The sequence below is a fragment of the Elephas maximus genome, chromosome 23 (genome assembly GCF_024166365.1).
Source record: "Elephas maximus indicus isolate mEleMax1 chromosome 23, mEleMax1 primary haplotype, whole genome shotgun sequence".
In the NCBI taxonomy this organism is placed as follows: domain Eukaryota; kingdom Metazoa; phylum Chordata; class Mammalia; order Proboscidea; family Elephantidae; genus Elephas; species Elephas maximus.
Window position 1 is genome coordinate 735320 of NC_064841.1, and position 143284 is coordinate 878603.

Here is a 143284-nt window from a genome sequence, read left to right on the forward strand (position 1 = left end):
CCTTGTGTTCACAGGACATTAAAAAATTTAAATTTACATATGTATACATATTTTTCTCATAGGCACCCTATAGGACAGAGTAGAACTGCCCCATAGAGTTTCCAAGGAGCACCTGGTGGATTTGAACTGCTGACCTCTTGGTTAGCAGCCATAGCACTTAAACCACTACACCACTAGGGTTGCTATGAGTTGGAATCGACTCGACGGCAGTGGGTTTGGTTTTTGATACATATTTTTGTATAAAGAATTTTGATAGAGTGATCGATAAAATATTTCTAAGGATGAAACAGTAAACGTTAGGATCAAGTACCCGTGAAGGAGTGGAATGAAAATATGAGTTCCAGAAGGCAAATAAATGGTGAGACATTTCCAGTTATTAAAGAAGAACTTATTCATTTACTTAAAAAAAAAATGGATGTGACTATCACAGTGCTTTCATATTTAAACTCCATTGAATACATTTAAAAGATATATTCGCATTGGATGTATCAATTATATTTTAAAATGTTTATATTTAGAAAGTTTAGGAAATTCTTTGCAATTCTTTAAATGTATGATGGAAAATCATTGAAGTCCACGTAAACATGTCTGAGGATACATGAAAGCGGCAATACAGACCACTGTATTCTAATCTTGGCTCCTTGGTTACTATGAAACCTCAGGGAACTCCCTTCTTGACCCCTTGGTGTCCATTTCTCTTTCTGCAAAATAAAAATCACACCTGCTTACTTTTCCTTATTCTCAGGAAAGTTCTGAGATCATACAAGATAATGAAATAATGTGAAAAGGTCTAAACTACTTCCTGGGGGTAAGCTGGACAACTCTGGAAAGTTTCGATGACTTTTTTTTCAGACTAACAGGATACTGGCTAGTTCCTCAAAAAGTATAAATGAAAGATTTTTTTTTTTTTTTTGATTACCATCTTTACCTCACCATGGGCTCTCATTTCTCCAGCTTTAGCTCATGCAAGCAATTCAACGTCTTCAGGTTCCACATCTCTGTACCAAAGGGTTAACAAGAAGGAACTTAGCTCTATTTTTGGGCTAAATTTAAGGTTCTACCCTGATGGTCAGTAAGAGAAACCAGAGATGTACACAACAGGACTGCCAATAAGCCAAACTCCCTTCCCAGATGGCTGAGCCCAGACAACATGGGCTGAGGTTCTGAGTACTGTCACTGCTGCAGCCATTCAAATAACCGAGGCTGGACGGCCCATAGCTTTTCAGCTTTGCAGACCATCTGCCCTGTCTTGTACTCAAGTCCTGTTTGCTTAAAGGTGTTTTAGACTTTGGTAAACAATTAATGGGAAGCGAGACCCTTGGGCTCTCACATCAGTTCATAAACCACGATAGGTTCTGATACAGGAGACCCAATGTGTTCAGAATTGTCTTCCGTTTGACTCAGAGGCTTTACGAAGAGATCGAATCTCAAATGAGGATTTTTAAGACACCTGTCATCTTGAAAAGACACAGAGTTTTCAACTGTTGCTGAGCAACAAGTGAAGAGCTTGTGGGGAAACTGGTTAGTGAGGATCTGCTAAGAGTGGGGTTTCTCCATGAAGTGACAGTAACATTAATTCTTAACCTATTATTCACTTCTTGTACATACATTTATTTAGCACCCATTAAGTGCCATTTGGAAACCCTGGTGGCACAGTGGTAAGTGCTACGGCTGCTAACCAAAAGGTTGGCAGTTTGAATCTGCCAGGCGCTCCTTGGAAGCTCTACGGGGCGGTTCTACCCTGTCCTATAGGCTCGCTATGGGTCGGAATCGACTCGATGGCAGTAGGTTTGGTGTTTTTTTTTGGTTTAAGTGCCATTTGCTATGCTGGGCACGAAGAAACACAGATAAGTTACCTTTCCTGCTCTCAGGGAGCTTATGCTCTGTTTGCAGAAACTAAAAAACACTGAAAATAGGTAGTTCCATTCCGACGGCTCTGCCACAAGTCATTTCTGAGGTAAGTCGAATACCTCTTTTTTTCTTTTAGTTTTCATTATTATTACCTTCCATAATTAGTATCTTTATAAACATTATGATCTTTATTTGCCTCTGGAGGTTGGGGTGAGAGTGAGGACATGAGCAAAGTGCTTGCTGTAACACTGTGGTACACGTTACGAACAATAAGATGACAAAAAAATGACGGTCACAAGTGCGGTCTGCCTTAACTCGAGTCTGTTGCTATGTTGGGGACTATCTGTAAACAATTACTGAAAGGATGTCGCTGTGGAAGCACAGAGAAATAACCAGCAATGTCTATGTAAGGAAGCAAAGGAAGACTTTTCAGAGGAGATGGCATTTAAGCTAAAGGCAGGGGAAGGACGTTCTAGGAATAAAGAATGGCACATCCAGGAGCCTGAAGGCCTGGGAGAACCTGGGATCAACAAGGATCTCACGTTTCACCTGCTCAGAGTCTGACAGAGAGAGTGGATAGAGGTAGGCTGAATGGGCAGACAAGAGGCAGATGATAACAGGCCTTGAATGTCATGCAAGGAGCTTATATTTTATCCTGTGGGCAACAGGCTTTTAGGAAATTGTGTCAAGATTAGAAAATGTTACAAGATCACTTTAGCAGCTATGTGGAGGATGGACTGAAGTGATAGGGAAAGGCCACAAGTATGGAAACAGAGTAGTCAGTCAGGCCTCTTGGTTCTGGCAGAAACCCTACTCAAACTGGTATAAGAAAAATGGGGCATTACTGGCATATACAAAGGAAGAGTCCAGGGCACAGGTGGCTTCAAAGTAAATCTGAGAACTCATAGGATGTCCTCAGGGATCTCTCCCTCTCTTCCACCAGCTCTCAGCTCTGCTTGCTCTCCTTGACTTCATTCTAATGCAAAATCTCTCTCCACGTAGTAGGCAGATGGCTGCCAGCTCTTATTCTCTCAGTTGCATGATGCCTGCATCCATGTGCTAATCGCAGAGGAGTCTGGCTCTGCTTGAGTCACAAGCACATCTGTGAAGTCATTGTTACTCGGGGTGGGGAATGAGTGCTCTGATTGGTCTGCCTGCATTACTTCTGTGACAGAGGGAGCAGGGGACCAAGCCTGATGCCACAGTGAACCACATGGAGTTGAGGAGGAGACCTCCAGAGAAACCAGAGGGGCGGAAACATGCCCTGGAAATATAAGACCGTACGAGCAGGATTTTATTGTGATACGATCGTGGAAATATAGATGAAAGGACAGAAAAAGGAGGTTTGGGGGGTATAATCGATATCAGGACTCGGTTTTATTCATTTTATCTTCTAAAACAAAGTAGATTTCTGCCTTTGCCAGCTAATTGGATCTTGTCACTGGAAGAGTATTCCAGGCATTGGTAGCCCTTTCTATGTGTTCGTTTAAAAGAAGTTCTTGCGATACAATGCTAACTAAGCACTTCACTGCTAACTGAAAGGTCGGAGATTCAAACCCACCCAGTGGCTCCAGGGGAGACAGACCTGCGGATCTGCTTTTGTAAAGACTAGAGCCAAGAAAACTCTACGGGGCAGTTCTACACTGTGTCACGTGGGGTCACTCCGAGTCAGAATCGAGTTGACAGCACCCAACAGCAACAATATATTTATTTACTTTTGACACCATCCCTAACTAAAAAGAACCTGAGGTAACTTACAAGAATAATACAACGTTCTAAGAGGTATATTATCCGAAGCTTTCACCCAATTTGTCACAGGCGGACTGCAAATTTAGCTCTTCTCTTGGATGCCAACGCACCGAAGGAAGTCGTAGAATTTACAGTGGTTGTGAGAGCAGCTTGATCATTACTAGGCTATTGTTAATTAGTTTACTATGTTACTATTATTAGTAAACCTAAAAGGAAGATCTGCCCAGGTACTCAGAGGGTGGTCACTGGGTGGTGTGGTGAATGTCGTTCTGCCAGTAAGTTTAATAAGTTTTGTGTGGCTCTTTCTTAAAATGGTTTCCAGTGGTGGCCAATGTCCTGTAGCCAAAATACTGTGATAGAAGTAATGTACTCTGTGTCGTAAATCCAGAATATTTTAAAATCTTAGAAAAGACTTGCAGGAGCTAGATCAACCCAGCAGTTACGTAAATAGTTTAGTATTTACTTAGCTGTGAATCCCATTAGCCAGGCAGGGCATGTGTCCCCCATCACTCTTTATCATCTTAGTCCCATCATCCCTGGTTGTCTTACAGCCAACCCACTTCAGTTTACTTGTACTAACAGCCTGGCTCCTAAATGCACTTATGTTTATGACCCTGATGAGAGGTGATGTAACCGTTGCCAACCCTTCCCTTCTCTCCACATCCCAAAGTATTTTATTATACTTTTGTGTCTTCTTTTCCCATTCCTAACTGCCTTAGATACTGGTTTTATTACACAACCTTCCATTCTCCTAGTCTTCCTGGGGCAAGTCCCCACACTCACCCCTCTCCTGCTCTTGACCTTAGGGTCTGGAAGGTAACGTCACTGTCTTCCTAAAGACCTAGCCCCACTTGAGTGTGGTGAGCCTGGTCCATGGTTTTAGATGGGCTGCATGACTGGCCTGGAAACTGAAGCCAAAGGAATTCCCAATGAAAATGCTTTCATCTTGAGCCCAGAAGCCCAGGGTAACTTTGAGTTGGGAATAGCCATAAGTATTTGTCTGAGAAACCTGAAGTAGCCCCAAGATTTGGCTTTCATTTTCTGGTGTGAATTGAAAGCAATGTGGCTTTCCCAATTAGCTGGTAATAGGGAAAAATCCATGCAAGCACCTGAAATGCAAGTCATTTGTATGTGAACTTCCTGCTTCTTTGAAATTCAAAATTCTAAGCGTGAGTGAGTATATTTGGCCCCAGATAGTAAGCACACAGATTCCTAAAATATGAAGCTGAGGCAATTGTGATGTTTTACAAAGAGCAGTTAACTGCATCAGATACCAACCAACTCTTCTGGATGATTTTACAGCCCCAAATTCTTGACAACGAGTGTAATTTAGGAAGTGATACACATGTGTGTACTTTTAGAAGAGGAAGTGGGCACTTTGGCTTTTTTATTTCAGTGGATTGGCACACCAGCTATGCAAATCAGGGGATTGAGATGATTATAAAAGAAACATGAGAGAGAAAACAAGAATTAAATTACAGTTTAGATTCCAAAACCAAGATGATTTATCTAGGACTGTTGTAAGAGGCAAATGGCCAACAAATTTCAAGTGTTGGGAAAAAAGCGTATAATTCAAATTTTCTGTTGAATGTTGCATTTATCCCTCCCCTTAAACCACATTAATTTGTATTCCCTGAGTGGTTCTTGTATAAGTGTTTGGAGGAAGTAGCCCCAAGGTTAGATTGGGAAATGGGAGGAACTCAAAAGAGGGGTTTAATTGTTGACATATTACACAAAATTCATAAAACCCACAAATGGGTAATTGAGGCTCAAACAAAAGAGAACAAAATAACAACAGCAGCAGCTCCATTCTCTGAAAGCTTGGTTTAATGATGATTAAATTATCTTGTCTGCATAGAAGATGTTGGATTGGTTCCCTTCCTACTCCTTGGTGAAGTGGCTTTAGATTTCTCGGTCTTCATCATCCTGAGACCATCACTATCTGCTTCAGTCTCATGGGCCTCAAGCAACTCCCGAGGAAATGTGACAGGACCACCTATAGCTGAGAGGAGAAACGCTTGCCCTATCTTAACCTCCTAAGTAACGCTTTCCATTGGCAACTATGGGATGTTGTATGGTATGGAAAGATAGTGGGTTTGGGTATTGCTCCGACATGGAGTTGAAAGACTTTAATTCACTTTCAGCCTCAGTATCCCTATCTATCAAATGGGAATAATACTGACACATGGGGATGTTGTGAAGATGAAGTGAAATAATAAATACAACATGCTTAGTGGAGTCCTAGTCCCTGCGTGGCATGAATGGTTAAACACTCAGTTACTAACTGAAAGGTTGGTGGTTTGAGTTCACCTGGAAGCACCTCAGAAGGAAGGCCAGGTGATTTACTTCACAGCCACTGAAAACCCTATGGAGGGTAGTTCTATTCTGACACATATGGGGCCACCGTGAGTTGGAACAGACCCGATGCCAATGGGGTACTGGCAGTGGAGTGCCTGGTATACGGGATGCCCTCCTCTTCTACTTCCATAGTTAAGGCAAGACCAAGGAAATAAGTAATAAAGGATGATGAAGAGTGAGAAAGAAGGATGGAGAATTGGGAACCCCGGCAAAGCCCACGTGGCCACAGTGGCCTAGGAGGCAACGTTGGCCGATGGTGGCAGGCAGGGCCCTGTTAGTCTGTTGGCACTTTTTACATTCATATATTTGCAGCCCCACAAGACATTATCATTATTGTTTTGTAAAGTCAATATTCATTTTAATTTATCCACGTACTTACTCAGAGACGTTTCTCCCAGCCTCTAGCAGGAAGCAGCAAGGCAGAACACTGCAGTCCACTCAGGGGTTGAGCTGACTTGAGGCTGGGCTGCAGCCTGCTAGGCTTGGATTAGCTCTGGTTCTGCCCACTTCTGGGCAGATGCCCGTCCTCCTTGGCAGGCCCTAATTTTTGCCTCCCAGCACCACGACACGTCCAAAACTCTGCCCTCCTTTTTGGCCACTTTCTGTTGGGCTTCCTTGCATCTTGCCCTGCTCAGCCGAAGCAATGCCGCAAAGGGAAACAAGACAGAGTGCCGGTCTTGCTTCTGTTCACCTCTCTTCCCTCCAGGATTTTTGCCCTTTAAACTTGGCTGCAGAGACAGCCCTATGCTATGAGACTGCCAAAAAGCTACGCTGGTGTCTGCCTCTAAGCAGCCATCCTTTGCCAGGAATCAGTGCATGCCCTTAGGAAAAGTATCATGAAGAAAGTTGGCCAAACCTCAGTGAACTTCCTTTGTCTCTGGGATCTTGGCTGTCTCAGCTGCTCTCCAATGTCTACTGTATCCAAATAGAGGGTTTGTTTTGTCTTTTTAATCTGGTATTTCTAGCTCTGTTTGGTGGAATTACTAGTCTGTTAGAAGATATTCCTTCAGATCAGGATACAGAAGGCTCATGGCTGGTGAATAAAGAAAGTCAAAGTCCTCTAAGTGGTTTTCCAGAGCTAGCTCCGTGTATCATTAGACGGCACGAAGATTATCTAGACAGGAACCAAGGCATACTTGCCATTTGTCTTTGAACACAGGGCTTGAAGGACTAGACTGAAGCTCAGCCCCACACACTGACTCTGGTAGTCAGTCTCCAATGAGCCTCACCCGCCGCCATGCCCTTCCGTAGGCTCTGCCCACATTTAATCAGGCTCAAGTGTGTGACCAGTAGAATGTGCGGTAACTAAAGGTATGTGACTTTCAAGGCTAAGTCACTAAGACATTGCACTTTTGATTGTTCTCTTGGATTTTATAATCAAGAGTGAATGGTTGGCATTCTGCAAAGACATTCAAACAGCCCCATTGAGAGACCCATGTTGGGGGGAACTGAAGCCTACTGCCAACAACCAGCACCAACCAGCTAGGCATGCGGCTGAGCCACTACGAAAAGGATTCTTCTGCTGTCGTCAAGCTTTCGGATGACGACAGCCCCGGCCAGCCAACATCTGACTGCAACCTCATCAGCTGTCTCAGGCTACAGCTGCCCAGTCGGGTCACTCCCAAGTTCCTGACTGGTAGGAACTGCAATAGATAATAAATCATTGTTGCTGTTTTAAGCCACTTAGGTTTGGGGTGATTTGTGCGGTCACATTAGATAACAATACACTCACCCTGTGAAGAAATCACAGAGCACAACACAGAAGGCTGAAATTGGTGCTAAGATACATTGCGTTTGAAGGCATAGCATTTAAAAAAATTTCAATTTTGAATCCCTTCAGTTGGCGCATGTACTCCCATCACTCCTTGTCTCACACCCAGCTCACATCTGTCATTGGTGTCACCAGTCTGGTCCTTAAGCCCAAATGCACTTATGTTTGTGACTCTGAGGGGATGTGCGTGACCCAAGCTCCAGTCCTCCCCCTCTATGCATCTCAACCTACATCTTATTTTCCTTTGATGTCTTTTTCCTTCAAGACTGTCTTTGACAAATGCCTTCTCGGCCTCAGCACTCCTGGGGGCGAGCCTGGCCATGAGCTTCCCTTGATCCCACCGTGGTGACTGAAGGATGTCCTTGTAGGAATCTGAAAGGCAGGTTGGGGGCTCTCGAGCTCTAGCTCTAGCTCTCACAGAGGAAATATCCTGGTCTATCCAGTCTCCGTCAGTTCCAACTCATGGCGACCTCATGCGTGTCAGGGTAGAACTGCTACATGGGGTTTTCTTGGCTCTGCCCTTTTGGAAGCAGATCATCAGGTCTTTCCTTCAAGGCACCTCTGGGTAGGTCTGACCACCAACCTTTAGGTAAGTAGTCAAGAGCTTGACCACTGGTGCCACTCAGGGGCTCCCTTCCCCTGGTAAATGACTGGACAACTGGGTTCAAGAACAGATTCAGGGGGAGGTGGCCATGGCAAGGCCTGCTGAGGAGTGGCCAAGGTCTGTAAACACCATCCTGGTTCCCTGCAGCCTGTTATGGAATGGCTCCTCTCTACTCCCCGAGTCCTCACATTCACCCAGGTTTCCTCCGCTGCTCTTGACCTCAGGGACAAGGAGTTAAAAAATACCATCTCCCTAAAGACCCACACCCCACTGACAGGTTCGGGAACTCTGAAAAGGCCTCTCCTCTCTTCTCTCCTCACTCTTGGTTTAGCCAGAACTGCAGCGAGATGGATTTGTTACTCCTATAGAAAACATCCCCACACCTAACTATCCCTCCTGAGGTTTTCATTACTTCCCTTAAAAAATTACTTAGCCTGACAGAGCTAGCTGGTGCTCTATTCTCAGTCTGATTTGCATTCGAGACAATGACACATTTTAAAATCAGCCTTATTGAGCAGAAGGGACACGTCACTGGAAAGAGGAAACAGATGCTTTGTGATTAGTGGTAAAGCCCTTTCTCCCCACTGCCTGTAAGAGTCAACATCGTTTCACCTGGAACCCTCCCATCTGAAGTGCTCTTACGGTGAAGTATACGCTCCTCACTGACTTTCAAAGGCCACTTCTAGTACATGCAATGTGACCTAAAATCCCCTCTACAAGGTGAGATGACACACTGTTATAGACTGTAATTTCTCCTGAGAACTAACACACATCTGGAAGGGGGTAACTTTATGAGGCAGAAAATTAAAGAGCTCACTTCCTGCCCTGTCTGTGCTATACCAGAGCCAGGATACACACTGCCATTTTCTGCAAAGCCAAAAAGCCAATAAGATATTGATTGAATATAAAGGAGAAGAGACTCTGGTAGTAAATAACCAACAAGAAAGTCCAAATGTCTGGTCTGGAGGGTGGAAATAAAATCCCTTTTCCTGTAAGTATTCCTTTCCTCCCTTGTGTGCTTGTCTAGTGGTGCAGCAAAGTGGACTCAATAGTTTTTAAAACAAGGGCTGCATTACAACCACAAAAAAAAAAAAAAAAAAAAAAAACCATCGCCAGCAAGTCCATTCTGACTCATGGTGACTCTATAGGATAGACTAAAACTGTCCCACTGGGTTTCTAAGCAGCGGCTGGTAGATCTGAATTGCCAGCCTTCCGGTGAGCAGCCGAGCACTTAGCCTCTGTGCCCCCAGGACTCCCCGTTCCACAGCATAAGTGTAGAGAGAAGTATGGAGAGAATTTCTTAGACCCAGTTAGTCTTGGTGAATCATTTCTTCCCAAAGCTACTAAGGAGAGCTATTCCAGATTCTCACTTAGAAATTAGGACACTTATTTTGCACAGCCAGAGCATTAATTTATAAATTATTTAACATTATATTAATTTATACTGACAACTGAATATAAGCCTCAATTAAAATATTCTGAAAAACTCATAACCTATCAAGCACCTCATAACGAATGTATCAAATCTTTAGAAAAATATAAATGAACCCTAATGCAAAATGTAATTGCATTTCCTAAGACTCAGAACTCAGCGGCGTGGTGGTGATGATCCAGGAGTGGTTCTGAGGATCGTAGAAACAGGATTTTCCAGAGAGTTTTTCTGTTGTCGCTTGACAAATATGTGTGTTCTTGGCATCATAATAAAACCCATATGCTTGTTTCTGGCATGAACTTCTTATTCATAACAAATATCATTTTGATGTTCTAATTTCTACCACAATGGCTAAAGGAAAAGATAGACTAGAGAATGGGATTCTAATTAAACTGATGAGGTCTGTGACCTGAAAAGGGCGAGTCAGCAAGCCAGAGACCGCCTAGAGGAAGGGGACGGGCCCTCCTCAAGCAGTGTAGCATGTGGTTAGGAAGACAGGCTTTGCCCTCAGAGACCTGGGTCTGTCTTCCAACTCTTTCCGAAAGGACCATGGCTGCCCCCAACAAGGGCTTGCTTTATTAAGGTAATGCTAGCTGTTGGAATAAACAAATTCAATGTCGTATGCTGGCTCAAACACAGTAATAGCCTATTTCTCACTCTTGTAACAGTCTGAGGTGAATCCTACCAGATGACAGGCACTTCTCCCATTTACTGACGCAGACTCCGTCCATCTTGTGGTTCTGTCATCCTCTAGGCCCTCAAGATTGTTTGGATTCAGCTGGTGCAAAGAGAAAGCACAGAGAAGGCAAACCCCTTCTTCAAAGCTGTGGCTGGAATTGGGGCTCCTCACACCCACTCACACCCCGTTGGTGAGAACCAGTTATGGGGCCACGTCTAGACGCAAGAGGGGCTGGGAAATGCAGTCCCTGTTTAACCACCTGCCAGGGACAACGATCGGGTGGGGAGGTGGGGAAGCATGAATTCCAGTGAACAGCTAGCTGCGTCTGTCACAGGGATGTTTACCAGAGATGGCAGATGACACATGCCATGGAAGGAGAGGCTCTGGATCTTAGACCAGAGGTTTGAGGAGGTGAGGGGCTTCGGGGTGCACAAGCCAGCCATGGAGCCTTAAGCTTGAGAGCAGTGAGTTTAAACTTGAGTGAAAGCCAGGCTGAGGGGCTTGTTTCTCAGCTGAGAGGAGTCTTAAATCAGGAAGAGAGGACCACCAGTTAACGCAAGTGTGAAAAGGGCAGTCCTGATGATCAGAGTGTCCACGTGGGCTGGTCTTCATGAAAGGACTCTGCCTAGTTTGTGCTGACGGCCGCCGTTACGAAGGTGGCTGAGGTGTGCCTCTATCCTTAGACAGGAAATGGAGCAAACTCTGTATTCACGAGGCAGAGGTCAGTTCTTGGAGGCTGTGCCTGTGTGCAGATTTGTGTGTGTGTGTGCACGCGTGAGAGAGAGAGAGACACACACAAACACAGAGAGAGAGAGGGAAACAGTTTCGTAGAGGAAGTGACATCCCTGCTGATGCTGGATGTTTAAAGATGAACACGAGTCGGTGTCTTTCAGACAGGGGTGGGGGTCCAGTTCTGTTGCAATGAATCAACTTCTCCACAATGGCCTCTCCCTGCGAAAGGATCTATCTAAACACAACGCCATGTAACGTTAAAGAAAGGATAACGAGGAACGAGTAAAAGCACAACTACAAGTGTACGCACGTCCGCTGCTTCTCTGTTTTTAGTGGCAGAAACCTGGGAAGGTCCCTAAGGTCCACCGTTAAAGGGAACGGCTGAATAAAGTATGCTCTGTAGCTCTTAGAAAGGACGCCTTAGATCTGCATGCACTGGCCTGGAGGGACTGCCATTGGAAAAGCAAGTTGCAAAGCTATGTGTTTTATGAGATCCAAATCTTTTCGAGATTTGGCAATTCTGGCGAGGATTTTAAAATTAAGTCTTTTTCGGTGGACCGCATTTCAGTTTCAGCACTCCAGGCGGTGGGTGTCCCCGTTGGAGGTTTAGAAGGTCACCATCTTTCCTACTTGGGCCACAGGCGTTTTTCATAGCTCTCTTCCCAGGTTTGTTTCCCCAAAAGGTCCAAATTAGTAAGAGTATATTTTCAATTAGAAAAAAACAAATAACAACAAAAACCCCAAAACCCCTAGATACTGAAAACTAAAAAAGAACGAAGTCGTGGCACTAGTTACCAACCCTGACTGCGCGTCAGAATCACCTGGGGTCCTTTTAGACAATCCCAGTGCCCAGGCCACCCCTCTAATCCAGACATGGGTGGTTTTTAAAGCTCCCCGGGTGGTTCCCATGTGCAGCAAAACATAAGAACTGCTGGTTCAAGGACCAATAGCCTCACCAAAGTGGCAAAGGCCCAGCAGCTGCACCTGGATTCCCAAGGCTGGGAGTCACCCCCGATCACTGGCCACCCAGTTAGAGACCTTTAGGCAGAGAGAACCCTGGTGGCGCAGTGGTTAGTGCTACGGCTGCTAACCACAAGGTCGGCAGTTCAAATCCACCAGGCGCTCCTTGGAAACCTTGTGGGGCAGCTCTACTCCATCCTATAGGGTTGCTATGAGTTGGAATCCACTTGATGGCAACGGTTTTAGGCAGAGAGAACTCTGGGCCCCACCCATTAGCTCAGGGGTGAGCAACCTGTCCTCCTCGACTGACAACTCACAAAAACCAAAAATACTTATGGGCCACACTTTTTTCCAATTCAAAATCAAAATCACTTGACTGAGATCCATAAGCATGGTAACTGTTGACTTCCTACTTTGCTAAATAAATGTCAGTCAACGGAAGCTGGCAACCCTTTTAATCCCATACAATACGTATCTGGGTATATTTTGAGAAAGGAAAATGGAGACAGTTTTCTAAATGTCTATCCTCAGATGACATCATGGACCTTACACTGAAACTAGGTGTTGTGTGGGTTGTTCTAGAAACCAGGTGTTGTGTGTGTTGTTCTAGAAACCAGGTGGTGTGTGGGTTGTTCTGGAAACCAGGCGGTGTGAGGGTTGTTCTGGAAACCAGGCGGTGTGAGGGTTGCTCTGGAAACCAGGCGGTGTGAGGGTTGCTCTGGAAACCAGGCGGTCTGTTGGTTGCTCTGGAAACCAGGCGGTCTGTGGGTTGCTCTGGAAACCAGGCGGTCTGTGGGTTGCTCTGGAAACCAGGCGGTCTGTGGGTTGCTCTGGAAACCAGGCGGTCTGTGGGTTGCTCTGGAAACCAGGCGGTGTGTGGGTTGTTCTGGAAACCAGGAGGCGTGAGGGTTGTTCTGGAAACCAGGTGGCGTGTGGGTTGCTCTGGAAACCAGGTGGTCTGTGGGTTGTTCTGGAAACCGGGCGGTCTGTGGGTTGCTCTGGAAACCGGGCGGTCTGTGGGTTGCTCTGGAAACCGGGCGGTCTGTGGGTTGCTCTGGAAACCGGGCGGTGTGTGGGTTGCTCTGGAAACCGGGCGGTGTGTGGGTTGCTCTGGAAACCAGGTGGTGTGTGGGTTGCTCTGGAATCCAGGCGGTGTGTGGGTTGTTCTGGAAATCAGGTAGTCTGTGGGTTGTTCTGGAAACCAGGTGGTGTGAGGGTTGTTCTGGAAACCAGGTGGTCTGTGGGTTGTTCTGGAAACCAGGTGGTCTGTGGGTTGCTCTGGAAACCGGGTGGTGTGTGGGTTGCTCTGGAAACCGGGTGGTCTGTGAGTTGTCCTGGAAACCGGGTGGTCTGTGAGTTGTTCTGGAAGCCGGGTAGTCTGTGGGTTGTTCTGGAAACCAGGCGGTGTGTGGGTTGCTCTGGAAACCAGGCGGTGTGTGGGTTGCTCTGGAAACCAGGTGGTCTGTGGGTTGCTCTGGAATCCAGGCGGTGTGTGGGTTGTTCTGGAAACCAGGTAGTCTGTGGGTTGTTCTGGAAACCAGGTGGTGTGAGGGTTGTTCTGGAAACCAGGTGGTCTGTGGGTTGTTCTGGAAACCAGGTGGTCTGTGGGTTGCTCTGGAAACCGGGTGGTGTGTGGGTTGCTCTGGAAACCGGGTGGTCTGTGAGTTGTCCTGGAAACCGGGTGGTCTGTGAGTTGTTCTGGAAACCGGGTGGTCTGTGAGTTGTTCTGGAAACTGGGTAGTCTGTGGGTTGTTCTGGAAACCAGGTGGTGTGAGGGTTGTTCTGGAAACCAGGTGGTCTGTGGGTTGTTCTGGAAACCAGGTGGTCTGTGGGTTGCTCTGGAAACCGGGTGGTGTGTGGGTTGCTCTGGAAACCGGGTGGTCTGTGAGTTGTCCTGGAAACCGGGTGGTCTGTGAGTTGTTCTGGAAACCGGGTGGTCTGTGAGTTGTTCTGGAAACTGGGTGGTCTGTGGGTTGTTCTGGAAACCAGGTGGTGTGAGGGTTGTTCTGGAAACCAGGTGGTCTGTGGGTTGTTCTGGAAACCAGGTGGTCTGTGGGTTGCTCTGGAAACCGGGTGGTGTGTGGGTTGCTCTGGAAACCGGGTGGTGTGTGGGTTGCTCTGGAAACCGGGTGGTCTGTGAGTTGTCCTGGAAACCAGGTGGTCTGTGAGTTGTTCTGGAAACTGGGTAGTCTGTGGGTTGTTCTGGAAACCAGGCAGTGTGCGGGTTTTTCTGGAAACCAGGTGGTGTGAGGATTGCTTTAGAAACCAGGCGGTGTGAGGATTGCTTTAGAAACCAGGCGGTCTGTGGGTTGCTCTGGAAACCAGGCGGTCTGTGGGTTGCTCTGGAAACCAGGTGGTCTGTGGCTAGTTCTGGAAACCAGGTGGTCTGTGGGTTGTTCTGGAAACCAGGTGGTCTGTGGGTTGCTCTGGAAACCAGGTGGTCTGTGGGTTGTTCTGGAAACCAGGTGGTCTGTGGGTTGTTCTGGAAACCACGTGGTCTGTGGGTTGTTCTGGAAACCGGGTGGTCTGTGGGTTGCTCTGGAAACCGGGTGGTCTGTGGGTTGTTCTGGAAACCGGGTGGTCTGTGGGTTGTTCTGGAAACCGGGTGGTCTGTGGGTTGTTCTGGAAACCAGGTGGTCTGTGGGTTGCTCTGGAACGCTGAATTGCTCATCTCTGCTTGAGTTTGTGCTTCTTTAATCCCAACATGGACATCAGCTAATTAAATCTATTTTCTGAAACTCTCTGCTTAATGGGAACAGTCTGTAATCTACTTTAGACTTGGTATTTTTCTTCATTGGGCCAAGAAACCAAAAAAACCAAACCCATCGCTGTTGAGTTGATTCCGACTCATAGTGACCCTATAGGACAAAGTTAAACTGCCCCTTAGGGTTTCCAAAGAGCGCCTGGTGGATCTGAACTGCTGAACTTTTGGTTAGCGGCCTAACTCTTAACCCCTGCGCCACCAGTAACCAATAGACACTGTTAAATTTTAAAATGGCAACACTGACCTTGGAAAGTGAATAAACACAGCATCTTTGGTTCATGTAGTGAACTCAGTAAATGGTGTTTCCATGTAGTAACAGGCTCTAACAAGACAAAAAACAAACAAAACCCCCAAACCTGCTAACATAGAGTCAATTCTGACTCATGGTGACCCCACGTGTTATAAAGTAGAACTGCTCCATAGGGTTTTCATGACTGTAATCTTAGGAGAAGCAGATCGACTGGCTTTCTTCTAAGGTACCGCCGGCTGTGTCCCAGCACCAACCTGTAGTGTGGAGCACAAACTGTTTGTGTCACCTCGGCACCAGCAGCTGTTAGTAAAGCAGAAACTTCCAGGCTAGTAACTTTACGTAACAACAGAAGTGCTAGCTCTGATGTTGCTGACCTTTGGCCTGTTTTGGACACACACACACACCCTCACAATCTTCCTGGTAATTTGCTGTATTGCCTGACCTCTGAACACTTTGTTTTTTTACTGAAAAAAGCTTCCTGATGGGTAATTCAGTTGCATGACAGAAGAGAGAAGAAATACAGTTAGCACAGGACCACAGGGCTTGCTAGTGAGCAAAGAGACATATCATATGAAACAAATTCTTAATTTTTATTTTACATATTTATACATAAAACTTTCAAGAAACCCTCTGAATCCAACAGAATGTTAATAGCACATCTAGAAATGAACTTCAGGTAGTCAACATTCACAAAATGTTGAAAACTGATTAAAATATACATATTACGGAGCGCTACGACGTCACTACGAGGCAGGCATGTATTTCTGACTTGGATAGCACCATCATTCACGGGTCTTCTTCAAAACTACAGTGAAGAGTGAAAGCAGTCAGCAGTAACACTGCTCCAACTGAAAGTCTCTAAACAAATAAAAATGCGCTTAAAACTACCCTCTCTGATTAACCATGATTGGTGATGGTGTAAGCACTGTACATTTTTGTAACAATATTTTTATTAAAATGCCTGGTATTTAGTGGCACAAGTAAAAAATCAAAATAAATTAAGAAGCGGAGGCCAATCACTGGACAGTAAGCTTCAGACGTTATCAATGACTAACACTGATGTTTGTCCTGCACCACCTTTAGCAACATTTTTACAACCACAGAAGCAAAATAAATTTTAGCTTATCCTCTGGTTGGATGGCTTCTTTTCACTTTGCAGGCATTTTCTCTGCCATGTGCTTCTGCTGACTTTCAGCATGTCTGTAAAATCAATAATACAATTATTTAGTGCTAAGAAGAAAAGAGCGATCCAAACTGCCTTCTAACCCACAGGTAAAAACACCCCCCAAACGGAGGCTCAGAGCCACTCACAATGAAACATGTGAGAGTCAGGAACAGTACTTTCCTGAAATTGATTTAACTGCTTCAATTTTTATGTTCTGTGCATGAATCCTTCTTTATGATAAGCCACTAGATTACACTGAGATTGGTGGACACCACCGACCTTGAGAAGAAAAGTGCTGTGTTTAAAAGCGAAAAGAATAAGTTTCTAGGATAATTTATCTCACAAGTATTTAATAAGCATCTTCTGCTCCTCCTGGTGCTGGGAATTTGGTAGTAAATAAGGCAACGAGGTTCTCAGTCTTGTGAAGCCTGCGTTCCAATGTGGAGACATGGAGGAGGAACAAGCAGCAGGCGAGGAAGAGCAGATAGAAGGGAAGTGCCAAGCAAAAAGGCAAAACAAGATTCTGTGCTAGGGAGTGACTCGGCGACTGCTTTATCCAGACACACACCTAGAGCCAATGGTCTAGGCTCACCCCACAAAGGCCAATGTCTTCCTGACAAATGGTAGGCCTTTGTGGAGGTAGAGGTGTTCCATGTTTGCGTAAGTACCCCCCCCTCCACCTGCCCCAACCCTAAAGGCATACTCCTGGCATGGTGCAGGGGAGGATGGGGCTGAGTTGTCTTTTTCATACAAGCTCTATTACAAACTGTGAGTCCAAAGTCAGGTCAACCCAGCAGCCGGATGGTGGAGACAGAGCGGAGGGATGGCCGAGCTGTCTACACCACTAGAAGGGGCAAGAACTGAATGTCTTTCTAGAGACTGCTGGGGTCTGAAGGCACAGAAGACCGCAGTTTTGAAGGAGGACTTTAAGAAATGATACATTTGGCAAAAGAAAGACATCTAAGGGTGTGGTTTCTAGCTGTAATGTGAAGTTCAGAGACAGTTTGTGTGTGTTGTCTGGACTTGGGTGGTCAGAGGTGAAGGTGAACTTGTTGGTGTTAAGCAGGGTACCTCATATCGATGGTAGAGGAAAGACACTGCAAACACTTTCAGAAACAGGGAAGTAACTAAGGCTTTCCAGCCACGCTCAGCAGCTCACAAATAAATGGTAATATTCAGTGAACAACAATGGAACTCAGGAAAAAGCCACAATTGGCCCCCTACCTCATGCCTTAAAAAAAAAAAAAAAAGATCTCCTTTAGCAGACCATTTCATGGACCTGTTTACGTGAATAAAAGAACATAGATCGTTTTCATAAAGTAGCTCAGGCGCCCCGCTTAAGCAAATTCAGCTCAAATACTTTGATGTTCTGCGACCCTACAGGACAGAGTAGAACTGTCCCCATAGGGTTTCCAAGGAGCGGCTGGTAGATTCGAACTGCTGACCTGTTGGTTAGCAGCTGAGCTCTTAACCACCGCACCACCAGGACTCCATAATATAGCTAATTAAATCACAGGGGTCCTACAGCAGCTTGTTAATGATACGTATATGAGAGAGAGAGAGAGTGAGTGTGTGTGTGTGTGTGCTCGCGTGCATGCGTGTGCGCGTGTGCGTGTGTGTGTGTGTACACAGCAAGGGGCCTGCTGAGAAAGAAGGAAAGATAATACTGAAAGTTGGGTGTTATTCTGAGGCACATATAAGGAGGAATTTCAATAAAATTTTAAAGAGAGGAGAGAAAGGTTTTCAGCCCACAGAACTAAAAGGTTCTCATCAACTGTTTATATGGAAGTCCTTACTGGGATTTGTTTCCATTCAAGCTCCATAAGGACTCTTTTCTTTCAACACTCTTTTTTTTTTTTTTAATCGTGGTAAATATTTCTGTGACGAAACATCTGGTACTGAGTGATCTCCACATGTACAGTTCAGTGACAATTATGTTTATCATGTTGTTCCACCATCTCCCGTACCCATTCCCAATATACCATCACCCCTAACAGAGGCCCCTAACAGTGCCCCTAGGCACCGAGGCCCCCTTTCTTCCTCCCTCCCCTTGGTGGCCACTAATAAGCTTTGGTGTCTGTATACTTGGCTGCTGTAGGCATTTCACGTAGGTGGGATCATACAGTATGTGTCCTTCTGTGACTAACAGTACTGGGCACGATGCCCCCAAGGTTCATCCGTTGGTAGCATCAGGACCTCATCTGTCTTCATGGCTGAGTAATACCAACATTCCTTACTGAGGACCTACCATGTACCTGTGCGAGGCCCTGGGGACACAGCAATGAACGAAGTGGCGTCTCATCTGCTTTCAGGGAGTTTACAGCCAGGCGGGGTGACGGTCAGCCCACAACACAGCAGAGTGCATGCGACTCGGCTCCACGGGGGAGGGATGAGACGTTGCAAGGAACACAGAGAAGAGCCCAGTCTTGGCAGGTCAGGGAGGGTCCCCCAAAGAACGTCACCTAATGGTTCTCAATTCCAGCCGTGCATTAGAATTCACAAATCCTGGGGCACTTTACAAAATTGTGATGGCCAGGCCCCACAACAGAATAATTGCATCAGAATGGTGGAACCCAGATGTCAGTTCTTCTTTTTCTCAATGAGAAATAATTTGTAACATCTTTTATGAGAACAGGCGAGGGGTGTCTGAGGGGAGAGGGAAGTCACCAGTGAGGAGTCAAAAGGGCACAGAAAGGGAGCTAGGGGCCTGGAGGCTTCGTCTCCTCCACGGGTTTTCCTGACGACAACAGCCACCTTTGCTGAGCATTTGCTCCATCTCAGGGGACACCGTGGGTGCAACCCTGCCTGAGTACCATTTCGTCCAGTCTTCCCAATAGCCTTGGGGGATCTGTGCTGGTATCATCCCCACTCTCCAGGTGAGGAAACTGAAGTCCAGCCTGGCTTGTCCCTCTGGGTGCCCTGGAAGGTGACCTCCGGATACAGCAGAATTTCTCAAGGGTTCCCAGCACCACACAGCGCCTGGCTCACAGAAGGCGCTCGTGATACGTGTCGACAGAGTGAAGGGGGAGCTGGGCATGAACTCAGACCTCTAACTGCAGGGCCTGTTCTCTCGGCCATTGGCCGTGGTTCTCCCTCAGACATCCCCACTTCTCGCCAGAGCAGGGTAGGATTCAGGAAGCACTGGCCCTGGGAGGCTAAGTGCCCACCACCACAGCTCCCTGCCAGGCTCACCGACAGGCAAGGGGCTCCTCTACTTTGTGTTGTCTCTTTGGACACGATTCCTCTGTCCCGTGAGGCTGTGATGCCTTTGAGGGCAGGCGCTGCAGCTCTACAGAGCCTTTTTGGGGATGGATTTGCACTTTTAGCGTTGTTAGAATATCTTTTTCAAAAGCAACATTCTATCTGTTTTCTATTAACACATTTCTGTTTTTTCTTGAATTTCGTATCAATATTCTTCAGCCTGCTCCTGGCATTTGGTACAGCAGCACGTGAAAGAAATTATGATTATAAGTGAAGGGAAAGGCCATCCGATGGGTAATTTTTTTTTTTTTGCCTTTTTTCCCCTAAATTTTATTTTTTTGTTGTTGAGAATATACACAGCAAAACATACACCGATTCAAAGGTTTCTACATGCACAATTTAGTGACATTGATTACGTTCTTCAAGCAGTACTATTCTCACCCTCCTTTTCTGAGTTGTTCCTCATTTATGTAAACTCACTGCTCCCTAAGGTTCCTGTCTAATCTTCCGCGTGGCTGCCGTCAGTTAGATCCCATACGGACAGTTCTTACAAGGGCATCATGCTCAAGACAGGCCTTTTTTACTAGGTAAGCTAAATTATTGCTCTGTTTTAAGGGGACTTCAAGAGATATTTTTGGTTTCAGGTTTAAAGATTATCTCAGGGCAACAGTTTCAGGGGTTCATCTACCCTCTGTGGCTCGAGAAACTCTAGAGTCTATGAAAATTTGAAATTATGTTCTGTATTTCCCCCTTTTTGATCAGGATTCTTCTGTGGAATCTTTGGTCAAAATGTACGGTAATGGTAGCCAGGCACCATCCAGTTCTGGTCTCATGGCAAAGGAGGCAGCTGTTCATGGAGGCAGTTAGCCACACATGCCATCTCCTCCTCCTGTTCCTGACTCTCCTTCTTCCTCTGTTGCTCCAGGTGAATAGAGACCAGTTGTTGTGCCCTTGATAGCTGCCTGAAAGCTTTTAAGATCCCAGGCACTACACACCGAACTGGGAGGGAGAACAGAAACACTAAACACATTATGAGGCCAATTAATTGGGACGTCCCATGAAACCATGACCCTAAACCTCCAAACCAAGGAGTGAGGTGTTTGGTTGTACATAAGCAGCCTCAACAGTGACTCTTTTTTTTTTTTTTTTTTTTCTGTCATCGTAAATATATCTATCACACAACTTTTGCCAACTCAACTTTTTATAAGTTTATAACTTATGGACAGCAATTACAATAATTGGCTGTGCAACCCCACCTTTAATCAATACAATTTTTCCATCACAGTTAGCCTTCCGTTCCCCATCCCTCATAACCAGTAATAAACTCTGATCTCTAGACATTTGCCTTTTCTTGTCTTTTTATGTAAGTGAGGTGATACGATATTTGTCCTTTTGTAATCACAACATTTTGTTCAGCATCGTGTCTTCCAGCTCCATCCACACCGTAGCATGTATCAAGACTTCCTTTCCCCTACTGGGTAAGTAGTGTTCCATTTCATGTAGGATCACATCATCTGGGAATAGAGATCATTTCACTTCTTCTTTTCCAATCTGGATACCTTTGATTTCCTTTTCTTGTGTTATTGCTCTGGCTGGGACTTCTAATACAATATTAATTGAAGTGGTGAGAGCAGCACTCCCGGCTCATCCCCTATTTCAAGGGGAAAGCTCTTAGTCTTTCTCCACTGGGTATAATGTTGGCTGTTGGCTTTTCACACAGGCCCTGAATCATACTGAGGAATTTCCCTTCTATTCCAATCTTCTTAAAAGGGTTGTCATAAAGAAAATGTGGTGTATTATGCTGCTTGATTTTCTAAGGTTTGAACCATCCCTGCATTCCTGGAATAAGTCCCACTTGGTCGTGGCATATGACTCAATATGCTGTTAGATTCTGTCTGCTAGTATTTTGTTGAGGATTTTTGCATCTATATTCATAAGAGGTATTGGCTGTAGTTTTCTTTTCTTGTGGTGTCTTTGTCTGGTTTGGGTACAGAATTATGTACGCTTCGTAGAATGGATTAGGGAGTATTCCTTCGTTTTCTTTTGGAAGAGTTTAAACAGTACTAGTGTCAATTATTCTCTAAATATCTGGTAGCAGACCTCGGTTTCTATGAAGCTTCCCAGGTGATTACAATGTGTAGTTCAAACTGACAACCACTGATCTGACCTGACACCTGGGATGGCAGGAGTTGGGCAGGTAAAGAGAACAGGCCAACAGAGTTTCCCAGCAATCCCGACAACCATGTTCTCAGGCTTTGGGACCCGGCTGGGACTCTGGGGTTGCTACCTTTAAGGACTTTTAAATATCCTCAGGTCTTCCCACGAGCAAAGTTACTTTTCTACATCAGGAATGGATACAGAGGCTTCTCCCCACCAGCTAGAAGCCTTACAGTGACACCGTGTCCCTTCCCATTGCTCTGACTTAAAGGGTTACTCCAACGCCTTTAAATTAGGAGTCCTCTCCGCTTAGCCGTGGCCTTGCTGTCCTGTTTCCCATGATTACACTTCTGAAAGGTATAAAAAACACACCACGAGCCTAAGTAACAGCTTGACACTTGGTAAGAAGGGGAGCTGACGGGGCAGAGAAAAGGTCTGTGCTATCCCAGGCAAGTCACAGGGTTTAAAAAAAGGTTCATATATTTTTCAGAAGATGCAGGCCCTAGCTGCATATTTCACCCCCCATATTTCATAACCTTAACACCTGGATGCAAATTTCTTAGACTTAAAAAAAAAAAAAAAAAAGGGTCTGTCTTAAGGCTGTTGGTGCAGTACCTGGACACGTCTGTAGATGGCAGTAATCTTACCTGAGTGCTGCCCTGGTATTTCAGGGAAAAAAAAAAAAATTTTTTTTTTTTTTTTTTTTAGGCAAATATGCTAAGAGAGCACTGGAAAGCCTACCATTTGTTTTTTCTCCCCCTCTTTTTTTTTTTTTTTTAGGGGCAGGGGAATATAATATTTTACACACTGAGAAGAGGTCCTGTGTCAGGTGCTGAGAGGATTCTCACTACCTATGTTTCAAGCTTCTGGGATGGTTCTACATCATGTGGATAATTCCTTAGGTTACCGTGACAAACTGTGTTCTTTCTTTCTTTGGGGAACACCGTACTCTCTGAATACCATTTCTGGGATTAGTAGCAACTGTCACCTGGTTTAAGGACTTCATATGGACTATCTTAGAAACGGTATGAGAGTATGAATAACTATGAAATTACAGTACGTTATGCTCTTCACACACTTACCGTGATAGGCTTTTCCTCAAATGAAGCTACTAAGAAACCCAGGCTCTTTCCCAGCATCAGCCTGGCTTCCTTATCCCCTGGGGAGGGAAGCAGTCTTTACGCAGAGGCAGCTGGAGCCAAGCCCAGTTAGAAACTCAAGTTCTGGAGTTTCCACGTGGGGAGGGCAATCTGGTGGCAATGGTGCTACGGAGATGCCAGTGTCCCTGCCTTCTAGGCCTGGCCGGGGTGACGGAGAGTCAGGGCACGTACCGGCCAGTGCGGCTTTGGGGCACACACACGAGCTGCCCACACTGGAAACACGCCAGCGTGGAGCTCTGAGGACTTAGGGCCAACTGCTCGGGATAAAGTCGTCTGTGGCCAGAACCTTGACCTGATTTAGATGGGGGTGGAGGACGTTCTCACGCACTGACAACTCACACAGGGGCAGAGTGGCTGCTAAAAAGCACTGCATTTAGGAAGGAGGAATTGTGGCCACTTCTCTCTCTGAAGAGCTGGGCCAGCAGGGGCTGCGGGAGTTGGGGTCCGAGAAGCAGCTCTGCAGTGCCAGCTCTTGTCCTGGTTCTGAAGCCTTGGGCCCCCACGGGCTTGGTCTGCCCTTTGGGAAAGGGGAGCCGTGCTGACCTGGTCAAGTCTTCGATGTCCACCAGCATGGCGTCCTGCTCTGTGTGCAGTTCATCTCGGATGAGAAGCAGCTGGACCAACTCTTCATTCAAGCCTGGGGCAAACAAAAGGGCGTTTAAAACAGATAAAACTGCATCTGAGTCAGAAACCTGAGGAGACCCTGGGTGCTACAAACTGTTAAGTGCCGGGTAAGTGCTGGGCTACTAACCAAAAGCTTGGACGTTTGGACCCATCCGAGGTGCCTCGGAACAAAGTCCTGGTGATCTGCTTTTGAAAGGTCACAGCTTTGAAAAACCCTACAGAGCACAGCTCTACCGCGCACACTCGGGTGTCCATGAGTCAGAACTGACTGGAGGGTGACTGGTTTAGTTTTGGTTTGATGGATATACATAAATATATGCAAACAAAAAACCGAAAAACCAAACCCAGTGCCGTCGAGTTGATTCTGACTCACAGCGACCCTAACCAAACATAACAGGTAAGTTATTCGTGTCAAAACGTAAACTTCTTGTGTTAAAAACTCTAAATAAGTCTGCGAGAAGTCATCGATTTCAGAAACACGACTAGTTTGCGTAACTATGAAGGCGTTAGGAGGAGTGAAGTCAGAGGTATTTCTAATTACTGCATTATCACATTAAAACGGGAAAAGAAAAATAACTTGTTAGAAAAAGCGAGGTTTTGTTTTGAAGAGATGTGAACAAAAGTCTGGAGCACATCAAGTTTCCCACCCCTCCCGTCAGAGTGGGAGGGGCCCTGCAGTGCTCCCGCGGATGCCCACCTGGAGAGGAAGGCAGGTCTGGGATGCTCAGAGGCTTCCCACAGCCCCAGGGACGGAGGCCTCTCTGCAGGCAGCTCTAGGAAAAAGTATTATCGAAAGATTTCGGAAGCCAGAATGGGGGAACAGGTGTGTGAGACCCAAAGCAATAGCCCTGAAATCTCTGGACAACCAGGTGCCGAGGAAGATTTTCATTAGGTCTTATACCTGGGGATTCCGTGGGTGATGCAAACTGTTAAGGTGCGTGGCTGCTAACCAAAAGGTTGGAGGTTCAAGTCCACCCAAAGCCTCTTCAGAAGGCCTGGAGACCCACTTCCAAAACAATCAGCCACTGAAAACCCGAGAGCACAGTTCTACTCGACACACGGCGTCGCCATGAGTCAGCGTTGGCTCCATAGCAACCGGTCGTTTGTCCTTATCCTTGGAGTAAAATACACGTAAATGGAAAAATTTCTAATCCTCATGAAATCAGTGCACTGGATTAAAGCGGCCCCCGCCCCTAGAAAATATGAACAAGCAAAGGCACTTGCTTTTCTCCTCAGAGAAGCTAAGAAAGCGCTAGGTCCAGACGCCACCGGCTGCTAACCAAAGGGTCGGCAGTTCAACTCCGCCAGGCGCTCCTCGGAAACTCTATGGGGCAGTTGTGCTCTGTCCTACAGGGTCGCTATGAGTCGGAATCAACTCGATGGCACCGGGTACTGGGTTAGGTCCAGACGCACGGAGAGTGCTCAGCTAGTGAGCACCCTGAGCAGGAAACAAAAGAAGGCATGGGGGTATTCAGACAGGCCCCTTGGAAATGCTTTTAGAGAGCTTGACTTCAAATAATGCATTTATCTGCCTTCATTTCAGACTAGTTTTCAATTTAAAAAAAAAAAAAGACAAAAAAAAATTATACAAAGAGGTCTAAAACCTCATCTACTCTTGAAAAGGACGAGACAGCAATTTCATTATTTAAAAGTCTAAGGAAGACATTTCAGTGGTAAAATACCAAAAAAGCCTTTTAAATTCTTGAAAGAATAACAATCCTAGTAATTCATTCTCAACTAAAATTAAAATGTAGAATTTTTAAAAGATCTTGTGAATCTATGGTTTCTTAATTAAAATGTTCAACTCTCTTGATCTTGAAACAACACTGAATATATTGACTTGGCACCAAATATGTCCAATTCTAGTTTTTCCAGTGTGCTCCTTGGAGTAGCCTTATACGAGCACTCAGTAAAGTGCCCGCCTATGTGGAGCCTAAATGCACAAGAATTTATTTTTCCCGTGTGAAATTTTGAACTTTTTATTATGAAAGCTTTCAAACTGATATAAAAGCAGAGGGTAGTTCAGTGCATCCTTGTATATCCAACCAACAATTATCATGGTCAATCCTGACTCCTCTATCTCTCCTCCTATTGGGTTATCCTAAAGCAAATTCCAGACATCATAGTATTTCCTCTATAAAAGCTTCAGTATGTATCCCTTCATGGAGAAGAAGGCACTTGGGACGCTCAAAGGCTTCCCACAGCCCTGGGGAAAGGGGCCTCTGTGCAGGTTATTCAGCAAAAAGCATCATCTTAGGATACCGGAAATCTAGATTTGGGGAACAGTCAGATGTATAAGATTTAAATAAATAAATACCTAAAACAAATAAATCTTTAATCAAACATCTAGTCAGTGTTCACATTTCCCTGAATGGCTCAGAAATGTTTTTTTTTTTTTTTTTTTACAATGGGTTTGTTTCAATGCATTTGGTCAACACGTCTCCTAGGTTGCTTTTTAACCTGTAAGTCCACATGATTTTACAGACTCACAGAAGATTCTGAGGCTGGAGGGATCATTTTTTTAACCACATACTGGAGCCCTGGTGGTGCAGTGGCTAAGAGCTTGGCTGCTAACCAAAAGGTCAGCAGTTCAAATCCACCAGCCACTCTTTGGAAACCCTGTGGGGCAGCTCTACTCTGTCCTATGGGGTCACTATGAGTCGGAATTGACTCGATGACAACAGGTTTATGGTTTAACCACACTGTCTGGAGTCCACAGGTGGTATAAGCCGTTAACGTACTTGGCAGAGAGGTTGGAGGTTCGAGTCCACACAGAGGTGCCTTGGAAGAAAGCCTTGGCAATCTGCTTCTGAAAAACCAGTCACTGAAAACCCTATGGAGCACAGTGCTAATCTGACACACACGGGATTATCATGAATTGCAGCTGACTTGATGGTAGCCTAAGCGAGAATGTTCTCTCTTTCATCAGGCCAATAGCCGCCCATTCTCTGCACGACCCGTCACCTCTAGGAGCAGCACTCACAACCCCCTCTGGATGTTTCTGCTGGAAACCCTTCCTTATGCTGGGGAGAAAAGGCCCATAATTTACCACCCTGTAATTTTCACTTATTGGTCACATACACCACCTGGAGTCCCCTGAAATACATCAAGTTTGATTTGATGATGATACTTAAAAAGAATTTATACATAAGCGAAGTCAAGAGTTTAGTTGTATTATAAATGACTCATAAATAGCGAATTTTATTCTAGAGACTGACACTGAATGCCAAATACGCCAGACACTGTGCTAGGAGCTGGGGACTTAAGCTGAATAAAAGTACCTGAAACCACTTTGAATCTTGAAAAATTCTGAAAGCTTCTGAACATTTTAGAGTAAAAAACCCAGAGCCTCGAGGTTCTCTCCCTTTCCTTCTGGGCACACAAGAGGTGCCCAATGAAACACTGTACAAAGGAACAAAATCAAGAAGGTAGTGCTGCCCCAGTATATCTCATGTTTAATATCCCATTTCAAGCCCATCTTATACTTACTTTCTATCTGGGAATGGAGGTCATTGACTATCACCTGGAGCTGTCCAATGGTCATGTCCCTCAGGTCTGTGGGCTTTAAATTCCTCTTCATCAAGCATTCACTTATATGAGGCATGTGTGGCAGCTAAAGATACAAAAAGGAAGAAATGGAGGTGTGGAAGAGGCAGCAAGTATCCTGAACCGAAGGCCCAGCTTTTTCTTGAAAGACTCACTCTCATTCACTCACTGCAATGCAGGTACTGTGCTTAAAAGATTTCCTAGTCTGTGACTTTCCCAATGTGGGGTCCTACATACACGTTACATATCATGGAGTCAAAAGTTCTCCGTTTGGTCTTTAACACAGGCTGTGACAACTGTGAGTTAATAATTACAGCAAAAGTGAATTACCAGGGAGCTCCAATAGCAGCAACGACATGGATGATAACATCAGCTCCTCTTTATTAATTTACACCACGCAACAAGCACCGTGCTATGTGCTTTTTACGCTTTGTGTCATTGAATTCTCACAATCGTGCTCTGGTACAGGCATTATTATTAGCCCCATTCTACAGATGGGAAAACTGAGGACTTAAGTAACTTGCCCAGGGCTCTACAGCAGGTCAGTCACAGAGCTAGGACTTAAACCCGCAGAGTCCAGGGCTCTGAACCATTACTCATATTGTCTTGTTGAGAGGTGGGAACTGGGGCTCCAGCAATAGTGAGTTTGCTACAACCAACAGCTTCTTAACCTGAAGTTGCTTTAAAGGAATTTAAATATCAATAATAGTTGAGATTGCCCCTGAGAAACAGAGCTGAGATGAATCAAGAGCAAAGTTTAGCTTTGTGAAATCTGTTGCTTTTGTATCTGTCAGTGATACAATAGAAAGGAAAAAGAAACAAAGTTATTTCTCAACGGCAGTACTTTTCAAGAACTGTCTAGGAGAAACCCCAGTTTGCATCATCCTGGGAAAAGGCAGCGGTAGCCTAGCCCTGCTGGCTTTCCAGCCTCCGCGGCTCACCAGGTCAGCGACGGGAGACTTCTTCCTGTTCTGTTTCTCCACTTCCACTTGCATTTTGGCCATTGGTTTGGCCATGGCCAGTGCCATTTTGGCTTCGGCTTGCAGCTTCTTTTGCCTCGTGAGGAAATCCATGTCATCCAGGGACTCGGATTCCTCTTCGGTCGTGTCTCTATCGGAATAGGAAGAACTCTGTTTGCTCTGTGAAGGGAAAGAGAGCAGCCCTGAGCTTTCCAGGCCAGTTCGCCTCCATCTCAAGAGGGGCCTCGCTGCATTCCCCGAGCCCTCTGTCAGAGTGGCTGCGAGTTCCCACCATTATCTCGACGCTGCTTGGTTTGATCCATACGAACCTCAAATAACATAATAAAAAAAGATACTTTATTTCCCCAGCGTCAGTAACAGATTCAGATTTTAGTATAAACAGAAAGAGTAATATAATTAATAACGGGAAATCTATTTACGACAAACTTGAAACCATTCTTTGACTCTTGGGCTCAAAACTTTCCAGAGGTGACCAGACCAAAATACTGAACCACAGAGCACACGGGATTTTAGGAATCCAGTGAAGTCCTGGTTGTTGCACTGTGTGGTTTCCTGTTTGTTGTTCTTTGGTAAGACGGGCTATAGATGAACCTCACAGAGAGGAAACAATTTCAGGAAAAAGCCCACGTCACCCGTGGTTATTAAGCCAACGTCTGTAATATGGACCAAACAATGACTAAGGAGCGCCCCACACAAAGTCCCCCTGGCCTCAACGGGCAGCGCCCTGAGTTCCAGCCTTCCCACGGTCCCCCTTTTTCAAATGCATTCCACTGCTGGTTTGTACTCACAGGTCTGAGCCCTGTGGGAGAGAGAATGGTAATTAGCGTATTTTCCCTACATAATTTTTTAAGGGTATATCTGGTTTCTCTTATGGTTTCATATGGAAGCAGCTGAAGTTAGCTTTAACAAATCTTCTGCATCTTTACTCTATCATTTACGTTTGTATTGTATTGCATAAGCCTCATTTTTCAATAACTGTCAAATTCTGGAAGCATACAATTACAAGAGACATTTGTTTTGTAACGTCTGCAGTGACCGTTCCTGATTAACAGCAGAAAAGAAGCTAAGCCAGCAGGTGGGTGTCCCACCGACGAGACTCACCATGGGCGACAAGGGCGTGTCCAGGCTCGTCTCCGTCTTACTGTCGTCAGCATCACTGTCCTTGTCACTACTGCTGTCGTTGACAAAGCAGATCTGCAGGTTCATTCCGCTCTGTAGGCTGGGCAGAGACAAGAGGACGCTCACCCCACCCGGCCATTTGTTATCTGCCTGGAGAGCTGTGGGCTTTTGTAATATAACGTAGTTGATATATTCTTGGCATGGGGGAGTGAGGGACTGATATTACTTCCAACATATAAACGACAACTTTTTTTTTTCTTTTTTGCTCTTTAGGTGGAAGTTTACAATGCAAGTCAGTTTCTCATACAAAAACTTATACACACATTGTTATCTGACCCTAGTTGCTCACCCCATAATGTGACAGCACATTCCTCCTCTCCACCCTGTATTTCCCGTGTCCATTCAACCAGCTCCTGCCCCCTCTGCCTTCTCATCTCACCTCCAGACAGAAGCTGCCCACTTAGTCTCATGTGTCTACTTGAGCTAAGAAGCACACTCCTCACCAGTATCATTTTATATCTCATAGTGCAGTCTAGTCTTTGTCTGAAGAGTTGGCGTCAGGAATGGTTTTAGTTTTGGCCTAAAAGAGAGTCCGGGGACCATGTCTTCTGGGGTCCCTCCAGTCTCAGTCAGACCATTAAGTCTAGTCTTTTTACTAGAATTTGATTTCTGCACCCCACTTTTCTCCTGCTCCATCAGGGACTCTCTGTTATGTGCCCTGTCAGGGGAGTGAGTGGTGGTACCCGGGTACCATCCAGTTCTTCAGGCTGATGGGGTCTCTGGTTTGTGTGGTACTGTCTCTTGGACTCATATTTTCCTTGTGTCTTTGGTGGTAAATGACAACTTTCATTAGATCTCCTAATATCCCATTGGAACTCTGGTGGCACAGTGTTTACGAGTTTGGCTGCTAACCAAAAGGTCAGCAGTTGGGATCCACCAGCTGCTCCTTAGAAACCCTAGGGGGCGGGTGTACTCTGTCCTACAGGGTCACTATGAGTCAGGATTGACTCAACGGCAACTGGCTTGATTTTAGTTTTAATATTCTATTAAGGAACCCTGGTGGCGCAGTAGTTACATAAGCCCTCGGCTGCTAACTGAAAGGTCGGCAGTTCAAACCCACCATCCACTTCATGTCAGTCTGTTTTCATAATGATTATAGCCTCAGAAACCCTACGGGGCAGTTCTGTTCTGTCCTATAGGGTCACTATGGGTTGGAATCCACTCTACGGCATACAACAACAACAATATCCTATCAGTTTTTTCTAAACTAACGTTAAGTGAAAAATAATTTAAGGCCATGTATTATAGCAAAAAAAAAAAAAATTTTTTTTTTTTTATTATAGCACTCAGCACAATGCCAAGCACACAGTTGGCACACAATGAAGATGTGCTGAGTCACTGAGTTTGTATCCTTTCAGTGTAGATAAATGGGGTCCTTGGCCACATGAGGCTGCCTAGCTGCCATCCAGAGCTTTGTCCTCGGGGACAACCCAAGGCCTCTCACTAAAGCCAGCGCCTCAGGGCTACTGTTCTCTTTAAAAAGACTCCCCCAAATAGGTAGAATAGGATCACATGAAGGAAACCTTTATTTAGGGCATTTGACAAAAGGGAACATAGGGAGCTCATTTATGACATTACAACAGGTTTACGCTAGAGAAACATAACGACACCTTAAACGCAGAAGGCACGACCTTAAAACAAGATCCTAAAGCTGTCTGGAGCACACAGGCCATTAGCGCCATCTGAGACCTCCTGGGAGCCCATTATGCTTGTGGCAAACCCTGAACCTCCGGGAGTTGTGTGCTGGGACCGGGAGTGGTGTGCTGGGAGCATGGTCGCAACAGGTAACCCGGCTGGGCATCTGTTACACATACTACCGGCCTGCAGGTCCGACCCTTTGTCTCAACCTTCTTTCCAAGCTGGACACGTCAGCACTGCTCGTCCATAAAGAGTTTTTTAAACAGTAATTTTCTTAGTGTCTGTAATGACCCCAACCCCTTGTCAGTTTAAAGAGAGAAAAGATAAAGGAGGCTCCTTCTGGGCAACCCGAGATCACAAGGAGGCTTAGCCCGGTCCGGGACAGCGGACACCGGACTTGCCTGGCCCTCTACAGGGTTGCTATGAGTTGGAATCGACTTGCCGGCGGTGGGTTTTTGGTTTTATTATTACTGCCACGGGGAGAAATGTGAAGAGCAACTTGTCTGATATTTGACATTTGCATTTGATTTTTTTTTTTTTTATTCTAGTGGGTAGGGATGCTTTGTAAAAATTCCACAGATGACTCACTTAATGTGCTTCCTTGATAGAAAACAACGCAGAACCTAGAAAATCTACTTATTAAACACGGGCATCACTCGGCGTTGTTGTGGGTATGTGCTGCCATCTATTGTTACGTTTGGTAATGACTGAAGGTCCCAGATTTCTCTCCTCTGGGCAGAACCGGGTTTGGCTTGGTTTAAGGGAATTCAGGAAACCCTGGTGGCCTAGTGGTTAAGTGTTCCGGCTGCTAACCAAAAGGTCAGCAGTTCAAATCCACCAGGCGCTCCTTGGAAACTCTATGCGGCAGTTCTGCTCTGTCCTATAGGGTCACTATGAGTCGGAAGCAACTCAACGGCATTAAAGCGAGCCAGGCCCAGAACTGGGGGTGAGTCGGAATCAACTCGACGGCATTAAAGCGAGCCAGGCCCAGAGCTGGGGGTTCTGGGCTCCATGCGTGCTAAGGATGCCACTGCTCCAGTTACCAACAGCAGCTTTAGAGCTGGTGAGACTTGTAAGGGACCACTAACTCTGACAACTCTCACCTGGTCCCATGACTCCCTGCTGCACAGCCAACTCTCTGACAGCCTGAACTCAAGCTGCCTTTAACTACCAGACAGCTGACCTTCCGTGCAGTCAGAATTTGCCTCCCTTTAACTTTCTTCCATTGGATTTTTTCCTGGAGAAATCTAACATGTTCAGGTTACCCATAGGTGGTTTTAAAAAACAAAACAAATCATCCCATTAAAATAATAAAAGTCAAGATCTGTAGGCTGGAAGATGGCGGGAAAGAAAACGGCTTGAGAATTAAAAACAGATGCATTTTAGAGGCTAACCTAATTTGGATCTTGCATTGGTTAAGTGGTACAGCTGCCCAACCAAAGGGTCAGCAGTTTGAATTCTACAGGTGCTCCTTGGAAACTCTATGGGGCAGTTCTACTCTGTCCTATAGGGTCGCTATGAGTCGGAATCGACTAGACGGCACTGGGTTTTTTTTTTTTTTTTTATTACCCAGAATTTTCTATTTTTTTTAAATATTTAAGGTCTTGAATAGAAGTACCTGGCCACTGAATACAGATTACAAAAATATAAAATAACCCACAAAAGTTTACATTTGAAAACGTCCAAAGACAGATATTTTCACTCTGAAGAAAAGTTAGGTCATAAATTTTGTTGCTCTGACCCCAAACTAACCTTTCTATAAGGACCAGCCCATCCTGAATCAGCCATCCCATACGGTATTTCTAACCCAGGAAAGGCAAAGAGAAAAAAGGGAAGGATTTAGTAGTCGGGGCAAAATGAAAAAACACCTCAGGTAGAAATTCAGAAAATCTTCTTAGTACCATATTATCACTGCGGGAAACTCAACAGAGGCTCTTACCAAGTGAGACTCAGAATTCCTTAGAGTGGTAATCGCCAAGAATGTTACTCTCAGTGGGAAAAGGAAATTATATGACGTGCCAGCTAATGGCTCAGAAGGGGTTTTAGTAAAGACATCTTAAAACGGGCTCAGGTTTCAAGAAGGATTTGTCTGCTGTTAGCCTTTAATCGGGTTTTATGATGAGGCGGCTTTGGGTGAAGCCCAACCAGTTCCCAAGGAGCGGCCTTATTTTGGGGGTGAGTGGGGCTTGTTCTGCTGGAGGTCTCTGTGTCACAGGGTCAGAGAGCAGAAAACCCCTGTCTGGGACCCCTCCCGCCCTGAGATGCACAGCTGGCCTCTGGGAACGGGGGCTCCCAGGTGGGCCGCTCAGCCGTGGCCTCTGTCCCTCACACTGCATGGCATCTGGCCATGCTTATAACCAGGCCCTCGGCACTCAGGCCGCCAGGGTCGAATTTGCCTGGATCTTTCCAGCACAGCCAGAAATGAAAGCAAAACACTATCCTCATCTTGTTAATTAGAGATAGGATTTGAAGGTGTCTTTTTTTTTTTTTTTTGATTCAAGGGTACTTGGTATTTCCGGTGGCATTTAGCAGAGCACTGTGTGCAAAAAGGCTGCTTGAAGTCAGCCTTGCCTGTCAGCTTTACTTCCGGTAGGTCTGTGTCCCGGTTATCCCAGAAATCCATTTTCCCTTATGCACCCTGCAGGGAGTAAAAAACCACACTGCTGCCTGGAGCTATTGACAGGGAGTGCCAACGGTCTGCAGAGAGGGTGCTCTGGACAGAGACAGCTCAGGAAACACGGAGGGATAAAGATAAGTATGTCTTCTGGACATCGCAGTGTGAGCCACATGGCTTTGTGTGACAGCACCTACTTCCAGGAGGTGGGGGGGCATTTAGGAGAATCTGATCAGCGACAAGGGCTGCTGGGCACTTACGGTGACTCAGAAAATGCTTCTGCTGACTCCAGCTACCGTTACCTAAAGGTATTACTAAAATATGCACGGAATTGAGAGGACGGCAGAGATGAAAAATTCTTTACTACTAAGTGGATATCTCAAAAATTTAGCCAAGGAGTAATACAATCTGGTATAGAGATACCACTTTATTTTAATATGGGGACAAGGCCGGTTTATTTGCTGAGAGGAACAACGCCAAGGTCCTAAAGGCTGCTGGTGACGTCTGGTGGGGCAGTGGCCACTGTGAATCTGGCCTTTGTCTGTGGCCTTGGGTAGTGGTGACCGGGATTAAACTGGCTTAAGGCCAGCTGGGTTGGGTTTTTTAAGGCCAGCTCTGAACCCAAGAGCTATTCTGAGTTTTGTGATTTTAGAAAGGGAACTGTCTCAGCACCAGTTTAGAATATTGTCATCTTGGGGCAGATGTGAGAGTGTTTGGGTTTTATCCCTCCCCATCCTGCCTTAGTCCTCTTTACTTGGACTGCTGCATTGAATTTCAGCTTCCAAGTGTGTTCATTTACATTCTCACCTGTGGGGTACGGTGATACCACCTTTAGATTACAGGCAAGATAAAAGCTGCCCAGAGAAGCCAGGTGATATGCCTTGGTCTGTGACAGACTGAGTATAAAATGGCCCCATTCTTCCTCTCCTGTATCTGCAGCCTTTGTAACGAGACTCCGGAGCTTCTTCCATCAAGAGGTTGAGTCTATTTCCCTACGGGGAGCCCTGGTGGTAGAGTGGTTAGCAGCTTGGCTAACCACTCCTTGGAATCCACCAACTGCTCCTTGGGAACCCTATGAGGCAGTTCTACTCTGTCCTATAGCGTGGCTATGAGTTGGAATTGACTCGATGGCAGCAGGCCTGAGCACTGGCCTTGCGGCTTGTTCTGGCCAATAGAGCGCACAAGAAATGACCAGTTCCAGTTGCTCCCCAAGAGGCCTTCTCCACTTTCCCTCCCCTGGGAACCCGGCCACTGCCCTGACAAGTCCAGGCTAGCCTGCAGGATGAGGGACATCGCAGTGACAACGCAGCCGGCAACTGTCCCAACTGAAGGCCCCGACACGTGAGAGAGCCCAGTCAAGAGCAGGAAAGGCAGCTGGCCGACCGGAGGCTGACCGCTGCATCGCGAGCAAGCCCCTCCGAGCCAGCCGACCTCCAGGCGACCTCCCAAGCAGAAAGACGTTAACTGTTGTATGTATGTCACTGGTGCGGGTGGCTCTTTTACGCATCATCACTGTGACCACAGACATTGTTGGCTGCTGTGGAGTGCGACCCATGGCGACCCCATGCACCGTGGGAGGAAATGCTGCCCCATCTTGCATCATTCCCGTGACTGGTTGCTGACCAGACCATGTGATCCACAGATTTTCATTGGCTGATTTTCAGAAGTAGATTGCCAGGCCTTTCTTCCTAGTATGCCTTAGACTGGAAGCTCTGCTGGAACCTGTTCAGCATCATAGCAACACGTGAGCTCCACTGACAGCTGGGTGGTGGTTGTGCGCGAGGCACCCTGGCTGGGAACCGAACCTGGGTCTCCCACATGGTGGGCAAGAATTCTACCACTGATCTACCACTGCTCTGGTGGCCACAGATAACCGGTACAAAGTCACAAAACAAGAGAATAGAGGCTGGACTCCTGACTCTCAGTCCAGTGACCTTTTCCCCCACACCACATATAACCTCAGGTTTGGATTAGATCCCATCTGGCTATAAGGAGCCCTGCTGGTGCAGTGGTTAAAGTGCTTGGCTGCTAACAGAAAGGCTGAGGTTTGAATCCACCAGCCGCTCAGTGGGAGAAGATGTGGCAACCTGCTTCTGTAAGGATGTATGGTCTTGGAGACCCTATGGGGCAGTTCTGCTCTGTCCTACAGCATCAATCGCTGTGAGCAGACTGGCAGTGGGTTTTGGTTTGATCTGGCTATAATTTTAAAGGGCATATATGTCCTGTACTTGCTTATAATTTTGAGGCAATTATACGGTTTTCCTTAGGCAACGGCAAGAGGAAACTTCCCACACGCCTATGGTTTGCAAACACGGTTGCCCGTTATCTGCCTCCAGCCAGTGAGCCCGAGAGCCACTGGGCTCCACTCAATATCCCCAACTGGTCTCTGGCCTGGCCGTTAAAATATATTATTTCCATTTATTTTAATGGATCTTTGATGCATTATTCAAAGGCTTTATACATAATGAATAATCACTCACATTTTTATACCGTATCTTTTTCTGTTTCATGAGAATTTCAGAGAGGATGGAGCATAAAATATGAATTGTAACTACCCAAGGGATGCCATAAACACATTTCATTTTTCTGAGGATTTGTCCTGAAGAGGGAATGTGGAAACAGCTGAGGTTTGGGTAAAGTTTAGCTGTTCCACCGGTGGATATTACTTCTCTTTACTGAAGGTGTTGAGGTACTGTCACTCCTGGATAAATTGTAAAATACCTTTCCCTCCCACCTCCAAATCCTGAAACTCTGTTCCTTCCCTCCTGACTGGTCCATACTGACACACTTACCAAGAGATTACAGAAAATACCTACCACTACTAAAAATAAAAAAGAAAGGAAAAGCAAAGCTTCTGTTTCCCACCGTCTGTTATTGTGAAAATACAATGCTGTATCTTATTTCTAGAGGGATCGTGTTAATTTGCTTTTGGAAAGAAGTATGCACACCTGGGGACAATAATTTATATGACTTCTTTTAAAGAGTGGTATTTATATAACCACTGCTAATACTGCTGGTCAGCACGTATCATCACACCGCAAAGATAATATAAATGACTGATAACTATGTGAGGGAGAGAAAAGGGATGTTTAAACTTCTGTCTCCTTTGCCGAGATGGGAAAGGAGAATTACTACCATTAAGTCCCAAGTTATAAACTGGCAGTGTGTGGCTAGATGCAAATGACAGACCTGTTTTATTTGACTTGCACTATCGTTTAAAAAACCTGGAAATGCAAATGTTAAAAACAAAAAAATTTGCATAAAAATCTAGATAATTATCTTTCCTTTGTTTTTAAATTAGATGACCATGCAACAGCGGTTCTACAAACCCTAAGGTACCAGCAAGCTAGCGCTGCTGTCCCCCTTGACCAGGGCACCAGTGCACACACTTTCTAGTTTGCTATAGTCCTCACTATTCCCTATTGCCTTTTATCTGAGCAATTTCACCCACTCATGTTGCCTGCTGGCCACTGAAGGCGTTTTTTAGTTCATGATACAATTCATTAGTGATGAATAGTTAGTAGCTGAACCAGGAAGAGAAACCAGGTCTTTTAACAGGTGCCTTGCCCTCAGATTCAATCAAAACACACAAACTGAAGTTCGGGGTTTGGAGAATTGGATGGGAACTCAAAAAACACTCAGTAAACACTACTCATCTTGTATATGAGGAAAAAACAAAAACAAACCTTTACTAACTGGGCATTAGTAAAGTAAGGTTTTAACCAAAAGAGAGAGTGAGCAAGGAACTGCCCTAGAAAGGGGGTCTTGGTGAATTGGAGGGTGGGGGATAAATGCAGGAGAGAGATGGGAAAGTTATATGCCCGGAGAAGTTGAGGGTAGTTTCAAGCTACCCTCATGGGGGGACATTATGTCTCCTCACGTCCTTTCCTGACCCCACATCTTCCGGGGCTCAGGGGTTTGCCTTTTCCAGCAGAAGCTGAGGAAGCCAGCTCCAAAGGCAGCTGAGTGCGAATGTCCTTCTTTGCGTTTTCCCCTCTCCTAATCCATATCTTTTTCTGCTTCCTTTTCTCTCTTTCTCTCTCCCTTCCTTCATGCCTCCCTCCTCCCTCCCTCCCTTCCTTTCTCTCTTTTTTAATTGTGGTAAGTATATATATCACAAAACATTTGCATTTCAACATTTTTCACACATAAAATTCAGTGAACATTAATTACATTGATCATGCTGTGCAACCATCACCACCACCTGTTTCCAAACTCTCCCATCACCCTGAACAGAAGCTCAGTCCCTCTGAGCAATGAGCCCCCTTCCCTGCCCCTTCCACCCCTGGTAACCACTAAAAAGCTTTGGTCTCTATACATTCCTGCTTCATTTTCTAAGGCTAATTCTGGACTCTTCCATCTGTACATGTTCCCATGATGGCTGGTAGGACACAACACCACATGGGCCACAGAATCTTCTCACTGCTTAAGAAACTAATAGATCCTAAATGGAGAGAGTCTGAAAGCATTTCCCTTGAGGATGGGAACCACACAAGGATGCCCTTTATCACTACTCTTATTTAACATTGTGCTGGAGGTCCTAGCCAGAGCAATTAGGCAAGGAAAAGAAATAAAGGGCATCCAAATTGGTAAGGAAGAAGTAAAAGTATCCCTATTTGCAGATAATATGACCTTATATACAGAAAACCCCAAAGAATCCATAAGAAAACTACTGGAACTAATAGAAGATTTCAGCAGTGTTTCAGGATACAAGATAAACATACAAAAATCAGTTGGATTCCTCTATGCCAACAAAGAGAACTTTGAAGAGGAAATCACCAAATCAATGCCATTTACAGTAGCCCCCAAGAAGATAAAATACTTAGGAATAAATCTAACCAGAGATATAAAAGACCTATACAAAGAAAACTACAAGATGCTACTGCAAGAAACCAAAAGAGACCTACATAAGTGGAAAAACATATCTTGCTCATGGATAGGAAGACTCAACATTATGAAAATGTCAATTCCACCCAAAGTGATCTAGAGATACAATGCAATCCCAATCTAAATTGCAATTGCATTTTTTAATGAGATGGAGAAACAAATTACCTTCATATGGAAAGGGAATGAGGTCCCGGATAAGTAATGCATTCCTGAAGAAGAAGAACAAAGTGGGAGGCCTCACTACCTGACTTTAGAACCTATTATACCACCACCGTAGTCAAAACAGCCTGGTACTGGTACAGCAACAGATACATAGACCAACGGGACAGAATTGAGAATCCAAACATAAATCCATCCGCATATGAGCAGCTGACATTTGACAAAGGCCCCAAGTCTGTTAAATGGGGAAAAGACAGTCTCTTTAACAAGTGGTGCTGGCATAACTGGATACCTACCTGCAAAAAACAAACAAAAAAAATAAGACCCATACCTTATATCATGCACTAAAAGTAACTCAAAATGGACCAAAGACCTAAATGAAAAGTCTAAAACCATAAAGACCATGGAAGAAAAAATAGGGACAATGCTAGGAGCCTTAATACAAGGCACAGATATAATACAAAACATAACTAACAATGCACAAACACCAGAAAAGAAACTAGATAACTGGGAGTGCCTAAAAACCAAACACGAATGCTCATCGAAAGAGTTTACCAAGAGTAAAAACACAACCTACAGATTGGGAAAAAATTTTTGACTACAACATACCCAATCACGGTATAATTTCTAAAATCTACAAGATACTGCAAAATTTCAATAACAAAAAGACAAATAACCCAGTTAAAAAATGGGCAAAGGATATGAACAGGCACATTACCAAAGAAGATATTCAGGCGGCTAACAGATACATGAGGAAATGCTCACAATCATTTGCCATTGTTGTTGTTAGGTGCCGTCAAGTCAGTTCCGACTCATAGCGACCCTATGCACAACAGAACGAAACACTGCCCGGTCCTGCCCCATCCTTACAATCGTTGTTATGCTTGAGCTCATTATTGCAGTCACTGTGTCAATACACCTCGTTGAAGGTCTTCCTCTTTTCCACTGACCCTGTACGTTAGCCTTAGAGAAATGTAAATCAAAACTACAAGGAGGTACCATCTCACCCCAGCAAGGCTTGCATTAATCCAAAAAACAAAAAATAATGTGTTAGAGAGGTTGTGAAGAGACTGGAACACTTATACAGGGCTGGTGGGAATGTAAAATGGTACAATCACTTTGGAAATCGATTTGGCACTTCCTTAAAAAGCTAGACATAGAAGCGCCATTCGATCCAGAAATCCCACTCCTTGGAATATATCCTAGAGAAATAAGAGCCATCACACAAATAGATCTACGCACACCATGTTCACTGCAGCACTGTTTACAACAGCAAAAAGATGGAAACAACCTAGATGCCCATCAATGGATGAATGGATAAACAAATTATGGTATAGTCACACAATGGAATACTACCCAACAATAAAGAACAACAATGAATCGGCAACACATCTCTTAACGTGGGTGATCTGGAAGGCATTATGCTAAGTGACATTAGTCAGTCACAAAAAGACAAATATCGTATGAGACCACTATTATAAGAACTCAAGAAAAGGTTTAAAGACAGAAGAAAACATTCTTTGATGGTTATGAGAGTGGAGAGGGAGGGAGAGGGTATTCACTAATTAGATAGTAGACAAGAATTATCTCAGGTAACAGGAAGGACAACACACAATACAGGGGAAATCAGCACAACTGAACTAAACCAAAAGCTAAGAAGTTTCCTGAACATAACCAAACACTTGGAGGGACAGAATAGCAGGGGTGGTGGTCTGGGGACCATAGTTTTGGGGAACATCTAGGTCAAGTGGCATAACAAAGTTTATTAAGAAAATGCTCTGCTTCCCAATTTTGTGAGTAGCAGCCATCTAAGATGCATCAACTGGTCCCAACTCACCTGGTGCAAAGGAGAATGAAGAACACCAAAGACACAAGGAAAATAGTAGCCCAAGAGACAAAAAGGGCCACATAAACCAGAGATTCCATCAGCCTGAGACCAGAAGAACTAGAGGGTGCCCAGCTACCACCAATGACCACCCTGACAGGGACCACAACAGAGAGTCCCTGCTGGAGCAGGAGACTAGTGTGCAGAACTCAAATTCTCATAAAAAGACCAGACTTAACGGTCTGCTTGAGACTAGAGGAACCCCAGAAGATGTGGTCCCCAGACTCTCTGTTAACCCAGAACTAAAACCACTCCTGAATCCAACTCTTCAGACAAAGACTAGACTGGACTATAAAACACAAAATAATACTCGTGAAGAGTGGGCTTCTTAGTTCAAGTAGATACACGAGACTAAATGAGCAGCTCCTGTCTGGAGGTGGGATGAGAAGGAAGAAAGGGATAGGAGTTGGTTGAATGGACACAGGAAACCTGGGGTGGAAAGGGGGAGTGTGCTATCTCATTATAGGGAGAGGAACTAGGGTCACATAACAATGTGTGTATAAATTTTTGTATGAGAAACTAACTTGAGCTGTAAACTTTCACCTAAAGCACAATAAAAAAGAAAGAAACTAATAGAACTGACACTCACTAGCTTTCCCTTGGTGAAGCATCAGCCCTGTACCCTAACCCGATTCTCTAGAGAGCTATAAATACTTGCATTCTTCAGACAGCTGTTGGTTCTAACTCCACATCAGTGTCCATTTCCTTCACTAATGACCACTTACATATAATTAAATTTGGAATTACAGGATCTTAATGTTGGGAAAATGCATTTTCACCAGAAATACTCTCAAGCATGAATTAAAGACAGAATGAAGCCTCTTCTGATACAGGAATAAAATCAGATCTCTCTTCCAGGAGCCAAATGGGTTTGTTTGCCCTTGATCTCAATCTGCTTTCATCTTAATTCAAGGGCAAATGATTTCCAAGCAGTTGGCATTCTGAAAGAACAAAAGTTGCCATTTTTGAGCAGGTAGTATATAGTAGGTATTTTACATTTATTCCCTCTAACCCTGAGAATACACATAAAGCAAGTATTATAACCCCTATTTTACAGATGAGAAAACTGAGGCTCAGAGAGGCTAAGTTACACGAGGGAACTGGTATTTTACTTGAGGAGAGTCTGTCTTCAGAGGTCAAGGAACTTTAAGAAGATGGAATAAATTAATGAACGGAAGGGAGAAAAAAAGGATATATGGTGTATGTTCTGCTGTGTATTTTCACCAAAATTAAAATTAAAAAAGAGAAGATAAAAAATAAAAAGAAAGTAAAAACCAAAAAACTGGGGACTTTAATGCCTAACAATGTGAGATTGTTTAAGCACATGATGGAAACCCTGGGGCCATAGTGGTTAAGTGCTACGGCTGCTAACCAAAGGGTCGGCAGTTCAAATCCGCCAGGCGCTCTTCGGAAACTCCATGGGACAGTTCTACTCTGTCCTGTAGGGTCGCTATGAGTCGGAATCGACTCGACGGCACTGGGTTCGGTTTGGTTTTTTGGTAAGCACATGATGGTGAAATACGCGAGGGACTGTCACGCAGCTGGTAAACTGCACCTGCTGGAAGAACAGCCCTGAACGTGGGCAAGCGTTTCTGGTGCACCATTACGCGAAGCAAACAAAACAACAGGCTACAAAACCGTAGGTAGGGTATGATTTCAACTTTGTAAAAAAAACCTGAGGAGATACATGCACAGAGAAAATGGCAGGCAATACACCTAATTATTTTTTGTTGGAAGAAATTCAATTGACTTTAAATTTTTTCTCTTTTGAACTCCTCTGAGTTGCCATGTGTGGGCATTTCGCAGGAATTAAAAAAGCACAGGAAGAGCGACTGGGAGGGCTGGTGATTATCGCGTGTGTGTTGGGGAAAAGGTGAGTAGGCTGAAATGTGTGACAGCTGAAGGGGACTGCTGCGCCTGACTCAGCCTGTGTCCCTGCGGGGACAGTGACTCACACACGAGTCAGGCTGTGCTTCTGTTGCTGGCAGGGTGGGGGCAAGAAACACACTTTGTTATAAGTGAGCATTTCTGTGGATGGACGTCTTGATTCAACTGCTGACACTGCCCCCACTCCTGACATCTCCCAGTCCCGTCCCGATCTTGTCCTCCCAGGGCCTGGAGTACATTACAGACTCTAAAATAAACCGTGTGGATTGTACTTTGTGTTTTTAGAGCCAGCCTGCCTATTCATTCTGCTCAGCTCGTGCGGGTTTAAACTTGTCTGCACACTTGCTGGTGGGCTTCTGGGGCACGCTGCTGGGACGGTGCAGGTTAGGACGGAAACGCTCAGGCCTCTAAGAGAAAATGTCCCTGTGGCTGGAGTGAAAACACGGCCGTGGGGGGTCAGTGCCTGCGTGAGCTTTTCAGGGGTCTGACTGCTGCATTAGGTGAAAATCTTAACTGTCAATTTCTTTCACTCTTTTGAATCAATGCTTTCACCACTTTTTATATTCATGCTTAAAAACATCTTGGGGCTGTCAGTTTTAGGCTTGGTCCATAGTAAGCTTTATCTCAAAAACTTTCTTTTTCATGATTTGATTTATGACCACTTGAATTCTATGTGAAAATTAAAAAGAGCAAGGTAGAGCTACTGAATTGCATGAAGGATGACACAGGACGGGCAGTGCTTCGTTCTGCGGGTACTCAGGCTCACTGTGGGTGGGGACTGACTCAACAGCACCTGACACAACACTACCATCTTCAAATGTCTAACAATCGCGGTTGCCCAGCAGCTGGTGGCATGACTGGACTACTGTACTGTAAGCTTTTGACCAGGAAGTCAACCACAAACCACGTAAGGACTGTTTGAGGAGGAGGTGGGCTCTGGTTGTTGTCCGTTAACGCCATCTGATAAGAACAACAAAGCTGTCACATCAGAACTTGCAGAATGGAGGGCAGATGCTTGGAAGGCAAAACACAGCAAGCTCCTGATGGCACAAAGAGTGGCACTGTGGGAAAAGCAGGGCATTGACAACCTCCCGATGGCACAGAGGGAGGTGCTGTGGGAAAAGCAGAGCATTGACAACCTCCCGATGGCACAGAGGGAGGTACTGTGGGAAAATCAGGCACTGATAACCTTCTGATGGCACAGAGGGAGATACTGTGGGAAAAGCAGGGCATTGACAACCTCCCGATGGCACAGAGGGAGGTACTGTGGGAAAAGCAGGCACTGACAACCTCCCGATGGCACAGAGGGAGGTACTGTGGGAAAATCAGGCACTGATAACCTCCTGATGGCACAGAGGGAGATACTGTGGGAAAAGCAGGGCATTGACAACCTCCCGATGGCACAGAGGGAGGTACTGTGGGAAAAGCAGGCACTGACAACCTCCCGATGGCACAGAGGGAGGTACTGTGGGAAAAGCAGGCACTGACAACCTCCCGATGGCACACAGGAGGTACTGTGGGAAAAGCAGGCACTGACAACCTGAGGGAAAGAGGTTGAAGAACGAGTCAGGTTCTGAATGTGAAAAAGTTTTAGGACCACTATAACTAAAGTACTTCATTTCTTTATTTCTTATATGCACGAAAGAGAAGATAAAAGTCTACCCAAATAAGTTTAAAATGATTCTTTCAATTAAAAAAAAAAAATTCTAAGTAATAAGGAGGTATAGTTTCACTGTTTTTTTGGCGGTAGTTTTTCTTATTTAAAAACCAAAAACCAAGCCTATTGCCAACGAATGGATTCCGACTCATAGGGACCCTACAGGACAGGGTAGAACTGCCCCATACGGTTTCCAAGGAGCACCTGGTGGATTTGCACTGCCGACCTTTTGGTTAGCAGCCATAGCTCTTAACCACTACACCACCACTGTTTCCTAGCCCACAGCCATCAAGTTGATTCCATCTCAGAGGGACCCCACTGGGTTTCCAAGGCTGTAAATCTCTACAGAAGCAGACCGCAACATCTTTCCCCTGTGGAGCTGCTGGCGGTTTTGAGCTGCCAACCTTTTGGTTAGCAGTCAATGGCTTTGACCACTGCACCGCTACGGCTCCTTTTGCTTGGCAAAGTACAGCGTCAGCAGAAAAGAGGAAGACCCTCAACGAGGTGGATTGACACAGTGGCTGCAACAATGGGCTCAAGCATAACAACGATTGTTAAGGATGGCTCAGGACCAGGCAGTGTTTCGTTCTGTTGTGCATAGGGTCAACTCGACGGCACCTAACAACAACAACAACAAAATAACAGCGTGTCTTCCAATCAATGGTGTGTAAGAGTCAATGAAAAATGGTAAAAACAATCATAGCAAACACTGGCACAGAGCTGACGCTGGCCCAGGCACTCTCCTGGTGCTTTACATGTTATCCTCACAATAGCCCTGTGAAGTAGGCACAATTATGCCCCCATTTTACAGATGAGAAAACTGAGCTACAAGTTAAGTCATTTTTGCCTATGGCCAATTAGCTAGTAAGTGACAGAGGTAAGATTCAAACCCAGACCATCCGGCTCCCAAGACTCTGCTCCTAACCACACTACACTGCCTTCCGGATAAACCGGTCTGGAAAGAGCCTGAAATGTGTTGCTAAGTGGAGAACCACGGTGGTACACCATATACGCTGACATACTACTGTCTCAGGACAGCCTGCGGAAGGACAAACAGAAACATGGACACAGTGACTGTGTCTGGTGAGAGAAGCCAGAAGACTGGGATGTGAAGGAGATGGGCTTCTCATGGTGCTCTCAAGTGTTTGATTTTTCAAAATCATGTATAAATATTCTACTCACTTTAAAACAAATGAACAACAACAACAAAAAAGCTTTAAAATTATGGCTATTTGACCTTTATTCCCTCTCATATTCAGTTGTAAACTGCAATACAGAAAGGTTTCTGTCCTCATCAGAAATATTTTCCACAGGTTTTAAATGCATGAGAACAACCTGCGGGTCACAGGAAACTTTACAACAGGACTGAAAAGGGAGATTGCACTGGACCCCCGATGACAGAGCTCACCTGCAGCAGCTAAGTGTGTTTCCCGAAAGCAGTGAACGCGTTTGCGCCTTTTCAGAGGGACGTGGCCTTGACATGAGCTGTGTGTGTGCAGACACAAGTGTGGACCACCGTCCAGGGCAGTGGAAATTGCAGTAATAAAGCCATTATAGCGTCTCAAAGACAACGTGCCAATGAAAAATAATTCCTAGAAGCTCTTTTAATTAAACATTCAGCTGTCCACTGGAGCCATTTTTAAATACAAAATGCAGCCCTGTGGCCTTTTTCTCGCTGCCTCCCACCCTTGTGCAATAGCTAAGGCAATTGAATCTCACTGGTGATAAAAAAATTCATAAGATGGGGTACAGCTGGTTATGCCGCTAGCAAGTTGTCAAATTCCACTTGCACAAAATTCATTGCACCTAATTAAACTGGGGTCATTGGCATTATTGTAAAGAGAGGCTATTTATTGGACAAAGAAAATTTCAGAAATACCAATTTGCTCTTCTTCCAGGTTTGTGAAAGAACTGCTTACATAATTAGTTTTGCCATTTTTATCTTATTACTCCTCAAAAGATACACTTCAAACCTTGCTTCACTTTGGAAATTGTGTCATATTTTAGAATACTAGAGGTGATCCTTGGGGGTAAAGCATAAAAAAAGTGACAGGTGGTCTTGTAGCTCACCAGTAACTTTTCCGATCATATAAAAAAGGGTTCATAAGCTACCATTTACAATAAAATGCAGCTTTGGATTACTTACATGGAGGGGTTTTCTAAGCAATTTATTGCTACATGTGAATCGGCTTAATATGAAGTTTAAAATACATGTTAGGTGTTATAAATAGGTTGTGCATATTTAATTATTATAAATAGTATGTGTCTATTATTTCAAGAGAGATACCACAGGAAGCAAATTTCATTACGTTTTAACAAGCAACCACTTTCTCACCCATGCTGGGCAGATACGACCACTCTGTTTACTTCTTCCAGGACATTATGCAAAAATTATTACTGTTAGAAACAAGAGGGTGATTCACGTTCCTGGCAAAATGATGTTGGTTTGACTGTGAGTCCATGGCAGATTTTATATAGAGTCTCGGTTCCTCACATTCAAAGCTCCTGTGTATCTTATTTCTTGAAAATCTCTCTAGACGCAGCGTTATCTGTGCAGCTGGTACAGTCCCCTGGGCTAGGGTGCCCCTCTCCTCCCAGACCAAACACAAAAGGAGGTGGTGGGTGCTCCCGTGGTCTTGTCTCAGCCACTCACCAATAAACCTACACGGACAAGAAAGAAATGGCTCTGATTTGGGGGTGCTGGAATGGCTGCAATAAGTAAACAGTAATAAAGGCTGCTGGAAATTTCTCTGGGGAATTTCTGGTTTCTGTAATATTCATGGCGTTTGAAGAGAAGGGTATAGCCTATTCTTGGCTATACCATCTACTGCATACTTTATGAAAAAGAGTGTACTGGATTGTATTTATATTTAGGTTTTTTTTTAAGTAAAATCTATCTTGGGGTAAGGTGAGAACAGAGGTCACAATCCGATTACGTCTATGGTCACACAGTGGAGAGGGCAGAGAAAGTTTTCCTCATAATCTCAGGTCAGGTTGTAACGTCTGTGAAAACGAAAAACTTCCTAGATTTCTACCACTAATTACGTCTGTCTCGAGTTCCCACAGCAGCCACCCCAGTTTCCACTCTTCGAGTAACACTAAGCTACACAGACTCAGAGTCTGAAATACAATGCTAACTGGTTTTAAGATTAATTTGGTCAATGAAAAAATGATATTACTTTGATAGTGACGTATTATACTAGTAAGAAAAGAAAACCTCAATCAACCAATCCCACCAGCGTCGAGTCGATTTCCGCTCATAGCGACCCAGTAGGACAGAGTAGAACTGCCCCATAGGGTTTCCAAGGACTGGCTGGTGGATTCGAACTGCCGACCCTCTGGTGTGCAGGTGAGCTCTTAACCACTGCGCCACCAGGGCTCTAAGAAAAGAAAAGGAATATTTATTTTTCAAGACTATAACTAAACCTAATATTTTTTAGAAACCTTTTTTCAGGAATAGATCATTTATTTTCTCATTTCCTTTTAAGCTTTTAAAAACTTTTCCCTGAAACTTTTATTTAAAAAAAAAATAAAAATTTATTTTTAAATAGAAAAAAATGATAAAGGTCACACAGTCTCAGTTTGAACAGGGTATGTGTGGATTAGCAAATTTTGAAGAAAAAAAACTACACTTCCTATATTTGCAGATTTCAAATTTAATTAGTTGAGTTTCATATCAAACTTATTTTTTTGCTGCAGTAGTAGGCATGAAATGTCTTTATGGGGTTACTGTACATTTAAGAGCTTGTCACTCTTTTAAAAAGTGCTTTAAGAAACCGCACTGTCTGGAATGACTTGGCCGGGCTGAAAACGCCGTGGACGACTGAGAAGGACCTACGCTCTCAGGAACCGTATTTTTATGCAAATAAGGCACACGTGTTATAATTTTTGCCAACTGCACGACCTCCTCATGCATTATTTTCCTAGGCATGCTATGCGCGCTATACGGGTGGACGGGCGCTATTTACACGGGGACGTTATTTGCATACTATGAGTCGGAATCGACTCGACGGCACTGGGTTTGGTTTTTTTGTGTTTTTTTTTTTTATGGTAGCTTAGACACAAGTCTTCCCAGGCTTTCATGCTAGTTCATAATTTCTCACATCATACATTTAATGTTAATTTTTACAGGCAAATGCACACCTTTCTAAGAACATAAACAGAATCTACTATCCTGCCAAAGATTCTACTCACTGGGGTAGGCCCTGCCCTGTAAGTAAGCTCTGTGCTCGGAATCCACTACATCGTAACTTGTCAGAGCCAGAGCTCCACAGGGTTGCTTTGTTTTCCGGGTCTCACAAGTTTTCCACCTTTGAGAGGGTGCAGTCTTACCATTTTAATGTCATTCCCTTTAGTGGAAAATATTTGTTTTCTTTCTCTGATAGGTTTCCGCCTTACACAGGTTCCAGTTTTACACAGGTTTTACTGTACTCAGCTAATAAATCCTAAGTCCTCAGTCTCCTTTAAAGTTCAGCATTTAGCTCTTCTGAGTGGTAGATTCACATAAGATTTGTCTGGTTTTGAGTCCCATAAACCCTAACGCTTACTTAACAAATTCAATGCATGTGTTTGAAGCTCTTCGCAGGCCAGGTCGGTGACTTCAAAGTTCTGACGTCCCTCAAGCAATTTTGTAAGCAAGGGTTACAGTGAAGACGTTCAGGGATTGATTAGAAAACAATTGATTCAAAAGGGACAGAGAATATAGACACAATGACAACTGGACGTGTCCACAGGCCTGTCTTCTGCATCATTACCAACGGGGAATGATGGTCATTCTTGGCAGACTCTAAATTTATGGGGATAACGTGATATTTCTTAGAAACATTTCATCATTATTAAAATCATTATTAACCATAATCACAGAAAGTCATCGTGTTCTCACAGAGGATGATCTCACCCCACAAGGTGGAGATGTAACCTCTGAAAGAACAGGATATAAATATTCTTCCTTATGGCGCATCGACAGGCGCAGCTCGTTAGGAGCTACTGTGAATACATGTGTTTAGATATCTGAGTCTCCAAAGGGGGTAGATGACTCAGTGATTTTCAAAATCTGCTCTGCCAGGAGAGTTTCAGGGAGGCCTCGGGGACGTGCAGGGGAGAGATGGTGGGGCAGTGAAGTGGAGGGGTACCTAAGTAGAAGGATGTGGGGTGGTATCTAAGGTAAGGAATGGGGAGGCATTTCTGGGCAGGGGTCTCCTGGTGCCTCTCCTTCAGTCCTCCTGAACTGGAGGACAGCTTTGTCTGTTTTACATATAGAGTTTCTGCACAAGGTGTTAAAAAAAATTTAGTTGAGAAAATCATTCTGGTGTTAAAAATACTGAAAACCTTTGTGTGACTTCTAGTTAAGCATTGTACATTGAACACTTGTTTTCATCCATGCTGTCTTCTGAATTCCTACTAAAATAAAATTAAAGGAAGACAGAAGGTATAAACCTACATGGGCAAAGACAATGGAAAAGGAGGCAACAGCAAACAAGAGAACTTGACAAACATTGGAAGATAGAACACAGACACCGCTGCCATTGAGCCGATTCCAACTAAGTGATCCTACAGGACAGAGCAGAGCTGCCTCATAGTTTCCAAGGCTGTCAAACTTCATGGAAGAAGACTGCCACATCTTTATCCAGCAGATAGACCGGTGGGTTCAAACTGCTGACCTTTTGTTAGCAGCCAAGTGCTTTAGCCACTGCGCCACCAGAGTGCCCTACGATGCAGATGGTTCAGAGGTATTTGACTGGAGTCCTGATGGCACAACAGTTAAGCAATTGGTTGCTAACTGAAAGGTTGGTGGTTCAAATCCACCTAGCAGCGTTGCATGAGAAAGACTCCGCAATCTGCTGTCATAAAGATTACATCTTGGAAAACCCTATGGGGCAGAGCTACTCCGTCACACGGGATCGCTATGAGTCAAAATCGACTGGATGGCACCTAACAACACCACCTCGATTAGCTAGGTGCCTGTAGGGTGGGTGGTGGAGGCACCACCACCTGTGCAAGGTAGAACCCTGGAAATGCTCAGGTATGCCTGAGGGCAGGTAGGACTAAAGACAAAGAAAGACTGACTGGACAGGTGAAAGGACCATTTAGATCTTCCATTTTCCCTACCCAGCCTTGGCCTGGCAGAATAAGTAAGTTTACTGTCCTGAGGGGTTGAATCAGGGAGGCTCCGGACTGGGGTGCACTCAGGCACAGTGAGGTGGTCATGAGGTGCCTTACTGAAAGCAAGGGGATTAAGTGACATGCTACATGCTGAGCCTTTGGCCCTTCCCCAGGCAGCCAGGCTTAAAGCCCCTCCTGATGAGGTTGTATGGTCTCTGTGGCGACCAAGGAAAATCTTTAGACACATTCGTCTGGTGCACCCAATGAAACAGCTGCACCCTTGCAACAACTTTAACTCAAGTTCACCGTTCATTCACTCACAAATATGTATCGACTGACTAGGTACTAACCCGTTCCCAAACCCATTGCCTTGGAGTCGATTTCGCCTCGTAGCAACCCTATGGGACAGAGCAGAACTGCCCCATAGGGATTCCAAGGAGCTGCTGGTAGATCTGAACTGCAGACCTTTTGGTTAGCAGCCAGTTAGCATCCAAACTCTTATCCACTGAACCACCAGGGCTCCTGACTAGGCGCTCTTTTAAGAAACGGTTATGCTGGTGAACAAAATAGAATAAGACCTGCTGTCTTGGAGCTTACATTTTAGTGCTAGTGAAAGACAAAAAACTAATTAAAATATATATAATACAATGTATGCTAGTGATAAGAGCCATAAAGGAAAAAAAAAATCAGAGTAAGAGGAGAGAAAGTGATGGGTATGCTGGGTGTTTATTTTTAATGGGTTGGCTAGGGAAGGTCTTTCTGAGGAGACAACATATGTCAACAAGTCCTATTTACTCGTAGATTTTACAGTTTTTAGTGCCTTACACTTAATGTTAATGAACACAAATAAAAACAAACAAAAAATAAACTCAGAAAAAGCATGGACAATATAGAGATCAGAAGAAAACATTTTAAATAACTAAAATTAATTTCCTCAGCGAAACGAGAAAATATTACACCAAAAGTTTTGAAAATGTAAACAAAATGGACATGTTCCTAGAAAAATTATAATCCATCAGAACTGACTCAAGAAGAAATAAAAAACTTGAACAATCCTATACAGTTATTAAAGAAAGGGAAATAACTGCTAAAGCAAACATACCAGGCCCAGATGGTTTTATAGCTAAGTTCTACTAAACTTGCCACAAACAGATCATGCCAATATTATTCAAATTTTTCTTAGACAATATAAAAGAGAGAATGTTTCTCAACTCATTTTCTGAAGCCAGCATAACCGTGATACTAAACCAGACAAAAATAGTATAAAAAAGAAAAATAACAGATCTGTTTCGTTAATGCATATAGATGTAATAATCCTAAACAAAATATTATAAATCATATCCTATAGTGTCCAGAAAGACAGAATACCCCGAAACCAACTTAGGCTTATACCAGGTATGCCAGGATGGTCCAAATTTTGAAAACCTATAAATGTATTTCACCATATTAATAGATTAATAGAAAAGAAATCATATAACCATCTCAGCAGATGTAGAATAAGCATCCGATAAGGTTAAATACCCATTCATGATAGAGACTCTTAGTAAATTACTAATAAAAGGGAATATCCTTAGCCTGATAAAGAGAAATCATTAAAGGAAACAAATTTAATATCATCATAAATGGGAAACATTATAAGTATTCTATTTAACATCAGAAATGAGCTCAGGATTCCAACTATTACTATTTAAAACCACTGATATATTAGGGTACCTACCTAGTGCAATAAGACAAACAAAGGTTCCAGAGGTATGAGGACTGGAAAGGGACATAAAGCTGCATATGACACCACTGTTTACTTAAAACCCCCCTAAGAGTCTACTTTATTAGAAAGAATAGAAGAAATAATAAAAAAGCAGCTGGTTATAAGACTATGTATAGTTAGCTGCATTTCTGTACACCAGCAGCAAACAATGAGACAAGATTATTAAAGAGAATTTAAGACCATATCAGAATATCTAGAAATAAATACAACAAAAGCTGTGCAATACCTCTTAATGGAAAATCACAAAGCCTTATATAGAAACACTCAGTAAAATCTAATAGACAGACCATGCTTTCACGGATAGGAAGACTTGATTTTATAAAAATATAATTCTCCCTAAATTGATCTACAGGTTCAATGCAATTCCAGTAAAAATTCCGATGGAGTATTCCACTGAACTTGATTAGATGATTCTAAAATTTATATGGAAGAATAAGTAACTAAGAATAAGCAGCATATTTCTGAAGAAAAAGAGTAAGAAGAGGAATTTGCCTAGCCAGGTATAAAGTTTTATTTTGAAGCGACAGTAATGAAGATCACGTAATATTGGTGCCAGGATAGAGACCCTAACCAATGAAATAGGATGCCTTCCCATGAATGTCTAGGATATACAGAGGCGGCCTGTCAGATCAGTAAGTAAAAGAGGGGCTGTTCCATAAACATGCTGGAAAAAATGATTATCCATACGGAAAAAATGAAATCAAGACTTACACCCCATTCTGTATCAAGAAATCAACTCCTGATGGAGTAAAGAATTAAAAAAAAATTCTTGGTCAGAAATCTAGGTGACTACCTTTGGACCGTGGGGTAGAGAAGGGTTTGCTATACAGTACACAGAAAGCGTTGACAATAAAAGAAAGTTTGGTCAAATTGATTATATTAAAATTAAGAATTTCTGGTTATCAAAGACACTTGAGGAAATGAAAAAAAAAAAAAAAGGTACCATCTGGGAGAAGATATTTGAAATACATACAATTGATAAAGAATTGTTGTCAGGTGCCGTGGAGTCGGTTCCGACTCACAGCGACCCTACAGGACAGAGGAGAACTGCCCCATAGGTTTCCAAGGGGCGGCTGGAGGATCTGAACTGCCGACCTTTTGGTTAGCAGCCGAGCTCTTAGCCACTGCGCCACCAAGGCTCCTGATAAAGCATTAAAACCCAGTGCCGTCGAGTCGATTCCGACTCATAGTGAAAGTATTAGTGTGACTATTTAAAAAATGTCTCTAAGTCAGTAAGAAAAAAAAAAAAAAAGAATCCAATAGAAATTTGGACATAAGACCCAAAGAGACATTTTGTAGAAGAGGAAACAATAAACCCAACACCATTTTATGTTCATTCAATTAAAAAAATTTTTTTTTTTTTATCTGGCAGTATCAAGTATTCGGAAGGTTATGGATCCACTGGGTTGCTGCTGGGTGTCCAACTTGTTACAAACCATTCTAGAAAACAGTCTGGTGTTACCTTCGAAATGCAAACATTCATGTATTTTCCTGGTAATTCCACTCAGAGGTGGATCCCTAAGAAACTCTGGTACCTGTACAAGCATGTTTATAGCTGTGTTGTTCACAAATGAGATAATTTTAATTTCAAGACAAACAGTAAAAATTTCCAAGTAATCATAATTTACCACACGGCTCAGCTGTGGATAATACGTGATTTTAATAATGTAAACACTGAATAGTCATTTGATCTTGAATTGCGAAATACCTGTTTTGGGAGAATGAAGGAGGGCGTGTGTGAACGGATTGTATGAGAGAGCTAATTCCACTTTTCTACAGCAGGCAGTCAATAGGTGGTTATTTAAAAGGGAGAGCTATGAAAACGAGCATTTTATTTAGAGATACGCAGATAAAATGAACCCTGGTGGTGCGGTGGTTAAGAGTGTGGCTGTAAGCAAGGAAGTCGGCAGTTAGAATCCACCAGCTGCTGCCTGGAAACCCCACGGGGCAGTTCTACCCTGTCCTGTAAGTTCATTATGAGTTGGAATCTACTCGACCACGATGGGTTTGGCTGGTTGGTAGGTAAAAACCAGAAGAAACAGCCAAGGAGTTAAAAGTTATTGCTTCTGGAGAGTGAGACAGGGACACTGTTTTCTTTGGTGTTGTTATTATAAGCCTGTAGTTATTATCAAGGAGCCCTGGTGGTGCAGAGGTTAAAGCACTCAGCTGCCAACTGAAAGGTCAGTGGTTTGAACCCACCCTTCGCTCCTCGGGAGAAAGATGTGGCAGACTGCTTCTGTAAAAATTTATAACCTTGGAAACCCTATGGGGTAGTTCTACTCTATCCTATAGGGTTGCTATGAGCCGGAATTGACTTGATGGCACTGGGTTTGGATTTGGTAGTTATTATGAACTCTATTTGACTTTCAAAGCTACATGTATGTCTAATTTTGATGAAAACAACCTCCATTTGTACCAGATGGATAGGACGCTGCTGAGCTGAGAGGAGGGACTTCTAGAGATGACTTTTCAGTGCTTTGGAGAATATCAGAGAATAGTAGCAGGAATATTAGAGACCACATGGTCTAATCCCCTCATTTTACAAAAATGGGATGAAAAATCTCAGTGAATTGTCTCAACATCAGAGGCAGACTAGGTCTAACCCTCACGTCTCTAGGTCCCCAGGCCAGGTTCTTCTGCCTCATCCCGCTGGAAAGAGTCACTTGTAGGGCAAAGGAAAAGGCTGATGTTCCCACTCTGGAAGGATGGGTGGGAGCAGCCACGGGCTATCAGGAGACTGCGCTGGCACACAGCTGAGGACGCACGGCCAAGCTGACTTCCCATCTCGATGTACTAACAGAAGCGCAGTGCCTTGCAGATATGCATATATGTGACCACGCATATCTGCTTTCTGAGTTTTGCTGATGTAAATGAATCTCTAAAAGTCAGGGAACCCCTGGGTGGCGCAGTTTATGTGCTTGCTCCTAACTGAAGGTTTGGTGTTTGGAGTCCACCCAGAAGGTTATCAGAAGAAAGGTCTGGTGTTCTGCTTCTGAAGGATCAGCCAGTGAAAACCCTACAGAGCACAGTTCTACTCTGACGCACATGGGGTGACTGTGAGTTGGCGTGGACTCTGTGGCAGCTGGTTTGGTTTTCTAAGGATCAGATTGAAATATAAGGCTTACTAAGAGAAAGATAAAATAGAGTTAGATATTAAAATGCCTAGCTCAGAACAAAAGAGAGACAAGATGGGTATCTGTTGGCTGGATGAACACATAAATGCTATCATAAGTCTCCCAACACCTGTGACAAAAAAATACCTAGTATTTACACAGGATATATTTACTCTTAACCCAAAGGAAGAGAGAGAAGTAACAGACATTGGGGCATGACCAAGGGAACGCTGGTGAGTCTTCTGTTGCCACCATCTTTATTAAACCCGTGTTCTGTATGCTTTGATTATCTGAAATACTTTTATTTGTCATAATTTTGCATATCATCTTGCTACTCAAGGCGTGGCCTATGGAACAGCAGCAGCGTAGCTATCAGCTGGGAGCGTTTAAGAAACATGGACTCTCAAGCCTCACCCCAGGCCCAGCAAACCAGGATCTGCATTAAACAAAATCCTCCCGGGACTCATGCATGCTATGGTTTGAAAAGTTCTGGTCCGCTGCCCTAAGAAATTATAATTTTAAAATATTTTATTGGAATTAGAAGCTATCTAAATGACCAATGATATCCTGAAATAAATTAAGATAAAGAAAAGCCACCAAGAAGACAGGTTAAGAACCGTAATAAACATCGAACAATCAAAGCGGGAGTTGGGTTTCTCAGTTACCCATATTCACTGTAATCAAGTGTATCAGGAGGGTGATGCTGGATGCTTGGGGACCGCTTAATGGGACATCTGGTGGTCTGCCACACTTCTCTAAGCATCAGCCAGCTTACTTAGGAGTGTGGCTTGATTCCCCCATCACAGTGCAAAACAGTATTGTGTCTAGAAGAAAGAAGGAATGTAGAAATCTGACCTCAAGTAGCTGGGTAAATGGGCCAAAAAAAAAAAAAAAAAAAGTGAGGAGGGAGCAATCTAAAATCTAAATAAAAGTGGCAGTATTATTAAAAAAAAAAGTCACCAAGTTTTTAAAAGATATCTTTTATTAGACATACACCTAGTCAGAGAATAAAACCCATTGGGAACAGACCAGAAAACCAACCCGAGAGAGCAGTCACTCACCGAGACGACAGGCTTGGCTTTCCACTTTTGCTACAGCTCGTGTAAATTCCTGGGCCATCATCAAAGAAGCTTCCAAGTGCCAACTTCTGTCTGATAGATTCTCTCTCATTTTTCTGTGCCTAAAATTTCAGGAAAATAACAGAATGCCGATAAGCGGGCAGATACATCACAACCACAGGCAGCCTAAAGACTAAGTTTCTTAAACTGTAACATTCCAAACTGTAACATTAGATGAAAAATAAATAAATGGGCCACAGCACAAGAGTCTCTGAATTATTAAGAGCTGAAACCAGCCTCTACTGGTTTCAAGGAGCCCTCACGGCGCAGTTGTTGAGTGTTCGGCCACTAACTGAAAGGTCGGTGGTTCAAATCCACCAGCGGCTCCTCGGGAGAAAAATGTGGTGGTCTGGTCCCGTAAAGATTACAGCCTTGGAAACCCCATGGGGCAGCTCTACTCTGTCCTACAGGGTTGCTATGAGTCAGAATTGACCCGATGGCAGTGGTTTGGTTTTTGGGTTCTACTGGTTTCACTTCTGCAAGCCATTTCCATTCACAGCCCGTTATGATTTTGAGTCCAGGAGCCACGACTGCGGCTTTAAATGAGCTTCCGCAAGATAAAAGCCAGTTGCTGTTGGTTCTGGTACAACTCATGGCAAACCCCTGTGTGTCAGAGCAGAACTCTTCTTCCTAAGGTTTTCTACGGCGGAATTTTTGGAAGTAGATCGCCAGCCCTTTCTTCCAAGGCACCTCTGGGGGGACCCAAACCTCCAACCTTTTGGTTAGCAGCCAAGCGTGGTAACTGCCCCAACCAGGGACTGCTGTGATCTTTCTTCCTCCTACCTGCTGGATATGGCAGACCAAAGCTGAGCAGGGCACTTTTTCCTGGATCGGGTGGCTTTCATTCCAAATGTGGCCTTTCCCCCGATCATCCCTTCTGTCCACTTTTTCTATTGCAAGGATGTGAACTCATTCAACCAGCATGCACCATGCCTTCATGAGGTGCGAGGTACCACATTATGACGGGAACAGAGCCAAGACAAGAGAGATGCAGCCCCTGCCTCCACCAAGCGTCTAGTCTTCTTGGGGACCACTGTTTCAAGAGTTATCCTGATCGCACCAGGCTTAGAATGGGAGAAACACGGAATATAGTGTCTGGAATAGCTGAAGAATTCTAACGGGGCTTATCTGTTCCATGTTTTGAAGGGAAGTCAGGTGGGTTTGCATAGGAAAAGGGTTTGGTAAACTATGCTGCTATGATAATTTGGGTATGTTTACAGCAACTCTGCTTCCCATAAAAGTCCCATAAAAACTCACCATGCTGAACTTTTAAACCTTTTAAACAGCAGGGGAGAAGATTAGAAATGATTTCCTTAGTTAAAAATAAAACAACTACAAAAAACCCCACAAACACAGCGTGTCAGAAATCCAGGCTTCAGAACGGGGTTTTGGTTTTCTCTTTTGGGAGCGATGAAGTCTGTGAGAAGCACGGTTTTACGTTCCCAGGAGGGTGTTAAAGACTGTGCTGGGCAAATTATAGGGCAAAATCCATGTCATGTGATGGGGTGTGGTCCCAGGAGGGTGTTAAAGACTGTGCTGGGCAAATTATAGGGCAAAATCCGTGTCATGTGATGGGGTGTGGTCCCAGGAGGGTGTTAAAGACTGTGCTGGGCAAATTATAGGGCAAAATCCGTGTCATGTGATGGGGTGTGGCTACTGAGGGTGTAGCGTTGCCTTGATTCTCCCACTAGGAGGTGCTGCAGCCAGTGGTGTCACTAGGGCTGGTGTCACTAGGGCTGGTGTCACCCAGCGCAGTAACTCATGGTCTCACTCCCCCAGGGAGGGCGAGGTCCGCCTACAGACACCCTCCCCACGCCCTGTCCCCACACAGCACCACGGCCCCACCCTTCCTGTCCCCACAATGGCAGGTGAAGTCACTGCTTTGGTGGCGCCTCCCCCGGCGGTGCTGGCCTGCTCACTGCCATGGACCCTGGGGTCACTTTGGTGTCACCTCCTCTGACAGCCTAGTGACCTGACTGGCTGGAGCCACGTTTGCTCCCACCATGACCCAGGGGTTACATCGGGTGGGCATCGGGTGTCAGAAGGAGGAAATACACACATGTGGGAAGGACCTGCTGAAAAATGACTGAGCTTCATACCAAGTGAAGGACGCATACCACTAACTCACAGCGACCCTACAGGACACAGCACAACTGCCACACAGTTTCCAAGGCTGTAATTTTTTTTTTTTTGCCAATTGTACAAGTGAACAACTTATTGACAGCAATTATGACGACCGGCTGTGCAACCCTGCCCTTGATCAATACAATTTTTTCCATCACCTTCAAGTCCACGCCCCCTCCAACCCCTGTAACCATGAATAAACTTTCGTCTCTATACATTTGCCTTTTCTTGTCTTTTTATATAAATGAGGTTCTACAGTATTTGTCCCTTTGTGACTGGCATATTTCACTCAGCGTGATGTCTTCCACCTCCACCCACACCGCAGCATGTATTCATTTCTCCTACTGGCTGAGTACCATTCCGTGGTACGTATGTACCACATTTAGTGTACACATTCATCTTTTCACGGGCTCTTAGGTTGTTGCCACTTTTTGACTATTGTAAACAGTGCTGCAATGAACACTGGTGTACAAGCCTCTTTTTGAGTCTGTTTTCAAATCTTTTAGGTGTATACCTAGGAGTGGAATTGCTGGGTCATACCGTAGTTGCACTTTCAGTTTTTTGAGGAACCACCACGCTGTTCTCCACAACGGCTATGCCATTTTGCATTCCCACCAGCAATGGATAAGGATTCCAACTTTACCCTCTGTGCTATCTTAGCCATCCTAGTGGGAGTGGATTGGTATCTTACTGTGGTCTTGATTTGCATCATTCTGATGGCTAATGACGCTCAGCATCTTTTCATGTGTTGAGTGGCCTCTTTGGTGAAATGTCTATTCAAGACCTTTGCTCATTTTATGATTGGGTTGTCTTTTTGTTGTTAAGTTGTTAAGTTGTTGAATTTGGTTATTAGATTCTTGTCAGACATATGGTTTCCCAAAATATTCTCTCAGTCAGTAGCTTGTCTTTTCAGTGTTTTGGTAAAGCCTTTTGATGAACAAAAGTTTTTCGTTTTTATGAGGTCTCACTTATTTGTCTTTTGCTGTTTGTGCTTTTGTTATTATATTAGATAATCCACTGGAGCCTTGGTGGCGTAGTGGTTAAGAGTTTGTCTGCTAACCGAATGGTCAGCAGTTCGAATCCACCAACAGCTCCTTGGAAACCCTGTGGGGCTATTCTACCGTGTCCTATAGGGTTGCTATGAGTGAGAATCAACTTGGTGGCAATGGTTTTTTTGTTGTTGTTGTTGATGAAAGCTAGATCTGACAGCATTGCCCCTGCTTGTTCTTCTAAAAATTTTCTGGTTTTAGCTTGCACACATGTAAGTCCTTAATCCATTTTGAATTTGTTTTTGTGTATGGTGTGAGGCATGGATCCTGTTGCATTTTTCTGCATGTGGAAATCCAATTTTCCCAGCACCATTTATTGAAGAGACTACTCTTCCCCCATTGAATGGACTTAGCACCCTTGTCAAAAATCAGCTGACCATAGATGTGTAGGTTTATGTCTGGACTCTCAATTCTATTCCATTGGTCTATGTTTCTATTGTTCCCAAGGGTGTATATCTTTATGGTAGCAAACTGCCACAGCTTTCTCCCACGGAGTGGCTGGTGGGTTTGAACCGCCGCCTTTTTGGTTAGCAGGTGAGTATGAACCACTGTGCCACCAGGGCTCCTCGAAGGACAGTATACTATAGTTTAAGCTGCTCTGTCCAATATGGTAGTAACTTGTCACATGTGGCTATTTACAATAACATTAAACTTAATTAAAATTCACAGGCACCCTTGCAGGATTTCACGTAATCAGCAGCCACAGATGGCCACATACCGGACGGTGCAGAATGGAATATACGTGGGTTCCAACTGCCAGCTTCACCTGACTGCATCGGAAGCCCTTGCGGGGTCTTAAAATACACATCCCCAGACTCTAGCAATAGCTATTGAGATCTTCCATCCAAGAAGAGCTCATCTCAATTCTCCTTTACTCTGATGCTTTTTAATCCTTGGCCACTGTAAGTAGTCTTTCAAATTTCACAGCGATCTGTGTCTCTATTTGAAGCCATATCTCATATCTGGCCTTTGGATGTAGCTGTATCATGTAACTGTGTCATGGTAGGGGCTACCAATCTGTGTGTGTGTATAATAAAGCCACAAAGGGAAATACAGCTTTTATAGTTACAGACGTAATGCTGATTTCAGAACGCTGCTGGGATAGCAGCCCTGAGAAAGTAACCATGAGGCTGGAAAGGGAAGCAAGAATGACTTTAAGTTTACTAACAACTTGCAACTGTACTGCTGGAACCTTGATTAAAGCCAACCACCCTTCCAAATATACAGGATTGGCACTTGTGATGGTCCAACCGAAACAGAACCATCACTTCTTGACACCTTTATTTAAAACAAATTCATTTCAAAATCCTCAAATCTGCCAGGCAGATTCAGGGTAGTCAGTGAATCCGTCTCTCAATCCATACAACAGACAAAAGAGTTTCTCATCCAACGTCCTCCTCACTCAGAAAACTGCTGAGTGGAAGTGAGTGTCCACATACAAAATCAGTGGATAACAAGCCATGCTAACGGCTAACGTTCAACAACGTGCTGGTGTCCAACATCAGCCTGGGGCCTGGCAGATATTTTACTTAAAGAAAACACCTACCTCAGGTGTAAACGTGTCAACACACCTTTGATTCCATGTCTATCTTTCCTGATTAATTTGGCACACTCGAGGTGTATGTATTAGGGGGAGGCCATAAAACATTTCTATTTGCAGTAATTACCATCCTGTGCATACTTTATGAATTTCTCATTAACAGTTAAGGAAGACTGTTTATAACACCCTCTTTTCCTCCCCCTCCTGCCATTAAACAAATGAAAATACAAAGAAGACTATAAACTTCACCTAGAATCCCACCACTTAGAGAGCCCATTGCTAATATTTTGGTGTATTTCCTTCCACTTCTTTATCTTATGTGTGTATTTTTTTTTTTCCTCTTGGTAAAGTTGGGATCAGATTGTTAATTATATCGTGAGATATTCTCTATTATTTAATATTCTTTAAAAACACAACATTTAATGGTTGCATATCATTCTACCCTTTGGAGTTACTCACTATTGTTAGCCACTTGGGTTTTATCCAGTTAAAAATAACATGGAAGTTAGCATTTTTATATAAATCCGTGTCCACATGTCTGATTACCTCCTCAGCATAAGCTCCTGGAAGCAGAGTTACCAGACCAGCTGAGTGTGAACATTTGTTGAAGCTCTTGGCACATGTTGTCACACTGCTCTAGAGAAAAGCTGTTCCAATTTACATTCCCCCACCAGCAACGTAGATGGCGCAGCTTCCGCCATATCCTGGCTAACGCTATTTTCACTTTAAAAAAAAAAAAAATTGTTTTCACTTTGATAGGCAAAAAGTGGTATTTTTTAATTTTATTTGATTTGATTACCAGTGAGATTAACCAGTTAAATACATTTCTTAGTTACTGTACTTTTCTCTTCTCTAAATTATTTATGCCCAGATTTGCTTACTTTTCTGTAGCGGGCTGAGAGTTTTGAAAATTTTGTATTAAGGGTATTAGTCCTTTTGACTTTTAAATCCAAATGTTAGATAGATAAGTCAATAGCTTGTTTCCTCTGTCACATCCCTGATGGAGTTACTTCAACGTGCCCTTCCCAGACCAGAGGTAAAGAAGCTCACCTGAGGTTGGAGGACTAAGAGACAGAATGAATGTAAACTGTTTATCAGCCATACCTGGCCTGTGGTAAGGCTGTGATAAATGGTGGCTATCACGGTTTACTCTCTAACAACTCCTGCTTTGAAGATGAGGAAATTGAGGGTAAGAAAGGTTATCCAGCTGCTGAATAGAAGAGATAGGATTTAAGTCCAAGCTTTCTGGTCCCAGATCTTTCTGCCCCTCCGAGCCACTCTGCCTGCCTGAAGAGTTAGGTGTTTAGGCTGAGAACGGTAGATGCCACGTTGGGGATATAACGTGCAATTTAAAGAGTCAGGATCCACTTCTTTCCTGGAGTGGATCCAATGCTTCCTCAGAGGAGAAATCACGTAACTGCAAAGCACGCATGCCAAGGCCTGACCATAAACACAAATAAGTACAACACAAATGTCTTCTCGTGAGGCCACCGGCACCACTCTTCAGTTTTCCTTTCGGAACGAAAGCGGTTTTAACATTTCAAGTAACTGTGATTCAATTGACTAGTAAAATAGCCTTTTCTCTTCAAGTTCATCATTTGGAACTTAATTTCCTTTCTGTTGCTTACATGTGTAAAGTGTGTGTGTGTGTGCGGGTGGTTTCACAGGCCTTTTCTTCTCTAAGGAATGAGACACGTAGGGCTGTTAAGGCCTCTAACCCCAAAGCCCAGAGATGCTCCAGGTGGGGCAGCTAAGTGCACAGTAAAGGCAGAGGCTGATTCAAAGCTGCCCAGTGTAGCTACGCTTATGGCAGCAGAGCCTCATCCATTCCAAAACAGCCCTGGGGAAAACCCCATAAAATAAAGATGAAACTTCTAAAATTGATATTGCTAGCAAAAAGCGAAACGGCAACCAAGGGATACTAGCTCATCACCATGAGACAGGAAAGCTATTCAGACCAAGAGTAAAAATGTGCTTAGAAACCCACCATTATCCAGCCTCGGGCAGCTATTGCCCTGCCTGTGGCTGAATCCCCGCAGTGGTACCCCTGTGCCTGGGCAGACAAGGCTTACAATGGGAGCCATGATCGGAACAGACCCCTGAATTTAGGACCCCAAATGCTAGCGCTCAGCGTTTCCCATGTGACAGTGTTCTACTGGAACACGCCAAACTTGAAAGAACAAAGAGGGACATTTGGTAAAAGACATAAAAAGCAAAACGTTCCCTTTGGTAAACACTGTCTCTCTCCAAATCTAATACATTCCCACAGCACCTTCATACTTCCTTCAGGATTCGCCCCCTCCAACCAATGCCATTCCCACCTCCCCTCCTGGGCTGCCTCCATCCCCCTGGGCCAGGTCACACCTGCAGCCCCCTCGGGGTTACCTGGCTAGCGGCATCTTGGTGTCATGGAAGCAGGAGCCACCCAGTCTTTAACCACCTAATCTTCATGCATAAATTTATAAGCCAAAGTTTGGATATTGGATATTTTCTGCATTTCCAAAATTTATTTAATTGACAAAATATATTTTTGTGGCGGTATCTTTGGGGTCACCAGGGTTTTCAGGAATACACTTTGCGAAATAATACCTTAACTCTAATGCTGTCTGGTGCTCCAGTAAAACCAGTTATCTCTGAGTTGATTCTGACGACCAGTTATCTCTGAGTTGATTCTGACGACCAGTTATCTCTGAGTTGATTCTGACGACCAGTTATCTCTGAGTTGATTCTGACGACCAGTTATCTCTGAGTTGATTCTGACGACCAGTTATCTCTGAGTTGATTCTGACGACCAGTTATCTCTGAGTTGATTCTGACGACCAGTTATCTCTGAGTTGATTCTGACATGGTAACCCCGCGTATGCCCCAGTCAAACCAGTAAAACCAGTTATCTCTGAGTTGACTCTGACGTGTAACCCCACGTATGCTGGAGGGGAACTGTGTTCCACAGCATCTTCAGTGGCTGATTTTTCATAAGTCGATCGCCAGCTTTTTCTTTTGAGGTGCCTCTGGGGAACATGAACCTCCAAACTTTTGGTTAGCAGCCCAACACGTTCGTTAACCGTTTGTGCCACTCAGGGACTCCTATCTGGTGCTCCAAATGTGAACCAAACCCTCTGCCGTCGAGTCAATTTTAACTCACAGTGACCCTATAGGACAGAGCAGAACTGCCCCATGGAGCTTCCAAGGCTGTAATCTTTACAGAAGCAGACTGACACATCTTTCTCCTGTGAAGGGGCTGGTGGGTTTGAACTAACCACCTTGTGGTTGGCAGCCGAGCATTTTAACCACTGCACCTCCAGGGCTCCTGTGTCGCTCAGGACACCACAGACAGCTGCTTCCTAGTGACTCCTGCGGAGGTGATGAAAACCACAGAGCCGGAAAGGGCCTGTCTGACCAGGAGGAAGAGGCTCCTTAAACACCCGAAGGGATGAATGTATTTAAAGAAGACTGGCCTGGGGAGCCAGGGGACCCATCTGATGAGAACGGAGGCGTGGTGCTGTGGGAATAAAAGCGGCTGTGAGCTCTGGGGCTGGAACATCGGGGCCTGGACAGGATTCGACGCTGGGAAAGGGCAGTGGGAAAAGAAAACGTCCCCAACGTTTCCTGTCTTTTGTCTTTGATGGGTGAGCCCTTCCCTCCTACCAGCTCCGTTTCTTACTTCTACCTGTTCACCTAGGGCACTGAAATGCACTTTTTAATTATTGGCTGTACTTGTTTTGAGGAGCAAGCGATCTGTGATCACTATGAGTTGGAATCCACTTGACGGCAACCGGTTTGGTTTGCTAACCTAAAGGTTGGCGGTTCGAACCCACCCAGTGGCTCCGTGGAAGAAAGAACTAAAGAACTGCTTCTGGAAAGATTATAGCCAAGAAAACCCTATAGAACAGTTCTACTCTGTCACACATGGGGTCACTATGAGTCAGAATCGACTCGAAGGGAATGGTTTGGTTTTGGGGTTTTTTGTTGTGTTTGTTTTATAATGCTGTCTCAGCGCCCAGTTCACCACTTTCTGACCCTTACTGATATCACTTGTAGTATCCTCTTTCTCATCTGCCTGTTAAACTGTTGTCTGACTTCAGTTATGGTTCACCTGGGGACCCTGTAAGGAGCAGATTCTGACCCAGAGGAAGGGCCTGACCCTCTGCATTTCTAACAAGCCTCAGAAGCAGCAAGATCTTCCCTCCCTCACAGAAGGCCGTCCCTCCCTCTCTAAGCTTAGGGGCCTCAAGGGCCTTGAATGCCATTCCTCTGTCTTCTATTCTGGTATTATCCCCCAGGCTTCAGGAAATGCTCCTTAAAGCAACAAAGGAAGCGTCTCCGTGGATGGGACAAAGAAATACAATCACTGAAGAACACTTCCTAAGGACTGCTGACTGATCATCCGGAAGCCGAAGATAGAATTTAGGATGCCAGGGGGTTGCTGGGAAGCTGGTCTGCCTGGAGGAGAACTGCACAGTCCAGGCAAACAGAATGAGGACCTCTCTCCATCACACGTCCGTTTCAGCCAGTAGTTCTCAAATGTGACCGTGCACGAGAACCACCTGGAGTGCTTGTAAAACACAAACTATTTTTCTGATTGGAAAGGTCTGGGATGGGGCCAAGAATATGCATTTCTAATGAGTTTCTAGATGCTGCCGGTTTAGGGCCCACCCTTTAAGAACCAGGGCTTTCAACAGCTGAACAGGTCAAGTAGCTAGATGAATCACAGAGCTGGTTCTTCTCTAATTGAGCACAAAGATGGTCCATGTGGGGTATCCAGACAGGCTCTGCAGCCAGGTGGATTTCATCTGTAGCTGCCCATCCTCTGCCAAGGCCGTGCCAGGATGCCTGTTTTGAAGCAATTAACGATCCCCCGGCTTCAGCGCCATCTATTGCCTGCCAGTCTCTGGCATTGTCTCCATTAGTAGCATCCACCAGGGAACGCAGCTGGGACTCTGGAGCTCCCTGCGGAAAAGTCCTCTTCCTTCAGGGAAAGGGGGGTCGCTGTTGTTTCCTTCCTCAGCTTTCCTCTAACATTCAGAGGCAGCATTAGCGTGTGGGGGAGTCAGAGGCTTTTAACCATTAGGAACTGGAAGTAAGGAACTTGTCTGTTCATTAGGCAAATTCTATCAATTTTCTTTAAAGCAAAAAGAAAGCTAATGGCACTTTCTAAAATATTTTTCAGCACAAGTGTTTTCTCATTGAGAAAAACCATGGGTTTGTCTCAGGATCAAAATGTGAAAACAGCATTCTACAGGAAAATAAACTGTATGCTTTGAAGGTCAGGGGCACAAAGACTGTACCATGTAGGCTATTTCACGTTCTTGCACCTTATTTTATCCACTGGGAAGAGCTGTTTAATGGTTAATAGAAATATAAGTTAAATAACATGGTATCTTTCCATTTTATCAGTGACTGTATACTAAGTTTGACATTTTCTTTTCATTTTGTATTTCTGCTATTTTCCATTTCAGAAGCTTATGCTAAACATCCCAGGAAGGTCATGATAAGCCACCAAATGCAGGTTTCCTGAAATGCTGCTGAAGTATCCTATCTGCATCCTTGCACCAATCTGTCTACACAAGTTTCTCTGAACTAGATGTCAGTCCTGGCTGCTGGGGAATATTGAGGCCTTTGGGTTCAACTAACTCAGGATGGTACAGCTGGTCATGGATACTGAAACTCCGGGGGAAAGGAGGCGGGGGCCCAGGGTCTTCTGACCCATTTTACTTGAGAAATGGCTGCCGTCCAAGGTGTTGGGATGCTAGTACAGAGGGTGGAAAGTGATGTTGATAATAGTTCCCCGACGAGACGAGGTTGCATTCCTCACCCTGTTGTTGTGGCTGTTAGGTGCCATTGAGTCGATTTTGACTCATAGCCACCCCATGGGACAGAGTAGATAGAACTGACCCACAGAGTTTCCCAGGCTATGACTTTTCGGAAGCAGCTCACCAGGTTTTTTTCCCACGGAGTCACTGGCTGGGTTCGAACCACCAACCTTCTGGTTAGCAGCCCAGCACTTAACTGTTGTTCCACGAAGCCTCCTTCTTGTCATGCTACAGGGGCAACAGGTACAGAAACAGGCAGATAGAAGTGCTCCTGTACAAAGGTATTTAACAAACATGTAGGGCTGGAGCTCAGCAGCCACCTTCTGGTTAGTGGGAACTTGGGTGAAGGTAAAGGAGCTTGCCCTAGGTGCAATCGACGAAGATGACTGCGAGCTGTTTATCCAAAACACGACCTGCTGGGAGCATCTTGAGCGTATTCTGGTTCTCCAGTGACTGTCTACAGAGACTACTCTTTAACACAGGATGGTGTTAGTCCAGCCCTAAGACAGGGCTGTGTTATCTGGCAACTCTATTTTTAGCAGGTACCCTTTTAGAAGTCTATAAACCATCGCAGCCATTCGGTATCACTTTCACAAACACAACAGTCCAAAACATCTACCGCACGGTTATGTAACAGCCAAACCTTAATCAACCCTGAGGAAACTGGTGTGCTCAACCACCCACGTCATGGCAGACTTAGGATGTGGGAAGAGCCGACCCACGTCACGGGAGTGATCAGAGGGAGACAGAGTGAGGTAGCGGCTGGGGCGGGGGCTTGCAGCCAAGAAGACCCAGTTGACATCTTGGCTCCGACACTTACCGGTGCAACTCTTCGAGCCCCAGTTTCTTTTGAAAAAAGGATATCTACGTTATAGGTTGTTTTAAGGATTAAATGAAATACTATATAGAAAGTGCTTAGCACGATGCCTGGCAGAGAGAAAGCTTATTCAACAGTAAACCCGAAAAAACCAAACCCACTGCCATCGAGTTGATTCCAGCTCATGGTGACCCCATGTGTTTCAGACTAGAACGGCACTCCACAGGGTTTTCAATGGCTTATGTAATTTTACAGTAGATTACCAGGCCTTTCATCCATGGTGCCACTGGGCGGACTTGAACCGCCAACCTTTCAGTTAGTAGCCAAGAACAAACCATTTGCACTACCCAGGGATATTCAATGGTAGCTGTCATTAAACTTAAAAGGAGAAGTGGGGTAAGCTGGTGAAAGAGCAGGGAGAGGGATCAAAGGAGCCAGAAGTCTGAAGAAACTGGTGAGAAGAGGAGGAAGTAGGCATGATGGAGGGCAGCAGAAACCGAGGCGAGGAACTGTGTGTGAAAAAGAGGGGCAAGATTGGGGTGTGATGATCAAGAATAGATATAATGTGCTTAGCATTAAACTGGAAAACCTGGTTACCTGGAGCAGCCTATTTCCTGGCCATACTGGCTAACCAAGGGCTGCCGACAGCGTGATATGATGGGAATAACCCTGGGCTCAGAGCTGGGATGTGTTGTAGCATCTAAGATCAACCAGGCCAGTGTCTCCCTTTGAAGAAAAGGAGACCCAGAAGTGGCCCAAAAAGCGTGAGCCATTTTCCTTAGTGGCCGAGGTGGGGCTAGACTCCAGGGTTCTGTAGCTTAAACAGGTCTTCAAGTGTACTCAGCTCTCACAGACAGGAAAATGAAAGGGTTATTGGGGGTTGGCGGCTGCTTTTCCTCTGTCATTGTGTGGGGAGGGCAGAGCCATTTGTCCGGGACGGCAGCTGGCATTCTGCGTCCTGTTTATTACAGTTTATCTCAGGCTGTCATTTCCATTCACCTTTTTAAAAAAACATGAGGCGCAGCTGGGGCTTCACTTTAAATATTGTTCCTTCCAGCCTTTTAATTTTTTCACGGGGTCCTCCCTTATCTTTTAACATAATTGGATGCACAACACTAGAGACGGCACCTCTGAGGAACCAAGTGAGGCAAGCAGGATTTCCCTGATCCTCAGGCCACACACAGCCCATCTGCGGCTCCCTTATTCTACTGGAAGAATCTGAAGACAGAAGGCAAAACCAGCTCCCCTGCTTGGGACAAGGTTGGCACTAGTCTTCTAGATATTCTATATTAAATTTTCTTAATTTCCTTTCCTCTTGCTCAGCTAGTCTAATTTGGATCATTCTCCCTCTGGCGGCATAGCCTGCAAGTTTTATAAGCTCTGTAAGTTCACACGGAAACCCTGGTGGCATAGTGGTTAAGTGGTACGGCTGCTAACCAAAGAGTCAGCAGTTCGAATCCACCAGGTGCTCCTTGGAAACTCTATAGGGCAGTTCTACTCTGTCCTATAGGGTTGCTATGAGTCGGAATCGACTAGACAGCACTGGGTTTGGTTTTTATAAGTTCACACAGACCATCTGAACATTTGGGGAAAAATTGAAATTGTCATGATTTCATTCTATTTAGATCAACAATCCACAGCCACGGAAGCTGTAATCAAGAATCAAATGACATACTACATTGGGCAAATCTGATTCAGGAGAACTCTTCAAAGTATTAAAAAGCAAAGCTGTCACTTTGATAATGAAGGTGAGCTTGGTACAAGCCATGGTCTTTTCAATCATCTCATATGCATGCGAAAGCTGGACAATGAAAACAGAAGACAGAAGAATTGATGCATTTGAATTGTGGTGTTGGTCAAGAATATCGACTATACCATGGGCTGCCAGGAGAACGAACCAATCAGTTTTAGAAGAAATACAACTAGCATGTTTCTTAGAAGTGGTTTGCTTACTTTAGACATCACGAAAGGCCAATTGCTAGAAAGGGACATCATGGTTGGTAAATTAGAGGGTCATCGAAAATGAGGGAAACCCTCAGTAAGATGGACCAACGCAACAGCCACAAAAATGGATTCAAACACATCAACAATCACGAAGACAGCGCAGGACTGGGCAACGTTTCGTTCTGTGATACAGAAGGTGGCCGTGAGTCGGAGCCAACCTGACAGCAGCAACAACCACCACATCTGAACAGTCCCCCGGGCACTATCAGTTCTGTTTTAGCTCATTTGTTTACGCGCCTCACCACCGGGACGTAAGCTCCTTGAGGGAAAGCGCTCCTCTGTGATCCTGGCATCATGCATGGTGCCAGGAACACAGAGGCTCCTGGAAAACGCTGGCTGAGTGAGTCGGGCCACCTCGGCCGAGGAGACAGCCAGTGTGTGGACCTTTACCAGAAGATCAGGAGCTTCTCAGCAATTGATGGACTCAACACACACACCTCGATCCTACCAGGGCGCAGGCTTCCCGTCGTAAATACTGAGATCTGTTTTCTGTCGCGTAGTTTTACTATTATTATTGAATAAACCAGAGGTCCTCAGTGAGACATCTTTCTTACAGTTAGGACCTTCCTCCAGGAAAGGAGATGAATAATCGCTTCCTTCCTTCGCCTTCACAGAATCTAATTATAGTCATTGGAAAGTGGCCTTTCCCCCGAAGGCTGTTTGTCTGACTTTAAAACAACCCTGTAAAATAATCCCTATACGCATGTGGTATTTATTAGCACAACTGCAACAGGGAATTCTACGGCACCTAGGAGACGGTGTTCTAGTTTTCCAGTTGTTTTTGACAACCTCAAGTGGAGTGAGGGTACCACAGGGCGTGAAAGCAGTTTTAGAACTTCGTGTTAAAAAAATTTATTCTCTAAAATATCTATTTGTGTATGTATTTTATAGTATATTTGTACAATGGTACATGTATAAAATACATGAATAAAATATATGCACATTAGAGACATGAGCTCAAAAACATTTTACTGAGCCTGGAGACCACTGCTTTACGGCATCTAATTTAATTTTCTAATTAGTTAACCAAATAGCAAAAACATGAGAGTGGGAAGAAATGTACAAAAGGAAGATTCTAATTAGGAAAAGTGATTTTATGTAAGTGTTTTCCTATTATATATATATATGCATATACACGAAGCTCTTAATAAAGTTGCCAATAGTGTTGGGTTTTTTGTTTTTTATTTTAGCGCATTGAAGTCTTCACAGCCACCACGACAGGCATAAAATTTGAGAGCACTGCCTGGGAGAGAGTTAAAAACCTGAAATGATGAAAGAACAAGTCTCATGTTGAGGGTCCAGAAAAATGTAAGGTGGTTTCTAAGCATCCCACCACCTAGAACCTTCATCGATCAGTCTTTTGTACCAACTTAGCAGATACCATTTCTCCTAAAATCACACGTGGCACTTTACCACCTTCCTCAGGTAACGGCCCGCACAATGCAACCCTGTTTTGTTGCTGTTTTAAAGCTACTTCAGCCTTAGCGTTTGTAGCCTCTCAGGTTGCCGGCCTCTCGTCATGCCAGGCATCGGGGCTCTCTCTCTAAGTAGCCTAAAACGACAGAGGTCGTTGTTTTACTGTTTTTTATTAGCAATGGTATGTCTTTCATTTTTACTAAGTGAAAAGTGACAGACATTTTTCTATTTGGGGAACAGTTTGACAGAGAAAACCGTGACCAGGCCTTTGGCACTGAAAACAGAAGGTCTGAGGAGGAAGGGCTTGCTCTGCAGGTCTCCTGAGTGATCTGACTCTGACTGCAGCGTACGCCCCAAGCCTCCACTGCACACCTGCTCCCAGCAGAGGGGACAGCTGAGAAGGGCTTCATGACTGCGCACTTGTCACCTTGGGCACGCGTTCCCTTCTCGGGGATTGCAGGGGACAAAAATGTACAGAGCAACATGGCAGGTTGCTCGAACTTCATTATTTACATTTCAGCTTCAGGAGAAAGTACTTAAACCAAGGCCAGCTGTTCTAGAAATAACGTACATGCTTAAGACGCCCTCCACACTCACACACAAGTGTGTGTGTGGTTTTTTTTTTTTTTTTACAGGATATAAACTGCTATCTTACACTCTTATACCTAAGGATCTATCATGACTAGAAGCCTCACTCTGTAACTTACTCTGGGAAAAGTCAATGACATATTTGATCAAATTAAAGATTTAGCAGCAAGTAGTCTGGTGTTCCAGCGGGCTGTGTCAACTGATCTTTGCCTCTGAGGGAGAGGTCTTCGCTTCCAGGCCCACGGTGGAAGGGCCCTGTTCTTCACACTGCGCTGTGTTGTGAACTGCACTTGACTTATGGAAAATAATGAGAGGGAAGGACACAGTATGTGTTTAGCCTTCTGTGGACAGGCAAGCACATACTTGTCATTTAATTACATGACCTCACACATATAACTAAGGCTATTTTTACTTGGGTCTGTTATTACCAGGCAATTACCATATACAACATCCAAAAAATATATTTACTGACCCTCAAAAGAAAAGGCAAACAAAGAATTACTAGGATACTGTCTCAATTTTTTTTAAAACCTAAACTCTCCTTAGTAAGACTTTATATTTTTTGTACTGAACAATAAAGTCAAACTTAGATAGGTTAAATTGTATAGTAATTATTTATTGCAGGTGAACTGTCAACATGCCAAAAACTTATAAAAGTATTCCTTTTACATAAAAACCTTGCCTAGCAATTAAATGCATAGGAGAACTTTTTCAACTTCAGGCCAACAATATGCGTATTCTAACTACTGCTTTAATGTATTAATGAATACAAGCTGGGAAAAGCAGAAAGAAGGCCTCTCCCAGCTTAAGGCATCTGATTCTATGCTTCTGAGTGTGGAATCTGGCTACTGCTCCAGGGTGATTTTTCTTGGAGTTAGAAAAGGTCCAATTGTTAGCAAACACAAGCATTCTCCCCTCCTTACCTTCTTATAATTCCCCTCCACATCCAGTGGGGATTCTTGACTGATGATGTCATCCATTCCATCACTGTCCAAATTCATCCTTTAACACTTTGGAAACAGCCTCTCATGAATCCTGACAAGTTGATGTGCCAATCCTCCACGGCCCTGGCGACTGCTCATGCTGACATGGAGAGGCAGCTAAGAGCCTGTGCCCGGCTGCTGTGTGTCCTTGTCCCCCTCCCCCGGACACGGTCCCGCCCAGCTCCCTGGTCTGTCCCGCGCTCTGGCACGGGGCAGCTGCCACTTCCGGGCTCACTCTGCCCTGACATGCAGCCTGTGGGGAGCCCGCACCCCACCATCTGCTGTCACCTTCTCCTGCGTGACCCCGCCTGGATTCCTCTGCAAGCACCTTTCCTGCTCCCAAGAAAGGAAAAGAGAGGCACCAGCCAGCGACTCCACCCCCAGTGCAGGCTGAGCGGCCTCTGCGAGGACCCAGCAGCCTTATTCTGAACCAGGGGCAGAGTGTGTGGGACAAAAATAGATGCAAACACTTCCAGCCTTGCTGACATCCCAGGACAAAACGAAAACAGTATCATTTCTAACCTGTGAGACAGATGTTTTTTCTTCCCCTCACCCCAAACCAATCATTTCTTAAAATCAGATGAAAAAGTCTGGAAGAAGACCATACAATACTGAAATTTATGTCCAACACAGACAGGGACGCCTTGGCCCTAGGATTACTGCCTTGTTCTATTAATACAGGCAAGAGAAAAAGATCCGTCAACTTTTCTTTAAAATTCAGCCAGTGGCTGCTTTTTCACAAAAGAGCACGTTTCTTTCTGCTGCTGTCTTTACCCTTTTCCCATGGTTTTTCGTTTTGTTTACTGGCTTTATATACAGAGGGAGACAGGCCCACAGCTGGAGGGTATTTAGTGCAAGTAACAGAAAAACAGAGGTGCACACACACATACACACACACACTGATTATCAAATCACTACTGCCATAAACTAAAAAATATACCCACTATTTATTTAAAAAAAAAAAAAAAAGTTACTGTTTGCAGCAGAAATTGGCCAAAGAGGAATCCAAAGGCCAAGCCTTCATTTAGGGACACCACCTTACACTTTGGTGTGCTTAGACAGAAAGCAGCAAACGCAATCAATAAATTTTCCAATATGGATTCTTTACCAACCTCAACTCAGTTAATAACAGAGGTCAAAATTAAAAATGCCCTTCAAGATAGGCTTTTGGCATCCGAACATCTACTGACATGCTCACATTCAATTGTCTACTTACTTCTCTCCGTGAGATTTTTTAAAAAATTTAATCTGTGGCAACATAGTTTTTTATAGTTCCATTTCTATCAGGTAAATACTTTCTTCTGCAGCCCTCGACCCAAATCTTCCCTTTCCTCCACCTCATCCCCCAATTCCAGTTTTCCCCAGAGAGTGAACTGCACCATCCACACTTGCACTGGGGTTGGGCTTCTCTTTTGGAGATCTCCCTTGTCTGAGACCCCTCCAGATCACAGGACCCTCAGTCTAGATGGGGAGCCCACTGTCTGCACACACAAAGCTCAGAATGACTCCCAGGGCTGCCAGCCATGCTGGCCACTGAGTGCTGCCCTCAATGGGGGGTGTTCACAATGACGGAGCATTCTCAAGGCTAACGCTTTGCTGTTAAAATAAAGTATGCTTTACTTTGAAGGTTATATTAAATCTTGCCAAAGGAGGTTAATCAAAATGAAGGAAACCTGCACCTTACATATATTAACAGAATAATAATAAATCCATTGCCGTTGAGTCAATTCCGATTCATAGTGACCTCGTGTGTTATGGAGTAGAACTGTGCACCATAGGGTTTTCTAGGCTATAAATATTTTTTTAATGTTTATGGAAGCAGATCAAGAGGACTTTCTTCCGTGGAGCTGCTGGCTGGGTGTGAACCACCAACTTTTAGGTTAGCAGCTGATTGCAAACCACTTGCCCCACCCAGCTTTGATACCTTTTATTGCCACCACCCATGTGTGAGTTTGTTGTACTGGGGAGGCTTGTAAGATGTTAGAAGCTGTGCTATTGGTATTCCAAATACCAGCAGGGTCACCCATGGGACAGATTTCAGTGGATCATCCAGACTAACACGGACCAGGAGAAAAGGTCTGATGATCTACTTCCAAAATCAGCCAATGAAAACCTTATGGATCACAGCAGAGTACTGTCTGATACAGTGCTGCAAGAGGGGCCCCTACACTGGAAGGCACCACACAGCAGCTGCAACAACGGACTCAAACACACCAATGATTATGACGAGAGCGCAGGACCGGGCAACGTTCCGTCCTGTTGTATGTAAGGTTGCCATGAGCGGGAGCCGACTTGACAGCAGCTAAGAACAATGACAGCCCTTTACTGAGGGTTTGCTACATGCCAGGTTCTCTGCACGTGCTTCTCACATACCTCTTTAACCTGCACAGGGAGGCTTCAGAGCAGAGGGCTCAGCGCAGCACGTCAGGCCAGAATCCGGACCTCGGGCCCTCTGCTTCTCTTGCCCACACCCTAATGGGTATGTACACCACCTCCCACTGCCTGCCTCGGCAGAACAACTGCATGCTAGAAAGCAAATAATCAAGCATGGCTTTTAAGAAATTAGGGCTCAATACAGAGAAATCAGTAGCATTCGTCATGCAATAACATCACAGACTGAAATGTTTAATAAATCACGTACATCTGGAAAAATCAGCGTGTACAGCACATGTTCCCCTTCACCGATGGCCGTGATCTGACAGGCTGTACAGTGAACTTCTCTTTCTCGTTTACCAGAAAGGCACTGCAGCTTCTTTCCAACAGCCAGTGTGGTTCCCAGCCTTCCTGCCTTTCTGAGAGGACAGGGATTTGTGTTTATCCATCTTCTTTTCCCCACACCATCTAAAACACTGTCTGGCATGGGATAAATGAACAACAAAGGGCTGCTGAATAAATACATGAACAGAGGAAAAGTGTGTGGATTGCTTAAACTGCTTCCTTTAAATGCTGTCCTAGCAGGAAACATTAATAGTTTTCTATCAGTGCTTTTCAGTGAAAATCTTCTGTTGGAAACCACTTATGTTCAAAAGTAAAAAATGGATCTGCTGGGGCTGAAGGGAAGGGGCTACCATGCCCACTTGGCTGCCCCATCTACTTGCTACTCAGCACCACACAACCCTTAGGGAAGCTGGGCAGACAGACAGAAAAGCCCAGGGCTTTGCAGAGCTTGCAAACATCTAAGGGTGTGAGGAACATTCATCCACAACAGTGCGAAGCAACCTTCTGCCCCTGGCCTGGTGGCTGTGCTGATTTCCAGACCCCAGTTCACTCTACTCAGGGTTCAGCCAGTGACATCCATTTCGGTCTGAAATTAGCATCCTGGTCCACCATTAGCAATCTATATAGTCAATACCTGAATATTTCCAAATTACAAGACTTAGGTATATAAAACTGTAAGCCTAAGTACTAATTTTTTTTTTTTTTACTTTAACAGGTCAGGCTTAAATATACAGTTGAAAAGGGATGAACTCTCACTATAATTACAGTAAGGCCCCTGGTTACAAACGTCCAACTTACGGACAACTCATACTTGCCCTTGTTGTTGTTGTTAGGTGCTGACGAGTCAGTTCCAACTCATAGCTACTCTGTGTATAACAGAACGAAACACTGCTGGGTACTGCGCCATCCTCACAATCTTTGCCATGTTTGAGCCCATCTTTGCAGCTACTGTGTCAATCCATCTCATTAAGGGTCTTCATCTTTTTTGCTGACCCTCAACCTTGCCAAGCATGACATTCTTCTCCAGGGACTGGTCCCTCCTGATAACATGTCCAAAGTACATGGTCAAGTCTCATCATCTTTGCTTTCAAGGAGTACTCTGGCTGTACTTCCTCTAGGACAGATTTGTTCCTTCTTCTGGCAGTCCATGGTATAGTCAGTATTCTTTGCCAACACCATAATTCAAAGGCATCAATTCTTCTTCTGTCTTCCTTATTCACTGTCCAGCTTTTGTATTCATAGGAGGCGACTGAAAACATCACAGCTTGGGTCAGGAGAGCCTTAGTCCTTAAAGTGACATCTTTGCACAACGCATCCATCATTTGATTTCTTGACTGCTGCTTCCATGGGTGTTCACCGTGGACTTAAGTAAAATGAAATCCTTCACAACTTCAGTATTTTCTCCCTTTATGATTATGTTGCTTATTGGTCCAGTTGTGAGGATTTTGTCTTCTTTATGTTGAGGTGTAATCAATACTGAAGGCTGTGGTCTTTGATCTTCATTAGTAAGTGCTTTAAGTCCTCTTCACTCTCAGCAAGCAAGGTTGTGTCATCTGCATAACGCAGGTTGTTAAATTAGTCTTTCTCCAGTCTCGATGCCCAATTCTTCTTCATATAGTCCAGCATCTCAGATTATTTGTTCAGCCACACAGATTGAATAAATATAGTGAAAAGATACAACCCTCATGCACACCTTTCCTGATTTTAAACCACGCAGAATCCCCTTGTTCTGTTCGAACGACTGCCTCTTGGTCTATGTACAGGTTCTTCACGAGTACAATAAGTGTTGACGTTCCCATTCTTCGCATTGTTATCCATAATTTGGTATTATCCACACAGTCGAATGCCTTTGCATAGTCAATAAAACACAGGTAAACATCCTTCTGGTATTCTCTGCTTTCAGCCAGGATCCATCTGACATCAGCAATGATATCCATCATTCCACGACCTCTTCTGAATCTGGCTTGAATGTCTGGCGGTTCCCTATCAATGTACTGCTGCGACCAGTTTTGAATTATCTTCAGCATAATTTTACTTGCATGTGATATTAATGATATTGTTCAATGATCTCTGCATTCTGTTGGATCACCTTTCTTTGGAATGTCCACAAATATGGATCTCTTCCATTTAATGTTATGTAAATCCGCCCTCAGTTTGAAATGACCGAACCAACCCCTACTGACAACAAACCCATCACCTTCACTTGCTACATGTGCACCATTTAAATCACTGAAAAGGCTTTGAGCCTTTTCCTGCACTAAAATAAGGCTAAATAAAAACCCTTTGCAGCTGTTCTGACTTACCCAGAAATTCTTAAAAGACACACTTATGGATGGATCTCATTCATAACCTGGGGACTGCCTCTATATACACATGTGTCAATATATATAAAATTAATATGTATGCACTAATAATATATTAACTATAAATACCTATTGCAGTTGAGTCGATTCCGACTCATAACGACCATACAGAACACAGTACAACTGCCCCATAGGGTTTCCAAGGAGTGGCTGGTGGATTCGAACTGCCGATCTTTTGGCTAGTAGCCGAGCTCTTATCCACTGCACCACCAATGCTCCATAGTAACTATAAACATACATACATGTATATGCATACATTAATAATATATTTTCTTTCAGGAGAAACCAACCAAAACCAAACCCCTGTGCCACCAGGGCTCCTCTTTCAGAAGGTGGAAACTCCCAACCACACAGCAACAAGGATTAGTACTAAGGGTGTGAAAATGACCATTCTCTAGTTCTAACTCTTTCCCCTTTTGTTGTCACAGTGATCACGTAACAGGCACTCTACAGAGACAAGTGACAGGCGTCTCCTCCTGAAGCAGGGACGCCAGAGCTAGCAGGGCAGTTACTCTGCACCCTAAGGAGCGGTCAGCACACACAGGCTCACAGCCCAGCCCTTCCCCACAGGAGCTGGGCCACCTCTATCAGGACGGCTTGCACCAACTTAAAACACCCAACACTTACTTTCCTATCAAGTGGGTTGAGCTTATTCACGGACACCGTGCTTTGACATTCTCTAGAGCTTTGCTGCTCCAGGGTATCTCCACCGGGGCATCTGCGTTGCCTAGGGGGCTTATTCAGAAATGTAGCCTCTCAGGATCCAGACCTACGGGATCAGAAATGGCATTTTTAAAAGATCCCAGGATTTTCAAAGGCCCGTTAAATTTTGAGGCTCACTGCTCTAGGAGATTTGGAAAAAAGTTCACCATAAGCCATTACTCTTCTATTTCAGATCATATTTCCAGGTATGGTGGCAAGACTGACTGAAGACGTTTGGGATTAACTCTATGACGAATTTCACTTCCAAGAGGTCCACATGGATCCAGAAAAGGAAAAAATAAGACAAAACACCACCTTGGAAGAGACTTGGACTGAATGTAACGTTTGGGGGTTTTGCAGTAGCCCTGGTGGTACAACGGTTAAGCGTTCAGCTGCTAAACAAAAGGTTGGCAGATCAAACCACCCAGTGGCTCTATGGGAGAAAGCCGTGGTAAGCTGCTTCCATAAAGATTCCAGAAAACCCTATGGGGCAGTTCTTCTCCGTCACGTGGGGTTGCTATGAGTCGGAACGGACTCAAGGGCGCCTGATGACAAAGACATGCAAACAAGGGGCCAGCGACCAGCCATGCCTTCCTGCAGGGTATTTTCTGGGCTCCTCTCCCTGCTGCTGCCCCCTCTGAAATCAACTGTCCTGGTGTAAGATGGGTCCAGGTATTAAGGCTTGCCCTTAGAAAATGCACACACAGCCACTTAGAATCCATGAGGCTAAAAGGGCCTCTTCCCACCCTCCTGCCTGAAAACTAACGACCACAACAGCGAGCTTCAGTTTCCAGTCAGGCCATGATCTGAGTTAAAAGGAGGCATTGGTCACGTGAGCTAAAGCTTTTAAATGATCATTATCGACCACTGGTGGAAATTATTGACTGTGAGAACACGGACCACATTACTGGGAAATCACTCACACATTGTCAGAAGATTTCTTATTCCCAAGGGAAATGTTTCCATCCTGATTAACCCTTCAGTCTCCCACACCTTCTCCGCAACCTGCATCCAGATGGCATGCACGTCTGGTTCACAGCCTCCTTCTAACTCACTATTACTTTTCTCTTCTGTGCCAAGATCATCTAAATCTGGCCTGCTTTCCAATTAAGGTATTCCGATAGCTTGATACGCTGTAAAAATATTCAGGTGATTTTTAAATAGACTTTTCAGTGTAGGTTAGGAGTGTGGGGTGGAGGAGGGGGAAGTGTCAGGAAAGGACAGAGAGACAAGTGCTTTCCCACATCGAAAAGCCTGAGGACCACAGTTGTAAATCCGTCTGCCCGAAAACTGGAGTTCAAGAAACTGTGGCCACTTTCCAGGCTCTGACACAGAGTCCACGGGGACCAATCTGACTGTCCTCATTATGTTTCTCTGTGTTCTGAGCGTTGTCTCCCTGCTAATGGATCTCACACTAGGCCTCTCTTATGGTTGTTTTCTTCTGAATCTAAGCAGTTTTGTCAAATTACTTTCTTTTCAGAAAGCTTGGTAGTTTCTGGTTTTTCTATCTAGTATACAGGCCAATACACCAGAATTTCAAATTTTCCTTTGGCGCAGAGAATACAGATAAATAATGGGACATGGGGCTATCGTTGATGACCAAGATTTCATACACATATGTGAATGTGGGGTCCCTACTCTGCAAAGCCCATCCATTCAGCAGTATGTATCCATATAAAAAAAAATATAGGTGTTCCCATTTCCTTCCTGTCTCTCATCAGTATCCCTTTTCCAGGAGAAAAGACTAGACTTTCGGCATTGCATTTTTTTTTTTTTTTTTAAATCACTTGAGGTCTGAATCATGATGTTTGAGGCCCCAAGTGTTACTTTACATAGGAATGATATGCTTGTACAAAATTTCTATTTGGATTAAACCCATAATTAACCCCTGATGAAACATGCAATTTGGGGCATTTCACACTGTATTATAAAACACCTATACTTTTGTGGTAAAGCATGTACATTCCATTTTCAGGTAACTTGGCTAAAATAAAAATGCAGTTGAATTTACATCTAGGATGAGCTTCTTAAGTTTCAAGGTCGAAAGTGTGTTACTACTCCCTCAAAAAAACAAAAAACAAAACTGTATTTCAACAGGGCAGAATACAACCATATTTCAACCAGGCAAACCAATGAAGACAAAATACTACTCAGAACTATTAGCTATGGAAAAAAAAATTTCCTTGTCAAAACAAACAAAAAGTCCATCAAAATAAGACAAAGAAAACTTTTATTGAACTTACATTTAAAAGGCTGCATCGAATAGCATACTAAAATACTTTCAAGTTTCCTTTCCCATTGCCAACACTTTTCCCTGTTATAGATGTAAACAGGATTAAATTGGGCAGAATCTTAAATGAACTCAAATTTGATACCTTGTTTTCTCACTCACAGGAAGAAGGGATGGGAGGAGGGCCCTCCCTTGGCCTTGTTTCAACAGAGATGGGATGTATTTCCTTTCCTTTGCTAGCGTTAAAGAACCCATTAGAATCTGGGCACAGAGGGCTTGTTCACACCTTCCTCCAGCAAGAATTCAAGAACATCTTGATGTACTACTTAAAGTGAAATACTCCCTGGTTTTATCATTCAAGACCAATATAGGGCATCCTCTAATTTACATGCTAGGTAGGACACTTCAGTTGGGCTGAAGCACTTTGCCCCAGTAAAATTTGGTATTTCAAGGGGCAGTAAGTTACTCCTCTATATGGCAAAGATTTATTAAAACTCTGCAAAACTCAATATACTAAGAAAGGCAGACTTGGGATGAGCACTTGCCTCAACTGGCCACAGATGTTTTTAAAAGCACTTGGCACAGACCATGAGGTTCACCTTGGGAAACTTCTCTGGGTAGAGAAGCAGGAATGAGGTATCTTCCTAGCGTATTGTCTCTGGGATGTCAGCCTCATTCACTTTGTGCCTTTCACCAGGTCTCCCTATTCTAGCACAGGGATGCTGGTGAAACGCACCTCACAAGCCACGTACACGGACTTCTAGGGTCAGCTTCCCTGTCTCCTCTGTTGAAACACAGAGATCTGAGCTGCACTCTGGAATTCTAATGAGGAACCCTCACCCTGGAGACTCGGAACAGCACCAACTGTAGAAAACGCAATTCAGTCCAGCAAACATTTATTGAGCACACACTGCAGTGCAGAGCAGGTACCTGTGAAAACTAAAATGAGGTCCTTGTTTTCAAGAGGCCTGTTGTCTAAAGGGGGAGACTGACCTGTATGTAACCAGCAGAACGTGGGTCCTAACAGAAGTAAAAACCAAGCGCAATGAGGAGAAATTGTGACTCAGGGAGGGGAATGAGGGGGGAAGTTCCCCAGAGAAGGTGGCATTTGAGTGTTGAAAGGCTGGCTCAGCCTGCAACAGGTAGAAGTGGTGCCGTGTGGGTGAGAGGCATTCTGGGCTGAGGCACCGCACGGCAAGGAAAAAGAACTGATGGCAACGTGGGACCGCAGTGCAGGGTCTGGGGAGCAGTGTCTGCCAGGGTTCATGCGGAGTAGTCTGGGACTCATCTAAGGGTATCGGGGGAGCAGTAAAGATGTCTGACCTTGTTTCTTCATGACCAGTATGTGTCTGAAGAAGAGACTCGCTGTGCTCCCAAGGAAGGAGAAAGATGCGAGATGTTCGCGCACCATTTCACGTTTCACTAAGTTTCCATTCCCACGGACGCTGAGAACGTGAGCGTGTGATCTGTATCCGAGACAGGCACAAGCGAATTTAAGGAACAGCAAGAAAGGGATGAAAGCATGTCATTGTTTTTATACACCCCCCCCAAAAAGCAGCTGCAAGAAAAGGGCTGGCGAAATATTTGGAAACTTCTAAGCAAAATGGACCCCTTGGCCTAAACTTGTGCTTTCAAATTAACAGTATTTCTAAGCTTTCTATCAGAGACCATTTAGAAGAACTTGGCCTTTTGAAAGCTGCCAGGCCTGAATCTGTGGGCAGGATTCTTTCCTGCAGAGATTGGCTCCCTCCCAAGACTGGAAAGTGGAGGTCGATAGCTCTGTCTTTTAACGTGGTAGCAACCGAAAGTGACAACACACGCCTCAGTAACCCCTTCGCTGATGTAAATCTGGGAGGGAGAAAAGTATTCACGGACGTTGACAATGTGAGAAACTTTCACAAAAAAAACAAAACCGCCACAAAAAATTAAGCGTGAGAATTCCATTCTGATCACTCCTCCTCGGCTTAAGCAGTTCAAAGCACAGCGTGTCCAAGTAGCACGGGGGGTGTTCTCAAACTCTTGGCGGAGGTGAAAGTCTCCTTTTTGCACCATCTTCTACATGGAAAAGCAATACCAAACGCCATTTGTACTTCTACACACTAACAACCAACAAGTGGAAGATGAAGCGACACATGGTTTTCCTCAACCCTCGCTGACCCCTGAGGTGCAGGAGAAATGGTGGGGGGGGCAGGAACAGTTGCTGTCGAGTCAATTCCCATTCCTGGCGCCCCATGTGTCTCAGAGTAGAACTGCTCCACAGGGTTTTCAATGGCTGATTTTTTGGAAGTAGATCGTCAAGCTTTTCTTCCCAGGATGCTTTGGGTGAAACTGAACCTGTAACCTTTTGGTTAGCAGCCAAGTGTGTTAACCGTTTGTACCATGAAAGTGGAGGAAGGTAGCTTTTATTCCATGGATAGCTGACTTCTTTATACAGTGTTATGGGTTGAATTGTGTTCCCCAAAAATGTGTCAGCTTGGCTAGTCCACGATCCCCAGTATTGTGTGATTGTCTGCCATTTTGTCGTTTGATGTGATTTTCCTATGTGTTGTAAATCCTACCTCTGCGATGTTAATAAGATGGGATTAGTGACAGTTATGTTAATGAGGCAGGAGTCGATCTACAAGATTAGGTTGTGTCTTAAACCAATCTCTTTTGAGATATAAAAGAGAGATGTGAGCAGACAGACATGCGGACCTCATACCACCAAGAAACAAGAGCCAGGGTCCCTGTGCTGGGAAGCTCCTAGGCTGGAGAAGACTGATGACAAGGACCTTCCTTCAGAGCTGAGAGAGAGAGAAAGCCTTCCCAAGGAGCTGGCACCCTGAATTCGAATTTCTAGCCTTCAAGACTATGAGAGAATGAATTTCTCTTTGTTAAAGCCATCCACTTGTGGTATTTCTGTTATAGCAGCACCAGATGACTAAGACATACAGAAAAGTGGCCTCTGGCAGGGGACCTGCCAACTCTCATGCCAGAATGCAAATTGGAAAGAACCCATTTTACAGATGAAAAAACTAATGAGGAACAAGGGGATAAGCTGACCCACAGACAAGGTTAATGGCAGGAAGGCCAGGAGAGGAAGTGGGACCGAAAGTCATCACAATGGCTAGGAAATACAAAACACCCCAAAGCTATTATAGTATGGTTTTGACTCTTTTTTTTTCTTAGCCAATTTTATGTATAACAAGCATATCCACATTACTGGGAAAGCAGAGTAAACAAACCTTCCTGCTCTCACTGTGCTTCCGTTGTAGTGAAGGGACCAAAACCAAAAAAAACCCACTGCCATCGAGTCGATTCCGACTCATAGCGACCCTATAGGACAGAGTAGAACTGCCCCACAGAGTTTACAAGGAGCGCCGGGCGGATCTGAACTGCCAACCTCTTGGTTAGCAGCCGTAGCTCTTAACCACTACGCCACCAGGGTTTCCTGCAGGAAACAGAGAAAACAAGTAAAATATGTACTATGATTTTTTGTTGTTGTTAGTTGCCCTGAGTTGATTCTGACTCATGGTAACCTGGTGTGTACTGAGTAGGACGGCTCCATAGGGTTTTCAAGGCTGTGACTTTCAGAAGCAGGTCATCAGGACTGTTTCCAAGGTGGCTCTGGGTGGGTTTGAACTGCCAACCTTTCAGCTAGTAGTTGAGTGCTTAACTGTTTACACCACCCAGGGACTCCTTGTACTGTGATAGATGGTGAGAAGTGCTAACTATAAAAACATATTAGGAAGTGCGACGGAAATACTGGGGTAGAACTGGGGAGTTTACTGACAAGCTCAGCAAAGGTCTTCTCAAGAGGGTGACATTTGAGCAAAGACCCAAAGGAAGATGAGGGCAGGGCTGCCACATAAAATACAGGATAAAAAAAACCAAACCCATGGCCACAGAGTAGATTCTGACTTATAGCAACCCTATTAGACGGAGTAGAATGGCTCCAAAGGGCTTCCAACGAGTGGCTAGTGGATTCGAACTGCTGACCTTTTGGTTAGCAGCCGAGCTCTTAGCCATTGCGCCACCAGGGCTCCAAAATATAGGATATTCAGTGGAATGTGCATTTCAGATAAACAATGAACAGTTTTTTTTTTTTGGATGAGTATGTACCAAACACTGCAGATCATTTGCTAAAACCAACAACCCTACACGGAGGGGTCTGGGGAGTGCACGCCAGGCAGAAGGAAAAGCCAGTTCAGGGCCACCAGTGTGGCAGGAAGGAGTGAGGGAAGAAGGGGTATGGAGAGAGGAGTCGTAGAGGAACACGGTTAGACAATGTAGGTCCTGGGCTTTTACTGTGAGTAGGAAGACAGACTTCTGGAAAATTCTGAGATGAGTGACATGACCTGACATAGGTTTAAAGATCACTGTGGACGCAGTTGAGAAGACAGAGGTGGGGGTGGGGTGGGGGCAAGCACAGGGAGACCAGTTAGGAGATCACCATTGCTACACTGATAATAAAAATAAAAACAGTTTAACAGGCATATAATTTTAGAGGGAATGGCCCCTGGAGCCCCATTCATGAACTCCCCTTTAAAAACCCAGGTTATATCATTTACGGGGGGAAAAGAATCAGCCCCTCCAAATAAATTCTATCCACTCACTAAAGATGCAAACAAGATTTGCTTTAAAGTCTGCATTATCATTCATAAAAATCTTCATCAAAGGAAGTTCCTGAAAAACACCAAACTGTCGATATCCCACGTAACTGAGACAACACCAAGCCAAGACCTTTGAGAAACCATCCTTTCTAAATCCAGCCGCATGTGGCTGTTGACTGCGTCCTAAAACTAAGGTTTCTAAGTGGGATTAAGACTTGACTTCAAGGTTAATGTTTTTGTTTTTACCAAACTGTGGATAAATGGGGAGGGGCTCAAAAGAACACCAGCATGAAGGTAGTTCTGCCATAAAACCCCCGGTAATGCAAAATCTACTATTATCCACCCAATGCACTTAATTTCACTGTGAAAATAAGCAATAAATACTTTATAACCATTAAACACACGACAGTGTTCATATAAAATGAAATCAATTTGTCTTCCTTTCGAAGAATTGGTAGGCTAACTTCTCCTCTCCAGAAGAAATTGTTGATATCTGATCATTTTTTTGACCTACAAAAAAAGTGATTTCACGTTCAAACTAATGAAAAAATACAGAGAGTAATCTTACAGTAGTTGGCCTCTCAGAAAATAAATTATACACCTCGTCTGAAAAGGGAGAAGAAAAAACTATTTTAATTATCCTAGTAATTTAATCCCCTGGAACCATGCCAGACACAGATTAGGCTCTCTGTAGACATCAGACATTCCCCGCCCCCAAACCCTGTATCATGTGGAAATGAAGTTTTGAGTGTTTCCTGGGCATCTCAGCCCCTTTCTCAGGGAAAGAATTCCTGTGCACACAGATCTTGATGTTTACGGCCCACAGACTCAAATAAAAAAGAAAGAAATTTTACATACCATAAAATGAAAATACTGTAAAATAAGCCCACACTTACAAAATTCCAGTTATATGCAGAAAAACTGTATAAATCTATTTCACAGGCACACTCTACTTAGCTGAGAAACAACCGCCTGGGGTCTTGGGAAATGTGCTATTCAGCCCCTGAGAAATCTGACCTTCTGAGAAGCAGCTGCTTGTCTCAACATCCTCCCTCACACAGGAAGAGGTATTGTTGCGTTGGAGAACTGGTTCCTTAGAGTTCAGACTCCTTCACCTGAGGAGCACCCCACCATTTACCACTGGGGCTTGGACTAGCCAAGTCGTACCGCTGCAAAGAATGACTTCTCTGAGAAGGTTCTTGCCGTCTGTTTACAACCAGGACACTTTCAGTGTTGCCTCCACAGCCCAGCACACAGGAAGCAGGTAGGAACCCTCTGGAATTCCCCTTCTGAAATGGTCTAAGTGTGTAATTCATAACTCCAGACACCAAATTAGCACACAGGTCAGTATGTGTATTATTAAAATCTTGCCATCTGGGTTCTTTTATGGAAAATCATTCTTATTTATCTCACCATTTAAAACAACTTACTAGTAAAAATAAGTTCAGAAAGACACACACACGAGCAACTTCAAATGTCGACTGCATGCTGGCCGATTTTTTGAAAATTTCTAAGATCGTCAATTATTGCTTTCATTTACATAATTTCCTTAAAGGCAGTCCTAGAAGCTGGATGTGAAGCAGCTCACGTGCTATGCAATGTGCAAAAACCATGCTTTTCAATGTTATCTACGTGAAATTCCCACCCGATTTTTCTCCTTTCAATCCCTTGAATTCAATTACAGTTCAAAACAGTTCCTCTTATCTGTACGGGCAGACAGAACGTGCAAAAAGCAGATCACCTCTGTGGATTCCGCAAATGCTTTAAAGTCCAACAAAGCAGTGTTTTCTGCCCCCTTACTCTCCAGAAAACCTAATTACAATTCAAATACTGTATGCGTGGAGGGCCAGGAGCAGAGAAATCCGGAGAGAGGCAACCTGCTGCTTTGGAAGGGAAAGGCCTCCCTCTGCAAGGATGCCGGCCTCAAAGCCAGGTTTGAAATCTTACCTGATAGGAACAGTTCTCCTGGTGCACCATCTCAGTGCATCCTAGGGCGCAGACCCCCAAGCAGGATTGCTCACCGAGGCTGCGGAGGCGAGGAGCAGAGCACACCCTGGTAAGGCAAAGGCTCCCGCAGATTAAAATGGATGCTGTTCACTGATCGGCCTGCGCAGTGGCCCTGCCTGTGCGGAGAGAGCGCAGTGGCCCTGCCTGTGCGGAGAGAGCGCAGCCCAGCCAACTGCTCTCCTCGGAAACCAGCAGTGAGGCTGCTGACATGGAGCTGGGAGCGGGCTGGGGGAGGGGGCGCCCATCACTGGTACAATCAGCCAATTATATTATAGGCACAAAGGGAAAGATCAGTCTGGGGCTGGTGTGACCTTCTGGTGCTGTATGAAGGCAGTTAACTGATGTGGAAACATTCTAGTCCTCATTAAAGGGAAAAAGGCCAGCGAGAGAGAGAGGGAGAGGGGGAGAGAGAGAGAGAGAGAGAGGCACAAATCAGTGCTGCCGTTGAACATTCTAACCTCTGGCATCCTCCCTCCTGCCCACAAATGCTGCTTAGTTGGTGCTTAAAAAAAGTAAAAGCCCTTAAAGATCATTTTGGAACTTTTAACAAGCTAGGGGGAGAACAATCCATTCTGAATACTGACATTGAAAGCATGCTTTCTGGGTAGAAAAGATGTTTTTGAAGTGTTTGTCAACTTTATAACCGAAAGGAGGGCCTTCCTCCTTAAACATTATTTTGTAACTTTTTAGAATCCCTACTTAGAGTTTGGCTCTTACATTTTTTAAGTCAGACAGAAAATAGGATGGAATAATTACTCCTATAATTTTTTTTTAGAGAGAGAGCTTATTAAAGTATTAGTCAATATAATTCATTTCATGAAAACCAATCTCCTATTTGCAAGTATTTTTGAGAGTACAGATTTGTAGATATATTACCCAACGCTCCAACTTGAGCATATAGACACCGCTCCCATCACCCCAATATAGCACATCTCGTAAACCAGCTGCCCAGGAGATTCTGACTCATCGTGACCCCATGTGTGTCAGAGTAGAACTGTGCTCCACAGGGTTTCCAGTGGTTGATTTTTTGAAGTAGATCTCCAGACCCTTCTTCTGAGGCACCTCCAGGTAGACTTGAACCACCAACCTGTCAGCAGACGAGCGCATTAACCGTTCGCACCACCCATGGACACCAACATAGCACAGTGGCCCTTGCAACAGACCATCCACCAAAGACAGTGATGGAAGAATCCTGGACTTGCAGACAACAGTCTAAGGAAGTACAAGTTTGACCCTACATGTTTCTGGGAAAAAACTGGGGCCAATTTCTGAAACGCTTCAGGGCCACTCTAGGACCTTAGGACACATAAAAAGGAGCAACTAGGCCTGAAAATTTTTGACACTAATTTAATAACAGAAAATCAAAATAACAACAATAAAATTTCCTTACCCATATAACTCAGTTGCCACAGGCAATTTGTCTTGTCATTCCTTAATAAAACAGCCCTGAATGTATAAATGGTACTCAATAAAAACTTGACTGACTTTAAACCACCAAATTAAAAAAAATCTAGTTATATTATTTTTAAGCCATATACACACACATAAAAAAACACATACATGCATCTATATAAACATACACACATACGTATATACACACATACATGTATACACACACATACATATATACACACACATACATATATAAACATACACACATACATATATAAACATACACACATACATATATAAACATACACACATACATATATACACACAAATACATATATACACATACATATATACACAAATATATACACCAAAAACCAAAACCAAACCCAGTGCTGTCGAGTTGATTCCCACTCATAGCGACTCTGTAGGACAGAGTAGAACTGCCCCATAGGGTTTCCAAGGAGCGCGTGGCGGATTCGAACTGCTGACCCTCTGGTTAGCAACTGTAGCACTTAACCACTACGTCATCAGGGTTTCCTATATATACACATACATACATATATACATACATACATATATAAAAAACCCTTCATCTTACAAATAACTACACGATCTTCATCAACAAGTACTTCTTGCCTGAGGAATGAAATTGATGTGTTTGACAAGTTTTATCAAGTACTATCTTAAGAAACGGTGATAATTTGTGATGGCAATATTTGGTAATGTATTTTTTATTACAGTTTTTCTGTTTCTTGCAAAGAAAAAAAAACCCTATTTTTATAAATATTCTTAATTTTCACTCTTTTAAAGATTCAAGCTGGACAAACATCTGCTACCCGAGTTCAACTCCTCAGACACCCGTGTGGCTTCAGGCTTCCTAGTGAGAGGACTGAGGAAGTAGCAGGGAAGGGCCAGCTCCTGGTGGCCCCAAAGGCTTGTACTTCAGCATCTGTTCAAGTGGAGAGTACTCTGGAGAAGTACCCCCAGAAGCTCACAGGCCTTTCCCCTTGGGTATAGGAGAGAGGTTGGCCACATAACACGTATAGGATTTTCTAGGCCTGCCAGCTGGCAGCCGGGAGAGTCAAAGAAAGTCTGATGAATGAAGCCAAAGACTATGGTAGGTAACTAGTCCTCTTAAATGAACATCGTTGCTGTTGTTAGGTGCTGACAAGTCGAATTTCGACTCGTAGTGACTCCATGTGACAGAGCAGAACTCCCCATAGGGTTTCCCAGGCTGTAACCTTTAATGAAAGCAAACCGCCAGGTCTCTTCTCCGGGCGAGAGGCTGATGGGTTTGAACTGCCCAACTTTCAGTGAGTAACTGAAGACAGGATGGAGAAGATACACACTTTTCAGAGAAAGGGGACAATATGCAACACATCCCCCCCAAATCCACCCCTACAGGGCAGCAATGCCTAGATGAGGGCTGTGGAACCCTAAGTATACTCAAGGGAAGGAAGGAATCAAAAACCAAACCCACTGCCTTTGAGTTGATTCCGACAGAGTAGAGCTGCCCCATAGGGTTTTCAAGGAGCGGCTGGTGGATTCAAAATGCCAACCTCTTGGTTAGCAGCCAAACAGTTAACCACTGCGCCACCAGGGCTCCCAAGCAAAATGGAGCCCTGGTGGCACAGTTGTAAAAGTTCCTTTTCCAGGGTAGCAAAAAAGATGCAACAGAAATCTTTTACCGAAGGCACGATCACAAGTTCCCAAGACCGCTTCAACTTCAAAGGCTGTTAAAACTTTGCTCAAGTTACTACCCTGACAATCTATGACCTTAAGACTCAGGAACACACTTCTAAGTTGTACAAAGCCTAAGAAGCCGCTTCCTGGACTCTGTTCTCTTCTGAAAACTGAAGGCTCTGGGGTATGTTACCTAAGCTCCTACAGACATTTATCATGAGCTGGTAAAAAAAAGGCCTTAACGTGACCCCACTCTCCACGGTTGCTGTTCCATAAATAGTGGAAGTGAGTCAGTGGTGGCTCTGGGGAACACATGTTTCTGACAATTGTATCCCAAATCCTGTCAAAAAAAAAAAAAAAAAAAGGCTCCCAAGATGTATAAACAAGATAAAAAGGGAATATATCAAGCAGCTTCCATGTATAGCCATTCATCAGAGAGGACTTTGTGTTATAAGTTAAAATTATGGTTCGTAACTGCAAAAAGTGCAAAAAACCTTAAACAGAACCCGGCTGTTCCAAGGACATTTAAGCCAGAGTGATTTACCAAACTACAGTTAACGTTTGTTATTTTTGACTAAAAAATATTGATGATCATTTTATTTTAAGCATAGCCTACGTACCATAGAGAGCCTTTTTTCTTTTTATGTCTCGGTAACTTCCCTCCCCATAAAAAGTATTGGATTTTGGATTTAGATGGACTCTCAGGAGAGCAATTAATCCAGTACTGTTATTATCCATGTATAGAAACTGAGGCCTGAAAAAGTAGTGACATGCCCAAGCACATAATCCTCTAACTGCAAAAAAAAAACCCATCAGAGTAAACAAAAGGCATGATTTTCTGGGTTCACACAAGTGGCTGTGTTCCACAAAACAATGCTAATCAGGGCCCCCTGGGCTTGCAGGAGTGAACTTCCCCTGCCTGTGCCAACGTGGTCTGGCCTGTAAATCAAAATTACCAGAAGTAAGAGTGTGGTTGTAGTGTGGTCCCACCAAGAGCTGAATTAACGGTATCTTTTAAAGAGTCTCTCTCTCTCTCTCTCTTTAAAGTTTTTTTTTTTTTTTTTTTAAAGGAAGAAAAGAAAAGAGTATTTCCTGATTAAGAAGTTGGTCCTATTTTTTGCCACCACACAAGTTACTGTGTCTTTAAATCCAGAAAGTTTTTTTTAATTGTGGCAAATAGTAGCAACAGAACGAGGTTTTTCTATTGGACGGTAAATATAGTGGTAAAAAGTCATGTCTGCAGGTCACCTGAGCAGTTTCAGATGTGAATTATTGGGGTCTGGGATTGACCTGGAAGGGACATAGAGAATTTCTGGTGCAATGACAATGTTATATGACTTGATAGAAGTTTAGCAGATGCAGGTGTATACATTTGTCAAAACTTATCAAATGGTACGCTGAAGATTTGTATATTTTATTGTATGTAAAATTTACCTCAAGGCAATAAAAAATAAGAAAGACCCACCAAACAAATTTAAAACTCTACTAATGATTGTAAGTCCTCTACTGGTTTGTTGTTCTGTGCCGGCTTGTGAGTTTGCTGTGATGCTGGAAGCTACGTGCCACCGGTATTTTAAATACCAGCAGGGTCACTCATGATAGACAGGTTTCAGTGAAGCGCCCAGACTAAGACAGAAAGGAAAAACGACTTGGCAGTCTACTTCTGAAAACATTGGCCAATGAAAAACTTCGGAATGACAGATATGTGGGCTGAAGTATTTAGGGGGAAGTGTACTGATGGCCGCAACTTACTTCGGAATAGACCAAATACGTAAGATGGATTGGTGAAGGGATAGAGGGATGGATCAATGGAGAGCTATGGAAAAAAAAAAAGTTTATTGAAAAAATAATTGTCATATCTAGGTGAAACTTATGTAGGTATTTAACCAACAAATTTTCAGTTTGAAAATGTTCATGATGACATGTTGAAAAAATGAAAAATTGGGGATGGGAAAGATAAGCAGGGAAGTTGCTTTCTTAAGCAGAAACTTTTAAGCCTTTTCTCAGGAAATTGAGGAAAGCAGGCACACATTTTAAATAGCTTTAAGCTCTGCTTCTTTAAAAGACAATGAACAAAAAAGAACTATGAAGAAAATGAATCCTAGTCCACGTCAGGGAAGTGAGGTCCTTGAGTGAGTGCCCCACTGAGAGAAGAGCTGGTTATCACTGGGGTGGCCACCAGAGCCCCTGGTGGTGCAAACGGGTAACACACACAGCTGCTGACCCAAGGGCTGCAGGTTTGAGTCCACCCAGAGGCACCCTGAGAGAAAGGCCTGGGGATCTACTCAGAAAAAAAAAAAAAATCAGCCACTGAAAACTTACGGAGAACAGTTCTATTCTGACAAGCGTGGGGTCGCCATGAGTTGGAATTGTCTCAGTGGTAACTTCTTTTTTTTAATTTTACTGTTGTCACCAACATAGTTGGCATCATATATGACAGAAACCTTTGAAAACGGCTTTACCGTTTACAACATCCTCTCCCAAACGACTCCTTTGATTCATACAACCTTGTAGTTGAAACAAACGTCAGTTGTGTGCAACATGAAGAAGTGGTCTCTCCCTCAAGGAGTCTGGTGGGAGAAACAAGGCAGCACACAGATGACGGAATATAAGGAAGAGCGTAAATGTCTCAAAGAAGTCGTTTTTGTTTGTTTACCACCATTCAGTAAAATAAGGTAACTCTTCAGGTGAGTCAGGAGACCACAACAATCTTGGCTGCTCACATCTTTGATGTCTGTCTTTTCTAGATTAAAGTAAGCTTCCTTAGAACTTAGGTTGACTGATTTAGAGCTATATCCCACCATCTTCAAAAGTATCTGACATGTAATGGGCTCTCAGTAAATATTCGTATAATGAATGCGTGCACACGAGTGAAAAAGTGTGACCTTCTGAGTGTTACCACAATTCTTTTGGCCTCAGTTTCCTCATCTATAAATGAAGAATGTTAGTTATTCATTCATTGCATTGATGACAGGAAGAAATGAAAATAACATGTAAAACAACTCTTAGGTGCTCAGCAAAGGAACAGAAATGGATTTTTTTTTCTCTCTCCTAATTAAAGGCAATAATAACAGGCCAAGGAATAAAAAGAGGCCTGAAGGAGGGAGGTGGGAATGGAAATGGAAAGGAAAAGCCAGAGGGATGCCCTCCACCCCGGAAACAAAGAACTGACTGAGTTACTGCTGGCACGCACAGTGAACAGGAACCAGCAGCTGCAAGGATCTCGAGCTGCTGCTGGAGTGTAAGTGGAGCCGTGGGAAGAGACAGGGGAGTCGGCAGGAGGAGCTGATTCTGAGGAATTGAGGTACAGTAATAAGTTCAAAAACTTTTCTTTTTTTACCATAAACTTCTAAGTTGAAGGTGCAGGAGGCACCTGCGGTTCGAGAGAGAAGTTAGGCAGACAGACAGGCTTTGGGGTCTTTTGCACGGAGAGGATTGTTGAAGTTGCAGAAATGGATTCTATTAAGGGAGAGATTGTAGAGAAAATGAAAAGGCAGCAAAGACATCGCCGTGGTAGGCAGAACAGTGTCCCCGCCTCCCCAAGATAGCTACATCCTAATCCCTGGAACCTGTGAATATGCTGGGTTCATGGCAAAGGGGAGTTAAGTCTGTTAGTCAGCTGGCTGTGAGATTATCTTGTATTATCTGGGCGGGCCCAATGTAATCACAAGGATCTTTATTGGGCCAAAGAGGGAGGTAGAAGAGGAAGAGCCAGAAGGATGGCAGCATGAGAAAGGCTCGGCTGTGTTGCTGGCTTTGAAGAAGGAGGAAGGTGCCACAAGCCAAAGAATGCAAGCAGCCTCTAGAAGCTAGAAAAGAAAGACAAGGAAACAAATTCTCTCCTAGAGCCTCTAGGATCAACACCGCCCTGCTGAAACCTTGATTTTAGCCCAGTGAGACCCAATTTGAACTTCTAGCCTCCAAAACTGTAAGATAATAAATTTGCATCAATCTCAGCCACTAAGTTTGTGGTAATTTGTTATAGCAAATGTAGAAAACAAATACAAACACTCTGGTGAAAGCCCACATTTAGAGGGCAAAAGGAAGCCAGGAGCCAGAGAAGGAGATGTGGCCATTGAGGGAAGACCGGTTGCCCTTGAGTTGATCCTGACTCACAACCACCCTACAGAACACAGTAGAACTGCTGCATAGGGTTTCCAAGAAGCAGCTGGTGGATTCAAACTGCTGACCTTTTGGTTAGCAGCCAAGCTCTTAACCACTAAGCCACCACAGCTCCAGCGAGGGGTCAAGCAGAGAGAGAGGAGGCTGACAGGAATCAACTGCTTCACAGATTGCAGGGAAGCAGAGGACACTGGGAGGCTGGAGGAGAGAAACCAGTGAGAACTGCTAGTTTTGACTAATAGGAGGTCATCAGTTACTCCTAAGGGAATGATCTCAGCAGTCACATGCTACGGGAGGTAGTCAGGTCACAAGTGCTTAAGAAGTTGAGAGATGGAGTCAAGAGCAGTTTGTAAAGAAGTTTATGGATGTATCAGAGCATCAGGGTACAACAGAATCAGAGAGGCTGTTTAAGATATGGTGTTGGCAGGGAAGGAGCCAGCCAGAAGGGAGGAAGCGATGATGGGGGTGGAAGATAACTGAAAGGGCCAGGTCCTGAAGAGCTGGATCAGGAAGGAGCTTCTTGTAAAGCGTAGGTGAAATGCATAACATGTGTCAGAGTTAGATAATGAGTAAGCAGGTGGACGCAGGCAGGATGCAGGAGATGTGTTCAGTACAGAAAAGTAAGTTAGTAACCTAGGAGATGTATCAAATCTAGATCAAGTTGGCCAACATGTGTGCGCTGACCATAGAGAGGAATGGAAAGACGAAGAAGTACCCAATATTCACGATACACCAGCTAACCCTCGGCACGTTAGGCACGCAACATCCATTAATGGTAAACTGCCCGTTGGTGACGCCCCTGCAAACACGTGCCATAGTGCTCACCAGCTAAGTAGGAGGGCTACAGGGAGGCCGGGGGACTTGCTCCTCTCTCTCTGATACACAAGCTGTGTGTCACTGTGTGTCTAACTGGGCCTTGTTCTCAAGCCTCAGCTCTGGTTTGTAACGGTATCATCAGCAGGGAAGGTTCTTATAGCAGAGAGACTGGGTGTGTAAACATCACACAACCCAAGGTTCAGACGGCATGGTCCTCACACCCTCCGGTGCCCACGCACCCCAGCTCTGTCCCTGGCTTCTTTCTGTGTGTTTTCAGTTGATTTAAAACACTGTGATCTCAGCATCTTAATTTGGTCTGTGACTCCTGGGATGGTGTGCCTAGTAGTGGATTCTAGTTTATTACTGCTTCAAGGTCATTTCCCACACTACAGATGCGGAACCAAAGTTACAGAGGAGGATACTTGATACTGAACTTAGTCAGGACATTCTCACAACTTCTTCCAGCAATACTCTGAGGTCCAGAAATGGGAAGTGAGAGAAGAATAAAACTGAGATACGTTACAATTTTTTATTCTTATAATTCTAGATAAATAACTTACCTGAGAGTCTTCAAACTATAATATATAAACTAATGTATCAGACCTTTCAACCATTGTGATCCTGGATACACTTATATTTGTTACTTCAGGGTATATTAAAGAAATAATTTCCTGAGCAAATTATTAGTGTAAATCAATGATTTCCACTTTTTCTTTCTTACTTTTTTAAATTTTAAGTATTAGAATCTGCTTTTCAAATGAACACAATAAGAAAAACTATCAAAGTTATTTTTATCAGGATAAAACAGTTTGTGTTCAAATTTATATTTACATATTATATCCTTCAATGAGAACATCAGACTGTTAAACACAAACATTCAAAATAAAATTTATAGAAGTCAATTATAGTCCTCTTCCAGCCGCAGTTTTACATTTGTTTCTGTATTTTGTTTGATTGTGCTACATCAAGACACAAATAGTTTCACACAGATGAACACTTACAGAAGGTAAGGTTATTTAAGACAGCTTATGCCACAATCTCCGAATAGTCTTCATTAAACACATCCAGAAACTTGAAAGCCAAGTAGCAAGAAATTTACTTCAAAGTTGATTTACTAACAATATATAGCAATTGCTTGTATTTCTCATTATATACAAGACATGAAAAGACAGAGTACCCAAAATAAAAATAGATAACCAGAGTGGAACTGCCCCATAGGGTTTCTGAGGAGACCTGGTGGATGTGAACTGCTGACCTTTTGGTTAGCAGTGAACTCTTAACCACTGCGCCACCAGGGTTTCCAACTAAAAATAGGTCATCGATATATAAGAAGACCTTATCATTTGATATACTGGACATTCACTGATCATGGCATAATCCAGTATTAGACTTCATGAAAGAATGTACCAAACACAATTGTCTGATCCTGGCCTGGCATTTAACCAAGCTGGGCCTGCTGGGCAACCCAGATAATTTGTCCTGCTTGCACACGCACAAGCATAAATTTTTCAAAAAGACCAGTACTGAGCTACCATTTTCAAAATCAATGGCACATTTACAAGTTCAACTACTCTGAGGACTATAAAAAGACTACTTAACCTGGCAAGATGAATTAATACTTCGATGTAAACAAACAAAAAAAGACAACAAAACAAAAAACAGATGAAGAGGTACTTTGCACAGACAGGAGGGAACACGGTAACTAGGGTTTGGGCTGAAATGTTACACACACTCTCCTTCCCACAGCTTTACAGGGTAACTTTTCTCTCAAAGTGCAGAAAGCCCCTCAGACAATCTCATCTGTAGACGTATGTGGAATTATTTTCACATCTCAGAACTCTTCAATTTCCAGTTTGATTTTTTTCTAGGGGGTGGGATGACATGTTTAGTAGCTCATATAACGGGTGCAAATTGCCTCTAGAAATGCCACCCTGTTCCTACAGACACAGTCTGAAGCCTAATGTCTTAGGCCGTGCTACGAGGGCTGCCTCCCTCTCCTCTAGAATAATGAGGTGGCTTATATTTCAATGGAATCTGCCAAAGTACTTGTTTATTGGACACAGTCCTATTCCTCTCCTCGTAGGATTTCCTGCCCAAAGCTGACTGGAATTTGCACACTGTAGAAAAATAGTAACTGACTCATAGGTAAATCTGGGTGAAGCCTACATGGATTTGCCCCAAATTTATGGCAGTGTTTAAGGACCATCTCTTTTCATCTCCGTTTCCCAGCCTTTGGAGTCAGAGAAATCAGCGACAGAAAAGTGAGAATTGGTGTATACCACTTTATAAACTACTTTTCACTTTTCTGTCACACAGGACATTCCAAATGAAAATAAGGTGCTATGCCAGGAGGAAACCCTGGTGGCGTGGTGGTTAAGAGTGATGGCTGCTAACCAAAGGGTCAGCAGTTCGAATCCACCAGGCGCTCCTTGGAAACCCTATGGGGCAGTTCTACTCTGTCCTATAGGGTCGCTGTGAGTCGTAATCCACTCGATAGCAGTGGGTTTTTGGTTTGGGCCAGGAGGGTCCAAGTCAGGACTAGCACAAAGTGTGTGTGTGTGTGTGTTTATTGTATATCCCCTCCTCATCTGTCCCTCTGGTCTTGTACTCCAGACAGCTGTACCTACTAATACAACGGCAGTTAGCTAAAGCGATACGGGAATCCCTGCAAGGAAAAGACTGTTCATTTTTCTGAGGTTGGGGTGACTGATTTAAAACCAGTTAACAGAGTATTGAGGAGCCCTGGTGGTGCAGTGGCTAAAGTGCTTGGCTGTTAACCAAAAGGTCGGTGATTAGAACCCACCAGCCGCTCTGCGGGAGAAGGTGTGGGAGTCTGCTTCCGTAAAGATTTACAGCCTTGGAAGCCCCATGGGCCAGTTCTACTCTGTCCTACAGGGTTGCTATGAGTCGGAATCAACATGACAACAGCAGGTTTAACGAAGTCTCAAGGGAAAGACGCTGAAACTCATCTTGAAGAAAGTGACCTCTAGTGGACAACTGTGGTTTTCGACCAGTTCAAACTATGAACCCTGTGGGCACAGTGGTTAAGAGCCGTGGCTACTAACCCAAACGTTGGCAGTTTGAATCCACCAGCTGCTCCCTGGAAATCCTATGGGGCAGTTCTACTCTGTCCTATAGGGTTGCTTTGATGAACAGAGTTAAAAAAAAAAAAAAATTTTTTTAATGTTAAAAATACAACCCATTGCCTTACTGACATTTTAATGATTTTTTAAATAACAACTATAATATAAATTTATAAATCCTCAGTTGAATTAATAAAAAATATAAAGGTTACACTACTGTTACTACATCCAAAGTTAAGACGTCGGCCATCTACTGACTGAAGGGTTCGTCTGTGGGGGGGATGTGGTAGTCTGCTTCTGCGAAGATTCACAGCCTTGGAGCCCCTACGGGGCAGTTCCACTCTGTCCTAGAGGGCGGCTAAGAGTCGGAATTGACTGGATGGCAGTGGGTTTGGTTTGGTTTGGTTTTGATGGTGACAGAGCCTTGGACCAGAAGTCAAAGACCTGAGCTCTGAGCTTGCCTGTTCCTCTTACCAGGTGTACTCCCCTGGGCAACTGCTTCATATCTTCATATCTCTACTTCCTAATCTATAAAATGGGTTGATTCATAAACTGCCTTCTCTCCCACCCTCACCCCCGCCCCCCACCACACTGAGGCAGTCAGATTCTGTATTTTTGGATCAAGTTCATTTTGTATCATGAGATTTCTAAATCAGCAATAAAAATTAACATCATAATATCTATTAGCATTGGGTGAGTCAGTAAAAAAAAAAAAAAATACTAGGTTTCAATTCGTGCCCCATTCACTGTTTTCCTCATATGTAAAAAAGGTAAAGGAGGTGAGGTTTTTTCTTTTTGCAATGATATAATAGGTGCATATAATTAATCATGGAAGATATATTTCAAAAACTAAACACACAGATCATTTAGTTAGTATTCGTTTGGGCACTCAAGCTGGTTTCTAATTATTTTTCCATTAATCATGAAAGTAACAGGGGAACAAATAAAGAAATGTGTCTTTTTAGGAAGATGATACTTAATTTTTTTGCCATTTTTTTTATCTATTAAAAGAACAATCATAGTAGATATGAAAAATTAGAGTTACGACTTTCAGAAGCTTTATTTCATAAAATAAAATAACGGCAGAAAGAAGGGCAACAGTAAGTAATTCACATAGTACATCTTTTCTGAAAACTATCTGCTCATCAGCTGATGATGTATTTTCCTAGTTTGTCACAGAACACAGAACAGAAATATAATAATTTATGATTGAACTCTATTAACATAATCTCTAGTGAACAATTAGAAGTCCTTACTGGCCCTTAGCTCTTTTGGGGGGTATATAGGAATAGTTTTTAAATAGCGTTAAATAGTGGGATTTAATACACCCACGTTTCCTCATGTATATATATTCTCTGACCAGTTTTGCTTGGCATTTAAGCAAGAACATGACTGATTTTTACACTCTTCTCATTCCTCTCCCCTCAGAAGGGGTGTTCAAACGATTTTAGTTGCTGAAGAGAACAAACACAGGCTTAGAAAGTTTTCTGCAGTATAATAAGAACTCCAGAAAAACATTTCATAGTCTCATTAACTTTCTTTATCTTAAAACTATTGCATTAAGAATGTTTCTCATTTTTTAGAAGTAAATTCTCTCAGAGTATAAAGGTACCTGTTGACATCAAGTCGATTAGCGACCCTATAGCACAGAGTAGATCCTGCCCCATTGGCTTTTCAAGGAGCAGCTGGTGGATTTGAACTGCTGACCTTTTGGTTAGCAGTGGAGCTCTTAACTACCACACCACCGGGGCCCCATATGCTACTCAGTACAGTGGATAACAGGTGAACTTGTTATTCTTGGAAAGAAGTTTAAAGACAGCCATGGATTTTTCAGAAGCAGTAAAATTAATCTTCACATTAATCCCGACTCTTCTAAAACTCTCCAACTTAAACCAGTTTTTCTTCGTGAATAGCAAAGACAGCCTCTTTGAGACAGACACGTGTTCGCTTATTTTAAGTGCCTGGGCTTCTCTGCTAGTTTCTAAGAATGACAAGATAGAAATTAGCAGTCCTTTGAGGTGAGGCTCAGCGCCTTGTAACTGTACCTATCCACCTCACTCCAGCCTCTCATCTGCGATGACAATAAGGGACCACAGGGCTGCCTGGTTTTCACCCTTGACACTCAGTCAAAGCCAAAACAACTAGGAAAATAAACAAGACTCCTCTGCCCAGGCACAGAGATGTCCTCTGTTTCCCTCGCTGCCTCCGACGCTCGGCGTAACTGTGAGGAAAATTAGCCAGACGAAAAAGTGAACATCTGCTTTGCAGATGTCAGTAGAAACTTATACTGATGGTTTAAGCTACTTGTGTTTTGTTTGAGGTTTTTAAATCAATTACACATTCCAAAGGGCAGAGGGGATTTCTCCAGGAAAGCCGTCACTATGGCTGAGGTGCCCAGACCTTTTACCCTAAATTTAGATGGTGCAAAATTATCAAATATCATTTTAAAAGACATGTAACCCCAGTCGCTCACCCAGCTGCCCCGATTTAATAGTTTCATGCTTTTCGATTCAGTGTGCAAATTGTTTTAAAAATTAAGGGCTTGCAGCCTTACCCTGTATGAATGAAAAATGCCTCTAAGATCATAAATCAGATTATGCCACGTCTAGGCTTAAACGCCCCACCCCCCTTGGTGGTCTCCCACAGCATTTAGGAAGAAGAAACAAACCCCTCATGCTGTTTCAGGCCTGATGTACCCTCCAGACCCCCTGTGCACCCCTCACAACCCTGCTCACTAAGCTGAGAGCCACGCTCCTCCTGCCCTAGGCTGGTTCTGGGCATCTGCCTCTTGACCTGGACACGTCCCTGTGCACCTGAGTAACTTCTCCCCTTGCTCACAGCTGGGAGCCTTTCCTTGGCTGCAGTCTAAACAGGGCTCCACCTTCAGTTCACTTGGCACACTGTTCTCTTATGTAGCACTGGTCACAATATGCACTAATTGATTAGTCTGTGGGGCCTTCACTGGATCTGCTCCTCTAAAGTCTATTTTCCATGAGGGAGCAAGGACCGTATCTATCGTGGTAGGTATTTAGCACATATTTGAATGAAATTACTGAAAGTGCTCTCATTTCAGGGCCTTGGGAACCAGAGTGGGAAGGTGCTGCCTGCGATCGGCTGTCATTAATTAACTCACTGCTAGTCAAGTTGCCACTTGATCAGCTCAAGACGGCAGGTAACGCCTTACCTGGCTGGCTGGTCAGCTGACTGCTGAGGCCTTTGGGCTGCCTTTCCTCCCTCACTGTGAACTGTGGTTGTGGCAGCCTCAGGGGGGACCCCTCACCTTGGGGGTCTGCCTCAGGGACAGGGCTGTGCTGGCTGGACCCAAATACGAAATCATCACCTAGGGCTACTGGTGGAAGGTCAACACTGGACTGCCTTAACTTAGACGAGTACCCCAAGTCTAATCCAAACAAAGTAAGAAGAGAGCTTGGGTTTGGCCCCTTCTCAGTTAGGTGCCTTGTGATGGATTTTTAGTTCTAGGGAGTAGCCTAGCAAAATAAGCAAAAATTTGATATTGTCAACTTGCATACCTAAAGAAAAAAGAAAACCATAAAAAGTCAGGATTCTAATTTTTAAGGAATGATGAAACGTCCCAGCTAGTTTTCTAATCAAAAGAATAGTATGCAAGACGACCGCGCTTGTGTTTTTAAATTTGCCTGACGGGAGAAAAAAAGGCAAAAAGAAAGAAAAGAAAAATGGAGCATGTTGACAGACAGACAGACATGACAGCTGAAAACAAGAAATAACCTGCAATTTAGAACATGCCTTTCCAGAAAATGCTCTAATATTGAAGAAGAAATGCTGGGTTTGACGAGGCTCTCTAACCCAAACGCTCTTTCTCTGCGGAAAATATTTACTATTTCCATATTACAGCATCAACACCGACTGTGATTTCCACAGTAAAAACTTACGGAGTCTTAGTACTTGAGGTCCTTGCCTGCCCTTTCTTGGTGACGAATTAATTCTGAATCCAGGTCAAGAGTGCATATGGTACAGGTCTGGCACTGCTGAATCCAGAAAGCCTGTACGGACTACTCATTTGCAGTAGTCATGATCTCGGTTTGATGGCCACACCTGTGTAGGAACCTGGCTTCTCCCAGCCTTCAGAGGAGAAGGTGGGTGGAATGAGGCAGGTATGCAATCCATCCTGGAACAAATGACCAGTTTGGTCTGATACGCACACTTGCCCAGCCCTGCCCTGCCTGTTATGTCTTTCTTTATCCCAAGGCTAGATTCTCAGATGCAAACACCAGTAGCTACTTCTACACGGGAGAGAGACAGAAAGAGAGAGAGCGCGCACTCCTACCTCACAGGTAAGAAACGCCCTCAAGGAAGCATTTAATGCTGTGTTGTGTGGCATGAACTACAATAATTCAGTCATACTTCACTTGGAGTTAAGAATAACTTCCAGGCTTTCAACGTATTAATACGTGGGGCTAATCACAAGAAATTAAGACTCTTTCTGAAATTGATGATAGTTCTTCATGCTGAAAAAACTATGATTAAAAATTGGGAGCGCGTAAAGTTTCAGATACGCTCAATTATTTTCTTATTTACGATGACATGGTTAAGGTGTTTCTCATTATTTTCAAAACACCCTTCATCACAGAAATGCTGACACATGGATGGGAAGATAAATCAGATTACTGACGCCGCCATGGTTATGTCTCATCCATTATTTGTTTTCTAGGGGTTGGAATGGGCATGGGGCTGGCTACATGATTTGTAGGGCCCTGTGCAAAATGAAACTCAAAAGTTAAGGGTTTCAGGACAGTGATAGCAGACTATTGAACCAGGAGCGAGGCCCTTCAAAGAGCAGGACTTGTGCACAGGTCACACGCCCGGGATGCCAACCTTGGATGGGCAGCTGGGAGAGAAGAAGGGAACCAGACATAGAATTACACCATTTGAGAATCATGTGGGTTCTCGGTTTTGACAGGAGAAAGCATCTTTGACTTCTGGCAGGCAAATACCAATGAGAAGACAGGACTTCCCTCAGTGTGAAAGCACAGGGAATTCAAGGGGGAGCTGAACTCACATCGGCACCCTTCCTCCTTGCTCTGACACTGGCTGCAGCTTGGGGCTAAGTCTACACCTCAGAACAAAAGCCACCTGAGCCTGACGATGCTTAAGGACATCAGGTCAAGAAAGAGCAGGTTGAGTGATGCAGAAACTGTAGGACACCCAGGAGAACTCTGTCATTTTGGATGAGATTTCCTTCCTAACTCACATCCTCTGCATAAGACTGCCCATCCCCCACTGCTCTCAGCCCCAGACCCCAGAGATCTGTGTGCTCTCAGCAAGACGCTTCCCTGCCCTCAACACTCACAGCCTCACCGCCACGACCTGCTTAGAGAGCATCTGGTCTTATCCCAATGTGCTTTTTACTCCTGTTTACACTCCCGGGACTAACAGATCACCCCTCATGGTCCGGGGTCTCTTTCCTGTGTGGCTCTATTCTTCTGTCCCATCTCCTACTCCTCCCCCAGTTCACACTCTTCCAGCGGACACCCTTCTCTGAACATTTCCTTCACCATCTTGCTGTAACAGGAATGAGGCTTTCCCTTGAAATCACTGCCTCCCTGCAGCCTTTTCAGGGGATGGCTGTTTTCTCTCCCACCTTCCTCTTACCAAAGGGCCTGTTGGATAGGTAGGTGTCCTCCTAGCTACTCTCTGGCTTCCAGACAATTCTCCCTCTTTCCTAACATCTAGCTCTGAATCTCCTACCACCAGACTCCTGATGCCACTCCTACTTATCCCTCTGAGTCGCTGTCACCTTTCCTCCCCAGGTCACTCTGCCTCATGCCCTGAAGAGTCACTTTCCAATGTTAGTCTTGTTATAATACCTATAAGTTTCCATGTCTGCTACGTAATCCCTCCAACATCTTCATCTCCAAATTCCTTAACTTCTCCTCCATTCTACATCACTTACCCACTCCTATGGTCATATCCTGGCTTTGCCATTCCAACAACTCCATGCCCTCCATAATTTCAACTGTAAGCCTCCCACTCTCCAACCATCTCATCTTGTCTTACCAGCTCAGTACCCTGATTCCAACAAACCTTCAACGACACCAGGATCCACACTCTATAATCTTTCCACCCCTCCTCCGACTTTGGCCTCCCTTTCTCTTTCCACACATCTAGATCCCATCATCCATCATTATAACCACCTACCTCTCTCACTTCATCTCACTTGCCCCTCTCAATTCTCCAGACCAGCCTGGTTAAATTCCAACTGTGGATAAATCCAGCTTTTGCTACTCTGTGCCTGCTCCCAGGCTGATGTGTGTGGCTGGAGAAAAATATACAACCATACTAACTGATATCACTTTAAATCCGTGACTACTTGACCCAAACATGCCCTTGGCACTGCCTGGGGTCCTCTATATTTCCCCAGTCCATTAATTCCCACCCTCTCCTAGACAACCACAAAACTCCTGAAAGAGTTGTCCAGACTTGCTGTCTACAATTTCTCCTTCCCTTTTCTCCCTTTGAAAACCCTTCAATTGGGCTTTTGTCCCCAATATGCTAGTCCCCACCATGCCACCGAAGCAGCTGTTGTATTGTTAGGTGTTGTCGAGTCAGTTCCAACTCATAGCAACCCTATATACAACAGAACGAAACACTGCCCAGTCCTGCTCCATCCTCACAATCGTTGTTATGCTTCAGCCCTTACTGCAGTCACTATGTAAATCCATCTCATTGAGGGTCTTCCTCTTTTTTGCTGACCCTCCACTTTACCAAGGATGATGTCCTTCTTCAGGGACTGGTTCCTCCTGAAAACGTGTCCAACGTATGTGAGATGAAGTCTTGCCATCCTCCCTTCTAAGGAGCATTCTGGTTGTACTTCTTCCAAGATAGATTTGTTTGTTCTTCTGGCAGTCCATTGTATAGTCAACATTCTTCACCAGCACCATAATTCAAAGGTATCAATTCTTTGGTCTTCTTTATTCATCGACCAACTTTCACATGCATATGAGGTGATTGAAAGTACCGTGGCTTGAGTCAGGTGCCCTTAGTCCTCAAAGTGACATATTTGCTTTTTAACACATTAGAGAAGTTTTTTTTGCAACAGATTTGCCCAATGCTATATGTCATTTGATTTCTTGACTGCTGTTTCCATGGGCATTGATTGTGGATCCAAGTAAAATGAAATCCTTGACAAAGTCAATCTTTTCTCCGTTCATCATGATGTCGCTTATAGGCCCAGTTGTGAGGATTTTTTTTTTTTCTTTATGTTGAGGGGTAATCCACACTAAGGCTGTAGTCTTTGATCTTCATCAGTAAGTGCTTCAAGTTCTCTTCCCTTTCAGCAAGCAAGACTGTGTCATCTGCATACTGAAGGTTGTTAATAAGTCTTCCTCTAATCCTGAAACAGCTACACCTTCCTAAATCCTAAGATGGGTTCCTAGTCTTCTTCATACCAGATCTACTAGCAATATTCAACACAGTGGGCTCCTTTGACAGCACATTCTCTTGGCGCTTTTCCTGCGTTAAAGGCCATCCCTTTATTGGTCCCTTCTCATTTCTCCTACCACTACCCACTGGAGCTGTGCTGTCCAATACAGTAGTCACTAGCCACATGCAGCTATTCAAATTAAGTTAGATTAAAAATCAGGCGCCTCAGTTGCAATAGCCGTATTTCAAGGGCTTAACGGCCACATGTGTCTAGTGACTTCCATATTGGATAGCACACATATGAAACATTTCTAATTCAACAGAAAGTGCTACGGGATAGCAGAGAACTGGAATATCCAAGGCTTAGCCCTTGGATTTCTTCTCTATCTAAACTCACTCTCTTGGGGATGTCATCCAGTCTCTTGGTTGGTGACTCCAAAATTTATATCTCTGGCATGGACTTCTCCCTGAACTCTAGACTCCTTTATCCAACTGTCTACTCACCATCTCCACTTGCATGGTTATTGGGTATCTTTACATTTATCGTGCCTAAAGCAAGCTCCTGGTCTCTCCCGACCCCCAATTCCCTCAGACGTCTCCACCCACAGTTGCCTGCATTTTAGTAAATGGCAGCTTCGTGCTTCCAGTGGATCAGGTCTGAAACCTAAAGGTCATCCTTGGCTCATTCCTGCCTCTCACATCCTACAATCCATCAGCAAATGCTCTTTGGCTGAACCTTCAAATACATACGGAATCTGTCCACTTCTTACTGCCTCCGCTGCTACCATTCTGCTCTAAACTGCCGTCTCGTCTCACTGGACTATTGCAAAGGCCTTCTATACAGACTTCTTACTTCCGCCCCTCCATCTTCCCCCATCTTGGTCTATTCTCAACAAAAAAGCCTAAGTAATTCTTTCAAAGAATAATCTGATCAGGTCTGCTCGAAACCCTCTCATGGCCTCCATCCCAGTCAGAGTAGGAGCCAAAGCCCTGCTAAGAGCCTGCAGAGCCTTCTAGGAGCCCAGCACCACTGAGACCCACTCTCTCCTTTATTCACTCGCTGCCTGCCACATAGTCCTCTTTACTAGTCTTAGATGGAGCCAAGTACTCTCCCACCTCAGGGCCTTTGCACTCGCTGTTCCACTGCTTGGAGCTCTCTTGCCCCAGATATCCATTGTGACCTGCCCTCACACTTCCTTCAGATCTCTCCTCAAATGTTCACCTTTGCAGTCAGGCCTTCCCTGACCACCCTGCACAAAGCTGTAATCCCTCCTCGACACCGCTCCCTGCCCCTGCTCTCCCCACCCCGGTTACTCTGCTTTGGTTTTCTCCACAGCATTTATGGCATTTCAAACATTACACAGGTACTTTGGTTTATAATGCTTAACTCCCCACTAGCATACAAGCTTTACGATGACAGGGGCTTTGTTTAGTTCACAGAGGAATCTCCAGCATCTAGAACCCTATACATAATAAAAAAAAACCAAACCTGCTGCTGTTGAGTCGATCCCAACTCATAGCGACCCTATAGGATAGAGTAGAACTGCCCCATAGGGTTTCCAAGGAGCGCCTGGTGGATTCGAACTGCCGACCTCTTGGTTAGCAGGCACAGCACTTAACCGCTATGCCACCAGGGTTTCCTCACATGTAACAGTCCCTCACCAAGAGTTTCTAGAATGAATGACTGAAAGTGGCCATCTTCTCCTTCCCCTCTTACTTCTCCTCAGACTTCAGTTATTTTGTTCCACTAACCTCACCGCCCCTTTAGGGTAAAGTTCGTTTAATTTCACATAGAATCAAAGTTAAAGATTTAAAACTATTCTATATGTTACTGATAAATTCATTCAAAATACATATATTTCTTTAAGAATTAACTTGCCTATAATTATAATTTTTAGACATTTTAATCATTTCCTCTCACAGGAAAAAATCGTGCTTTCGAGTGTTTGATCTCAGGGTCTGATTTACCTGTAAGTGGAAGAAGTTCCCAAGGCTCGCTCTGACTGAGGTAGGTCCAAGGACAGAAAGGAAAGGCACCTTCATTCTAGGCCTGGTTCTGCTGCCTTATGCTGAGATCACTTTACAGAATCAGCCTTACGGTTGCCGTCTCAGGGGCCTAATATTTATAGAGAAGGTCCACCTCGAGTCTGGTCAGGGAGCTGGAAACAGCCGGCAATGGAGAGCTTCAGTTTGCCAAATGCGTGTCCGTGTTGGCCAATACAACCTTCATTCAAACCTAGTGTGGCCTCCTCTGGAAATAACTGACCCATTCCAACCCAGATGAACCGGCCCAAGAAGGGATGATTCCCAAAATCTGATTAACAAGCCATTTGCCCTGAGGTTGGGGGTATCAGACCAGGGGCTAACCCCTATGCTCTGAGGTCAGGCCTCGCCTGAGGGAGACACTCCCAGGAAAACCGGTGGGCGTGCCCCAGGCACCAGCTCAGCCTCCTGGTGGCCTCCTATAGGACACTGACCTACAGTCCTTCCTAGATACTCAGCTTGGCCTAAAGTCGGGGCTTAATCAAGAGCATAGGCTGTTATGATCACTACACTTCCTCTAAAAAAAAAAAAAAAAACACTTCCTCTAGTCCCTGTTAATTCCTTTGAAAAGTAAAGAGTTCTCTGCTATACAAACAACTATTTCCTTCCAAAGCAGTTCAGAGGTGGAAAAATGTTTTCTTAACTTGAGCCACTGGTGGGCAGAGCTTGCAGGTGAAAATCAAACAGACAGAGAGCAATGCGATTTTCTTTTAGTGGTTGTGCGTTTTTCTTTATTTTGTTTTGCTTGAGTCAGAAGATGTATAAATACGAGTAAGGGAAGGAAGGGTGGTTTTAAAATATGTCCACAAATTCTTTGATACTCCTCTCTTCAGGAGATGGAGCCTGACTCTCTTCCCCTTGAGTGTGGGCTGGACTTAGCATTTTTTTTATTGAATAGAGAAACAAAAAAGAGAGAAATGACACACCAGCTACTTTGCAGCTTGGTAATGAAAGGTATAGCAGCTTTCTCTCTCTTCTCAGATCACTCACTCTGGGGGAAGTTAGCTGTATTTATGAGAACTCTCAAGCAGGCTATGGAAAGGGCTGGTGTGGTGAGGAGCTAAGGCCTCCAGCCTCCAGCCTCCAGCCACGTGACTGAGGAACCCCGGAAGAAGGCATCCAGCCCCAGTCAAGCCTTCAGATGACTGCAGTCCTGGTTGACATCCTGACTGCAACCAGGCCAGAGCCACCCAGCTACACAGAGCCCAGATGCCTGACCATCAGAAACTCTGTGAGATAAAAAATGCTTGTTGTTTTCAGCTGTTAAATTTTGTAGTAAATTCTTACGGAGCAACAGATAATTAAGACAGAGGGTAAGGACCATACAGTTAGACTTTCTTTTGTTTTTAAATTAGGAACCAGAAACATACAATTTTGCTAAGAAAATGTAAAAAAGCCATAGGTTGCCAGAAAGGAAGGGGAGCTGTGATGCTCCTCGGACAAGAGCCAGGCTTCTTGTCGACCTCTCTTGATCCTTGGTCTGTGACCTTGGCAGGTTACTTGGCTTCTCCGGCCTGGGCACCTCCCTGCAACATGGCAATTAGGATGCATGAGATCATGAGTGAAACACCCTTGGCACAGCTCCTGGTACTGAGGAGGCTGGTGGCAGTGACTCCTCGACCCCACGGTGCCCTACAGATACACAAGGCCTTGCTGTGGGCTGGTGGCCCTGCTGGCCCCGAGGACTCCCAGACGGTGCTCTGCTCACACACAGCTCCTGGGAAAAAGGGTATGAACTGAGGTGACTAGGATATTGGAAGGGGTGTGGGGCAGGGGAAGAGAAGCTGACGAAAAAATGATGAGGAGATTTGTAAGTGATCACAGGCCTTCTACACTATTTGCCCTCTCTTTTCCACTTCAGTTCCAAATTTCAGAGTGTTACTGTCCCCACTGAAAAGTACACCAGAGTCCCTGACAGCTTACACTCAATTCTACTCTGTGGTCATAAAAGTTTTAGTTGAAAAGAAGTATTAATCCACCACGGGGTCACACGGGTTAACTTAAAATCTGATCTAATCAGTACTAAGAAGGGGTCCTTTTTACAACAATCCGTGAGGAAATGCAAGCCCGACTGTAGGCGTTTTGAGTCACCCTCAGAGGTACAGATGTGGGCAAACACTCAGGATGGCCAGACAAAAGTGGGAAAATTACTTTAAACCCAGCTAAGTGCTTCTCAAAGTGATTTTCCTTCACTGAAAACCAGACATAACTCAGTGGCCATGTTGCTCTCAGTGACACCTAAGGCTGTCAGGATCTGCCCCGAGCTGCTCTCTCTGACGGTACCTGCAGCTTGCGGTGCCCTCTCACCAGCCACCAGCTATGCGTGGCGGTCAGCCCCAACCTGCAGAGAAAGCTCTGTACCTGAGTGATGGTCGGAAGCGTGATGTGGAAGGACTGCTTTACCCTTAACTTCATTCAACATAAATACTCACTTTTTTTTTTGGCAGACGAATATTTACTGAAGGTTAAGATAAGCAGGCATGCTGCTGGATGTAAGAAAAAGAAAGATGAAATAAGACACACTCCCACTCACGAGGCAAAGACAGACACATAAATAGACGACTTATTATTATTATGTATTTATATTATTTACACAACACATATAATATATGCAATCAGTTAAGGTACCTAAAAGAGCCCTAGTGGGCACAACGGTTAAGTGCTTGACTGCTAATCCAAAAGCTGGCGGTTCGAACTCACCCGGGAGCTCTGAGGGGGAAAGGCCTGACGATCTGCTCCCATAAGAGTACAGCCTAGAAAACCCTATAGTGCAGTTCTCCTCTGTCGCACGGGGTCGCTATGAGTTGAAATCTTCTGTTAACTACTGTAGAGGGGGTTGTATGACTTTAGGGTGTATGTTCAGGCTTCAGACAACCAGGATTGCTGAAAGTCTCACTATCAGATGGCTGCACTTTTATTTTCAGTTTGGGTTCTTGGGCAGGAGCACACTGCGGGTGGACCTGTGTGCTCAACAGTACCTAACAACAACAGTAACAACGAAGACATGTAGCCAAGTCTGGGGGAGACAGGGCTCAGAAAAGGTCTCCCGGAGTCGTGACGGCTGAGCTGGGTTTAGCGATGGGTAGGAGTCCCTGGGGGGTGCAAACAGCCAGTGGGCTCGGGTGCTAACTGAAAGGCCGGAGGTTGGAGTCTACTCTGAGGTACCTCAGAAGAAACCTCCAGTGATCTAATTCCGAAAAACCAGCCGCTGAAAACCCTGTGCGGCACGTTCTGCTCTGACACACATGGGGTTGCCATGCGTCAGAGCTGACCTGATGGCAGCTGGTTTAGGAAAAAAAGAAAAAAAGGTTGAGCGGGTGGAGAAAACATTTCTGGCAGAGGGTCCAGCAAAAGCAAAGGCGTAGGAGCTAGGAACAGTGCGAGTGAGGCCATCCAGCAGACTGGTTTTGCTAAAACACGAGAGAACGGCAAGAAATGAGACTAGACGTAAGTCGGGTTCAGATATGGGAGGCTCTTATACAACATCTAGGAGTTCAGGCTCTACCCTGAGGAAGTCATTAAAGGGTTTTGAGCACGGGACCTGCTGAACAGGCAGACAGGTAGGTAGATAGGGGAGGGAAGTAAAGGGTATAGGACTGGAGGCAAGGAGACCAGGTGGAAAAGTAGCAGGGTTTGAGGTGAGGGGTAATATGCACAGAGTTATGGCGGCAGCTGCAATGGAGACGGGGGATGACTGGAGAAACGTTTAGAAGGTAAAACTGTCAGGACCTGGTGACTGTGGAAGATGAAGACCAGGGAAGAGTCACAGGTGTGTTGGCACAGGCCACCTTCATTATCAGAGATGGAAGGATCTGGAATATGCAAGTTAGGGGAACAGGTAGCCCTTGAGATGTTATTTTCCCACTGTCTTCAAAAGGTAAAGGAAGACATAAGCTAAATGTAACTATGGCTAACATGAAGGTGGCAAATGCTATGTTAAATGACGATGCCACTAATCCTTGCTCATATGGCCAGACACACCTTCAGCATCTTTTTCAACAAGTTACTCTGTCCCCAAAGGCAGTCGCTATCAGTTTCAACACACGTGGTGGCCCCTACCAGTCCAATGCAGTACTGTATGCACTGGAAACCTGGGTTCTCCTTGATTTAAAGGGTTAAGATGATATCATTCTTCAAAAGACACACATCAGGATATGGAGGGGCCCTTGAAGTGAATTATAGCTTAACAAATTTAAAGGGCGCCTTCTTATTATTAAAAACAAACAAGACCACATCGGTCTTGGGTACCGATTGGGTACACTGGGAAGTCAGCCTATTTCTGAAAGACTACTAACTTAGTTTAAGGTCCAGGCAGGACAGAACACAGCAATCTACAGAATCTGATTTATTAACTGACGACTATGTGATAGGCCAGGGTTTCTCAGTTTGACTTCAGCAGGGCACAAGACCTATGAGAAGCTCCTGGAGGTGTGGGGAGTGGGGGACAGCCTTTATGATGGGTTTAAGTCTGATGACCTGTATTACATACCCCTCCTTGAGATCCACAAGACACACTCGGCAGCATGTTAAAGACTGAGAAATCCTACCGTGAGAAATGCATTTAACTGAGTTTAGCCTGGTGTCACCCAGAGTTATCTGGCCACGGAAACCTCCTGTCATGTAACACCAATAAACAGCCCCTGAAATTAGAGTTATTTCAATCCCATTTTTCAAATGAGTAATAATAATAAAAAAAAAGCCCTAAAATCACATAGCCAGAAAGCCAATCTTTTCTTTCAGCTTTAGGACCTGATTCATGGGATCACAGAGGCAGGGGGCAGTGAGTGGTGAAGGTCAAGGCTGGTATCTGGGCTACACATTCACTTTACAGGGTCAGCTCCAGTATTCTCACAGTGCGTAGGTCAACAAAGGCCCTCTGTGTTCCCCATCAAGGCTGACATTTCATCCTGCCTCCCCAAGTCCTCTCCCCTCCGTTTTCTCTCTGGTACACCCATGAGAGGAATTCTGGCCTCTCGGCCTCTGTTCATGCCATTTCTGCTGCCTGGGGATCTTATGGATCATCTGGGCAGGTTGGTTCCTGGCAGCAGACTGAGGCGGAGGCTCGTCAACAGGAAGTTTAGTGAGGAATGCTCTGGGCTCAAGCCTGTGGGGGAATAAAGGCAGGCAGATGGGGCAGAGGTGGACGGTGAATTGTGATGCAGCCACAACAAGGGCACTGGAGCTGAGCTGGCCCTTCAGGGTTGACCTGAGCTGGGAGAAAGGGGCCAGGCCTTTATGTCCCAGTACCAACCAATCACTGGATGTGGGCTGGCCCTGGGAAGGGGCGCAACCTCATGCAAGGCCATGAGGAGCCACCCTCCCACCCCCGCCAGAGGGATTCAGCTGAGAACTGCCAGCTGCCAACATTCTCAGCAGCTGGCAATCTCTGAGGGTGGTGTAAATGGAAGTACAGGGCCTACATCACAGACAAGTACCTGGCCATAAAGGCACAATCTAGATGATCCAGAACACTCTTCTTATTAATGGTTCCTTATTATCATCCACAGAAACCCTGGTGGCATAGTGGTTAAGTGCTACGGCTGCTAACCAAAGGATCGGCAGTTTGAATCCACCAGGTGCTCCTTGGAAACTCTGTGGGGCAGTTCTACTCTGTCCTATAGGGTCGCTATGAGTCAGAATCAACTTGACGGCACTGGGCTTGGTTTTTTCTTTTTTTTTTTGGTATTATCATCCATGCTTGATAAAGCAGAAGGTCAGTGAAAAAGAGGAAGACCCTCAATGAGATGGACTGACACAGTGGCTGCAATGATGGGTTCAAACATCACAATGATTGTGAGGATGGCACAGGACCAGGCAGTGTTTTGTTCTGTTGTGCATAGGGTCACTATGAGTCGGAACTGACTCGACGGCACCTAACAATGACAACAAGCTTATTTAATTAAGTGACAAGAGCAGGGCTAGCAAAACATATAGAATACTTTAAGGCACAATGTCACAGTTTGGTGTTTGATGTCACTTTGTATCAGTGATTGATTTTTTTCCCATTCCATGGCCCATCTGACCACTACGGCACTTAACCTGTCCCCTTCCCTCTGAAAGGGGTTAGGGCTAGGGCCTCCTCTGAAAAGCAGAGGATAAAGATGGTGCATGACTTCCCCTAGAGGTGGCTGGGACAGCGATGCCAAGAGAGGGCCTCGGACAGGAGGCAACGCCCTCTGAGAGCACACTCTCTTGTAAAGAGGAAGACCTACTCTGGATAATTACTTAGAGGTAAGACATGGGTTACGGAGAGTCCTCCGAGAGTACTGGTCTGCAGGATCAGGAAATGCCCATCTCCTGCCTCCTGAAGGGCCTTCGAAGGCTTGCAATTAAACTACGAAGCTACCCATTAATCACTTCTAGATGTTCCATTTTGCTCACAACTTCCCTGTGTGTGAGGGAGTGGCATGGCTACTGTGAATCTCATTTGGGAGATTAACCCAAGTCTCTGGATTTTCAATCCAATGCCCTACTCAAAACACTAGGCATCAGCAGCATTCCAAAAGCCGTGAACTAAGCTCGGTGCCCCAGTTCCTGGGGTGCTGGGGACAGTGAGCTGGGGCTGATTGACACAACAGGGAGAGTCTAGCAGACACTGTGGCAGCTTCCCTAAAACCCCCTCCCTTCTTTTGGTAACAACCTAACTTTTATTTCGGCCCCTCAACTCCTCCCGCAAAGCCCAGGCGACTGGGGGCAGTTATCTGGAGGTGAGGCATGTGGCTCGGCCTAGGCTAATTTGCATCATCCCACCTCCTGGCTCCATGTATTGGTCTAGTGACAGGTATCAGACCCTATTTGGGCCAATGAGATTCCATTATCCCATCCCCTGGCTCAGAGATAGGTTCTTGACTCTCTTTGAGCCAGTGAGGAGAAACCTGCTGGGGATGACTGGGAATGTAGACTCCTTGCTGTTCTGTGAGGGCTTCTGGACGTGACCATTTCTCTTTCTTCCTCTCTCCCTCAATGGGGTTGGAGAAACTCTAATCCCTGGATATTTAGAGAGTCATCTGGCAACTGCCAGGCATTTCGTGGGGTGAGTGGGCAGCCATAGCAGGACACTGACTGTAAAAAACAGCAGAAAGGTAAAAAAAGAAAAAAAAAAAAAAAAAGACGGGGTTCTTGGTGATGCCCTGTTGGGTTAATGAAGACCACAGATTCTGCAGCCCCTCCTAACCAGACTTTCCAGACGGTAAGTCAACCAATTGGTTCCTAACCAGACTTTCCAGACGGTAAGTCAACCAATTCGTTCCTAACCAGACTTTCCAGATGGTAAGTCAACCAATTCGGTCCTAACCAGACTTTCCAGATGGTAAGTCAACAAATCTGGTTACTTTGCAGCCAGGTTGAGTTTTGTTTTCTCTTACTTGTGTCTGAAGGAGCCCAATGTGATACACAGAGGGGACAAAGGCAGGAACTGCGAGCCAGCTTTGGAAAACGAGGTAGCGAGTGATCTGCAAGCTAGTCCTTATTAAGCTGTATGCCAGCTCAGCCTAGCCTGCAGACTCTGAAGCTCTTCAGACAATAAATAAAAGCCTCATGCAGACAGGTCTCTTGACTTTGGAAGAAAAATGGAGGAATGAGGTTACTGTACACACAGGCTTCCCTCTTTTCCTGTTGGCTGTGAAGCCGTTTTCATTAGTGGGTCCCTCTTCCTCATCATGTCCTTAGTGGAGAGATACTTTTTTGAAATGTATTTATCACAATTACATTCTCCTACACTGGGAGGACCACCGGGCCCCCTAGCATAGACCTCTAAAACGCAATGAACTGGGGAAAGAACAGGGCTCCAGCCCTGGCTCTTTGCTACTGAGACCTCCCCTCAACTGCTCAGCGCAAAGCAGTCTCTAGGTCCTCTCAGCTCACATGGGGGGATGAGGGGGCAGGGGGGTAAGGGGTGGAATTCCTACAGCTCATTCGGATGGAATTTTACCTGTAACTCAGTAAAAAACCAGTGAGAAGGTCGAGGGAGGCGTAGCACAACTCCAGGGACTGGGAGCAGCCGATTCTACTCCCTGCTCTCCTTATTATACGAAAAGGAACCTCGAAGGGGACTCTGTGCCTTCTTGTATCCTTTAAAGATGAGCAGCCACAGTGGTTAAGGGCATGGGTTTTGAAGTCCGTCAGACTTTAGCTCAAATCATAGCAATTCTCCTTGGTCATGTGACCTGTCTCTGAGCTTCTCTGTGTGTAAAGCGAGAATGGATGATGCCGACCTTCCAGGCTTGGTCTGAAGTTTAAGAGAATAAGATACAATAACACACCTGGAATTAAAAAAATTGTTTCTAGGATCGTTACTTGAATATTCTTTGGGAGCAAAGAACATTGTGACAGAAGAATGCAAAAAGGCAGCCAACTCGTTGTTGTTGTTAGATGCCGTCCAGTCGGTTCTGACTCATAGCGATCCTGTGCACAACAGAACGAAACACTGCTCAGTCCTGCACCATCCTCACAACCATTGTTATGCTTGAGCCCATTGTTGCAGCCACTGTGTCAATCCACCTCGTCGAGGGTCTTCCTCTTTTTCGCTGGCCCTGTACTTTACCAAGCACCATGTCCTTCTCCAGGGACTTGGGCAACCCCAATGTACACATTTACTTTCCAGCCATGAGAGGATTCCCTGGGTGTACGTTGATGAGAGGCGGCTACGAGCACTTAGAATTTCCTGCCCCAGTGTGGAGTCTGCATCAGGGGCTCAGGCTTCCAAATGGAAGGCTGAGTCACTTTTCAGTCAACAGCATCTGAGAGTAATTGCAGGTTTGCAGCTAGTGATTCATTAAGGGTCCAGTTCTCTTGGGAGGCTGTACTTGTAGTCAAGCAGTGTGCAATAGGGCTACCCAAAAAACACAGGTTACAGTCATCTTTCATTTTCCTTTAAACACCTGAGCTTGTAAAGGTTTTTTTTTTTTTTTTTATCACTCCAAAGTAGGTTCTCAGAGTACTGTAAAAGTTCAGGACTCACATCTGCACATCCGTTCCAGGATTTCTGTCCCAGGCAAAGGACACAGGGTGCCCTGGAACAGAGCCTGGGACAGAGGCAATCTTTTTAGGTTGTGTGGCTAACTTCTTTCCATGCTTTCTGTGGCAGACTTCACTAGTTATTCCCAATATCTGTTCTGTCCTTCCTCTTTATCAACAGACCCTCTCTCACACACAACTTTTAGCTCGGCATATGGACACTTAGGTAAGATACATTTTCCACTCTCCCTTGCAACCATGGGTGGCTATTTGACTAAATTCCACCTAACTGGGTCTAAGCAGAGAAGTCATGTGTGATTTATGGGAAATGTCCTTAAAGAAAGGGAGCTGTGCCCTTCCTTAGCTCTTCCTACTTCCTACAGGCTGGATTACAAAAGTGATGGTAGGTATTTAAGCAGCCATCTTGGACCACGAGGCAAAAAAGCCATGTATTGAGGACGATGGAGCAGCAAGACAGACAGAAGCTTCAAAGTTATCTTGAAACAGCCTTAGACTCTTGACTTCAGACTTCTTTAACATGCACGAGAAATAAAATTCTATTTGTTCGATGCACTGGCATTTTGGGTTTTCTGTCACTCACAGCTAACCTAATCTGAACTGACAAATGTTCCAATATCCATGGTTTATGTTTTTTTTCATTCATCTGTGATACCAGACCTGCACTGTTTTTAATGTGACAAGCCACTTACGGTATGGATTCATCAGTCATTCCCATCATACCCTCAAAATCCCGTCACGCCATACAGAATGAATTCACTGTATTACATCAGAAAGGTCACTTCTCAGATACAGAGAGAGACAGTTCTTTTTTTAGCCAAGCACATAACCCCTTTGTTTATTTTACAGAAAAAAAAAAACCCTATCTACTCAAGATTACTGCTTTCTCCTCCTTGAGCTGGCAGTTCTATGAAACCGAGAATATTTTCTCTAGTTCTAAGTGACACACACCTCTTACCTGCCTACTACCAATTAAAGATAAAACGTTTGTACTTGCCAGCATCAGTGAGACACACTGTAACAGACAAAGCGTTCTCTAAAGAGAAGGTTGGGGCCTCAGCAGTCAGAGCTGGGAGCGCTCTGGATTCGACACTTACTTGCAATGTGACCTTGGCATGAGCCCTTGGCATGAGCTTAAACCCCTTATTAGTCCCAGTCTTACCCACGAGATGAAACTTTGTACAGACTTGCAAAAAATCAAAGGAGCTATGCGTGAGGCACCCGGCACAAAAGATGCGCTCTGATAACCAAGGATTCTTTTTGTTTGTCCTTTGTGTTTTACTGTTTTGAATGGAAGGCTATGGATTTTAGGTCAGGAGAACCGTGTTTTATAGCGATAGTTAAATGGCTGAACGTATTCAAGCTTCAGCTTCTTTAACTGTCAATCAGCCTTCTAAAAACAATAGTATCGACAGTGGTGATGACAACTGCTGGCGTGTAGAACGAGTACCATTCAGGCACTGCATTTTATCTTCATTAAAGTCTTTTTTTTTCCTACTTCCTAGAGATGTTTTTTAGGACATAAATAAAAACGAGAAAATGGTTATAAGGACACTGTGTAAAAGTAATTTAAGATTGTAAGGTTCATACAAATACGGTAACATTGTTGGCCGAGTAGATAACTTCTTTTGAGAGAAAATATCCCATTATAGACAGCAAAACTTTCAATCACAATAGGTGGTAAAAAAATTTTTGCCTTAAAAAAAGTTATATTTAAGTTTAAAAGCAATCTAAAATTATATAATGCTAGTATTAGAGGCATGTGCTTATATAATTGCTTACTATAAAAGTGATATTCAAAAATATTTGTTTTTCTTTTTTACTTTACATGGTCCTCATCATTTGGTTCAGGGAAAAATAAGTATCTGACAATTCCTAAGAAAAATATGTTATATGCTCATATGTAGCATCTAGTCATATGTAGTGTGCTTATATGTAGTGTGTGCTCATATGTAGTGTGCTCATGTAGCATGTACTCATATGTAGCATGTGCTCACGTGTAGTGTGTGTAAATATATATTTAACACATCTGCATGTACTTTCTCTCTTTTACGTATAAAACTTGTCTTTTGTTCCCTAACACTCTGAAATTTCTCCCCTTAGAGAAACATCAGGTACAATAGTATTCTACTTATAGTGACTGCCACCGCCCCAACTGAAAATTATTCCTTATATAAAATCCTTGTATACATGAAGTTAAGGAGCCCCAGTGGTGCAGTGGTTAAACGCTCGGCTGCTAACCGAAAGGTTGGTGGTTTGAACCCAGCAGCTACCCTGTGAGACAAAGGTGGGGCAGTCTGCTTCTGGAAAGATTACAGCCTTGGAAACCCTTTTGGGGCAGTTCTACTCCATCCTATAGGGTCGCTATGAGTTGGAATTGACTCGATGGCAAAGGGTTAGGTTAGGTTATACATGAAGTTATCCTTGAATATAACTGTCCCACAAATGCAGGTAAATTTTGGCAAATTTTGCATCAGTCCTATTGGATGTAATGAAGAGCTGAAGGATCCAGGGACCAGGGAGTGCAAAGAGGAGAAAAGCAGATGACAGTAGCAGCGGTTTTTGTAGGGCAGCCTTGGGAAAAAATAAAAGAAGAATCCAGCCCACAGATGAGTTTGCAACTGCATGTTTAAAAAAAAAAAAAAAAAACTTAGCTGCCAATAATTAAAAATATGTACTTTCACATAAAAAACCCCATGACCCACATTTCAACACAACCACAAACAGCTGGCTGTGCAGAGAACTATCTAGCTGGAGCCCTCTCCTGCTCTCCATTTGTGGGGCCTTTCCTTATTACAGGAGCCCTGCTGGCACAGTGGTTAAAGTGCTCAGCTGCTAACTGAAAGGTCAGCAGTTCAAACCCACCAGCTGCTCTGCTGGAGAAAGATGTGGCAGCCTGCTTCCATAAAGATTTACAGCCTTGGAAACCCTATGGGGCAGTTCTATTCTGTCCTATAAGGTTGTTATGAGGTTGGAATTGACTCAATGGCAGTGGGTTTCCCTTGATATAAATCTGCCTGGCCCGAGTATTTAAGGCACTTGAATTTGCATGACAAATCTGAGGTATTTGGGTCTGCACACATGCCTCTGCCTTGAGTGAAAATGAAAATCCAGGGGAGAGCACGTCACGGGCCTACGGCAACCAAAGACAGGCGTGGCATGGTTCATTTCTCCTGTCACTGGAACCCTCATGGCCCATGGTTGGCCTCCACTACACGTGGAGAATCACAGCCATACAGCCACATAGCAGTGATTATGACTGAGTTCTGCATTCCTCAGACCCAATGGTCTCGTTGCAAAGTTCACCTTCTAGCACCAGGGGCCATCTGTGTAATATAAAGCTAGTAAGGACATTCTACTCCTGTTTGCTTTTGAGGGCCTGGCTTTGAATGGATTTAAACAGTTCCCTCTGCTGCCTCTGTCGGTGGGGGGAGGAGCCACTGTAAAACGGGCTCCTGAGCCAGGTCACAAGACGTTACCAAGGTTGAGGAGACATCCAGAGAGCCCTGTGTGTTGAGGAAGCCAGTCTGAGAAACACCTGCTCAACTCTGCTTGACCTGTCCTCCAGGTGGGACTGGGGAAGTGGGAATCAACTCAGTCGTAAAACCAGTGTCACCGAGCATCGTGTGGTATGGCAGAGCCAGATCAAGGTTCCTCCTTTATTCGTTTGTGTTGCAGGTCGAATGCAGCTCCATCAGGCAGGGACTCTGTTTTGCTCACTCTTGGGTTCTGGCAGTTAGAACAGTGCCCGGCACCTAACAGATGCTGAGTTAATACACGTAGAATAAGCGAATGAGTGAAAGTACCACTTGCTCCTTCTCGGAAGTCTCCTCGTTCTACAGACAGGCTCCATCACCTCTCACCTGGAGGATTTCAGCCACGTCTCAACTGAACGGTACCTGCTGGCCTCAGTGCGGCCCGTCTCTAATGCAACCTCTGCTCTGAGTTACCTTTCCAGAATCCAAATCGATCACATCACTTCTCCACTAAAACCCTTCAATAGATTTCTCATTATTCCTAGGGTAAAGTCCAGAATTTTTAATGGGGCCTAGAAGGCCCTTTTGACCTGGCCCTACCCATCGTTCCCTGCCCCTGCAGCCCTACTGAGCCCCTCTGTGTCCCCAGCACTCACCTGACTGCCCTCCTTCTATCTCCTACCAGACTGGGAGCAAACCCCTAACCCATCCACCGGGTTTCAGTCTCAGTCTTCGTCTGTTCTTACTGCTACCCAACTGCTTGTTAAGTGCTGTTTGCCTTGGTCTCTTGTGTCCCTAGCACCTAGCACAGGGAGGGCCTGGCACAAAGAAGGCGGCCAGGAATCCTTTATTGGACAAATGCATTTTGTTCAGTACCATGCTATTTCTATCTATGAAGTGGTGAAATTTTTTATGTTTTTTTATTTCACCACTTCATAGATGAGGAAACTGAGGCTCAGAGAGGTTAAGTAATGTGCCTAGGGTCAGGGTGAAAATCCAGGTCAGTGGGCTTCAGGGCCTGGTTTCTTTCCACCGTGCTGTGTGGTGGGTGGCAGGTAAGCTTCCTTTGTGGTGGCAGCACACCTGTGTCTGCAGTGCTCTGGGCCCGTGCTTGTATCTACTACCTTGGGAGGAGAAATGCCCAAGGAGACGGAATTTGTCAATGAATACTCAAGACTGCACACACATGAATACAGCCTCTTGGGCACCAGAGTAAAGGAACGTAGGTCAGACAGCTGCCGGCCCAGCTGGCCTCTGACACCCACTCTTCTCATCTGCATGTGTGAGACCATGAAGGGAAGAGAACTAAACGGAAAACTCCAGGGGCTTTGTAGCTATCATTAAAAACAAAGGCTCAAGAAACCAAGGAAAGGATTTTAAAATCATGTTCTGTTTTAGCTCGTGATCATTTTCATTCAAAAGTTCCGATTCATTAATTTGATGAGAAGCAAGCAGATAAGGAGAGCTGCAGTAGGCCTCTGGGAAATTAAGCTTTGTTTGCCTGTTATTAAAATGGGGTAAACAAGGAAGAAGGAGGAGGATGAAGAAACTAACATTAATTATGGGCCAAGTACACACATCATCATTTAATCCTCATAGCAATACTACGACCGTAGGACTATTAATACGTCACTTATAGATGTAGAAATCAAGGCACAGAGAGGTTAAGTAATTTTCCCAAGGCCACACAGCTATAAGTGGATGGGAAGGATTAGAACTCAGCCCAGCTGGCTCCAAAACTAGTTTTTACCTACAATGCAATAGCAACTTTTAGTTTGTACAATACTAATGCAATGGCACTTTCGAATCATTACATTTATACTTTCCCAAAAGAATTTACCGGAAAACAGAAGCAGTTACAGAAACAGTCTAATAACATTTCAATACTAATTTGTATTATACAAATGTGCAGCCGACAGTAAGAAGCATCACAAAGTTGATATTATGCCTCATTTCTTTAAAAGCAACAATGGAAGGGAATAAAGGGGAAAAAATCCTTGGAGGGAGACTCTAAAGGAAAGACAGGAAACTACAAGTGTCTGCAGAAGTTCCACATTTTACCCTAAAGAGAAATTAAAGGACATCTGACAATAAAGTCAAGTTTCACAGTGACCTGCTGGGTACCTTTACCAACAGGAACAAAACAAACATCAGGCTCAAAGCAAGCCATGATGGTACCACTTCACTAGCTCCACGCTGTAGAAATGAGTGGTACCACTGCTTCCCAGGGCCAGAGGAATTAAAAAATAGCCCTTCACGTAAAGAATAATTTTGAAGGGCGTGAGGTTAAACAAGTGGATCTGAATCTCCTGGTAACAGAAAGCCAAAGACTAAAACACAAGAGGAAAAATCAGTCATGGAAAAATGGAATAATTCAGTAGCTGGTCATTTAAGTCCTTGTTCTAACTAAATGACATCATCTGGAAGAAGACACTGTGGTGCTTGTCCAGAACGCGTCAGCCGCTTCTCCCCCTGATAGACAGAGCACATGGTTTAGGCTTTTATCACGCTGAGTGATGATTACCTCATTTCTCCATGGTCAGTGTAAGGCTCCTTTGTCAGGAGAGTACTTAATTAGATCAGTGCTTTGCTTTAGTACAGCGAGGTGCAACTTTTTGCATTGCAACTTAGGTGCTGAATCAAAACCCCAAACCTCCTTTTGTTATTATCATTACCTGACAAGTGACACAGAGGAGGGGGGACCATAGCTGTGCTGATGGCTTTCTCCCTGTTACCTCCAGATGTTATCAGCAAACCACAGCCCCTTGCCTCCCCTTCCCTTTCTCCCCCTCCCCCCTTCATTCTATGTTTCCATCTCTGCTTTCCTCTGGTGAATCTGGGAGGATCAATGCATGCCCCCTCCTCCCTGGGAGGTGTTCTTTGCAAGATGTAGTACATCAAAGACTCACCGGATTCCAACCAGTCACTCCATGCCAACCCAACCACCCAGACTCACTCTGATGCCCCAGCATCCCCCCACGACCCACACACATACCATCTCTCACTAGGTTCTGATGATTCGGCACACTTCATAAGGCTTGTGTTCCTGCCATTCTCTCTCCCATTGCTATTGTCTTCGTCCAGGACTATTTTCACTTAGGACCATTATCTCCCTGCTGGAAGAATGCCCACCACCACCAGATACCAGCCCCTGCACACCGTTTCATTCCATCTCCTACACAGTGAGCTTTCTTAAAATCCAAATCTGACCTACAGCGGCTCCACCCAAGTCCAGATACTTCAGCACAACACACAAGGCCCTCTAGGATCTATCTTTTGCCTACATCCTTGGTGGTGGTTCACCAAATTTTAGTCTTCATGTTTTACCTTATGTTTTGCAAATTTTCAAGAAAGAAAAAAAGATTTTACCACTGATTCATATTGGCAGGATTTATGTCATTCAGAGGCCACTGGGATATGTTATCTCAGATAATGGGTATCAAACTCCATAACCCATAACAAAAATTCTGAATCGTTGCTTTAATCATCATGCCTTCATTACTGAAAACACACAGTATCAACAAAAAATTCAAAGGAGAAAATAATTGGGTCTTGAAAGGGTTAAGTCTGCTTCCTGAAAGGTCCCTTGGTAGTGCGGATGGTTTGCACTCAGCTGGTGACCCACCCGGCAGCTCAGTGGAAGAAACAGCTCTGGCTGATCGGTTCCATAAAGATTACAACCAAGATAACCCTATGGAGCAATAATACTCTGTAACACAAAGGGTGTCCTGAGTTTTATTGCTGTCCCAACAACAAAAATAGTATCAACAACAAATCTGATTTCTGACATTCTTAAAATGGTTTCTGTTTCCAGAATAGACTCTGGACTGATGACAATGAAACCGGAAGGCTGACCATGACAAAGCACCTCCCTCCACAGAGACTGGTGTGAATCCACTTCTTATCTGCTCTAAGGTCTGTGATCCTTGCCTGCATCTTGGGGACAATTACCCAGAGGCAGCTCCAGGGCCCAGCCTTATCCCCGTGCTCCAAAGCTCCTTATTCAATTATCTTTCACAAGAAGTTCGCAGCGACTCAGCTCTCATTCTAATTTCTTAGAGCCAGCTTTAAGGGTCTGTTTTTATTCAAAAAGCCAAACTTCCCATGCAGAGATAGACGATTGCAGGATTCTAAAAAAAGAACATTACGACAAATAACATAAAATTTTTTTGGCAATACAATTTGGTCCAAAGGTCTTTATTAAGAAAGGAATCCCATGCCTAATGTAAAATCTAAAAATAACACAACAAAGGAAGAAAGCCAAAGCTCAGAGAGGAATGGCTTCTAAATAAACGTGGAAAATCAAGAAACTGTGAAATGTGTTTTCCCCCAAATCAAGTCTCTCCAATGTGCAAAGAAAGATGAAAATAGTTTTAAGGGGAGATTGTAACTGTGCTCAAATTATAACCAAGAAAGGAAACCCAATATATAAAGGGCACATATTAACAAACTCTAGCGTTGCTCAAGTTCTGCTTTCATAAAAACGGTATATGTTACATCTAATGAAAAGTTTCTATAAAAGCTAAATTTTTAATGATTCACTAAAAGCATTTCCAATCTCTGTGGACTTTGAGCCCCACTGCTGAGTAGCATTTGCCGCAGACAGCAGAATTCTTTCAGACCAGTAAAAACCGAAGCTTTCCACTTAAGGTGTCCATTCTTCAAACAGTGCTGCTGTCTTAATCCAGGTTCAAAGTCCAGGGAGGGGGCCTTGGCTGGTGGCCTCTGAGAATAGGACCCTCCTCTGACAAAGCCTTCCCTGTGGTGGAGGCGGCTTCTTGGTTCTGATTCCGCCGCTCCTTCTGATTATTGCAGGAGCTGCCCACAGGCGGGGATGTCCCTCCCAAGTGGATACAATTATTCTGCTCACTGTGGTGGTTTTATAGGGTTGTTTTTTTTTATGAGTCAGAATCGACTCAGCGGCAATGGGTTTGTTTTTTTGGTGGCAGTTTTAGTCCTTCTTACGAATCAATAAATTGGCACAGATGTTTTACACATCAGCTCTGTGACCTTGGTTTATCGGCACCCACCCTTGAGAAACAAAACTACCTGTCCCGGGATCACAAAATCTGTTTCTGAGCCATGAGGCTAAGGGTCAGACCCAGATTACAGGGACCAGTGGTTCTAAGACTGTGGTCCCTGGACCAGCAACATCAGCTTTACCTGGGAACTTGTTAGAACTGCAAATACTTGGGCCCAACCACAGACCTCCTGAATCAGAACTTCTGGGGTAGAGCCCAGAAATCTATGTTTTAACAAGATTCTAATGCCTGCTTAAGTCTAGGAGACACTGACATACACTATCATGTTGAAATGACAGTTATTGGGGGAAGGGGCCATAGGGGTGAATATGTGTCCCACATTAGGGCTAAGATCCTGCCTGTTTTTCTAGCACTAGCTCAGTGCCTACCCCGCAGTAAGCTCTTATTACATCTTTGAAGAATGAATGAATGAATGAATGGTGCTAAACTCGCTAAGAAAGGGAAGTGGATAACTTGTGCCTGAATTGCTGTGGGCGATAAACCTCTCATCAGGAAACTTCGCAAATATCTGGATAAATCAATGGAAGTCACGTCCTGGACTGTTAGTGTTTCCGAGCGTAGTCTCTTACGAGTGAGAGCACGCTCAGCACCCAGGTCAGTCTGAGGGTTTCCTTCTTCCCATGGGGCCCACTGTTCTTGATCACAGTGACTGCCTCTCGCCATTTCTGTGACGCCTCGTGTCCAGGACACGTGTTAGAGTCTTACCCGTGTACCATTTGTCCGGCAAGAGTGAAGCAGAAAGCTTAGTTTCAAATCTTATCTATTTCAGTGGCTGTCCCACTTAAGGGTGCTTTCCTGAGTGATGGAAACAGAATTCACGGCAGAGGACATTCACCTCCATGTCCTCATTACACACTCATGGGGACCAGCTAACTAAGATCAAAGGCAGGGCTTGGTCTCCAGGCGGAGAGGACTGATCTAATGCTAGGGAAGATGGGTCAAGAGTCATCTAGATTAAACTTATCTCCAAACCTCAGGGGCAGTAATTCTGTCAGCCATATGAAATCGGAAAAAGTAAACAGTGCTCAGTTAATCTTCTTCATTCACCCTACCTACACCTAAGTCAAGTTTCATCGAAACCATGCCAGATTTTCAGAGCTGGCTGGCTGGATTCAGGCTGGGGTGAGGGGAGCTGGTCCCACTGTAACAGGTAGGCAAAGGTGGGCAGAAAGCAGGTTTTAAGGCCAGACAGATGCCTCTTCAACACAGCCTGGGGTTTCCCCTACAGTAGCCAGTCCTTTAGGTCGAACATTTGATATCCCGGTTAAACTGCAAAGATGTTTTCTTGGAGAAGAAAAACACTAAAGATTGGTTCACTGGATTTGCTCTGCATTTGTCTGAAAAATAGAAAACTAGGAAAGGGACTCATTACTTCACTTACAAATTCACTCAGGTTTAGGTAAGGCTGACAGTCATGTAGCTTCTAAAGAACAAACTTGAAAGGCCGGGGCCAAGTGTGGGTGTGAAAGCGTGTGGGGTAAACAGTGAATGAAAAACCAGAAGAAGATGGCTCAGCAGCCTCTACGATTCACAAAGACAAGCAAAAACAAAAGAAAAATGGTTACGGGGTGGGAAGCAGCTCATATCCTACATTCAAGCTCTACGGGAGTTACTTTGAGCACACATTTTAAGTTAAGTTACCTCAGAGTTAAGGAGCCCTGGTGGTGAAGCTGGAACCCTGGTGGCATAGTGGTTAAGAGCTATGGCTGCTAACCAAGAGGTCGGCAGTTCGAATCCTCCAGGCGCTCCTTGTAAACTCTATGGAGCAGTTCTACTCTGTCACATAGGGTCACTATGAGTCGGAATCAAATTGACAGCAACAGGTGCCTCAAAATTGGAACCCTAACTCAACCCCTTACCAGCTATGGGATCCCGAGAGATTTAATAAATCTTCCTGGGTCTTACTAGTCTCATCTTTTACCAAAAATGGGCACACGGGTTTATTGAGAGGGTTAAAATGAGATTGCAAGTGTCAAGTTCTTGGCACGCTATGAGATCCAAAGTAAGCCTTCAACAAGTCTTCTTTTTCCCGGCCAACACCAGCGTTGACCAGCCTCTCACCTACCCACACTCCCTTCTCAGGCTGCACGTACCTTTCTGTGAGTTCTTTTTGTCTTCAAACTGTCTTCAAAGTTCACTGTCATTTTTACAAAAATTTAGGGCTTATTCGATGGGAAAAGGATCATCCCAAAATATTTGTCCTGAGCACTGAGGCCTCACGGGGAAAGGTCTGCATGCTGTGGCTGGTTCAGCTATGGGATTTATTTGTATTACTGACCCCTGGCACACACACAGCTTGCCTCATTGGCTGCTCCCAGAGTTGGCTCTGTGCTTCTGAGTGGTTAGAAACGAAACCATCATTTACCACCATTCCTTCTCATTCAGGTTTCAGCAATAACAAATCCATTTCTCTAATGCATTTCAAGAAAGAGTAAAATCATTGATATATAAGAAAGATTAAAGTTTTTTTTCTTTTCCCTAGTATTATGCACTGTCTTACCCTTTGCCAAAGTTACTACTATCTGGGGGCCACCCTTCAGAGGGTGCCCTGATGTTTGGCTAAAAGCTCTGAATAACATCCCCTTTATCATTCAGGCTGATTAGGAAAATACATTTTTTTTCTTTGATAGAGCTGGATTGCTTTTTAAGGAGTTACTTGTTTTCAAATCACACCCCATTATTCCAGCACTGGGAGCCTTGGAGGCGCAGTGGTTACGTGCTCGGCTGCTAATCAAAAGGTCGGTAGTTTGAATCCACCAGCTGCTCCTCGGAAACCCTATGGGGCAGTTCTGTTCTGTCCCATAGGGTCACTATGAGTCAGGATCCACTGGAAAGCAATGGGTTTACTCTGACGCCTCTTGCACAATTCACAGTCTGCCTGCTCCCCATTGCCCAACAAAAAACCCTGGCCCAGCAAGGAGGGCTCCATATTTACATTCAGCTTCACACAACAGCATTTACCAGGGTGAGGCAGCTGGCTGTCAGCTCCTGGCTCTCAGTCAATATTTAATCACTGTAGTTACGTAGGGAGCAGGAAGCATACCGCCTCCCAATAACATGCCTTTAATATGAAAAAAGCTTTCATTAGGTTTATGGAAGCATGGCTATGCTTTTCAGAAGAGCTATCAAGTTGAGAAGTTGCAAAACTGTTCTGATATGCCATTTTAAGTGCCTTGTGTTGGTAGGTGTATTAAATGAATAATACATAATTGTAAATTTTTTTTTTAAAGTGTCAAGGACCTTTGGGTTTATCCTCCAATTTTTTTCCTCTTTTTTAAATGGAGAAGCGTGTTTGGAGGAAAAAAAAAAAACAGTTATCTCATTATAGCCTCTAGCCCCGGGTTCAGTCTCCCGGTTACGAAGCAAAGCAACCATGCTAAATAGAAAATTCAAATTTGTTTTTTGACTTTTACTTAATACTAAAGCTTTCACAGTGTTGTTTTTCAATAGCTTTGTAAGTAATATTCTCAAACCCAGCACTATGCTGTAAAGCCATTTACGTCTCCATTTGTCCTATAGCTTAAGCAAAAGAACGCAAGCCAGAGGTTAAAGAAAACCAGCAGCGGAAGCTGATGGGAGATGCTCCCGTTCATGGGGAGTCCTCAGACTTCTGCTGACAAAAATGTTTCACGTTTCTTCCGTAGCAGATAGCTCTTCTAAGGAGCTGGTCACCTGAGTGAGAGATGTTGTTACCGTTTAAACAAGGTCTGCACTGGTCCACAGGGAAGGCTCACGCAGTACTTACAGTGGCAAGATGAAAGGAATGGTGCAGAGAAGGTGAAGGCTGGAGACTGACTCAGAGTAATGAGTATTTAAAATGCCTTAGCTCCAAGGCACACAGTTCTCTCTTTCATTCCTTCCACTAACCAACGACCAGATGAACAGGTGCGGACTTGCTCATCTGGATGACATGTGGCAGGAAACATTTTCACTTCAAAGTTGCAAACCATATTTGACGTGTAACAGCCTTTCATTGTGGGTGGGCAGATGAGGGAATTAAGCTTTACCTCAGCTCTCACAACTCATTGGTCCTGGTCTGACATAGTAATTACCCTTCAGCTCCTAACCAAGACTCCCCAACCCGACCATCACCAATCGGATGGGTGGGGGAAAGAAGGAGTTTCTCTAACTTTTCCTGACCGGTGGCCTACAGACTTTTGGAGGATTCTCAAAGGAAGTCCCAGAAGGGGTTGCTCACGCAGCTGTCATTAGAATATCTGACATTCTGCATCCGCTCCTATCAGCATCTGGTATTTCAACACCTCCACCCCATTCTGAACGCTAAAACTTCAGGTAAGGCACGAATAACTCCTTAGGAAAAAGGCTAAGAACTCTGTTTTAATGTATTTCCAACCCACACCATCCAGTCAACCTGATCAGAAAAACCTACAGATATGCCAACTCCTTTAAATCAAAACTCTGAAGAAGTTCTTGGAGCCTGAGAAGCCAGTTTCCCATTAATTCACTATTGAATTCAAGTAGCTTCTTCACACTTAATTCCCTAAAAATGCTCCATCCCCTACTCCATCCCTCCCCACCCCACCCCACCCCCAGTTCTTTGAGCACAGGGAACTGGCACGTCAAGTAATGTGCTCATTATTAAACTCTTTGCAGCATGAAGAAAATTTAGCTGTACTTCAAGAAAATCTCCAGGTCATTTTATTACGTAAACGATTGCTTTTAGGAGTGGTGGAAGATTCCATAAACAAGGTACACACTCAGATGCCTGGATGCGCTGGTTACGGAGGACAGTGATTTTGGTCAGGCTCCTCCTGGCTCCATTTCAGTTTCACAAACTTTCCAAACTCCCTCCTGTCGTGTGGTCCTTCAGCCTGGGCAGGTCTGGCCACCCCACTCTTCGCCTGGCTCCCTCCTCTCCGTGCCTCCCTGTAGCTGCCATTCCCTCAGAGCGGGTGGCCCTGGCAGACTCTCCAAAGCATCCTCGACCCCTCCTTCACAGCACTGACCTCAGATATCAAATAACTAACTGCAATTTGTTCAGTATCCATCTCCCTCACCAAGTAAAATACTGCATGTGAGCAGAGAGTGTGGCTATCTTCTGAGTGCCTAGCACATTGCCTGGCACACAGTGGCTACTAAGTAAAAGACTGTTAAGTGAGTAAGTAAACGAATGGGGAAAAAAATCACAGAAAGTAGCGGGTTCAGCTGCAGCTTGCGCCCCTTCCACTTCACCCTTCCCAGCCTTCTCCACCCTCTCCATCCTTCAGGTGAGGTCTCTTTGCTAGTGAATGATGTCCAGGACTCTGGGAGGTAGCTCTACAGGTGTGTGGTCCACCAGGTGGCAAGGGCAACCTGTAACCTCAGGGACCTGTACGCCCGTTCTATATATAAACCAATTTAGAAGCAGCAGCTAGCTCAGGATTGGGCGTCAAGAGATGGGGGCTTCAGGACGACTCTGAGCATACTGTTTGACCTCTCTGAGCCTCAGCTAAACCAATATGCAGGGTGAGTTTTTGGCTGAGCCTTAAGGGACTGGATAGATTTGACTACTGGAAGTAGGCACAGAGGTGTTGGGGGGAACATTCAAAGCAGAAGGGAGGGCATAAAGCCATGCATTTATGCTCAAATTAATTTTTACGTAAAGTTTCAGTTCATGAAAAGTTCTTGAATATAAGCACAAAGACATAAGAGGATATATGTTTATGTGAAGAGGTCGCAGACCTTCAGATCTGGGCATAGCTTTAGTAAAGATGAGCAATTATCGTGTACTGAAAGTCATATAGCTGAACTCCCAACGCGTGGTGTAGTCGCTTCTGACTCAAAGTGGAAAGAGGAAAGCACATGGCCGTGGGGGCCAGAGACCACACCCAATTTGTGATCCACCATTAAGCTTCAGTTTCCTTGGCTGTAAAATGGGAGTAACAGTAACCACCTTGCCATGTTGTGGGCCTTGGGCACCATCAGTGAAAACTTAGCACCTGCTCGTGGTAGGCACTTATTACTTATTAGTAATAGCTATTGTTAATATTGAGGAGCCCTGGTGGTGCAGTGGCTAAAGCACTTGGCTGTTAACCAAAAGGTTACTGGTTTGAACCCACCAGCTGCTCTTTGTGAGAAAGATGTGGCAGTCTGCTTCCGTAAAGATTTACAGCCTTGGAAACCATGCAGGGTGGGGCAGTTCTACTCTGTCCTTTAGGGTCACCATGAGTCGGAATCGACTTGATGGCAGTAGGTTTGATTTTGGGGATTGTTATTACTATGAAATACCATAAAATGTAAACATGGCTTCTCCTTAATAATTTTTGCCCACTTTTTAGATTTTAGTGGTACGGCCGGTGAAAGGTAGCTGGGCCTAGGCCACCAAGGAGCCCTGTCCTGGGAAGAGGTGACACGCAGATTCTCAGGTCGGGCGCATGAGCCTTGGTTCCTATACCATTCACACCTCTTCTGCAGCGAGTGCCACGCTGTGTGCTAATGTGGCTCACGTCAGTCTCCCCCAGTAGACCACAAGCTCTGCGAGGGCAGGAACCACGCCAGCTTCCGCCCATCTGCACATCCTCCACACCTAACACATGGTAGCCACTCAACACATGGATAAAGCCGTGAAGGAGAGATGACATGCATGAAGGAAATTCTTGGCAGACGTCATTTTGTGGACTAAGCTTTGCTAAAAAGCTTCACATATGCAATTTTAAATCATAACTCTTGCTCCAAAATGAATTCAGAAAGTTTACCCCTTCGTAACTCAGAAAGTCCCTGCACTGAAAACACATAAAAGCAGTTTCTACAAAATAAGGAGTGGCTAGAAACTAATCTTTACTGCACGTTAAAATTACCATGTTTCTAGCACAATACTCGTGATTTTATACCAATAATCCTAAGGAGGCCGTCACTATTCAGGGCCAGGTCTGCCTGATTACAGGGCCTGCTGGTAACCACCTTCCTATACAGAGTCTCAGTGGCATCAGGAGGACGATGTCTGCCCCGGGGGTGTGGCCGCAGCTACAGGCTGACACTTCAACTCAGGTGTTTGGATCTTAGCATTACCACCACCACAACACGGGTTGAAGCCCTACAAGGTCCGTTTAGCTTTGCTTCTTTCCCAGTCCATTGGTGCCATCCTTAGTACAGTCCACTCACACCACCAATGGGCACCACAGGTCCCAGGGGCAGGAGTGGGGAGACGGTGTGTGGACCTGATGCCCTGGGGCAGATGAGCCATGAGGTCTCCACGTAGGATGTCAATGTGGCATGTTCCATATCTCAGTAACCTCGTGCTGCTGTAACAGAAATACCACAAGTGGCTTCAACAAACTGAAATGTATCTTCTCACAGTTTAGGAGGTTAGAAGTCTGAATTCAGGATGCCGGCTCTAGGGGAAGACTCTCTTTCTCTGTCAGCTCTTGGAGAAGGTCCTTGTCTCTTAGCTTCTGTTTCCTGGTTCCTTAGCGATCTCCATGTGGCTTGGAATCAATCTTCCCCCATCTCTGGTTTGCTTAATCTGCTCCTTTTATATCTTTTAAGAGATTGGCTCAAAACACACTTTACACTCATCCTGCCTCATTAACATAACACAGACAATCCATTCCCAAATGGGATTATAGCCACAGGCATAACCCAGTGCCCAGTGCCATCGAGTTGATTCCTACTCATAGCATAGAGGTTAGGATTTACAACACATATTTTTAGGGAACACAATTCGATACTTAACATTCTATTTATAACACCTCAAAAGTCTCTCACTTTGGGTGATTACCTCCTCACCAGTAAAACAGAGGGGATTGGGTCACACAATCTCTAAGGTCTATTTCACGTTTGATATTGAATGATTCTGTGAAAAACTCTAAAAACCTTAAAGATGACTAGTTAGAGATATTGTGCCTATAGTGGTTTCAAATTTAGTCTGAAGTCAAGGGATTTCCTGTTCTTATCAGTTAGGGTTCCTGACATGAAAGCCAATTCTGGCCATCTTAAACCCACAGAATCATCAGGGGGTGGAGAACGGAGCAGCAAGTTGGAAATAAAGAGAAACTGAGGGAGTGAGGGAGGGTCGGGCAGCAGAAACCACAGACGTGGTCCCTTCATGGGCAGGTTATGGCAACAGTCAGCACCGCAGGGCTCCCGACTGCTCAGGTACCTTGACACAGGTGCGCAAGACCCAATATCCTGGCCGAGCTTTTCCACCTGCAGCAGAGCCAGGAGGGAGGATACGGGGCTGAGGCTCCCAGAACAGTCAGCCGCTAGTGCTTACCCTCCACCAAAATCACACACACAAGGAGGGGATAACACCCTAAGAGGAAAGTGGGGGCTCTCAGGAAGAGTAACGTGTGGGGGGCCCAAACCCAGGAACATCCACATGGAGGAAAGGACCTAAGAATACAGAGGTCAGTGAGGGCCAGTAGTCCTCTCCTCAAGCGCACCATCTAACGGACTTCAAGTGAGGACATAAATTAACGAAACTGTTCAAACCATTTTGGTTCAATGTGATTATGGCTAAAATAAATGGGTTTGGCTGAAAGATACAGTTAGTACTATCATAATCCACAACACATTGAACATGTAATTAGTAAAAGGATTCTGGGAGATTTTAACAAGCCTTAAGAGAAATTATCCTGTCAGCTACACCAGGCCATCCCAAGGCTAGAATGAGTAAGCAGGAAACCCTCTTTACGAGAAGTAGCGAGTCACAGGGATGTCCTTCTATTGCTAACAAAGCTATACTCGGTGCCCTGTAGTAGTTTCATTTTTAAAATCCGGATCATTCAGTCAACAAACGTTGAACATCCTAAAGTGCCAGCTCCCTTTCCCTTTCCACTCCTACAAGAGTTTCAAACGTATTATTTCTAATTTATAAAATCTCCCAGTCGTGGTCCTCATGACTTAGCCCACACATTGTACACCTTCAGCGGGTCACTTCCACCCCTCTGCTAGTCAGCTGCCAGAACTTCCAGGTGGCACACTCACAGAACCTTCACGGTTCCACCAGAAAGCTAACTTTAAACAAGTTCCAAGCAGAAAATCTGCCCCTCATTAAGAAACAAAAACAGAAAACAGATTTGGATGTTGGCGAGTCAACTAACATTCCACAGAAGAGCGACAGCTTGTGGCTGTCCACAGCCCACGTGGAGAGTGGACTGGGGGCAAGTATGCAGTCGTTTCTACTCAGCACACCGAGGAACTCACAACACAGGCCCTCACCCTCTCCCTTCTGACTAGAGGGCTCTTCCCCTCTACCACCACAGGCTCAAACATACCAGTGATCACGAAGAGGGAGCAGAACCATTCCTTTTATACTTAAGGCCACCATCGGTTGGAGCCGACTCAACCACAACTAAGAACAACAAAACCAGACTGCATTTTTATGCATTTCTCTCTTTACCTGCCCCTGTTTTTTGCCCCTTCACCACATTATGGATTGAATTGTGTCCTCCCAAAAACTATTTTGAAGTCCTAAGCCCTGGTACCTGTGAATGTGACCTTCTTTGGGAAAAGAGACTTTGAAGAGGTCAGTTAACATGTGGGTCCTAATCCAATGTGAGTGGTGTCCTCAAAAAAGGGGAGAAGAGAAAGAGACAGATGGGGAAGGTGGCCATGTGAAGATGGAAGCAGAGACCGAGTTCAGCTGTGGCTGCAAGCCAAGGAATGCCTGGGGCCACAAAAACAATCCTCCCCGAGAGACTTTGGAGAGAGTGCGGCCCCGCTGACACCCTGATTTTGGAATCCTACCCTCCAGAACTGAGAGACAATCAATTTCAGTTCTTATAAAGCCACCCAGTTTGTGGTACTTTGTTAAGGCAGCTCTAGGAAATTAGTAAATCATATACGCCTTCTCCACGGGGGCAGCGCCAGAGAAGTTTACCCAAGGCAATCTAGCTGGAAGAGGGGACTAGGAGTTTAACTCTGAAAATACATTTACAGAGCAAACACATTACTACAGTTTTTACCTAGGTCTTATGTCGGCTTGCGATGACTTCAGTAGAGGTGACGAAGAACTATGGAGAGACCTAGCTCTCCCCTCCCTCCTCAAGCCACAGCCTACGAGGATATGTGATTTATTATCTTTGCTTGGTCGAACTGTCTTAATATGATTTTTAAAATTTTAAGAGCTAATGTAGCTCCACACGAAGTCTGTGGTTTAGGTAACGGTTTGTACCAATGTTCAGTTCCTAGTTTTGGCAAACATACCATGATTTTACTAGATGTCAACCTTAGGAGAAGCTGGTGAAGGACACACAGGAATTCTCCGCACTGCCTAGCAATTAAGTTATGCTTGGAATTATATTAGTTATTTGAAATGACCAAAATTATTCCAAAATAAAAGGTTAAAAAAGGAAGCTAATGTGAGGAACGTTTCCTATTTTTGTAAAGGGAAATGACTAATAAACACCCCACACTAAGTTAAGTCTAATTTGTTTGTTTGAAATCTGTGTTGACTTTGGACTTAGAACCAGTAATTTTAAAAAGGAAAAAACAAACTTCCCAACCTCTAAACTTACAATGGAGCCCTGGTGGCACAGCGGTTAAGAGCTCGCCTGATAACAAAACAATCCGCAGCTGGAATCCACCAGGGACTCCTTGGAAACCCTATGGGGTGGTTCTACTCTGTCCTATAGGGTCGGTATGAGCCAGAATCGACTCCGTGGCAATGGGTTTCATTTTTGGTTTTATGCTTACAACAGGTCCTCTTTAATAGTCTGTAGAAACAGCTGTGATTAAAATCTCAACACAATATTGAAGTTTTTAAGGTTCCATGCAACAAGAAATTTTATCAAAACTCACCCCCTCCTCCTTGGAATTAAATGGTCTCTGAGTTTCCAGCAGGTGAGAGAGGTGAGGCTCCATATCCCATTATATGTGTGTGTGTGTGTGTGTGTAAGATACTCTGTTTTTAAAGAGTTCTTCCCTTTTCATTATTCATAAATAAAATGAAAACTAAATCATAACATGTTTTCCTGAATTCAAATAACAAATCAATTTTTGAACTGCTTTGAAGATGAAAGAGGAATGGAAATCCAACAAAAGGTATGTACATAAAAATTAAGTGAAACAGGTGGGAGTGTGTAGTATCTATTTTTTTTTTCTCCTCTGGATGTTATTATTTCAGATTATTTTAGGCATTGAAAAAAGGGAAAAAAACCTAAAAGTGTCAATTAATAAGGACAACACTCCTTCATAGGTTTTCTTTCTGGGGTCTCTCACTTCTGGAATCTCTTCAGACCGCTCGGCGAGTCGCCCCCACCCATCCTTACCGCACCCTCCCACCCCATCAGGTAAGCCCTCTAACCTATTTGGACATCAGTTTTCTCAACTGTAAGACGAGAGGGTTGAGTTAGCTGAGGGACGGAAAACTCGTAGCCTCTAGGCCATATTTCAAACCACAGATCTGTTAGCATAACAAAATTATGTGATTATAGAAAATTATTTACCAACATTTAATATCCAAGATATTTCTCATAAAAACCTGGGTCTTGGGCTTCTCATAACATATCAGACCCTGATACCATGTTCTGGCACAGCCATAGGCCAGCCAGCAAGAAACAGAACCAAAAACCAAGTCTGCTGCTGACAAGTCAATTTCAACTTCTGGCGAACCTGTGTGTTGGAGAGTAGAACAGCTACATAGGGTTTTCTTGGTTGTAATCTTTATGGAAGCTGATCGACAGGCCTTCCTTCACGGTGTTGCTAGACGGGCTCAAATTGCCAACCTTTAGGTTAGTAGATGGTGGAGCCCTGGTGGCACAGTGGTTAAGCGCTTGGCTGCTAACCGAAAGGTCAGTGGTTCGAACCTACCAGCTGCTGCATGGGAGAAAGATGTAGCAGTCTGCTTCCATAAAGAGCCTTGGAAACCTTATGGGGCAGTTTCACCCTGTCCTATAGGGTTGCTGAGTTGGAATTGACTCCACAGCAATGGGTAGGTTAGTTGTTGTTGTTGTTAGGTGCTGTTGAGTCGGTTCCGGCTTATAGCGACGCTATGAGAAACAATGCCCGGTGCTGTGCCATCTTCATAATCGTTGCTATGTTTGAGCCAACTGTTGCTGCCATTGCATCAATCCATCCCACTGAGGATCTTTCTCTCTTTCCTTGACCCTTTACTTTACAAAGCATGATGTCCTCTTCCAGGGACTGGTCCCTCTTGACTCATAGCGACCCTATGAGTACTGAGACTGAGTCTCGCCATCCTCGCTTCTAAGGAGCATTCTGGCTGTACTTCTTACAAGACAGATTTGTTAGTTTTTCTGGCAGTCCATGGTATATTTAATATTCTTTGCCAACATCATAATTCAAAGGCATCAATTCTTGGGTCTTTCTTATTCATCATCCAGCTATTGCATGAATACGAGGTAATTGAAAATACCATGGCTTGGGTCAGGCCCACATTAGTCCTCAAGGTGACATCTTTGTTTTTTAACACCTGAAAGAGGTCTTTTGCAGCAGATTTGCCCAATGGAATACATGGTTTGATTTCTTGACTGTTGCTTCCATGGGTGTTGATTGCGGACCCAAGTAAAATGAAATTCCTGGCAATTTCAATATTTTCTCCGTTTATCATGATAATGCTTATTGGTCCACCAGTTGCGAGAATTTTTGTTTTCTTTATGTTGAGGTGCAATCCATACTGAAGGCTGTAGTCTTTGATCCTCATCAGTAAGTGCTTCAAGTCCTCTTCACTTTCAGCAAGTAAGGTTGTGTCATCTGCATATTGCAGGTTGTTAAGGAGTCTTCCTCCAATCCTGATGCCCCGTTCTTATTCATACAGTCCAGCTTCTTGGATTATTTGCTCAGCACGCAAACTGAATAAATATGGTGAAAGGATACAACCCTGATGCACACCTTGCCTTGCTTTAAACTACACAGTATCACCTTGTTCTGTCTGAACAACTGCCTCTTGGTCTATGTACAGGTTCCTCATGACCACAATTAAGTGCTCTAGAATCCCCATTTTTTGCAATGTTATCCATAATTTGTTATGATTCACACTGTCAAATGCCTTTGCATAGTCAATAACACACAGGTAAACATCTTTCTGGTATTCTTTGCTTTCGGCCATGATCCATCTGACATCAGCAATGATATCCCTGGTTCTATGTCCTCTTCTGAATTTGGCCTGAATTTCTGGCAGTTCCCTGTCGATGTACTGCTACAGCTGGTTTTGAATGACCTTCAGGAAAATCTCACTTGTGTGTGGTATTAATGATATTTTTCGATAATTTCCACATTCGGTTGGACCACCTTTCTTGTGAATAGGCATAAATATGGATCTCTTCTAGTTTGTTTTTTTTTTCTAGTTAGTTGGCCAGGTAGCTGTCTTCCAAATTTCTGGCATAGACAAGTGAGCACTTTCAGCATTGCATGTGTTTGTGTTTGTTTAGACATCTCAATTGGTATTCATCAATTCCTGGAGCCTTGTTTTTCTCCAAAACCTTCAGTGCAGCTTGGATTTTTTCCTTCAGTACCCTCAGTTCTTGATCATATGCTACCTCCTGAAATGGCTGAACATTGGCCAGTTCTTTTTGGTATAGTGGCTCTGTGTATTCCTTCCATCTTCTTTTGTTGCTTCCTGTGTCATTCAATATTTTACCCTTAGAACACTCCAATATGGCAACCCAAGGCTTCAATTTTTTCTTCAGTTCTTTCAGCTTCAGAAATGCCATGCATATTTTTCCATTTTGGTTTTCTAACTCCAGGTCTTTGCACATTTTGTTATAGTACTTTGCTTTCTTGAGCCGCCCTTTGAAATCTGTTCAGCTCTTTTACTTCATCACTTCCTCCTCTCGTCTTAGGGCTCTACGTTCAAGAGGAAATTTCAGAGTCTATTCTGACATACACTTTGGTCTTTTATTTTTTTTCTTTCTGTCTTTTTAATGACCTTTGCTTTCTTCACGTATGTCGTCCTTGATGTCATCCCAAAACTCATGTGGTCTTCGGTCGTTAGTGTTCAATGTGTCAAATCTATTCTTGAAATGGTCTCTAAATTTAGGTGGGATATTTTCAAGGTCATACTTTGGCTCTCGTGAACTTATTAATTTTCTTCAGCTTCAACTTGAACTTGCACACAAGCAGTTGATGGTCTCTTCTGCAGTCAGCCCCTGGCCATGTTCTGGCTGATGATACTGAACTTCTCCATTGTCTCTTTCCACAGTTATAACTGATTTCGTTCCTGTGTATTCCATCCAGTGATGCAGTATAGGTGCTGTTTATGTTGTTGAAAAAAGATATCTCCAATAAATAAGTCTTGCAAAATTCTATCATGCAATCTCCTGCATCATTTCTATCACCAAGGCCATATTTTCCAACTAGCAATCCTTCTTCACTTCCAAATTGCACATTCCAATCACTAGTAATTAATCAAAGCTTCTTGATTGCTTGTTTTATCAACTTCAGGCTGCAGAAGTTGGTAAAAATCTTCAATTTCTTCATTTTTGGCATTAGCGTTTGGTGCAGGAGTTTGAGTACTAGTTGCATTAACTGGTCTTCCTTGTAGGCTACGGATATTATCCTTGGAAGGGTTAGTAGATAGGCACAAACCACGTGCATCACTCAGGGACCTGCAGCTACCCTTTGACCTCTGGTACACACTCTCAGTTCCCCATACTCCTGCTCACACCTGGCCCACTACTCTCATTCGCTACCTACTAGCCCCCAGCAGCATTGGCATTTGAGAGCCTTGTTCTGCACACTCTGGAGTCCCTCCCAGCTCTAATATTCTGATTCTTAGCATGATTGTTTACTAATGAGAGACAGCTTAGATTCAGCTTCCAGCACACTGGAAATTTGTAGGGGTTTTATTTGTGTATTACTACAAATAAACAACTGCACATTGGTTTTATTGAAAGTTTCCTATGGAACACAAGAAAAACTAATATTTAAATCACCATATCATAGTAGAGCACGTATTCACAAAGTTTTGAAATTACTGCCGTCTAAAGTTGTTGTTCTAGGATGAGATCTTATTTAAAGACTATTTGGGTCAGACCATGGGGCCACTGCAGGCCGGATAGTAACTCTATCAAGAGATCACTGGCTACGTAATTTAAGTACTCAAAAATAACATCCCACTGGTGTGCTGTCTCACTCCTTACAAAGTTGATTCAACTTTGGAGTAGAAACAAAGACAGAGCACTTAAGATGTAGGTGCTCATAGTAAAATGTCAGCCCTAAACCAAGTCAAAACGGATAAAAAAAAAAAAAAAATTACATAAGGTTGCACAGAAAAAAAAATTGTCTGCATTTTTCCTAAGTAGCATAGTTTTTAGCTACTGGTGCCATGAGGAGAAAAACAGAAGGCTAAATTGGTTTTGAAACTCTTTGAAAATATGTTATTTTTACAGAAATTTAGATTAGCCCTCAGGTTCTTTTCTAATAAGCTACTGTACCAGGTTCCCAGAGGTTTAGGCCTTTCTGATTTTGGAAATAACACCACTCTCTTTTGTTTGGGGGGAAGGGAATAAAAGCTATTATGCTGTTGGACGTGACATTGAAAATGCCCCCAGCATTTCATAACAAAGAATCTTTCCTGTTTTGTTTTTTGTTATACTGTAACCTTAAATCTAAATCTATAATACTGCTGGGCCAACTAGCTGCTGCGAGTGAGTTCCAACTCATGGCGACCCCATGTGTACCAGAGAAGAACTGTGCTCTGAAGGGTTTTCAATGGTTGTGATCTTTAGGAAGTAGGCTGCCAGTTCTTTCTTCTGAGACGCTTCTAGGTGGAGTCAAGTGTCCCATCTTTCAGTTAGCAGTTGAGTGCTTAACTGTTTGCATTACCAAAGGACCGTTAATACTACTGGAGTGTTTAGGAATTACGAGAAAATTACCTAATTCTCTTAAAACTTTGTATAAGGGGAAAATTCCCTCCATATATGGCAAACCAAGAAGTGGAATCAAGCTACAATGTTAATTTATTAGCTGCCAGGACTTACCTATCGTTTTGCTCAGGGCACACTTACAACTAGTTTATGAGCAAGGGGACCCTGGCTACAGCTAGCCAGCCAGGGATAGTGTCTGTCCTCATCTCTCCACTACTGAGCGGCCCATGAGGGGGCCTAGCGAGGGTGCTGGCCAACAGAGGTGTCTCGTAATAGACCTTCTTACAACCTTGCCTTGATTCTGTACATGCATAGGTAACCTGTGCAGCAGTGAAAGGGGAAACAGAGACAAGAGGAGAACCAAAACAGAGAATTCTGTAGGAGGAAGCCATGAGTATGTGATGGATCTTGAAAGGGCAGCAACAAGACCCGATAGCTGGTGTGTGCCTGGGATGCCACTGACCAACAGTCCGCTGCCTGGAGCCCTGGCTGTGAGGTTGCAGGGATGGCTCTCTGTTCTCTGCCCTTCCCCAAGCATCCTGAAAGCAAGCCTCATCCAGCCAAGTTAAATGGAGCATCACCTGTCCAGCATCCGGAAAAGCCCAACCCACAGGATCCTGATATAAGCTTTTTGTAACACTTTGTAAGAAATAACTCCATGAATAACTAAGACATTTATTTCTACAAGAAAGAGTCCTGAAGGGATCAATCATCTCTATTAGGACATGGGCGATGAAACCCTCTGGAACTGAAGAGTTTGCAGAAATCTGCTGCTGACTAACGTACTGCTTCTTATAATCCATAAAAATTGAAGGTTTTTTGGGGGGGTATACTACGCTAATATCCCAAGGAAGAAAGAGTCACAGTCACTTTCATGAACCATAAATATTAAAGAAGGACTTAGAAATATGGAAGATGGGAAAAAAGGAAGAAAAAGTTTAACATGATGTTGCTGATGACAGATATACCAAAGAGGTCATTTGATCACAAATAAATCTAAAAATACCTGGGGTGGAAATGCAGAGGTACTAGTGAAATGTACAGATATAAGTGGCAATTAGAAAATCTGATTCATAAAACTAGACTGAAGAAAACTGGTAATTCTTTAGTTTCTAGAAGCTTTGCTTTAATCCAACCTCATAGCAGAGGAAACCGAAAACATCTGAACCATCACCTTTTCGGTTACCTATGCTTTATCAAGAAAATACCATGAAAGTGGGAGGAAAAAGGGAATGAGCTAAAATGACACCAATATTGAAACCTAAGACGACACAGATATTAAGAAATGTGTCAGATGTAAAGAATAAAAATAGGTTTGGTATATGGATAAATGAGAAGAGATGAAGAGAAGCAGTAGAGATGACCGATGGAATATGTCTGATATAATTATATAACAAATATGTAAGAAAAAGAACAGAATTACTCCCCAAAGTGAAATATTAGCCAAAAACAAAACAAAGCAAACAAACAGACCAAGAGCCACTGAAACAATGAGGGGCCCCTGCAGGTTTGGGAAAGACTTGGCAAGTGAAGGAGAGAGTGGTCGTTACAACTGCCCTGGACCTGACAAGAAGCATTAGTGCCGGCTCAGCCCTACAGATTCAGCTGGGAAGATCAGAAAAACCCCAAACGCGTCCCTTCTCCTCAGGCCCACTTTTCTACTCCTTGTCCTCATCCACAGTATCACTAAACCAAGAGTCTTCATCTCTATTATTTTACTGGCTGCTCCTCAGGCCACACCCACCTTTCCTTCTAGCCTCTTCTTGGTGCTATTATTTTTCTTTTTTTTAATTATAATATCTGCTTAAAGTGTGTCTAAATGGAACAAAATCTGTCTCCACTGTGGGATGAGCTTCACAGAGATGTTTTCTGCCCTGTCTTTCTGGACACAGACACCCCCATAGCCCTGACAGGAAGGGGTGAGCTTTGTCAATAGAAGTGAGACATCTGCTTCCTTCTTTGCCTCCTAGACTTAGGGGGCTCCTGGCAAAGTGTTCACACCCCAGCCATCTCCTGGAACCCATGATAGGAGAGGACTGTGTGTTACCTGCTATGAGTTGAACCATGTCCCCCAAAATGATATGTTGAAGGCCTAACCCCCAGGACCTGTGAGTGTGACTGTGTTTGGAGAGAGAGCCTTTGCAGATAGAATTAGTTACTATGAGGTCATACCGGAATAGGGTGGGCCCTAATCCAACATGACTTAGTCCTCATAAAAAGAGGAGGAGAGCCACAGAAAGACACAGACACAGGGCAAAGATGGCCACGTAAAGGTTGAGGCAGAGACTGGAGTGATGTATCTACAAGCCAAAAAATGCCAGGAACCAAGGGAAGCTAGGGAGAGGCAAACAAGGGTCTTTTCCTGGAGTCTTCAGAGAGAGCATGGCCCTGCCAACACCTTGAATTCAGGGTTCTGGCCTCCAGAACTGTGAGACACTAACTTCCTGTTGTTATCAGTCACCCAGTTTGGGGCACTTTGATATGGCCCCTCAGTGCCATCAGCCCAGGAAAATATGCAGCACCCACTGCTGGAAGGAGGAAGCGCAGCCAGGAGAA

At 44.3% G+C, this 143284-nt stretch overlaps 1 protein-coding gene and 1 long non-coding RNA gene across 4 annotated transcripts; one reads left to right on the forward strand and one right to left on the reverse strand.

The window, feature by feature from the left end:
• Positions 1 to 15740: 15740 nt before the first annotated feature.
• Positions 15741 to 88355, reverse strand: SCHIP1 (schwannomin interacting protein 1). Of its 3 annotated transcripts, XM_049867760.1 has the most exons (8): positions 81655 to 85309; positions 72259 to 78168; positions 55931 to 56049; positions 29085 to 29202; positions 27945 to 28142; positions 26947 to 27070; positions 23377 to 23470; positions 15741 to 16350 (listed from the first exon to the last, which is right to left on the reverse strand). In XM_049867760.1, exons 2-8 carry the CDS (start codon positions 72334 to 72336, stop codon positions 16299 to 16301), a joined length of 783 nt encoding a protein of 260 aa, XP_049723717.1. In that variant the 5' UTR covers positions 72337 to 78168; positions 81655 to 85309; the 3' UTR covers positions 15741 to 16298. The 3 variants fall into 3 exon arrangements, with proteins under 3 accessions (XP_049723717.1, XP_049723718.1, XP_049723716.1); XM_049867761.1 differs by lacking the exons at positions 72259 to 78168; positions 81655 to 85309 and adding an exon at positions 86871 to 88355; XM_049867759.1 differs by lacking the exon at positions 81655 to 85309 and having other exon boundaries at positions 72259 to 80178.
• Positions 30865 to 34429, forward strand: LOC126066569 (uncharacterized). Its single transcript, XR_007515141.1, has 4 exons — positions 30865 to 30946; positions 31409 to 31471; positions 33445 to 33555; positions 34354 to 34429. It is a non-coding gene; the product is annotated as an uncharacterized LOC126066569 (long non-coding RNA).
• Positions 88356 to 143284: the final 54929 nt, after the last annotated feature.

Coding starts and splice junctions, on each gene's coding strand:
- SCHIP1 (XM_049867760.1), bottom strand. CDS start 72,336: ATGAATTTGGACAGTGATGGAATGGATGACATCATCAGTCAAGAATCC. Junction 56,050..72,258: donor TGGAGGGGAATTATAAGAAG/GTAAGGAGGGGA, acceptor CTGAAATTTTAG/GCACAGAAAAATGAGAGAGA. Junction 16,351..23,376: donor GACATCGAAGACTTGACCAG/GTCAGCACGGCT, acceptor TTGATTTTACAG/ACATGCTGAAAGTCAGCAGA.